We start from the raw sequence: 143,272 nt of genomic DNA, 5'->3' as shown, positions 1-143,272 counted from the left end.
ATGTGAGGTCAGAGAATATGGTGGACAATTATTGAGCATTGCTTGGGTTCTTAGCTGTCATTTAATCAAGGGGGGCAGAGAACAGAGCTGCAATTCCCAGAGACTGGGGGTAGAAGTGCACTCACTGAGAGTCTGCTGCTGTCCCACAGAAGGCAGTGGGCTGCTGCCATCAGTCTCTGGAAAGCTGCAGCTTTGCTTGTTGCTTCCCTGCAGGCTGCCAGGAAATACACTTGTTGCTCTTGGTCTCTGTGGAGCTACACTTTTATTTGCCACTTCCCATAAGCAGCACTAGGCTGTCAGTCAGCTAGCTACTTCCTTGTCCACCCCCTTGTTGCAGAGCATGCTGCTCTATGCCTCTGTGGCAATTTTATAATGCTCCTTCCAAGGGGGCTACAAATTTAATATTTGTCCAAAGTGAAATTATGTTGTGAGCTCAAATTGTTTTGCTAAAAAAGGTTAATGAACTGTGTGCCTTCAGCGTACACTTAGACTGTTAACCCCGGAAAAACAGAAGTCAAGGTTTGGAATAGACTGCTGCCGGAGGTGGTTCAAGCACCCACTTTGAACGCCTTCGAGACACATTTGGATGTTTATCTTGCTGGGGTCCTATGATCCCTGCTGACTTCCTGCCCCTGGGGCAGAGGGCTGGACTCGATGATCCTCCCGAGTCCCTTCCAGCCCAAATGTCTATGAAATCTATGAAAATTGTCGTACCTGTAATGGTTCGAACGGTATAACTTATTTTAAGATAGACACGCAGATCTTTGAAGCAAGCTTTTGTTTATTTAAGAGAAAAGGAATAAACAGACTATACTCACAAAATCCAATACAGCATGCTCAAGCCTTGTTACTTCTTATGTGCAATTTCTAAAGACACCCTTAAAGACGATGCCTGGAGCAGGTCACCTAAGTCGTTGGTCATACACTACCCGCAAAGCTTCTAAATTATCTGTTCCCCCAGCAGTACGCTTCTATGAGAACCCTAAGATCTGCAGACCTTGCTCAAATTTCGGCTCAAATTTATTCGCATCTAAGCGGAATTTAGGACCAAATTTGGATTAACCTTTACTGTGATTGGCTAAACGCTAGAACATTTTGTGGTTAGTGTGGTCTGCAACTAACTTTATTTTGTACTGCATTGTGGTGAGAGACCCTTTTCACCTCTGATCTTCTCAGGTTAGGCTCCTGGAAACAAGTTTGCAGATTACAGCTTACCTCCCAGAGGCTTTGGCATCACTGAGCTGCTCTTCATGGTTTGCCAGTACAGGTGTTTCATTGCTTTGACAATGTTGTGAAAGGACATGTTTCCCTGTTTCGGCGGCTCAGTAGCAACCGTGCAGTCAGAACACTTGGGTTTCTCTTTTGTCAACTTTGTACTTTGTTTCTGTACTGTCAGCAAAACCATAGATATGGGTATCACAAAGATAATGCATTGAACATTTAAAAGAGTGTATTGGAGTGTTTACCAGTTGCTTCAGTACCTACAAAATGTCCACATATGAGATGCTCAAATTGATAACTATATTTGATTGGAGGTCTTCATAGAGAGTTCATTTTACCGTAAAAGCAACTTCTATCTCTGCTATCTTACAAGTGAATTCTTCCCCTTAAATGTCCTGTGCTTTCAAGGTGAGCAGTGGACACTTTTAAAAATCACTTTGGTCTGTTTTTTCAATGTGGCACACTCAAGTTCATGATGCCTTTCAGTTGTGTAAATCTGTGTGGATGCTACTACTACATGACAGTTTAAATCTTGCAAAAGCATCTAATTGTCCTTACTACTCATCCAGTTTCAATGTGGCTGACTGTGTAAGTCATCACAGGATCAGTCCCTATGTTGTTGTTGTTTTTTTGTCTTAATACACATGAGGTTGCCTGCTGACTGGAGTATTGTGGACTTGTTATAATTATTCCTGCTCCTTATTTTTCAGGGATTGTTTTCTGAAGGGGAGACCATTTCATCTCTTTAGGCTGCTTCTCCAGTACCATGAACCAGAACTCTGCTCTTTTCTTGACACTAAGAAGATGACACCAGACTCATATGCACTCAACTGGGTAATAAAGTGAAAGTAGGGAAACATAATGAGAAATAAATTTCTGTAGAAACTTTAAGTGAAAACTGCCAAGTTACAGAATGCTAATATAAGGGAACTTTAGGTTGGTTTTTTTTTTTAAATAACTTTAAAGTGTATTGGAATATGTGAAGATCATAGAGATGTATTTGTTGTGCATGTGTTATCTTTTTATAATCAATTCTAATAGGAGGCAAGGTGCTGTGAACACCAGATCTTCATTCATAATATATAGCTTTTAATACAACATATGCATACAGAGGCCTTGATATTAGGAGTTGGAAATAATTGGCATTACATTTGGGTGGCAGTATATACATCAGTGATTTGTCATATTCCAGGAAATTAATTTACAATACTCTAGAGCAGCAGTTGACAACCAGTAAAGGCTGTGGGCCAAATTGACCCAGTTTAGGCCAGACACAAGTGGTCGCTAGGATCTAACCAGTCCTGCCACTTTTCCTCACCATTGCCATGGGGAAAGTAAACAGTGCGCTACTTTTCCCTGCTCCTGCCAGGGAAAAACAGAGGTGGCAGACACTTTCCTTGTGTCCATCACCCCTATTTTTTTTCCTTCTCTGCTGGCACAGGAAGAACACCTGCTGCCACTTTTCCCCATGCTGACACTGCTGCTGAAGTCCCATGTCCATGTCTGTAGGTTGCCAGTCCCTGCTCCAGAATACTTATCCACCTGTGCATTTGTTCCACATGTGGTCATCTGGTCATGGATTGTCAATAATAGCTAGAGTAACTTGGTATAAACTCAAATCCCTCTCTGCTAAATACGTGAAATGAAAGCCACATGCAGAACTGATATTCAAACCTGTCATTGTTTATAGAATTGTGGAATGATATTTATTTAAAGAACTAGGTTTCTTCCTACTTCAGTTTTTTAATTAACTTGATTGAGAAGTAAGGCAAGTATGTGTCCTATTGATTTCAATGTTAGTCTTGTGTATCAGGACCACAAGATTGTACTGAAAGTTTGATAGCTTTATTGATGACTTAGCATATAAAATTAAATGCTATAATACAATTCCTTCTGTTTTAAGAAGTCTGTAGTGTGTGTGTGTGTGTGTGTGTGTGTGTGTGTGTATACACACACATGCGCACAACTTCGGTAGTGACCCATAATGTTTCTGGGCTGCTAAAATTATAAGTATGCACGTACAAATCTAGGTTTAGCCAGCCATCATCCAAAGCAGCTTCCTGTCCCAAATGGGCAGGGAGGACAAGGGATGGAGGTCTAGCCTCTTGCCTCCCACCTCTTCTTTACTCACCACTCTTGGGGGAGAATGAATTTAAGATGACCTTTCAATAATAATTTTCTACACATAGAACACTTGCTATGTAAGAGACTATAAGATGATGGTAAATTTCACTTAGTATTAGGAAGCTAAATTGGGGTGACTCCTTTTTCTGATTTTTTTCAAGGGCTGGGATGAAATTTATAAGTACAGAACTACGTAAGAAGAGGCTCTTACATTATGGTTGCATCATTGTCCTTCAAAGAGAGGCTGCTTTCAGCAGTTCTTCATTTTATACTTGTGCTAAGCCTCTGACTCTTATTACAGCTGTAGATCAGGAGGTGTTAAAATCTCACAAAGTCACTCTTAAAAGCAGGTGACGTGCTACTGAAAGTTTATGACAATGGTGGTAATACAACAGAAGATTAAATAAGATTCTAAACTGATAAAGTAGTTTACATTTCAGTTGAGCATTGTTACAAATTTTGCCCAAGATATCTGGAAGGAAATGAATAAATTGTTTTCTTTCATGTGCTATGAATTTTTTTCATAGCAGCAAAGGATGCTTTCTTTAGGATTGTGTATACCCAAATATTAGTTTTTGGGTTTTTGGTTTTGTTTGTTTTACAGTGATTAAAAATGCTACCATTGCTGGCAGATGTTTAGTAACTCATCTCTCAGTTGTATGAAGGTGCCACACATGTGTCTATGATAATGAATGACCCTGTGAAAAGTAGCTGTATAAAAAATGGCACCATCTTAAAAAGAACTCACTGCTTCTCTTGATGTATTCAGTCATGTCTGCTGACATTAATGGCTAATTTTCTTAGATTTCCTAGACATTAGGGCTGGAAGGGACCTTGTAAGATCAGGTCCAGCCCCCTGCCCAAGGGGCAGGAAGTCAGCTGGGGTCAAAGGATCCCAGCAAGATAAGTGTCCAAATGTTTCTTGAAAGTGTCCAGAGTAGGTGCTTGCACCAGAGTCTGTTCTGGGCCTTGGGGGCTCAGACAGTAAAGAAGTTTTTCCTTATGTCCAGCCTAAAACGATCTTGCAGGAGCTTGTGGTCATTGGGCCTTGTCATCCCCTGGGGTGCTCTGGTGAACAGGCATTCCCCAAGATCATGATGCACACTGCTTATAGGCTGCCACCAAGTCACCCCTGAGGTTGCGCTTCTCCAGGCTGAAGAGTCCTATACATCGCAGCCTTTCTTCATAAGGTCTGTTTTCTTGTCCTCTGATCATGCGCGTGGCATTCCTCTGAACTCTTTCAAGCTTCACCACGTCCTTCCTAAATTGTGGAGCCCAGAATTGGATGCAGTACTCCAGTTGGGGCCTCACCAAGGTCGAGTACAGCAGGAGGATGACATCCTGGGTCTTGCTTGAGATGCATCGGTAGATGCAAGCCAGAGTTTTTTTTGCTTTGCCAGCTGCGATATCGCATTGGTGGCTCATATACATCTTGTGGTCAGTTGTGACCCCCCAAGTCTTTTTCAGTCATGGTGCTAGCAAGCATAGCATTGCTGAGCCTGTAAGTGTGACACAGGTTCTTATTCCCAAGGTGGAGCACCTTGCATTTCTTCGTATTAAATGCCATCAGGTTTTCATCTGCCCACCTTGCAAGCCTGTCAAGGTCGGCCTGGATCACAAGCCTATCCTCAAGTGTGGACACTCTTCCCTAAAGTTTGGTGTTGTCAGCAAACTTAGCCAGTCCACTTTTGACATCAGTGTCCAGATAGTTTTTGAAGACATTAAAGAGTACAGGTCTGAGAACTGAGCTTTGGGGGACGCCACTAGTCACCGAGTGCCTTGTTGATTCAGTTCCATCAACTGCCACTCTCTGGATGTAACCTCAGAGCCAGTTCTCCAGCCATCGGACTGGAGTACTCGAGGCTGCAGTTGCCCAATTTTTCCATGAGGACATCATAGAACACCAGATCAAAGACTTTTTTAAAGTCCAAATATATGACATCAACCTTTTCCCTTTTGTCCAGGTGATATATCACCTGGTCATAGAAGGAAATGAGACTTGTTGCGTGTAGGTGTTGCTTGATCAACCTGTGCTGGCTGTCCTTCAGAATGTTGCCTTCTGTTATCCTGTCAAGAATGATTTTCTTTGATAATTTTTTCCAAAATCTTCCCAGGGATTGAGGTCAAACTGACCGGCCAGGTCTTCTTTCCTCCCTTTCTTGAAGATGGACATCACGCTGCCTCTCTTCCAATCTTCAGGTACTTCACCTGAGCGCCACAAGTTCTTGAGTATCCTCACCAGCGGCTGCACTATGATGTCTGTCAGTTCCTTTAGCATTCTTGGGTGCAACCTATCTGGACCAGCTGATTTATGGGGGCCCAGCCTCTCAAGATGCGCCCTCACAAGATCCACACCAATGGTGGACATATATTCATCCTCACCCTGGTCATCCTGCATCATGTTAGGCAGGGTGGTCCCTTTGGGCTGGTGAAAAACAGACGCAAAGTAATCATTAAGCAGATTGGCTTTTTCCTGGGTGTCAGTAGTCAGGTGCCTCAGCTGGTTTAGCAGGGGTCCAATGTTGCCCTTGTTTTTCTTTCAACTCCCCACATATGTGAAGAAGGACTTTTTATTGTCCTTGATTTGTGTAGCCAGTTGGAGTTGAGTTGCAGCCTTGGCTTTTCTAGTTCACTCCTTACAGGTACGGACCAGTGCAGTATACTTCTCCTTAGTAGTGTTTCCTTTATACGCCTCTTTCTAGATGTAGGAGGTCCATGAGTTCCCTGTTGAGCCAAGGGTGTTGTTGAGCCCTTTTACCACCTTTTCTGTGGGTTGGGATGGACTCCCTTTGTGCTTCTAGGATCACTTCCTTAAAGAGCAACCACTCATCATGAACTCCCTTCCCTGTGAAATCATGGTCTCTCAGGGCCTCAAGAAGAAGCCTCCTGAGCTTATGAAAGTCAGCTTCCCTGAAGTCAAGGACTGCTGCATTGGTGGCTGACTTGCCAGCTTTGCGATGAATAGTGAAAGTGATTAACTCATAGTCACTGTCACCCAGCTTCCCTTCAATTCTTAGGTCGCTGATTAGATCATCCCCTTTGAGCAATACCAGGTCCAGCATTGCCTTGCCTCTTGTCGGCCAATAAACTTCTTGAGATGGGTAGAGCTCATCCACGCGTGTAAGGAAGCTTTGTGACCGATCAGATTTGGCCAAATGTTCATCCCATGAGATGTCCAGGTAGTTGAAGTCTCCCAGGATGACCGTGCACCGAGAGCATGCAGCCTCAGCCAGTTTCCTGGTGAATTCCCGGTATAGAATATGATGGTATATAATTCTTGGAATAGAATACGAGGGGAACTTGTTCCTGGTTTGGAGGTCTGTAGTAGACTACTACCATTGTATCCCCTTCGCTATGTTCCCCTTATATTCTAACCGAAAGGGTCTCCAGTTGTCCTCCTTGGGTACCAATCGCAGCTTGTAGGGATGTGTAGATCTACTTCACATAGAGAGCTACACCCGTGCCCCTTTTATCAGCACGATCTCTCCTTTACAGGGTATAGCCATTTATACCAGTAGTCCAGTCATAGGAGGAGTCCCACCAGATCTCTGTTATCCCTATGAAACCATAGTCATCTTTGTTTAGCAGAAGGACCAGTTCCTCCTGTTTATTACCCAAACTCCTAGCATTAACGTACAGGCAATAAATGTGCCATTGGAGGCCTTAGGCTTCCTCGTACGCATGGAGAAGCTCTGTTCTTGGCCTGGGGTAAGAGTGGGTTCCCTTGAGCATCCTAACCTGCTGATTTTGCAGTTGATGCTTGGTGAGCTTGCTCTGGTGGTTGTCCACCCATCCCCCTGTGAGCTTAGTTTAAAGCCTGGTCGAGCAGGTCGGCCATTCTGGCTGAGAAGAGCTTCTTCCCCAGTGGAGTGAGGTGCAGGCCATCTCTTTCCAACAGACCACTGCTTCTCTCTCCAAAGAGCAGGGTGTGGTCATAGAAGCCAAAGCCTTTGCGGTGGCACCAGTGCCACAGTCTTCTGTTTACTGCCTTGATTCATCTCCCTCCTCTGCCTGTGACCCGTAACTGGAAGGATCAAAGAAAAAAACACCTGTGCCCCCACCCCCCTGAACCCTGCTCCCAGAGCCCTGTAGCCACTTGCGACCCAGCTGGGATTGCTCTGAGCTGTGTCATTTGTGCCCACATGGATAAGAAACATAGGGTAGTGGTTGGAGGGCCAGATAAGTTTTGGGATTCTCTCAGCCACATCCCGGATACAGGCTCCTGGGAGGCAGCAAACCTCCCAGGCTAAGGGGTTGGGTTGACAGATTGCTCCCTCTGTCCCCCTCAAGAGGGAGTTGCCCACAATGACCACTCTGCATTTTGTCTTAGGGATGATAGCTGGTTGTGTTTCTTCCTTACTTGCAGTGGCTGACATATTTGCAAACTCTACTGGTACTGCAAGAGGTTCATACCTGTTGCAGAGATCCAGGGGGGTGGTGCCCCTGGTACAGTGAGCCTTGGGGCCGGAGGCAACCTTTGTCCAGCCCCTTGGCTGGACAGTATGGGAGTGCCTTTTGGCCTCCCTAGTCCTGGCAGGTGACCTAGGTCTTCCCTCTTCTTTCCTGGGGCAAAGGGCTTGGCAGTAGGAGTCAGTCTCCTGTTTGCCATCCCTGATGGCACACAGCCTCTGCACTGCAGTCTGGAGCAGCACTGTCTGGCATTCCAGAGACTCCAATATGGAGCAAACCTCACAAGGGGAGGTTGCAATGCTCCTGATCCCATGTGCCTGGAGTCATGCCAGGCAGCCCCTACAGCTGAGAGCCAGGGGCTCTGTCTGAATGGAGGCTGGAACCATGGGTTCTGTCTGGGTGGAGGCCTCAGAAGTATCAGAGGGGAGGGATCCAGCTGCAGGGGTAAACCTTGGGGTGCGATGTGTCTCACCCATCATTGCACCAGTAGTAATTTGGCTACTACTATGCCAACTGCTCCCTTGAGGCTTGCTGCCTAGGGCCTCGTGCCCCTCCTGCCCGCCCTCCTGCATGAACTCCTGCGCTAACTTGCACACCAGGCCTAGAAGCACACCTGTTTGCACCTTCTGTTCGCAAGGCTCCAGTAGCGTGGCTCCCTGGGGGGCTGGGCCAAGTAGGAGAAGGGGGAGGAGGGCGGGGAGCGGTGACCCTCCTCAGCTCCTCTCAGCTGCCTCCATGAAGGTGGGCTAGGTCCCTCTCACCATGGGCCCTGCTTGCCTCCAGCTAGGCTGGGGGTCGTCAGGGGTCCCGGGGCTCATGGGGGCGCAGTGGGCTTCCGCCTGTGCGTCTTGCTCTGGAGCTGGGGCCAAAGTGCAGCTTTTTAAATAAATAAACAAGCTTTTGCTAGTTTTGACTGGTATTATGTGCAAATGCAGAACAAGGAAAATGAACTGTATTCATATATGCCTTGAATATCAAAACTATAAGCCAAGTACAACTTTTCAAAATCTGTTTTGCTGAAGGCATATGAGCCAGAAAAAAATTCCAGTCTAATCCCAGATCTCAGAATGAGTTTGTGGGGTAGGCAGTTTAGTGTTTGAAAGTGGTTTTCTTCAAATTAAGACCTATTTAATCATTGAGCCTCACTAGTGTACTTTTTGTAAAACTAGCCTTTAATCCATGATGCAGATATGAAATATTATATGCCTCTCATGCTTGTCTTTTAGCTAGCTTGTCTCTTTTTGTTACAGTATTGTTGTTGTACTAAAATCATTTCTAGCTCTCTTTTCAATTGCATTTTTTAACTTTTCAGCTTGGAAGCCTCTTTTCTTATTACTGCTCAGCTGAAGTCACTCAGGCAATATGGGATGGATACCTACAACAAGCAGATCCATTCTTTATGTATTTTCTAATGTTAATCATGCTTGTCAATGCAAAGTGAGTACGTAGTCAATGTAAGCATTTGTTTTCTCCATGCATTTGTTTGGGTTTTTTTACTTAATCTACTGTTGTGGTTCTGTTGTTTTCAGAGACACCATCTTGGCACAAGAATTGGACAGAGAAGAAATGATAAGTAAGTATGGTTCTTGCAAAACTGCTAGAAAAATCTTCCCCACCTGCCAGTCTGCTTTCATGAAGTCCTCATTCATCTGCTTGCTATCTACTTCTCTTCATGATGTTCTTGACTGTCCCCTTCAAAAATCTGTGCTGAAAACTTGTTTCTGCCCATATTTTGTTTTCATATCTTTCTTTTTGTTTTTCCCCCTACATTTGCTTCTGGCCTTTTATCCATTCTTTTCTTGTACCTCCCTTTCTTCAACAATTGGTATCCTTTATTTGTGCTATGTACTTGAAATTATCCATGCTTCAAGCAGTCTCTTTCTTTAAACTTATTTCATTTGCTGTGCTTTCCAGTTTTTATTTTTATCTTGCACTCTATATGCAATTACTGTTTAGTTGATCTTTTCCCTGGGCGTTCTGTTGATATAAATAAGCCTCTAAGCTTTTCAGGCAGGGATGTTCTCTATTAGAGGCATATTGCTTTGTTAATGTCAGTGAACCTTAAACTTAATATATTTACTTTTATAAATCTCTTAATACAAAATAAGGTTTTGGGGGGGACAGCTGTATCTCTGACATACTCTGGTGAGTTGGTTCCCTTTCGCTGTGATGCACAGATAAACATCTGGTACCTGCACTCAGTTTTTGCTGCATTTCCCTACTCCGTCCTCCTCGTTCTTTCTTTTTCTTCCCCCCCACAAAGTTCATGAGAATTGTGAGTGAGAATTAAACTGTAAGGCTAGGGACAGACATTAAAAAAGCCTGAGCCTGAATTGATTCATTTTTTTTCAGGTTAGTCTAACCTGGCTAGGTTAAACCAATCTGTAATCGTTCAGACATCCCCTCTGTACTGAAAAAATGCAGGCACACGCCGGCAGTGGCTCAGGCTAGAAGTCAGGGGCCACTAGAGCAGCCCTCCCTTCCCTTCTACGGTGCTGAGATGAGGGAGGCATGGCCAGGTCCTGGCAGGGCGATCTGATTAGGGAGGGATCCCCCCGCTTCTGACCAGCCCAGCAGGAAATTGATAACACAGTGTTTATCACCCCTAACTCAGTGTTTATTAGCCCATTAAGACAACAACAGAGGGACATTACCAGCTACCTGTTGATTCTGCCTTTGTCCTGTGTGCCACAGCACAGACCGTAGCCAGCATGTGGTCTAATAGCTAATGCTATGTGTCTGTGTAAGGCAGACGGGGTGGCGGAATCCCTGCTTAGAGGGGAGTGGGAGGAGCAGAAGCCAGGCAGGTGCCTGCAGTCTCTGCCAGAGCTGCAGCCAGGGAGCAGAGAGCCCTGCCTAGCCCAGGGAACATGCCGGGATGCTGGGGGAGTCTGGTTTAACTTTAAACCAGTAAGGGGTCTGGGACAGACATTGCATAAACCAGTTTGATCCAAATCAGTTAAGTCTGATACTACATTCAACCAGGTTTATCTTAAACTGCTTTCAGCCATTTTCAAACTGGTTTATGCACACTGAACATCTGTTGTGTTACAGGTTTAAACCAGTTTCTGATCACTTAAACCAGTTTGTGTAATATCTGTCCCTAGACTAAATATATAGAGAAATGCACTAAATGTGCACAAACTTGAGTAGAAACTCCAGCCAGTGGCATACCAACTGGGGAGGATGGGGAAGGGCCATGCCCCCAGGTGCTGGACTGGGGGGAGGGGCAGGGGAGGGAGGAAGGTGCCGGCTGGGCCCTCCACAGTCTCCGCTGGCACTTCTGGGCTCAGTTAGCTTCCGGGGGACACAGCCCCCCCCCCCCCCCCCCCCCCCGGCTTAGTGATTGTCTGTGGATTGGGGGGGGGCACAAATGCAAACATTGACCCCCGAGTGCCAGAGACCCATGGTATGCCACTGACTCCAGCTTCTAGTAAATAGTTTGCTTGCACTTCTGATGTTCAGAAATGTGCGCACACATCTCCTGCATTGTCTGGCTCCACCATTCTGTAACTAATCGGCACCTATACATGAGCGCAGAGGGTGCTTTGATGCTCTGGAACACCATCACACCAGAGCAGGCTCGACTAATCAAGTCTGCAGGAGTGTGCCAGTTACTGTGCACCAGCAGCCTCCTGCACCTCATGTATTAGTGTTCCCGCGCTTAAAATTGCGGTGGGGGCGCTTGAACTAAAGCTTGTTCAACAAGCTTTCAAGCACCCCGCCATCATTTTTAATTGTGGGGACACTGATACAGGAGACACGGCAGCACTTTTAATTAGAGCAGTTCTCAGAGCTGTGAGACTTGGTTAACTGTTACATCCTGTCGAATTCAGTAAAGGCTGTTTTAAGAAGCTACTTCTATAACTCCAGTTATCCTGTATAGACCACACATATATTAAATATGTAGCTTCCATGATGACTGTGTTCCTGAATGAGAGGGCAGGTTATCTTGTGTGTTAGTTGATGAGCTTAACTGTGTTGTGCTCTATTAAAGTATGTATTTTGCTGCATGAAAAAGCCATGTGTAATACTTTGTTTAAATAGAATAATATCCATATGTTGCATGTTTCAGAATTCCTAGAGACTTCCCCAACAAATCTGGACATAGAAGATATAGAAGATCTTTTCTCTCTGGCACAATATTATTGTAGCAAAACTCCAGCTTCTTTCCGAAAGGTAACAACAAAGCAGTTATGAGGTCACCTTATAATTTGGTGATTATTTGAGCACTTTGTCAGGAACTTCACTGGACATTCTTTAGCCTAATACACAGTTCTTGGATGCTGTTTCCCACTTCTCTTGGAAGTTTTAATATCCTTGAAAGTTAATCTAACAGTGTTTTATATAGAGCCAAAGAGGTTGCGTTCTCTTCTGATGGAAGCAGTGCTGTTGAGTTCAAGTATGGTATAAATTCTTTGTGGTAGATTAATAATAGGGTTTATCCGAGGGTCAGGATTTCCTTAACAACCTTCTTTTGGCTGAGATGAGCTTGTCTGTAAACTAATATTTTTGCCAAACATGATAATGAAATCCAGTCATTGTAATGTTTTTGGGGGGGGGTTTCTTTGAAATTCTTATGAAGAAACTCCACTCACCAAAAAAGCAAGTAACTTTTTATTTTAAACTTGCCTATAAAGAACAGTGTATACATATGTTATTGCAGAAGTAATTTTAGGTTGGAGTCTGTTATGCATGTAACTTCAGTTAATGTTACAAGTATTTTGTCTCTTGCCACAATAGGACAACCACAGTCTTTTTGGCAGCAGCTTGCTGGGACTCAAGGATGATGACACAGACTTGAGCCAAGCTCTCTGTCTAGCAATTTCAGTATCTGAGATTCTTCAAGCAAATCAGCAACAAGGGGTTAGTAGCAAGAAATAAAACATTTTTACTGTTTTCCATATGGGGGGGAGTGAGGAGAAAAGGAAAGGAAATGAATCCTTGATATTTTAGTATTTCCCATGATCTCAAAATGCAACAGAGTATTTGCTGTTTTATGAGAAAGTTTCATGCCTGTCTCCTTTGTTGGCCACAATGCAGGCCTGCTATAGTGACTGGGGCAGGTTTTTGTTGTTTGGTTTTTTTTTGTTCCTGCCCCCCCCAACAAACAAACACATGAACAAAAACATCTATTTTGGAAGGTCTAGAGATCTGGGGGAGATGGGGAGCCTCAAGTGACATTTTCCTGACTTGAACTTCCAGAAACAAGGGGTCAGCAGGAAAAAGGGACATAAAAATCCACAATTATTTAACTCATCAACTCTGCTCACAACCAAATCACTGGCACAAGAGACCTCTGACTATTGACAATGAAATGTTACAAATTATTTGTCTAATAGTTTATATTACAAATATAACAGAGATTATAGTTGCATGCAGAGATTTTTACTCTTAGTACAGTATGTGCATAATGCTGTAGTTTTATATAAGTTTATTTTAAGATCTCCTTGCATTTAATATCAGTTTATGGCCCATGTTCAGCAAACTCTTAAGCATGTGTATACATCTTCCCCAGTCAGTTAAACTCTTTAGTGCGCTTGCTTAGATTCTGTTGAAGTCAAGAGGGCTTAAACACACACTTATTTGCTGTGCTGAATAGAAATGGACTGTTAAACTGGAATCTCAAAGGTATGTCTAGTACAACTTTGGTATAATGAACCCTGCTTGTAAAAACAATCAAATAAAAAAGCCCACAGCAGGAATCCTTTTTTTTTTTTTTCTGTATTATTGTAGCGGACTAACCAACCCTAACATAACAAACACATTTTAATGAATTTTACTTCTGGTCCCATGGGACCATAGGTATTCATTATAATGATGTGTTGCTGTGTTGGGTTATGTTGGTGTATGCTATTAGTTCTGACTAGTAGGTAAATTAATTTCAGTTTACAGATAGATAGGAATAGATTACTATTAGTACATTTTGGTGATGTTGATATCTTGCTAGCTGCAGCTTTCCTCATAGTTGGTAGGCCACATCACAAAACTCCTTACTTACAACACTGACATTCCTGCTGAAATGTGGATGTAACTTTCATAGTAATTATTTGAAACCTTAAATTTTGTAAACCTATAACGCACAATTCTTTTCTTTCAGGAAGGAGTAAGGTTCTTTGTAGTGGATTGTCGTCCTGCAGAGCAGTATAATGCTGGGCATTTATCAACAGCCTTTCACTTAGACTCAGACTTGGTTTGTATACTTTTTGCTTTGGACAGGCTTTGCCCCTGAACTTTTAAAACTAAAACTGAGAAGCAAGGAAAAATGTCTATTCCTGCAAATTAATCTCAAATTAATTTGCATCAACTCAAATGCTTCTGTCCCCACCCACTCAAAACATTGTATTTGGTACAGGAGTATAAAATGTTAAATAAGCATCTTCTTTCTTTAAACAACTATTGTTTGTTTGGATATTTAATTCAGTTTTAAGTCGGTACTCATTCTCTACTTCACAGGGCCTGAGGGGGGGTAGTCTTTAGTTGGTATTACCACGTTTCACAACTCTTTCTAGAAGTCCTGTTGCTAAGTAAATTCTTAAGGCTTTAAAAATTCTCAACTCATTTGTCTGATATTTTCCTAAAAAATTAAATATGGCAGTGTTGAACCTACCACTGATGGTAGCTTTCCTGCTAAGAAATGTTGAATTCTCTGTAACATCACAATGTGAAGTTCTGAATAAGAATAAAGACGACCCCAAAGCATATCTAGGGTGCTGGAGTGGTGTCACTGACTAAGCCAGATGGCACTCCTCTTTCAGTCGGAACAAAAGCAACACCACGGCACTGTTTTAGGGGCATGGCACCATGCTGTTAATGAGGCCCATGAGTTTGTGCTGTAGTATGTTAAGCTATATGCTGTGAGAGAGCAGGTACTTTAGCCTTGGGATTGGCAAGCTAAACTTACACCATCCTCACTTGATTAAAGATCTAATGTTAATGTCTATGCAGGTAGGGGCGATGCATTCTGTTTTGAAATAATCTGTGCTATTTTATTTGGTTGCCATAATATTCTTCAGTTCCCATCTTAAACTATTAATACTGATTTTTAATTTTTTTTTGTCGTCTTAAGAGTAACTTTTTGATACTGAGTAGAATGATTATTTTATACATAGCTGACATGGGGCTTTTTGATCTTTTTGAGTAATGAGTCTTTCCCTTCATTTATATCACAGTTTTTGTATTTCAGTAATATTATTTAATCAGCAGAGAGTTAATATTGACTATTTAAATCCAAGTATTCTCTGCACAGTTAGCTTCTTCTGAAACCAAACATATATATTCTCACTTTCATACATGTGCATAACTCCCATAAGCTATAATTGAACTGTTATGTTTCTGGAGGCAAAATTGACACTGCAAGCTCTTTTTAATGTTATCGAATAATATGTCGTCTTAGTTACAATTATGCCTTTCAAACTGTGATTCTGTCTCTGCAATAAACTACATATACTCAATTAGCAGGTATTTAGATAAGACATAAATAGGAATTGTTGTAATTTGACAGTTGGCCTGACCCAGAGAAGTAGGACTTGAATAAATAAAACAAGCTCTCACTCGTATGGCTGAAAAAAAAAAGACTAAATTTATAAAAATGAAGGTAACATGGCTACTGTTCTATCTGTTTGGACTAGGTATGTTGCAGCAGATTTAATACAGGAATTAAATACCCAAATAATAGTTTAAAGAAAGAAGCTGCTTATTTAATATTTTATACTCCTGTACCAAATACAGTGTTATGAAGGGGTGGGGAGGGAAGCATCTGAATCGATGAAAATTTATATATAACCTTAATAAGGGGAGGTAGTTGGGCTTAACCTGTAATTAAAAGGACACCAGCCATTCTCTAAGAGGTTCCTGGATCTAACTTCAGCTAAAATAATTATTCTTGTTACCTTGCCAGATTACTAGATTTTGTATCTCATTATTCAGTCCAGCTGGAAAACTAGTTAAAGGAATTTTTTTCCCCTTAAATTCTGTTTGAACCCCAACTAGCTTAATTCAGCTCCTGACCTTTCAAGGGAGGAAAAATACCACAATTTTCACTAATTCAGAAAGTCAGTTTATATTGTTCTAGTTGTAGTGAGGTCTACAGTATACAGTGAGAGTCTCAACCAGGGTGATATGACACCCTGGGGTGCATTAAGATCCTTTCAAGGGCACCATGCAATGTTAGTACTGCTAGGTGTACAAACATAATTTATAAGATAAATCCAGAGGCTGGATCCTGATGTGCAGGAACATGTGGTTTGTGGGGCAAACTGCATGAGTTGCAAATTAATCTGTTTGTGGCACTGCTGATTTGCAGCGCCAGGGCAAAATTTGCTACTTAGATTTCCTGATGGCAAACCCCCCCTCCCAGACCCCCTGCCCCTCAAAAACCTTGCAGAGCAGCTGGCTGAGGCACAGCATACCTCGAGACAGGGGAATGGCCATCTCAGGGCTGCCTGCTTCTCCATCTTGAAGCACATTGCACCTCAGCCAGCTAGGGAGTGAAATGAGTGAAAAATTAGTGAAAACCTAAGAGCTATAATTTTCTGAGGGGTTCCTTGAGTCTAACAAGGGAAGATCCAAGCCTGTTTGGGGGGGGGGTGCCTTGAGTCCTCAAAATGTGGAGAACCACTAGTGTAGAGGCTACCATAGTTCTGCTTTTAAGTGAACTTGGGTCCTTTGAGTGTCCTCTTAGATATCCCAGACCTGCCAGTTTGTTTCAAGAGCTCAGGTATTTGAGACATTATACAGCTAGCCCATACATATGTATCTAATCTCCTTAACCCCCCAACACTTTTTTGGTTCCTCTCAGTAGCATTCAAATATTAATGGGAAAGCTACTTAGAAATGTGAGGATGGAAGCTAGCCTCATTGGCTCATTGTCTTTTTTTCAGTGCCTCTTTGCTTCACAAACATAGAAAGCCCTCCCTTTGCCCAAGTTGCTCTGTTGCACTGTCCATAAAAATTGGATTAATAAAATATTCCCTTCATGGTGATTTTTTTTTCTTTGAGGGGGGAAAAAAGCAACCCCAAAACCAAAAAAACCCCCTTAGTGTTCCTTAGTGGTATGATCTCTGCGGCAGACTGATTTTTTTTTTTTTTTTTTTTTTTGCCTTGAAAAGCTCTGAACACATTGCTAGTGTTTTAACAAATAAAAACGAAGACTTTTTTTTTTTACTCTGATAGTTTATATCTCTGATAAATTGTATACAAACATAAATAAATAAATAAATAAATAAATATATGTATTCTTTTGTAGATGCTCCAAAACCCTTCAGAATTTGCACAATCTGTAAAATCTTTGTTAGAAGCACAGAAGCAGTCCATTGAATCTGGCTCCATAGCTGGTGGAGAACACCTCTGTTTCATGGGAAGTGGCAGGGAAGAAGAGGACATGTATATGAACATGGTGCTGGCACACTTTTTACAGGTACAGCTAAGATACTGGAATTTGTTTTAACAACTAATATAATATATCGTTTCTTCATCCAGTCTGTATAATGTAATAGATTCCCAGTAAAGGGTAGCTTTTACTGTTTTTAGAACTAGTCATGGTTTGAGTATTTGTTGAAAGACAAAAAAAAGTGGCTGTTCACTTCAAGTTGGATCTTACTGTCCCTCAAATTGACAGAAGGGCAGGACCCTGGTGTGTAAAAAATGAACAAATTCAAGCTAACAGACTCAATGGGGAGGTAACCTGAAATGTAAGCAACAAAAAAATACATACGATTTTTATGTGCTTCATGCTTACCTGCAGGTTAGGAGAAGCATGTTCCAAATAACAAACATTTCTCTGCAATTAGCATTTTTCCTCATGAATAGTCCCACTGGTTTACAGTGGGATTATTCATGTGATGAAAGATAAGAACAGGTATTTTTTTACAGGATTCAAGTTGTAGACCTATGGTCTAAACTAGTCATTTTTTAAACATTAAGTTTACCTGTTTGGAAGCAGCACCGAATCTAACACCTGTTTGGAAGCAGTACCAATCTAGGGGGAGTAGTAGATATGCTGGAGGGTAGGGCAAGGATTCAGAGTGACCTAGACATATTTGAAGGATTGAGCCGAAAGGAATCTCATGAGGTTCAACAAGGACAAGTGCAAAGTCCTGCACTTAGGAGGGAATAATCCCATGCACCTGTACAGGCTGGGGGCTGACTAACTGGGCAGCAGCTCTGCAGAAAAGGACCTGAGGCTTACAGTGGACAATAAGCTGAATAGGAAGCCAGCCTTATGCCCTTGTTGCTAAGAAAGCTAACAGCTTGCTGGGCTGCATTGGTAGGTGTGTTGCCAGCAGGTCAAGGGAAGTGATTATTCCCCTCTAGTCAGCACTGGTGAGTTTTGTTCAGTTTTGGGCCCCCCACTACAGAAAGGATGTGGACAAATTGGAGAGAGTCCACCAGAGGGTGACAAAAATGGTGAGGTGGCTGGGGACATGACTTATGAGGAAAGACTGAGGGAACTGGGCATATTTGGTCTAGAGAAGAGGAGACTGAGAGAAGACTTAATAGCAGCCTTCAGCTACCTGAAGTGGGGTTACAAGGTTCCTTGGGTGAATTTGATATCTTTTATTAGACCAACCCAAATGGTTGGAGAATATTTATTAAGCAAGCTTTCGGGTTCAAAAACCCTTCGTCAGGCTAAGGAAGTTTCAGCAGTTGGTGTGTGCTCTTCCTGGATGGAATGAAAAGTAAAGAAGCCAGGGGCTGGGCTGGGCTGGGGAATCAGTTGCCAGGCAGATTATAATGTGTCAAAAGTCCAGTGTCTGTTTAGTCCATGATCTCTCGTATCCAGCAGGTTGATAAAATGGAGCTCGTAGGATCATCTCTGGGAAGTGTTGTGTAAGTTTCCCTTGAGGATCAGGACTGAGAGATTGGAGAGAGAGTGGCCCTCCTGTGAGAAATGTGCCCCCACCGGTAATTGGGTATTTCTGTCTTCGATAGATTTCCGGTGTGCGTTCATTCTGGTGCGCAGTTGTTGTCTGGTCTCTCCTACATATCTTCCATCAGGGCATTTGGTGCATAGGATGAGGTATATTACATTTCTGGAGGTGCAGCTGTAAGATCCTGGGATGCTGATGGCTCTGTTGTGGGGTGTAGTAATAGTGGGGGTGGTGGAGATGTGTTGGCAGGTTTTGCATTTCTTGTCCTGGCACGGTCTGGATCCTTTCGGTGTGTTCTGGGCTTGAGGAAGTTTGCTTCTGGTGATTAGGTTGGCGAGGTTCGGTGCTTGTTTGAAGGCTAGGATGGGTGGCTCTGGGAAGATCTTTTTAAGAATAGGGTCTCTGCCTAGTATGGGTTGCAATTTTTTGAGGATTTTCCATACAGGTTCAAGGGAGGGGTGACAGGTCATAACCAGCGGTGTGAGATTTGTGGGTGTTTTTCTTCTGTATGAGCAGGCCGGGAGCGGTCCGAGGCTTTCGGCGGTGCACAGCGGGCTGTGGCCGGGAGCCCGCACAACGGTAGGGTGGGTACTTTTGCATGACAGACTAGAATTAGGCATGGACTCGTAGCGGTTGATTAAAGATTGTTTTACTTACACCGTAGGTGGTCACGGTGCAGGCAGGAAAAACTTTCTTGAGTTGCAGTTACAGACAAACACAAGTGGAGTTTGCTAGGCTCCACCGAAGACACACGAGCGGAGTTTGCTAGGCTCTGCAAAACAAACACGACAGAGCTCTGGATACCCTTGACGAGCGCACAAAAACTGTAGTTACGTCTTAAGAAGAATTTAATGAACAAGACAGGAAGAGGTTGGTGGTTGATCAGGCCGCCGAACTCCTCTGAGAGACGCACAAAGTTTCTATTACTCTGCCGCGTGCTCAGAGTCCCCACGAGATGGTTGTGGAGTCCTCTACAACTTGGGCGGAAACTGCTCAAACCTTTTATATGGCTAGCGAGCCAATCACTAGCTGCCACGTGGGAATAATTTAGAAACAGCCAATAGTGGGAAACAAATTTACATACGGGTGGCAGGAACTCCTTTGCACCGGGGTTTTTTCTCTGCAGTTGAGAATTGCACCGTGCAAAGAAAGCTCCGTGTGGCGGGAAATAATTCTTCAGTGCCGAAGCGCGCACACAGTCATTGGGTCATGACACTGTACTGCAGCAGTTCTTCACGTGGTATCCAGGTGGCTCTTTCAAACATGCGATCTACCTCTCTGGAGGAGTGTCCTTGCTGGGTGAAAGCCTTTTTAAGATTGGTGAGGTGGTGATCCCGGGTGTTCTCTTCAGTACAGATGCGGTGGTATTTGAGGGCTTGGCTGTATATCACAGCTTTTTTGGTGTGTTTCGGGTGATTGCTGGTTCTGTGCAGATATGTATGTGGGTCTGTGGGTTTCTTGTATACTGTGGTCTGTATTTTACCCTTCTGGATACTGATCGTTGTGTTTAAAAAGGGGATGTTGGTGCTGGAGTATTCTAAAGAAAGTCGGATGGAGGGATGGTCATTGTTGAATTTCTGATGGAACTCAATCAGAGATTGCAGGTTCTCACTCCAGGTGAAGATGTCATCGATATATCTTAGGTATAGTAAGGGTTTGATGGTGCAGTTCTTGAGGAAGTCTTCTTCCAGGTGGCTCATAAAAAGGTTGGCATACTGTGGGGCCATTTTAGTGCCCATAGCTGTTCCCATCATCTGGAGGAAGTGTTGATTATTAAAAGTGAAATTGTTGTGTGTGAGGATGAAGTGTATAAGCTCAACAATATCTTTGGGTCTGTATTCTGGGTTGTAATCTTGTTCCTGTAGATATGTAAGGCAGACTTGGATGCCATCCTGGTGTGGGATGTTGGTATATAGGCTGGTAACGTCCATGGTGGCTAGGAGTGTGTTGCTGGGAAGGTGGTCTATGTTTTTAAGTTTCCGTAGCAAGTCTGTAGTATCTTGGACAAAACTTACTCTGTGGGTGACAAGCGGTTTTAGGATGGATTCAACGAAACCTGATATATGAAACTGGCCAATTGTCACCTTGGGTCCTCCACGATCCACTGGCTGGAAAATTGGCTCCGGGGTCGGACCCAGAGGGTAGTAATTGATGGAAGTCACTTATCGTGGTGTCCTGTGACCAGTGGGGTGCCCCAAGGCTCTGTCCTTGGACTCATACTGTTCAACATCTTCATTAATGATGTGGACACTGGAGTCAGAAGCGGACTGGCCAAGTTCACCGATGACACCAAACTTTGGGGAAAAGCATCCACACCAGAAGACAGGCAGGTGATCCAGGCTGACCTGGACAGGCTCAGCAAGTGGGTGGACGAGAATCTGATGGTGTTCAACGCCGATAAATGCAAGGTTCTCCACCTTGGGAAGAAAAACCCGCAGCATCCTTATAGGCTCGGCAGTGCCATGTTGGCTAGCACTATGCAAGAAAGAGACTTGGGGGTCGTCATTGACCACAAGATGAACATGAGCCTGCAGTGCGATGCTGCGGCTAGTAAAGCGACCAAAACGCTGGCTTGCATCCATAGATGCTTCTCAAGCAAATCCCGGGACGTCCTTCTCCCCTTGTACTCGGCCTTAGTGAGGCCGCAGCTGGAGTACTGCGTCCAGTTTTGGGCTCCACAATTCAAAAAGGATGTGGAGAAGCTTGAGAGAGTCCAGAGAAGAGCCACGCGCATGATCAGGGGTCAGGGAAGCAGACCCTATGATGACAGGCTGAGAGCCCTGGGGCTCTTTAGCCTAGAAAAGCGCAGGCTCAGGGGTGATCTGATGGCCACCTATAAGTTTATCGGGGTGACCACCAGTATCTGGGGGAACGTTTGTTCACCAGAGCGCCCCAAGGGATGACGACTAGGTCGAATGGTCATAAACTACTACAAGACCGTTTCGGGCTGGACATAAGGAAGAATTTCTTTACTGTCCGAGCCCCCAAGGTCTGGAACAGCCTGCCACCAGAGGTGGTTCAAGCGCCTACATTGAACACCTTCAAGAGCAAACTGGATGCTCATCTTGCTGGGATCCTATGAACCCAGCTGACTTCCTGCCCTTTGGGCAGGGGGCTGGACTCGATGATCTTCCGAGGTCCCTTCCAACCCTAATGTCTATGAAATCTATGAAATTTCCTCAGTTAGGGTCCCATGGTTGGATATGATAGGTCTGCCACGCTTCCCTTGTTTGTGGATTTTAGGGAGCATGTAAAAAGTCCCCAGGTTAGTTAGTGGGGGGATCAAGGTCTGTTGTTTTTCTTGTGATCTTGATGGAAATGATTTGATGGTATTGTTGAGTTTTTGGTGAAAAGGGGAGTAGGATCTTCTTGTAGTTCTTTGTAGTATGTGGTGTCAGAGAGCTGTCTCTTGGCTTCCTTTATGTAATCCTCACGGTTTAGGATGACTATGGCTCCTCCTTTATCTGCTGGTTTTATTACTATTTGGTGGTTAGATCTTAGAGATTTTATGGCCTTTTTCTCTGGTAGAGAGAGGTTGTTGTGGTGGCGTGTGCTGCTGATTATTTCGTTGTTCATTCTTTCCCTGAAGCAGTCAATGTAGCGGTCAAGGTTAGGGTTTCGTCCACTGCGAGGTGTCCAATCTGATGTTCTTTTGGGCTTTTTGGCCTTGAAGTGGGGTTAGAAAGAGGATGGAGTTAGACGGTTCTCAGTGGTAGCAGATGACAGAACAAGGAGCAATGGTCTCAAGTTGCAGCAAGTTGAGTTTAGGTTAGATATTAGGAAGAACTTTCTCACTAGGAGGGTAGTAAACCTCTGGAATAGGTTACCCAGAGAGGTGGTGGAAGCTCCATCCTTGGTGGGTTTCAAAACCCAGCCAGACAGGTTTGGCTGGACTGATCTAGTTGGGGATGGTCCTGCTTTGAGCAGGGGGTTGGACTAGATGACCTCCTGAGGACCCTTCCAACCTTCCTTTTCTATGATTCTAATAAAGGAACTGTTCTTCTGCTAAGTGTGCTACAGCCTGAAGCTTGAGCACCAGTTCCTATCATTCATTTGACAAATCCATGAGCTTCATAAGTGCAATGAACTATTTTTTTTTCTTATTGCAGAAAAACAAAGAATATGTAAGCATTGCCAAAGGAGGATTTATGGGTAAGATTTTCATTTACTAATGTCTTTTATATTTACTTTTTACCTAACAAAGCTGGACATTTGTCAAACTGAATTATCAAAACTACTCTGGGATTTTTGGTGATCATGGCTTATTGCCATTTTCACCAAAGAATGAAGCAAAGTTTTTTTGTGTTATTGAACACACACATATTTCCATATTTATTTATCAGCTTTACCATTTTCATTGCTTATCTTGATTTCTGAATAGGGAAAATTAACAATGCATAGCTGATATCTCATTCTTCCTCCTCTGTAGTGTTGATTCTATATATGCTAAAGCAGTTGCACTGATTCCTAATAATTGTCATGTAATTCATCACTAATGGGTTGCTTTAAAAGTTAAGTTCCTAATTCTGTACTTTACAAAGTGTTGTTAGACCAGAGTGGAAATCAGTAAGGCTCTGCATGAGTTTGGGAATCTACTCCTGTAAGTTTTAAGATAGGGATCTCAGATTATTAAATTAGGGATTGTTTTGCTGTGTCCATAGGGTCAAAGATGGAGCAATTGCTTATTTCCTGTTGCTGCTATTTTCTCTGAAATTAAATGTTGTCTCTCTCAACATCCTTACAATAAGTTTGTATTAGTGCTCTGTAATATTGAAAGGAAAAAAGCAAAAACCATTGCAATGTCATTTAAACATATTTTTTTTTCTTTTTCTAAACCTTCTGGAGCAAAAATTGACATTTGTCTTTGAAGTATGACATGATCACCCCATTCATTTAGCTGTGGCTTTCATCTTTCTTAAATGTCCTTTTCAATAGCACTCCAGCAGCATTTAGCAGATATTAATGTAGAAGGACCAGAAAATGGATATGGCCACTGGATTGCTAGTACCTCGGGCTCAAGAAGTAGCATAAACTCCTCTGTTGACGTAAGTGTAAGTTGCACATTGAGGCAGTATTTTTGTGTATTCTTTATAGAGACCTTTTCTAAGTTGATGTATGCAATGTGGATGCTATTATTAGGCCCCAGCCCTGTAGTTGGATCTGCTCCAAAATTCATATACTAGCATGTACCTGTGCACACCTGATAGTCATTGTGAAGCAGTTTTTGCTATTGAATAGATGGTAGATATGAAGGGTCTCAAATGGACTAAATCTAGCTGCCTTCTATCTTGAATAATGTAGTGCTTTGCATCATAATCATCTGTATCAGAAGACAGCCTGAAGTCTGTTTTTGTCTTGAGAAAAAAAATTATTAGAAAGCTTTTCCCACTGGTATCTGTTCAGTAAATTATCTGGAATAAACTGTTCTATTCTATGTTTTCACTTTGGGGTGTAAAATATTTAAGGTTATCACCTTAGTTAATAGGAAGCCCTGACTGCTCCTGTCAAAATGTCACTAAATTTCCCCAAAAGGTTCAGTAAAACATGACTGGCTGCGTAGCAAGTCAGTCATTGGTCAAAATTGTCATAATCTTGAATTAGGTCTGTTTAATATTGAAGGACATAGGCAGACAAGGTTCTTTGGGTGAATCTGATATCTTTTATTCAAAAACCCAAAAGCTTGCTTAAAAATTGTTTTCCATTTAAGTTGGTCTAATAAAAGATATGGGATTCACCCAAAGAACCTTGTCTGCCTATGTCCTTAAATCAACACGACTACAACCTACACCCCTATATCTAAAACCATTTACTTCAGAGAGGTGAGGCTGTGCAGGTTTTAAGGGGGCCAAGAAAGCCAATAGCAACATGGCTTGAATATGAGGATCATCAGCCCTCTTTCTACATGCATGTGAAGATCCACGCGGGGTTCTGAACTAGCTGTTATGATTCAGGGAAGAGATTTTGGAGTCATTGTAAGTAGCTCTTAAAAAACATCAGCTCAGTGTTCAGTGGCAACCAAGAAAACCAATAAAATATTGGGCATAATTTAAGAAGAGAATTGAAAACAAAATGGAGAACTATAATCATGCCATTATACAAATCAGTGGTGCACGCACATCATGAATATTGTGTGCAGTTCTGGTTCCCACATCTCCAGAAGGGTGTATAAGTTTCCTTCGCTTTATGCAGGTTCTGTTGTGTGAATTTGGTATAAAAAGGGTCATTGCATAAGACCAAAAATTTGTTATATGCAAGGTCAATTGACTCATGTGATCAGTGTGGTGGAAACTCCAAGTCAGCTGCTTTGTGCGGTGCATTGCACGAGTGATGCTCGCCAAAATATAGTCTCCTGTGTGGATCTGTGCCAAAATGCACACCAAAATATAGTCTCCTGTGTGGATCTGTGCTCCTCGCTCATTGTTTGCGACGTGTTTCTGTAGTTGCCATCCTCATTAACTGACGCCCAGGAAAAAGCCAACCTATTAAATAGGTACTTTGCGTCAGTCTTTCATCAGCCCCATGGGACGCCCATGCCCGCTACAGGGCAGGGAAGTCCGGGTGAGGGTGATCCCCTGCCCTCCATTAATGCTGACTTTCTGAAGGAACATCTTGAGAAGCTGGATACCTTCAAGTCAGTTGGCCCTGACAATCTTCACCCCAGGGTACTCAAGGAGCTGGTGAGCATCATAGCCCAGCTTCTAGCACAGATCTTTGAAAACTCTTGGCGCTCTGGTGTAGTGCCCGAAGACTGGAAGAAGGCCAACGTGGTGCCTATCTTCAAGAAAGGGAGGAAAGTGGATCCGGCTAACTATATGCCCATCAGCCTGACTTCTGTCCCGGGGAAGATCTTAGAAAAGTTTATTAAAGAGGCCATCCTTAATGGACTGGCCGACGTCAACATCTTAAGGGATAGCCAGCATGGGTTTGTTGCGGGTAGGTCTTGCTTGACCAATCTCATTTCCTTCTACGACCAGGTGACCTATCACCTGGACAAGGGAGAAGAGATTGATGTCATTTATCTTGACTTCAAAAAAGCCTTCGATCTGGTGTTCCATGATCGCCTCTTGGAGAAACTGGCCAATTGTCGCCTTGGGTCCTCCACAATCCACTGGCTAGAAAATTGGCTCCGGGGTCGGACCCAGAGGGTAGTAATTGATGGAAGTCACTCATCGTGGTGTCCTGTGACCAGTGGGGTCCCCCAAGATTCTGTCCTTGGACCCATACTGTTCAACATCTTCATTAACGATGTGGACACTGGAGTCAGAAGTGGACTGGCCAAGTTCGCCAATGACACCAAACTTTGGGGCAAAGCATCCACACCAGAAGACAGGCGGGTGATCCAGGCTGACCTGGACAGGCTCAGCAAGTGGGCGGACGAGAATCTGATGGTGTTCAACGCCAATAAATGCAAGGTTCTCCACCTTGGGGAAAAAAAACCCGCAGCATCCTTATAGGCTCGGCAGTGCTACGTTGGCTAGCAATATGGAAGAAAGAGACTTGGGGGTCATCATTGACCACAAGATGAACATGAGCCTGCAATGCGATGCGGCGGCTAGTAAAGCGACCAAAACGCTGGCTTGCATCCATAGATGCTTCTCAAGCAAATCCCAGGACGTCATTCTCCCCCTGTACTCGGCCTTAGTGAGGCTGCAGCTGGAGTACTGCGTCCAGTTTTGGGCTCCACAATTCAAAAAGGATGTGGAGAAGCTTGAGAGAGTCCAGAGAAGAGCCACGCGCATGATCAGAGGTCAGGGAAGCAGACCCTACGATGACAGGCTGAGAGCCCTGGGGCTCTTTAGCCTGGAAAAGCACAGGCTCAGGGGTGATCTGATGGCCACCTATAAGTTTATCAGGGGTGACCACCAGTATCTGGGGGAACGTTTGTTCACCAGAGCGCCCCAAGGGATGACGACTAGGTCAAATGGTCATAAACTACTACAAGACCGTTTCGGGCTGGACATAAGGAAGAATTTCTTTACTGTCCAAGCCCGCAAGGTCTGGAACAGCCTGCCACCGGAGGTGGTTCAAGCACCTTCATTGAACACCTTCAATGAAGGATCCTATGACCCCAGCTGAGTTCCTGCCCTTTGGGCAAGGGGCTGAACTCTATGATTTTCCGAGGTCCCTTCCAACCCTAATGTCTATGAAAACTATGAAATTATGGCTTCTAAGCGTCCCACTAGCTTATCTCCATCTGTCTGCTTTTGCTGAGTTCCAAAATTACCTTGTAAAAGTGGTAGAAATGGGTCTGGGGGTCAGTACAGTCGAGGTCTTGGAATGTTTCCCTATTTGTTTCTTTGTAAAGTGGGTTCCCTTTATGCAAATTTCAGTTATGTGCCATTTTCCAGGAATGCATGTACTACATAAAGTGAGGGAAACCTGTAGTAGAATTAGAAAAGGTACAGAGAGAGTCAACCAAAATGATCAGGGGCCTGAAACAGTTACCATACCAGGAGAGACTATAAAGGCTAGGACTCTTCAGTTTGGAAAGGAGAAGGCTGAGGTAGGATATCAAGGTCTGTAAAACCATGAAGGGTGTGGACCAAGTGAACAGGGAACTATTGTTTGCCGAGTCCCAGAATACTAGAACTAGCGGTATCCACTGAAATTAGTAGGTGATAGGTTTTAAACTAACAAAATAAAGTACTTTTTTATGCAGTGTGAACGTAACTTGGGAAATTCATAGCCACAGGAGGTAGAAGAAGCAGATAGCACAGCCAAGTTCAGAAAGGGACTAGATAAATTCATGGATGATGGATTTATTAATGGCCATGTTGGAGATGTTTCCTTTTGGCATCTCTAAACCAATAATGGTGGATGCCAGGGAGGGTGTTGCCTATGGGCTAAATCACTCTAGAGGTATCCCGTTCAGTGTTCTCCCTCTATAGCAAACGCTTCTGCCACTGTCAGAGATAGGATACTGGGCTAAGTGAAATATTGATCTGACTCACTATGGGCATTTTTACACATGAAAGCACCCAGTGCTGCGTCGCTTGCAGTTGCATATTCGGCGAAATGCATATCAGTGTGCAGAAAATGGTGGCAGTCCTCTTTTGAACTAAAATGCATAGAAGGTGTGTTATTTCAAAAGTGCACCAGTGCTGTTTTCTCTGCACTGACGTGGTTTTCGCCATTTATACAAGTGCAAGAAACGCAGTGCCATGTACAGCAGCTTGCAAGCGAAGCAGACTCGATTAATTGAGCTTGCTCCAGTGTGTTGGATCTCCAGCACATCCAGGAATGAAAGTGTTTGTGTATAAATGTCCTAGGGTACTATTTATGGTCCTGTGGAGGATGTGTTTGTGACATCTTTGAATTCTTTCTTTACTTGTAATATTCTAAAAATATGGAATTTTGACATGTATTTAAGATGGAACGGTTGGGACTTTTTCTTGTCTTTCTGTATTTTTAGATAAATGTTTCACTTATACGTTATGCTTAATTTTTATAACTAAATACTAATAAGCACTTATCTGTAAGTCCTGGCAATTAATGAGACTCATTTTCTTGTAGCTTGTTTTCATTCCTAAGAAATTACTGGTAAACAGTTCAAATGTTGTTTTATAATTAATTCTCAGGGCAGTTACTTTTACAGGGTGATTCTCCTAATGGCTTAAGTGATGGGAAAGGCGTGAAGTCCTTGGTAAATAAAATGACTGTTGCTTTGAAGACTAAATCTGTGAATGTGAAAGAGAAAGTTATTAGTTTTATTGAAAATACATCAACTCCTGTGGATAGGTGAGTTGTTCATATGCGATTTGTGATTTATCAATGATGAATGACTTTTCATTTCAGGTAGATGTATGTTCTTTAAACACAAAGACTAGACTAAATAACTGGATACAGGAGGGGAAGCTACCTTAAAACTTATCAGCTTCAGGGTTTTTTCCATCCCTCTTGGAATTTCCTTCCCAAGTACTTTTGATAGATCATCAACTTTAGAATGTACCTATTATGCTGGCTCAGCGTTCCAAAGCCTATGTGTCTAGTCTGTTCTTCTGGATGATAATATAGCAGTTTTAAACTGCATCTTATAAATTTTATTAGTGGCATTTAGGATTGGGTTTTACTAACTCATAAATTTTGAAGACCCTGATGTCCATATGACAAGAATTAGGCCAGTGCTGGTAGCTCTTGACAATTCCAACCCCAGTTTACATTTCATCCAGTTTGTATGTTTTATATGCATTTGGATGGATGGGAGTAATTGAAATAAAGAAAAATTGGAAAGCGATTATCTTGAATTTGTGGACTTGGATAGATAACTGAGAGCCCTGAACTCTTCAATTCTAAGGGTAGTCCTAAAACACCTCGTTAGAGATAGGTTAAACTCTATCCTAGTTCATTTTTTTTGTTAAATAAGGTATCTTCACAACAGGAGTTTTGCATCAATTCCTGTATTTTAAAGCACTTCTAAAGTTGCTCAACTGAATTCTAAATATTTATTTTCGATAAACAAATTAAGTTACTGTCATACTTTAGCTACATAAGTGGCCTATTTTGTAATTCTTCTTAAGATTGAAACTCTAATCGTTGAAAGATTATGAAAAAATACACTTGAGTATGTCAGAAAACACTTGTTAGTAAAATTCAGGGTAGCTGCCATTGCTGAGCAATGATTCTCAGATTCTTGGCAGCTTAATTTTAATTCAGTTAAAACTACTGTTTACAGGGTAGTGTTGCTTAGTGTGTCTATTGGAATAACAGAGTCAACACTTAGGGGGAAAGTGTCTTGTAATTAAAATGTTCTTTAGTTTTGGTTGCATCAGGAGTTCAAATAAGGCTTCTGTGCAAACCATACATATAGTGAACTTCTCTTAAAAGATTCTGTAAGCTTTCCAGTGCTTCCTGGCTGCCTCTTGTGAAATGTTGTTGGATTTTATTTATAAAGCCTCTTCCCTCGATAAAGATAGCAAGAAGAAAACTGCTGATATGGGGTACTTGCATGTTTTACCTAAGGGTTTTTTGGGGGGTTTATTTTGTAATTATTTTGTTTTTGTCCTCTACCCCAATTTGCTATAGAATATCTTTCAATCTTCCCTGGCCAGACAGAGCAAGCCTGGAGCGGTAAGCCATTGAGTAAAGGAATCTGACTAAAACCACCTTTTGTCCTTTTTAGCATGACTTCACAATGTATGTAAGCATTGGTTACACTGGCAAAATTGCTGAAATTCCATATATTGATTCTTATAAAGCTGTGTTGCTTTGTGTCAAGTTGTTAACCCTTTCAAGTGCTATTCTGGAGGTTAAGGGAAGAAAAGGGCTATATTTGCAGAGCTTTCTAATTCTCTTGGTTTCTGTATGGTAGTTTTCCTCTGTCTTCCTCTGTTGCTTTTTATGGGATCTATTTTATTTCTTTTTTTAACCTGTCAGTGTTATTCTGCATTTTATTAGTCATTTGTAGAGAGAGAATATACTAGAAGCTCTTCTCTAACAGACTCAAGTTTTGCGTATTGGCAGAAGAAACTTCAGCTTCAAAGGAACCCTGTTACAAGCTGTCCAAAAAGCAGCTTCAGAACTTCTGGTGATCTTAGACTATTGAAGGTCATTGACATTTTTGTCAGTAAATCTAAAATCTGCTATAGTCTTAACCCATTAAGAGTGAAATATACATTTTGAAGGAATGTGCTGGTCAAAAAGAGAGGTGATTGCAGTGAAAACAGCCAAGGAAGTAGGCATACTTTTTGGGTGCTCCTCCTTTCATTCCTGGAATTAACTGTATTGCTCATAAATCTGTTGTCCCCTTATTTTTTTTAGATGAGAAATAAAGAACTGGAAGCTATAGAAAGTGTATTGCATTAAAGGAAGGACTCCCACAGTATTTCATAGAATCATAAAAAAAATCATTTTTTTCAGTCATGAATAATATCTTGGTGGTCTGTATTTTGAGGTTGTTGTCTTACACATGGGTCTGGGTTGCTTGAAAAGTATGGATGGAGATGATAGAAAAAATCATGATTAAAAGTGGAAGGAAAAATCTGTTAAGGATTTTGATCTCCTTCTCCCTCTAGTAGCTATTCTTCCACTCTAATAGGGTATTCATATCTAGCTGACACTTGTGGGCCTACTCATCATCAGTATTATAGAAGGGAGTTGATGTTGGTCATCAAAAGCATTGCTAAATGTAAAGGTCACCTTGTTTCTCTGACACACAATCAAAAAATCTGAAAAGTAAGGCTGGAAAGGATCTCGTCTAGCTCAACCTCTGTTCCAGGCAGGATCATGCCTGTATAAACCACTTAATTCAAACTTTTGTCTAACCTGCTATTAAGTTTCCAGGGATAGAGACTTCACAGCAGGGGTAGGCAACCCCTGGCACAGGTGCCGGTGTGGCATGCGAAGGCATTTTGCTTGGCATGAGCACCTCAAGGCAGATGTTGGGGAAGGGCCTGGGGCTTTGCTGCCACAACAAGGATTGGGCCCCTCATAGTCCCAGCCCTGGCACACCAGCATCTTACAAGTTGAGGTTGTGGGTGTTTTTGGCACTCTGCCCCAAAACATTGCTGACCCCTGCTTCACAGCCTCTCCAAGTGAAGTTTCTAATGAAACTGACACTTGGTTATTTCTGGATTCATAAAGCTGTTTTTCATCACTTCTTAGGAAGCAGTAACAATCCAAGTAGAATTTCTGTTTGACGGCTTTTTTGTATTTAGTTTTCTGTGATGTAAAGTCCATCCTACCTCAATTTCTAACCAAGAAATGTTGCTTCATGAAGCTTACACTTACCCTTTATTGCAACTTTTCTCCCCCTCCTCCTCCACCCCAATTCAAATGATCTGTTTTCTCACATTGGAAAGTTGTACTAAAATACTAACTGCATATACGCAGACAAGGTTCCTTGGGTGAATTTGATATCTTTTATTAGACCAACCCAAATGGTTGGAGAATAGTTATTAAGCAAGCTTTCGGGTTCAAAAACCCTTCGTCAGGCTGCATTTGTCCTGGATTCTCAGACTAGGTTTTTCTAAAAATTCCTCATTTTAAAAAGCGATAAGAGAACTTGTTCCATCAGTTGTGCCCACAGTATTCCTACCAACAAAAAGCCTGATAATTTTTTTGCTGATTAGCATTTGAAAGGAATTGGATTAAAACAGCTTCACTTAGCTCTAACCAAAATTCCCATTTTTAGTTTACTACATTGCAAATTTTTTTACAGTAGTCCTTTTTGCCTTGCCTAACCTTGCTCTTTAAATGCAAATATGACCCATTTTAATCCCTGTCTATGAATTTCAAGTAACACAGTAAATATATGCTCTTACTGAACATCTCTTCTAACCAAAGCTGTTATTTATAGTGGGTTTTTTCTTGTTTACTAAAAGCAAAAATTAACCCTGTTCATATTCATCAAAGTGTAAATAAATAATAACACAGAAATGCTTGGATTGTCAGTGTCATTGATGCTTATTTTGTATTGGTTTTTTGTTAAACGTATATCTGGGGCGGGGGGTGTTTCTGAATTAACAATTAATTCTTCTATGTTGTCGTCTTTAGTATTCTGTTAACTAGCCTTAGATGATATAGTAACTCTACTCTTAAATGTATGTTCCAGGATAGATAAATATCAGTCATGCCAGTGTACATCAATATATTGGCTCAAAACAGGAACAGAATATTAAAAATATTTAACAGATTATTTTTGTTTGTAAGGACAAAATGTATCGAATTCCAAATGTTCAAAAGTCATGTAGGATTTGTGGTCCTTAATTATCTTCCTTTTTTGAGTGTTCACAATTGTACTGTCATGTCTTCAAGTTGCACTCTGCAGCCAGGAAGGCTAGAAGCATTTTTCATTCAAAAGCAGAGATTTTAATCTAGTTGCAGGATTTTATGAGCTAGAGTTCTAAGGAATAAAATATCCCAGTATTCAAAATTGGCAAGAATTAACAATACCAAATACTTCAGTTCTCATGTTGGGAGACTTTTAACATATATTTGGATGTGTTTGTTAGCATGATCTATCAGAGCAGATTAAGTAATTTTGCAGTTGGTACTTGGGCAAAAGTCTGCAGACTAAAGTGTACAAGATCAGGCTCGTACTGAGAAATTAACATACAGGAAGTAAAACTGCATGTATTAAGTTATTGATTCTTAGTATCAGTTTAAGAGGCATGAGATGATTTTCAGTGCATTTTTTGGAGAGAAAAAAAAATTCTGAGTGGTCCTTTGGTCATTAGAGTGAGCTATCGCATGTACTTACTGGTATTCTTCCACCTCAATTTGACATCCTTCCCAAGATGTGCAGGACAATCTAGCATAATTCAGCAGAGAACTAAGGCTATTCTGAAGGGTATTTTTCAAACTGCCTCTTTAGTGTTCCAGGTTGTTAGCATATTTTTATAAATTGAAAAAGTGGTTAGGAGTTGTATTTAAGATGCAGGAATAACTGCTTTTCAATACATTCCTTAAGCATTCAGCCTGGCAAATAACCGCATCACTGGCTTTATTAACTTTGATGGCTTGCTGAGCCAGTCTTAGCTTTCTTGCACTAGACTTTATGAAGCTTTGGATTCCTTTCTGGTTGCACATACGTGTTTGCATTTTGCTGTTTCACACTGCTATAGGAAATGGGCCAGCAATCTTAAGGTTACTTTTCTCTTTTTTCTATTTTCCCTGTCCCCTATGCCCCTGCACTTTTCCCCATACCAACAGACATGTCAGCAGCAGTGACCGACTGGGGAAACCCTACCGTGGTGTAAAACCAGTATTCAGCATTGGAGATGAAGAAGAATATGATACTGGTATGGTATGAAATTCTCTTCTTACCTGGCATTACATTGTCCTCCTTTTCTGTTTTGTGGGATATTGTCTCTTTATGTTCCAAAATGCTGCTGTGACTTACTAATTATAGTATAGGCAAGGAACTGAGAATAGCCCTCCATTTTGCTGAAAACTATACATATGTTAAATAGCAGACAGTCCCTTCCTCAAAGAGGTTTTTTTTTTCCTAGCTGCTGGCATTATAAATTAACTTTGGGATATGATAGTCAACCTAAATTCTATTTTTACTTGTTGTCATGAGTGAGAAACGTCTTGCAAGCCTTATGCGTGTGTAATCCTGTTTATCTTTTACCTTGGTTACACACTTTATCTGCTGTACCTTTGTTACTGGTGATGGTAAGCAAAAAAGAAAATTCAGCGCAATTATCAAATCCTAAATTGAGTTTTTAGGACTGCCAATTAATAAACCACCTGAATTCCCAAATGGATTTTTGGGTCTGGACTTACTGAGATGACAACCACGTGACCACAATGGATATATTTTCCTGGATAAAAATGGCACTACAGTGGATACTTAGTTATATGCTTTTTTTCCTTAAGTAAAAATTAAATGAAATGGGGAAAATGATTTATGGGATATGTGTACTTTTCTCCAAGTTCTACTATAGTGTTGCTGATGGTATGGACTGCCTGCTGTTTTAAGCTTTTGCCTTGTATGTGTTAACTTTCTAGAATTTACTTGGTCACTTTATATAAAGTGAGTATAAAATATATGGTCCTTAGCTACTAACACTAACAGTTTATTTTCTAAAATTTAACTTAGGGAGGAGTGCATTCCAGAAACTGCTGAATAAAATAATATGATGCTGTCCCTTGGCATGAGGGCTACAACAGTATTGTTGAATCTACACATCCAGTTTGTTTATACTTTATAATACCAGACAGATATTGTTATGGGAGAATATACCAAGAGCACATACTGGCAATGAAAGTGAACTAAGAAAGTGCTATAGTACTTCACATGTCACTAGCAACAGAGCTGTGGGGGGTTTTGGGGGTTTGTTTTTTTTTGTGGATATTTACAGATGCTGTAGCAATAATTTGCACACTTGAGTGCTGTAGTCCTATAAATCTCTTGATGGACACGAGCTGTCCCACTCTCCATTAGTGCTGAGATGACCCAAACTAGCTTTGAATGACAGTAGAACCGGGATCATTCACATCTGAGTGGTTTAAGGGCAAGCTATTCAGCTGTTTGCTTTGGCTCTTTATCTCAAAAGAAGCCACTTCTTCACTCAGTTGGAGCATGACAGCAGTACTGTTCAGCTGATCAGAGAAGTGATACTTTTTGAAATAAAAGCCATTGTAATCAGCTGAATTACTTCAGTGGTCCTGTGCAGCTGTGGCTACATGTACCCAAAACTAGTTTGAAAACTCTCATCTTTGTATGGGATCAGGGCCTCTGGCAGATGTTATTACACTTAAGTCGTGATCAGATTAAGTGCGTCTTATATAGTAACCTATTTAAGGCCATGTCTTCAGGCAGTTAGTGCCATGACAAAATGGGAAACCAGCCATAAAAATGTTTCACAAAGTATGTATATCATTTTTGTGGCTGGCTTTGATTCCCCATGATGCAGACTGTATGGTAAGGCTTAATTGACGGCTCCTGTGTCAGCAGGCTGATAGCTGTGTAGTAGAGCCCTGCATGGGGCTGCCCCTTGCTGTTTTCAGGGTGCTGAGTTGAGGGGAACTCGTTAGCTGGGATGGGCTGCCAAGTCAGAGGGCTCCACACAACCTGGCAGGTTGTCTGCTTTGCCCCATAGCTCCTAGGGAACTGTGGAACAAGTCTTTTGAGACATTCCCAGCCATGAAAACACCTGGATTGAGGAATCTCTCTTGGATCCCCACTGCACTGGGACCTTAACCATGTATGCAGCTGGGTTGCACATGAGATTTCTCTGACATCCTGGTGCATGGACTATGAGATTGGTCCTGGTGGGGTGCCAGGGCTTAGGTCTGGAACTGGTGATCCAGCTCATTGTGCCTTGAGATGGCATCCTGGGGCTGAGAACATCAGCTGATTGTCAGTCCCAGCCCTGGGACTGTATCCGTTCACAGCAGGCTGTTGGCACCTGGCTTACAACTTACCAGTGCAGGGGGAGCCTGGGATCATGAACCCAGGCTTCCTGTGCACTGATAAATAGTAATAGTGCAACTGGGATCTGATCCCTCATCCCAAAATCATGTGTCCTGCTACATGTGGCACATTGTCTTGCCCCTCCTCCTGCTTTTGTTTCCCCACCACCAGTTAGTCTTTTGTCACAGCTCTGGCTCTGGCCCAGGGCACAGAGCACATGTTGACTCCAGTCCCTGCCCAGTCATGCTGCAGTAGTTACAATGGTGGCAGGGAAATACCATGACTACCAAGCTGGTTTTCCTAGTGACTGGGGAAAACGTGTGTGGCAGGGGGTAGTACCTTGACCAACGTAATGCATAGTTAGCCTCTCACTTTTGCTTCCAGTGGGAAGATCTCAACAATATGCCAACTTTATGGAAATGGGAGACTCCTCCCTAGCTTGCTTCTGCAGCCATCTGGCTGAGGGCAAACAAAATTAGGGGGCATCCAAACCCTAAACCTCTAGGCTTGGGCCTGCACATAGGATGCCCACCAAAGGATTTGGAAGCATCTGAAGCCCCAAGCAGGGTGGAGGATGTTTGCCAGTAGCAGGGCCACATACGGTTTTTTAATGACTTGTGGATTTGGAATCATTTTGGCTGATTTGACTTGGGGCGTGAAAAATTTTCCTTTAAGGGGGGGAAAAAAAAAATTGCGATGGCAGCAGTGCCAGCCCCAGCCTTGGGTTAGGAAAGTGAATGACAGTGGGAGGGGAGAGGCAGAAGTGGGGGTGGTAGTGTGGAGTAGAGGTGGTGGGGAGTAGGGGAGGCAGTGTCTGCCGCTCAGATTCCAACCCCAAGCCCAGAGTCAGAGCTGCAGCTGCTGTCCTGCTCCCCTTGTACTTGAATCCAAGATGAGGAGCTCTTCCCCCATGGTGAATGGGAGGAACCTCTTCTTGGATTCAAGTAAATATGGCAGTTACCTGTCTAAGAGATGGATGTGCAACTTGATCTTGCTTTGCAGTAAACATTTTAAGTAGAACATCTAAAAATACCTTTGAGAGAGAGCAGTTGAAAGAATGGAGGTGAGAACTGAAGTACTGGATGCCAGACATGTCTCTAGGATTTACTGCTTTTAGATAACTGGGTTCCTTAAACTTCTGATTTGTTTAGATGTCCTCCATGTTCCGTACAGATATATAAAGCTTTTTTTTTTTTTAACCAACAATAGTATTGTAAAATTTAAAGAGTTGATGGATGTTCTGAATAAAAGTGATTTTTTTTTTTCTGTTTCAAATAGATGAAATTGATAGCTCCTCAATGTCAGATGATGATCGAAAAGAGGTGGTTAACATCCAGACATGGATAAACAAGCCAGATGTAAAATATAATTTCCCATGTAATGAGGTGAAAGAAAATGGACACATGTTTCCCAGGTATCAAAGTACTGTTGTTAGGGCCTGAAAAGGTGGGTGGTACTATTTAAATTACTCCCTCATGTTTAGTGAACTGTAGGGGTTTGAGCCAGTAAATAACTTTTCTCCCAGAAAATTCTAATAACTGTATTACTTGTTCTCTCACATTTTTCTTTTACGCTACGCAAAAGTGTAGTACACAGAATGACATTAGCTGTTTTTTGCAAAGATGTTCAGATAAATACTGTCACTAAGGCTAGGCTTATATTCAGTACCAGGGGTCTCCAGGTAGTCGCATGATTCTGCTCTTTCCTTTTTGAATTCCCCACAAGGGTATGTTGATGTATTGCTATTCTGAAATGAGGCACAATTCAATTGACCCTCATTAACTGGTTATGAGGAGGAACTGGAGCATGATTTGTATTGCATCTTCCCTTCCCTGGCCAAAGAATGACTGTAGATCTATTATATTGATATTTGAAAGCTGTGCGTGTTGGCTAGCACATAGTGTGGATTATCTTTACTATTATACTTCCTACAGGCTTGACCACATACAAGTTCAGTTCGTTTGATAAGCTTTTTCTCTTCCTTAAGTCATCTCTTAGTTACTGCAACACACATGTATTGTTTGCGGGAGATTCCATCGCGAAAAGGATTGGCTTATATACAGTCTCGTCAGGCACTAAATTCTGTAGTTAAAATCACATCCAAGAAGAAACACCCCGAACTAATCACCTTTAAATATGGAAACAGCAGTACTTCGGGCATAGAAATTTTGGCAGTTGAAAGGTAAGAACGTTTCACATACGTACTGCTCACAGAACAAATGCCCTCTCCTGTGATATGTACAGTGTCATTAACTTCGTTTTAATATTCAGGGAAATCAGTCTTCAGTACACTTTGTTGGAAACACTTAGCATTTTTATAGAAAAGTGCACTTATTGTATAGTGCTTAGTACATCAGTCTGAAAGATCACGTAGAAAAAAACATATTTCTTCTCTACCCCTGTGCTCCTATAAACATATCTGAAAATGTTTAACCAAGAGTTTTTTATCTCTTCAATCATCAGTTGTCAGCTTTTTAAGACTGCAAGAATAGCCCAATTCAGGTCAGAGTTTGGTAGGTGCAAGGGCCCATCTGCTGCCATTGCTTCTCCCTGCTGTGGCATAAAGACCCTAATGTTGAATGTCACTGAAGCCCCACATCTGCAGGCTGGATCCAGTGGTTTGCAGCTCATAGGTTGCTAACCTCTTGTCTTAGGTGATTCTTGCAACCATTTTAGTGTAAAGAGTGGATTTGATAAGCCCAGTATAAGAGGCTTGAAATCAGCTTTATTATGCTACAAAACCCTCAGTTTGATATCTGGAACATCCAGATGCATGAAATCTTAGGGCAGGAAGGGACCTCATATGATCATCTAGTCCAAACTAGATGCTATTTAAAGTTGGATCCATACAGAGAGCGAGAATAGAAGGGTGGGAATGGAAACTTCTTCAGATTAGGGATTGCATATATTGGTGAAGTAAGTTCTAGAGAAAACTTGGAACTCCAGTGACTAGGGGGTCTAATTAATTTGCATTTTTGCAGAAACTGTGAAAAACTGTTGTCCGCAATCTCCAGGAAATATTGCGTTGGCCTCAATTTCCCATGAAATCAGCCTTAAAAAAACCCGAAAGTATATTATTAATATAATACGCTGTTTTAGAATGTCCCAGTGCTTACTGCAATATAAAAACATGACCATCACTAGCCATAGATCACATGATTAAGAATTACTCTCTGCCAGTGAGGTAGACTAAGTGAAAGTGCCAGTCAGTGAAGTGAAAATGTTTCTATTAAGATTAGCATTAATTAGTATTCCTAAACCTTCACCTTTTGTAAATGCTACATATAATTATGATGATATAAGTTACAATTCATATTGAATATAAATTTTATGTTTAAATTTAGATTTAAATGTAATATTCAGGTGTATAATAATATGATAAAGTGTATATATAATTTACTTCCTGTGGAATTTACAATTAAAGTATATGGTATATGCCTCTCTGTCAGTGGCAAGGGATGAGACTGCCGAGAAATACCCATGAAATTGGTTCTTTGTGCCATGACCAAGCTGTGAAAATTGCTTTGTCTTGCTGTGAGTTAAATAGACCTCCTACCAATGACTATACCTTCTTTTCTGTCAGTAAATGGGTTGACTGATCTCCAGGGGCACTTAACCCAATAATTTTCATCAACAATAGATTAACATGAAGAAAACTTTCTCGCTAATGCAGTGGTTCTTGATCTTGCTAGATCGCACCCCTTAGCAAATGCCAACTTAGTTTTTTGGGGGGTTTGTTGACTACCTACCAAAAAGAGAGCAGTTTTTTGTTGTGATCTTTTTGAGTTCTTTGAAACAAAAAGACAAAATGTTTTAAATATTTTACGTTTTTCATTTGAAATCTCTGAGATCTGAAGTTTTACTGAGATTATGAATGAAATTTACTGTTTCCACAATGGGTTTATATTTAACAAGAGGTTTTTTTTGTTTGTTTTCCCCAAATCTAACCATGATTTAAGTTGGAGAAAAATATAGACATGATTTTTTTTGACTGGCATAGGAATCTTTATAGATGTATTAACGATGGCTCTCTCTCCTCCTTCCCTCATCCTCCAACTTTTTTTGTTTAGATATTTAATTCCAAATGCAGGTGATGCTACCAAAGCCATTAAACAACAGATCATGAAAGTTCTGGATGCTTTGGAGAGCTAATGAAATAAAAGACTTAGAAGATAATGGTTTAGAAAGAAGAAGCAACCATCTGGACACAAAATGACTGCTTCCTACCTGAATACTAACTGAAGAGAATGGTTCTGTTTGCTGCCAGGAGTGTTTGAGTAGCAGGCTTAAGATAGGGTAAATTATTATCAATTTCTGAGCAGGTTTTTTAATTCTTTATTTTTGTTTAACATTTTCAGGGGGTTTTGCAGAAGTTGTTTATTATAAAGGTCATTTTGTTTGGGTTTTTTTAAGCCACTTTAATGTAGCTGACTTGTACGTTCCAGGACGCAGAATGCAGCTCAGTTTTGTAGAACCGCTATCAAGAAAATGTAGCTCTTTTAGGTACAAAAATAGTAGAAAATGGAAATATTTTAAGTGACCTTGAAAATTAGAAGTCAGAAATGACTTATGACTTAACATCTGTAAATTTGGGTTTTCCTGCTGGGTAGTATCAAGGACTCATAACAATACTCAGGTTTTTAAATGGAAGAAAGAAAAGCTCAGTAACTCTACTTCCTCCTCTTAAAATGACTGGAACCCAATTAAAAGAATCTTGGACTCCCAACTGACTGCAAAATGAAAACCATTCTGTGAAACTTTTTAAATATCCTCTGAACTATCAGGTAAAATAATTTGAATGGGTAAATGATGAGATGCAAAATACTAACCTGAAGTGTGGACAATATTAATCTTATGACAGGGTTATGGCTTTGAAGTTATGCAAACTAACAGTTTCCAGGAGAAAAGCACTATTCCTGTTTGTAGTAAAAGTAGGTGGGCACCTTGCTATTGGAATTCATGTGTTATGTGATAGCATAAGAGTTGAAAATAAGCTGTCTGTCTCCCAGAAGAGTAAGATATCTGTTCTCTGGGTTTTTTTAAGAACCTTCAGTTCAGCATAGATGGATTTTGCACTAACTTGTAGGTGTGCTTGAAGCAAGACTAATGCACACAAATAAAGAGATCCAAGCAATGTATATATCTGATAATTGTATTAATTGAATGTTGTCTTCATTCAGTGTTTTCAAGTCATTTGTTCTGTTTTTTCCTTTCAACCACATCCAAATACTTTAATGTCTGAGAAACCAACAATTATTCTACACGAAATCTTCAGCTTTCATACTTAAAATAACTTTGGTTCTGGAATGATCCCGTTATGGCCATAGTATAACTGGTCATGGGAAAACTACCAAAATCTGTAGAATAATTATTAAGGGGATTAGCTGTGCTGTGTGGAATCTGCTGAGTATTTGCTGGTCATAAAATGTAAAAACTCATGTATCGTAAAAGAGATCAAGTAAAACTGACCTTTATAATAAATAGCTATTCTACGTTATTTTTAGTAGGAATCGAGCTAAGGCACCTTAATTCTGGAACTAACTCCTTTTTAATATCTGAATAAACACCAATAGAACTTGAACTACTGAACATATTTGCATGAAACTGCACTTGGGCCCATGATCCTGTATTTATAGTTCTGCCCTGCAGCTGTTGTCTTACATTTTCCTCCTCCTATCCCCTTCCAAAAATCTCCTGAAGAGCCTCCTGACTCTGTGCCTACTTCAGCAATGAGATTTTTCATAATGTTAATGTAAAGATGTTTGTGTTACTGTTTATAAACCACAGTTGTAAATAAAGCAGTACAATTTGAACATAAATTGTTCTGACCAGAGATACTTAATTTTATGCTGTGTGATTTCTGTGGGCCTAATTTCACTTTTTTAAATGTAATTTTTATTAGGGGTGAACTTGATGCATAAAGTGAGAGACTTAAGCCAAACTTCATGGGGAACTGCTGTCAGTATTTTAAAATGTTCTTATGTTCACTTCACTTTGAAATAACATTTTATATTTCAGTCAAAATATAAGAATATAATGTGTTCCATTATATCAGCAATGTACTCATAAACATACAGTTCACTCACCAGTAAAGGTAGGAGACAAACATATTTTGGGACCTGCTGCTCCAGAGTGTACAGTAGCTATTCTACTCTTTCCTGTAACCATACAAGTTAGCCAAATTGATGTTCCTTTTTTTTGTCCTGAATGAATTAGGGTTAAAGTTGAAGCCATTTGACAGGCAACCCCCGCTTAACACTCTTTATTGGTTTTGGAAAAAACGAGCGTTAAGCCAGAATCATACTAAGTGAAACCCATTTTCCCATAGGAATGAGCGTAAATGGAGATAACTGGTTACCGCTGCTTCTTGCTGCAGCTTCTCACCATCGCTGCTGCTGCCCCCCGCCTGCCTGTCAGCCACTCTGGCCCCATGTGCCAGCCCACACCCCATGCTCCTGCTGCCCCACCCTGGGCCCCCGCTGGCCCTGAGCACTGGCGGGGGCCTCACACTTGCACCTGCCTGCCCACTCACTGCTTCTTGCTGCCTCCGCTTCTCCCCACCTCCCTGCCTGCCAGTCGCTCTGGCACCGTGTGCCAGCCCAGGCCCCCCACTCCTGCTGCCTCGCCCTGGGCCCCTGCTGGTTCTGGCCCCATGGCACTGGTGCAGGCCCCGCACTTATGCCCACTCACTGCCACTCACCGCTTCTTGCCGCCACTGCTGCTTTGCTGAGCGCTATAACGAAACAGGGTCAATGCTAAGTGAAATCAGGTATGAATTTTAAATACGCGCTATAGTAAAATAGCGCCAAGTGAAACAGCGGTAAGTGGGGGTTGCCTGTGCTTGGATATCTACAGTATCATGCAGATGTAACTGTTGCATGGTAACAGGTAGTATTTTCTAGTATTGATACAATTGTTACATGTCTAATCGCAAGTGTTCCTGGAGATAAATTGAAACTTCTTTCATTTTCTGTTTTATTTCATTCTCTTTTGGTAATCATGCTGAAGTCATTGCAAAAAATCTCAGAACTTTACTCCTTTAATAATTTTTTCTTGTTTGGAGGATCTCCATTTTTATTTCTATTTTATTTTTTTTATAAATTCTGGATCAACAACTGGTTTTTATGCTTTCTTAATTATTTCTTTCACACATTTGATTATCCTTGCAGGGATATTTTTCTTTAAGCCAGCCTCCAAGACAAAAATTAACACTCAAGACCTTCTATTCCCATGGAAGCACCAAGAACACTAATAATTGTATGTTGTCTTCAATCCCACAGATTTTTATGCATGTGTTTTAAGTCTTCATGACTAACCCAATGGGCCTAACATCCATAAAATTAAATTATATGCACAAATTATTCCTAATACTGCATTATCTCCACACATAAGCAAAGTAGAAACAGACTCTTATTTTGTAGTCTTTAGATTTAATAAGAGATTCATTACTGGTCTTTCAGTTAGGCTTCTATTGTGGGTACAAGTCAGGAAGGCCAAAGCGCAATTCGAGTTGCAGCTAGCAAGGGATGTGAAGGATAACAAGAAAGGTTTCTACAAGTATGGTGGTAGCAAATGCAGGATCAGCGAAAGTGTGGATCCTTTACTGAATGGGAGAGGCAACCTTGTGACAGAGGGTGCAGAAAAGGCTGAAGTGCTCATTGCCTTTTTTGCCTCGGTCTTCACAGGCAAGGTCAGCTCCCAGACTACTGTACTGGGCAGCAGAGTTTAGGGAGGAGGTGATCAGCCCTCAGTGGTGAAAGAACAGGTTAGGGGCTGCTTAGAAAAGCTGGAAATATACAAATCCCTGGGGTCAGATGCGATCCACCTGAGGGTGCTGAGGGAGTTAGTTGGCTGATGGAATTGTGGAGCTATTGGCTATCATCTTTGAAAACTCATGGCAATCAGGAGAGGTCCCAGATGATAGGAAAAGGGCAAGCATAGTGCCCATATTGAAGAAAGGGGAAAAAGGAGCATCCAGGAAACTACAGATCAGTCAGCCTCACCTCAGTCCCTGGAAAAATCATGGAGCAGATCCTCAAGGAATCCATTTCTAAGCACTTGGAGGAGGAGAAGAAGGTGATTAGGAACAGTCAGTATGGATTCACCAAGGGCAAGTCAGGCCAACCTGATTGCCTTCTATGATGAGGTGACTGGCTCTGTGGATGCAGGGAGACTAGTGGATGTGATGAACCTTGATTTTAGTAAGGCTTTTGATATAGTCTCTCACAATATTCTCACAGGCAAGCTAGGAAGTATGAGCTGGATGAATGGACTGTAAGCTGGATAGAAAACTTGATGGAGCATTGGGCTCAGAGAGTAGTAATCGATGGCTAAATGACTAGTTGGCAGCTGGTACCAAGTGAAGTGCCCCAGGGGTCAATCCTGGGGCCAGTTCAATGTCTCCATCAATGACCTGAAAGATGGCATGGAGTGCACCCTTAGCAAGTTTGCAGATGACACCAAGCTGGGTAGAGTAGTACATACGCTGGAGAGTAGGGCTAGGATTCAAAGGAACCTAGACAAATTGGAGGATTGGGCCAAAAGGAATCTCATGAGGTTCAACAAGGACAAGTGCAAAGTCCTGCACTTAGGAGGGAACAATCCCATGCACCGGTACAGGCTGGGGGCTGCCTGGCTGGGCAGCAGCTCTGCAGAAAAGGACCTGGGGGTTACAGTGAACAATAAGCTGAATATGAGTCAGCGGTGTGCCCTTGTTGCCAAGAAAGCTAACAGCATACTGGGCTGCATTGATAGGTGTGTTGCCTGCAGGCCAAGGGAAGTGATTATTCCTCTCTATTCAACACTGGTGAAGCCACATCTGGAGTACTGTGTTCAGGTTTGACATCTCCATCCCACCCAACCCCGAAAGGATGTGGACAAATTGGGAGAGAGTCCAGTGGAGGGTGACAAAAATGGTTTGGGCGCTGGGGCACATGACTTACGAGGAGAGTTTGAGGGAATTGGGCTTGTTTAGTCTAGAGAAGAGAAGACTGAGAGGGGATTTAACAGCCTTCAACTACCTGAAGTGAGGTTCCAAAGAGGATGGAACTAGACTGTTCTCAGTGGTGGCAGATGACAGAGCAAGGAGCATCTATCTGAAGTTGCAGCAAGGGAAGTTTAAGTTGGATATTAGGAAGAATGGTCTCACTAGGAGAGTAGTAAAACACTGGAACAGGTTACCCAGAGAGGTGGTGGAAGATCCATCCCTGGAGACTTTCAAGACCTGGCTAAACAGATCTTTGCCTAGGATGATCTAGTTGGGGACAGTCCTGTTTGAACAGGGGGTTGGACTAGATGACCTCCTGAGGTCCCTTCCAACCCTAATTTTTTATAATTTTATACATCTTTCCAACTCTGCTCAACAGTATTACATTTTATATGAATAATAGTTTCAAATGTTTCTTCAAAAGTATTGAAATACTTGTATCTTTCCTATTTTAATATAGAAGTATTCTTTTAAAATCTGTAACTTTTGACACCTACTCTGTATTGACTTGTGTTGTTGAGGGGAAGAATAATGTTTGAAGTCCAGGCTTTCATTCCTTGTGTGTTCAAGTTCTGTTTTCAAGCCCTTTTTTTCCCCTTCAGGCATTATTATCTTATAAGTGGACCTGTGCACTATTATATAAGTGGACCTTGCACTTCCGGGTTTCTTACAGCAGTCCTCCTAAGTAGGTGTCTGTACCATGCTATGTATTCCTACCCATGCTGTCTGAACTGCAACATCTTTTCAGACCAAATTGACAAATATGCTGAATGATGGAATGGTTCTGTCAGCTAGATGTATATTGCTACATAAAGAATTGAACACCTTTCTCCATTGATATGACCTAAGCAAGATTTTTTTGTACTTCTGGCTATGTGGGTTAAAGCATGTTGTACTTTTTTTTTTATCATACAAGTGATGAACAGCAGAGTTAAGTAAAAAAAATCGCCTTAAATGATCTAGAAACCTAGAAGACAAAATAAATTTTTGAAGTAACCTAAAATGAAAAATAAAAAAGTATGCGTCGTCTGTGTGTGTGTAGGTCAGGAGTTCCTGGATAGTGGGGGATGCAGTTTTGGCCTCAGGCAAAGACCACATCTTTGTAGTGTTTGTTTTTTATTTTATTTTAACATCTAACAGTGTTTTCTATAGAGAAAAATGGATGACAAACATCTGTTTTCCCTTGGCAATTTATTTTTTTAGCCTAAAAGATTATTCTTCCTATGAAAGACATGCTTTAAAAGCTGAGAACGATGCAGGAACAGGAGGGACCTGGCTAAAAGCATAGCACTTGGCTTTAGGGTTGATCAAACTCATCTGTGTGGGAACCTGTGGAGCATGGGATCCTTTGAAAACAGGAGTCTGAAGTTGAAAGTGCCCTGTTAAAAGATGCTGGGTTTTTGGTTGTAGCCATGTTGATCTAAGGACATAGGCAGGGAAGGTTATCTGAGTAGATGTGACGTATTTTATTAGACAAACTGAGTAGTTGGAAAAAAGTTCTTAGCAAGCTTTTGGGTGCAGTCACCCTTCTTCATGCGTGGGGAGTCTCTGCTGTTCTAAGACCCCAAGGAAAGAGAGAAGCTAAAAGTGTGGCAGGTTTTGTCTTTCTTGTCCTGGCATGATCTGGATCCATTTGTCAATGCCAGGACAAGAAATGTAAAACCTGCAAACATCTCCACCACCCCCACTATAACTATACCCCACAACAGAATCGTCATTATTTCTGGATCCTATACCTGCACCTCCAGAAATGTTATATAGCTCATCCAGTGCACCAAATGCCCTGAGGGAAAATGTTGGTGAAACCAAACAACAACTGCGCACCAAAATGAATGCACACTGAAAATCTATCAAAGACCAGAATACCCAACTACCTGTGGGGCCATATTTCTCACAGCACAATCACTCCCTCTCTGATATCTCTCAATCCTCAAAAGGAACTTACAAAACACCTGCCATAGAGCAGACTATGACCTGCACTTCATACATTTACTGGATATAAAAACTCATGGAATCAATATAGACAGTGGATTTATGGCATCCTGACATCGGATTCACCAGGTACCTGCCTGACAGCCTCGTTTCTACCTTGTACTCTATCACTCTGCTACCTCCCTGCTCTCTTCCCTCTCCCTCTCCCCCTTCTGCCTCACCTTTTGTCTTTCTGATTCTTCCTATTTGCACGTTCACTGACATCCTGCCACACTAGCATCTCTTTCCGTGGGGTCTCCGACCAGCAGAGACCTCTCCATGCCTGAAGGAGGGTGATTGTGCCTGAAAGCTTGCTAAGAACTTTTTTCCAACTACTCAGTTGGTTTAGTAAAAGATATCACATCTACTCAGAGAACCTTGCCTGCCTATTAAAAGTTGGGTTGTGGTGATGTTTATGAATAACGTCCCTGGGAAGCCACGCCTGCCCCCTGTCGCTTAGATCTGCTTTGACTCAACGTATCCCTGTATTGCTTTGCCGAATGTTAGTGACACCTCATTGTGTAAATTAATTTCACTCATTCTTAATGGAATAACAGTAGGGTCCTTGTGCCGCTGCTCCTGCTGCTGCATGCGGCTGAGGCCACAGCCCGTCCCAGTGCCTCGGGCTTCCTACGTGAAATCCCCTGTTCAGCTTGTCCGGGGAGACTCAGGGGCTTGGCCGGGGGGCGAGGGTTGCGGCTGCCCTGCAGGCTGCGACTGCGTGCGCAGCCTGGCTGCGTCCAGGCCTGGCCGCGAGCCCTGCACAGTGCACGGGCGAGGGGCGCTGCCACCGCCTCAGGCTCAAAGTGCAGGCCACCATGCGTGCCTGGCACCTCCCCGCCCGGCCCCAGCACGTGTCTCCCGCCCTGCCCCGCCCTCCAGCGGACTACAGCTCCCAGCAGCCCCGGGGCGCATTGTGCATGCGCCGCCCCGTCCCACCCCCTGTCCCGCCAGGATGCTGTCGGCGCGCGGAGCTATGGCCAGTGAGTGACCTCAGGCGGGTGCGGGGTGCGTTCTGGGGTTGCCGGGCTGTTCCCGCTTCAACACCCCCGGGCTCCTTCTCCCCTGCCCCTGGAGTGTGCCTGGCTTCTTTTACACATGCACTGTATACATATGCGCGCGCGCGCGCACACACATACACACACTCTCTCTCTCTTTTTCTCTCTCTCTCTCTCCATGCATACAGATACTATATAAACGCACAGGTACGCAGCCACACACACAAGACTTCCCTCCCCTCTGCCCTGCCAAGGCCACAATTCCCCGAAGGGAGAAGGAAGCGAGGCCAGGGCTGACTGGAAAGGGTGGGGCCTGCTCTCTTCCCCCAGCCCCAGGGCTTCCTCTTTGCTTGTCTGTGTGGGGAAGGGGAAGTGGGGGTGCCAGGGTAACAACTGGCTGCTGCCAAAGACAGGGTGCGGAGCTAGCTGCCCTGCTGATCTGATCCAAGTGCCTCACCACCCCAACACTTGTCACTGCCTTCAAAGCCTTCGGCAGACACTCCTGTTCAATTATTTGCATGCTTGTATGTGCCTGCAACATTTAGGGTCCAAAAACAAACCCTGGTTTGCTGAGTTCCTGCAGGTGGGTAAGAGGGGACCTTATTTCTGCTGGCATTTTTCTTTTAGTTGTCCACGTGACATGTTTCCAAAAGCCCGATCTCAGTAGCATTCTGCTTTTGTAAAGTACAGGGGTGCTTTGGAGCATGCGCAACATGGGCAAAGCAGTGGAGCGCTCCAAGGTTACTTGCACTTGCCTCTGAAAGCTGCTGGCAGGCCTGGAGGCTGGGGTCTTCTAATAAGCCTCTAAAGGTGTCTTCTGAAGAAGCTCAAAATGCACCAAATGCAAAGACATGTTGCAAGAAAGTTGCTGTAAGCCCCCACCTCTCTACTCGTACTGTACCATCTAAAGAGAGCAATGCATTTAAATATCTCTTATTTATGAAGCCGCCTAAATCTCCACAAAGTGGCTAAGGGCTCTTAACAAGTTAAGAATCTGAAGCATAGAAAAAAAGAGAGAGGTAGTCAGCTGTGGCAGTCTAAAGTCAGGTAGGAGGCAGGGCAAGTTGGCAAAGTAGGCTGTCACCTAGGAAGCCGTTGCCTCTCTGAACCAGTCAGTCACTAAGTTGCCCTGCTGCCTTGCTTTCTGTGGCACAGAAAACTTAAGTTACTTATGGTTTGGTTTTTAAACCCCGTGTCAATGTATTTATGTTCAATATTGTATGTGCACGGTATGTGTATCCAAAGGTTTAAAGTCTGGCTTTCTTTCAGTCGCTAATTTCTCCAATGTAGTATTTTTCTCTGAATTTCCAGAGGAAAAAAGGGAGTTCTGGAAAACCACAGACTCTCGCCATTGCTAAATGAGTTCCCTGACTTCATGCCTGTTTACAATAGCAGTGAAATGTTGTTTACTCGGTTGCCCCTTTAAACAGCAACATAGTCAGGATTTGCCCCTTAGCCCTTATTCGCTTGGCTGCTGAAATGCTCACAAAAGGTGGAAGATGGTCTTTCCCTGTCTGGTCATGATCATGTCCTCTTCTCTGGGACTAGTTTTTGGCTCCCTCTCTGGCCAGGGCACCCAATCCATTTAGTATAACTGGGACATGTTTTACTAGGGTTGCTTTGGCTCATTCCATCTTCTCTGTCATTAGACTTCCGTCTGGCACTAATTCAGCTGAATGTACTCTCCGTCAAATCGGAAAACCTGCAACGTGCCTGTGGACTGGTAAGAGAAGCAACAGCCAAAGGTGCAAAAGTCGTGGTTCTGCCTGTGAGTATTGATCTGATCTCCTCAAACTACTATTCCCCTCTTCCCTATGTCATCATGTACTATGCATTTCTGTACTGTGTGTTTCTGTCTCCTGCCTGGTACATTAAGGTGCCCTCAACAGGCTCTGAAAGAAACTAAGTCATAGTGTCCCGTAACAGATCTTAACAATGCATGGAAGAATCTGTCATGCAGCTAGAATTGGTTGGAGCTAGCAAATTGTTTTTATGTGATGTTAGTTTCCAAGCTAAGTTGTGTTCATCTGTACTCAAGGTAACCCCATTAACTTGAATAGCCGGTGGCAGTAGGCAGGGAGCTCCTGCAGATGCTGCTGGCACTGTGGGTGGTGGCAGGGATGAGGAGGGTGGGAAGTGCTGACCAGGGGTCGGTGACCACCTGCAGATGCTGCCGAGAGCAGCGGCCAGTGGGGATCGCTGATTGCCCACAGATGCCGCAGGTGGTGTCAGCACCAAGGGGTGGGGGGTGGCAAGTGGCAACCACCCACAGGCACCACTGACAGTGTGGGTAGCACCTTTTTGTAGGGCACGCACCACCACACTCAGGGGGTGCACATGCACCCACGTGCACCCCCTACGCATCGCCCCTGTACTGGATGCCTGGGACTTTCCTTACCAGCATGGAAACCTTATGTGACAGAAAAAGAGATGATTTTCCAATCAGCAGAATGTTTATATGCCCCTCGGAGAACACAGATGTCTTTGCTACTTTTCTTTTGGCCTTCTCATCAAATATGTATGCAGAGTGAAGAAGTGAGACAGAAAGGATCCAGATCTTTCAAGTGACTTGTTTGTCTCTGAGTTTTCTGGCCCTCATATTCATGTTAAACTGTGTCTTTAAAACCCTGAGATCTGGGTTTAAGAGAGAAAATATCCACCTAAAAAGAAGTGGTAACACTAGCACCCAACTATTAAAATGTGTTTTGATTCAAAAACTCCCCTTCCTGTGACTGAACACTTCTCTTTCCTGCTTACTTTGTTAGAGATATGGGGCACCTATATGGGCCTGTATGTCTGCTCTTTTGTGTGCTAATTAGCATGTGTCAGAGCAGACTCAATCAAGTCTGCTAGACAGTGTGAATTAGCATGCTCCAGCACCCCCTGCATTATGTATATTCAGCATCCCTGTGCTTCAAAATGGCGGCAGGGGTGCTTTAACTAAAGCTTGAATGAGCTTTATTAAACCACCCCCACCGCCATTTTGAAGCACAGGATGCTGAATACATGTGATGCTGCAGGAGCTTTAGAGTGGCTCTTAGAGCCACTCTAATTAAAGCACCCTCCCCTCCTCCATCCCAGAGCACGTGTAAAGACACCCATGATTTTCATTAAAACTTCAAATGGCTTCTGATTTGCATTCTGTTGTTATTTACATAGATGCATGCACTAACAAAGGTGACTTTCAGTGATTCAATAAGCTCTATGTGTTTCCAGGGCTAGTCATTAATCCTCTGCTGTGCAATCCTTGACCCATGAAGGCAAAGTTCTTGTCAGAGCGGACTCTAGATCTGAATTTTTACGAGGCGAAAATTTTTCCCTTCTCCTGTTGGTTGACCAAGTATTAGGTAAACTTTCCTGCTCAGTTGTACCAATGTACCTCTGGCATAAGAAATCTGACCTTTGATTACCCTGCCCTGGGCCACCTACTTTGCCATTACCAGTTGTTTGCAAGTTATACATACAAAGGCTAAAACCACCAGACTTTGTTCATCACAATGCAGGGGTTAGCAAGCATGGACTCTACATGTTTCATCCTCTCTCAAGTTATTTTGTGCTTATATATAATATTTTGCCAGACAATCTTAAAGCACAAAACAAACATCCCTAATGTAAACTTGTAGCACCACTTGGAAGTACGCAGAAATTAACATCATCTTCTCAAGTCTTTTCTTTAAAAAAAAAAAAAATTAGATGGGGCGCCTACTACACAGGGAGCTGAAGAGACTTGCTCAAGATTACCTTAAGCCTGTGGCAGAACTCGGGAAGGAAACACAGTCTGACTCTCAGTCCTGAGCTTATGCTACAAGCCCATCTTTCATCACTCCAGCTCCCTCTAATACCTGATAGTGCTGCACTGGGCTGTACACCACCTGGCATAAATGCTGAGCTGTGGTGGGCAGAGGGGAAGAATTTTTCCTGTTACATATTCACTACTGGATTTGTCAGTTTTTCCTTCAGTCCTGCACACAGAAACAGCACGGACAAAACCAATATTTAAAAATTGACATTAAGAAATTTAAATCCAATTTTTATAATTAAATCCCTGTCCCCCAGCCTAAAAATGTATGAAATTTAACTGCCTTTTAAAAAATAGTTTTGACCTTAGAGAACAGTTCCAAGGTCTGTCTTTTCTGCTTCAGGAAATGCTGGCCTTGATGGTCACAGTAATTCTGATGCAGCTTGCAGGCCATTGTATTTGGTCACAGCAGTAACAAATCACACAAGCATATGTGCCTATGATGTCATGCTTTACAGTCTCTTGGGCACATTAGTTCTGAGGTATTTGGCTCATTGCTCTGGTGCTGAAGGTTGATGGTGCCACATTCTGTTGTCTTAGCTGCACTAGTTGTGTTGATGATATTTCAGGATTGAACATCTGATACATTCTGAACGTCATGCTCTGAACATCAGCACAGAGGCAGAAAGGGATCTTGGAGTCATTGTTGACTCCAGGTTGAACATGAGCTGCCAATGCGAGGAAGCTGTCAGTAAGTCCAACCACACCTTGTCATGCATCCACGGATGCATCTCAAGCAGGTCCAGGGAGGTGATCCTTCCCCTCTATGTAACACTGGTCAGGCTGCAGTTGGAGTACTGCGTCCAGTTTTGGGTGCTGCACTTCAAGAGAGATGTGGCTAGCATTGAGAGGGTCCAGACGAGGGCCACTCGCATGATCAGGGGGCAGCAGAGCAGGCCATATGAGGAGCGACTAGAGGGCCTGAACCTATTCAGCCTCTGCCCAGCTCTGCACCACTGCTGCTCCACCCCACTCTGTGGGACCCCCCCAAAGTGTGGGACCCAAGGCAGTCACCCTTATTTTCCCCTCCTGCTGGGATGGCCCTGGTAAATAGTTTCAGTGGCCCCCATCTAGGCATTTAGTGGGCCTTTCAAATTCTAATTTTGTTTCTTTGTTTCCCAATCCTAGGAATGCTTTAATTCTCCGTATGGAGCTAAATTTTTTCGTGAATATGCGGAGGAAATTCCTGGGGAATCCACACAGAAGCTTTCAGAAGTTGCAAAGGAGTGTGGCATCTTTCTCATTGGAGGTAGCTTGTTCTTAATGTCTGTCTTGCCTGTGCCATTCCCAGAGGGTTGCATTTGAGCAAGAGTGGCTCTCTTCCTTTGTGCAGCTGGATTAGCACTTCATATGTTAGAGCTGGAAATCTGTGTTCTGTTCTTATTCAAGGATCCATTCCAGAGCAGGCCGGTGGGAAGATTTATAACACATGCACTGTGTTTGGACCTGATGGTGCAATGGTGGCAAAGCACAGAAAGGTGAGAAAAAAGCAGTTTGTCAGCAGGTTTCTTGGGTTGATGTGGCTGATATTTAGCTGTGTTCTGCAAAAGCGATTATGTGCTTTCTTTAATAAGAAGCAAATAAATTAGGTCATGTCCAAAAAGAACAGTAGTAATGAGAAATATCATGTAACTGGTGGAGTATTTTTCCACTGAAAACCTCAGCATACTTTACAAAGATGAGTAAATATACTTATTTTCTACATGAGGAAAGGAAGGTTCAGGGAGGTGAGTTGATTTTTGCCAATGGGTTATTGCAGAAAGTTGCAGAACACTTAAAATCACCAAGATGAAGCATTGGCTCCACCACAGTCAGTGGGACTCTGTAGTTGACCCTGAAGTTCCATGTGAGTTCACTGGGACCAGGATTTTCATCCCAAGTCCTTTGTTCCAGCCACTAAACAATGCTGTTGCACTTTGCAAATCCATTTGGGGGTTAATTTCACCTTTCTAGCTTTCACAGATGCTTGATAGCGATGGGCTTATTCAGTGCTGAGCAACCAGTTGCACAGAATTTGTGGACAAATGCCATCTGTCAGGATTTCACAAGCTCTGCTGGAGCTGTCTGCAGTGGGTGATTGGCCGCCACCTCATACTTGGCTATTGTTTCTACTCCCTGGTTGGATGGCAGAAACTTTCTATCTGGGACAGTGGCGAGTAATAATACTGTTCATTGCACATGAACACCTTTGCTCATGTGAGAGTAGAGGGATTTGTTGTAGGAACAGCATGCACTAACCAAATTCCTCTGAACAAAATCACTGAGAAAACAGAAAAAAACAGGATGCACAATCACTGCCAAACTGAACAGAGCAGGAATGAACTGGGTAGTAGTCACCCAGGTCTAGTGTTCAGCCAGTCACCTTTCCTCATCCTAACCCTATGCCATTGCTGTGCTTGTTATATTGATGACATCCCTTTAAAGTGATTTGGACTTCCGCATCTTCTTGGCATCTGAGATTTGAGATTGTTGAAACTGTGTGATGTTGGGAATTTACTCATCTGGGGAAGTTTTGCAGGCTTATAGCTCAGGTGATGCAGTACCCAAAAGACAGTTATTTTCTAAACTAGGACTCAAAGTTTATTTATATCAAAGTTTTATGTTAATATAAGTGTTTTTAATATATACCTACTCCTTTAAAAGGCTGCTCTCCTATTTAGTCCAGTGAATGGATTAAATAATATCGTCTTGCTATTTCTGAATACATATTATTGAGGAAAGCAGAGGCCACGTACAAGTATTTATTAATAATTATTTTCATCTTTAGATTTTTTTTACATTGTTTCTATTATTATATTAAGTAATATCAATCTTGATATATGGATAACTAGGTGTCCGTTGATTAAATTCTGGGTGTTTACCAATGCACAAACATTTACTCAAATACCTGGGAAGGCATATATTCATCTAAGACAGGATCTTATTTTTGAAAAATGTCACCATAGTCCCAAAGCGCTAATTAAATCTTAGATATTGTAGACTAGGAATTCTGACAAAGCTTTGATAATCAAGTTGGCTATAGGGTTCATATGTTTAACACAGGATCACATCTATAAATATACTTTTGGGCTGTAGGGAGACATCATTAATAGTGCTATTCTGAATAATTTAGAAGGCGTGCCCTGGGTTTGTTTTCTTTTAAACAGATTCATTTATTTGACATTAATATACCTGGGAAAATCCGATTCCAGGAGTCTGAAATTCTGAGCCCTGGGGACAGTTTCTCTGTTTTTGATACTCGTAAGTATGAGAGAATTAATGCTCTTTCTAATCAGCACTAATAAAATGGCAGCAACTACACACTATTGAAATTGGGTTTTTGGTTCACTTCAGACCATTTTTAGCTTATGCCATGCTGGTGTTTGGAGGCAGCTGACCAACAAAGAAGCAGGGCAAAAGGATTCAAACACATCTGAATTCCAGACTACAGTGGGAAGAGTGATGAAGAGTTAGCTAACTTTCCTCCTTATCTGATGCAGAGAATTGCAAAAGGCTGAGTGTTCTCTGAGCATTGTGAAGGAATTAATAAGTTTGGTTACATAACCTTAGGGGTGTACTTGGTAGCCGTGTTGGTCTGAGACAAAAAGACATACAAAAAACTAGAACTGTTGGTTCCAAAATACCTTTTATTTAATGATACCTTGCAGAAAAGGACAATTTTCTTGCCATTTTCCAGTTGGTCTAATAAAAGGTATCATTTTGAAACCAAGAGTTCTAGTTTTTTGTATGTTACATGACCTTGACACACACATTGGCTTGGAATACAATAAACTGAGTGGTCAGCTGGACCTGCCAAACTGTTCCTTATGAGGATGACATAGAAGTGGAGACAAAGTTTTAAGCATAGCTCCACGTGTCCTCTCCCAATGCATCTTATGTTAAAATGGGCAACTTACTATAGAGTGGAGCAAAATTACTTGACCTCATGGACTGAGCTTTCCTTAGATTCTCAAGTACTGGACTGTGGCCCTCTGTTTTGAATTGTTCTAAGTGTTACTACAGCACAGTAGAGTGTAGAAAGTTTTATTTCCCCTCTGTTTTCACTGATAAACTGATCAGCCAGATTCCTGGTTTTCTCTGGTAAAAAAAAAACAACAAAAAAACCCCCTCAAAATCTTTTATAAAAATTGCAAAGTCTCTAATTAAAACCCCCAAATCTGCAATTAAAATGAAACACCACTATATATATATGGAGAGAGAGAGAGAAGAGGGATTTGAGATATATATGTATCAACTAAACACTATGTTTTATTGATATATAACATGAGAGCTCCCCCTGCCCCATTAGCTCACAGAATGCAGGTCCAGGCTCCTCACTCGCAAGCCACAGCCCTGCCAGTGCTGCCACCCCCCCCCCCCCACCCCCCCCCGTGCAAATGACCTGCCTACAGCCCCGTCGTGCTCCTCACCGGATGTGGCCCATGGGCTGGATGTAACCAGCTAGGCCATTCTATCTGGCCCATGGGGCCCCTAAAAAAATTAGAAAATTAATATTTATCTGCCCGGCTGCCTGTCATGTGGCCTGTGATGGCTTGCCAAAACTCGGTAAGCAGCCCTCCACCCAAAATAATTGCCTGTCCCTGTTGTATATGTACATGGTGCCCCTTGCCTGACTGCTTTTCTCACACTCCCCCAGCCCCTTGCAGGCTGGAACTAAGCCAGTCTGCAGAGAGCTCTTTGCAAAAGTGCAGAAATCTTTGTGTTTCTCTGTTAAAAGGAAAATTGTGTGTTTTTTTTCCTTTTTGTCCATGGGAAACGGAAAACCCAGATTTTCTTGCTGATTAATAATTATTGAGGAGATTTGTATTAAACCAAACAAGTACATAACATGACAAATTTTTGCAGATATAGCTGTTTGATAAGGCAGAACTGACAAGGGCTTCCTTCTTTCCCCTAACACTCTGGCAACATTTGGATCTTAAAAAAAGAAAAATCTCAGATTGGTATTCTTTCTTGGGCAGTGCTTCTGAAATGTACTGCAGTTACAGGGATTACAAGTAAGAAAATATAGAATCATGGAAATGTATGTTTAAAGTCAATTCTTGTTTCTTCTGGTGCAAGGCATTGTAGCAGAGCTTCCGGGATTGCTAAAGAAGCCTTCCTATGTTCTGCATGACAGGGGCCACTGACTGGTGTCTTTTGTTTTGAGTACAGCATACTGCAAAGTGGGACTGGGAATCTGCTATGACATCCGGTTTGCTGAGCTTGCTCAGATCTACTCTCAGAGAGGTGAGGATGTATTGCTATATCTAGACTATGTACAACTGGGACTTGCCTGTACTTGAAGTATCAACCATTCAGAAAAGGCTGCTTCAGAAGAGGTGCTGCCTACTGATCAGTCTGCAGTTGCATAGATGTGGGCATCAGGAGCAGAGTGCATGAGCTTCTGGTCCAAAACGTTGCGTCAGCCTGGGTGGTTAAAGGAGTAGTTCCTCCTCTTGAGACAATAATGTGTGCTGGTCCTACATACATGTCCCCCATGTTAGAAACTGATGCATGTACCTGTACAGGTAAGCTAAAGCATGAACATCGATCCTGAACTTCTCTTCCTATAGATGGTTATTTATCAGTCAGATCAAAGTTCTGTATATTTTAACCAGTTATGGATCCTGAAGTCCTGACATAAATTCATTAAAAGGCAGAGAACTGTCTTAACTCTCTTCTACAAATTTTGTTAAGCACAGGCCAGTCCTTGCTTTCCACCAATGAACCTAGCATGGAATATCATTGATTGAGTGTCCCAGCCCACAATTATTGCATGACTGCCTGGGGTCTAACATCTAAGCCCATGCACCAGTTTTGTGTCAGTCCCCATGTTCAAGTGGTTTTTGCTGGCTGACTCTTGAAGCCATGCAAGTCAAGAAGAGGTACAATCACCCTGAATAACCACACATTTCAAGTGCCCTGGCACTCTTGGTTAAGGTATCCCTGCTTCCACATGAAAGCAATGGGGTCATCTTATAAAACATGCATTTTTCCTTAAAGGTTGCCAGCTGTTAGTGTATCCTGGAGCTTTTAACCTGACAACGGGACCAGCTCACTGGGAGCTACTGCAAAGAGGAAGGTAAGAACTAAATAAGCAAACCTCTCTATAGGTGATTTTTTTTTTTAACTTGAACTGATTCACTTCTGTTTAACTGTTGTTTAATAACTTATTGGATTCTGAGGCCATATGAATTAATTGTGTCCTAGCTGCTCCCACCAGAGGTTACTTATCAATCTCGAAGCCTTCCACAGAGCACCAAAAACAGAGCTCCATTCACTAACGGGGGGAAAAAAAACCAGATGCTTCAACTGTGCTGTGAGGGATTTTTAGAAAGCACTTTTCATATTTAGCTCTCCCTGCACTGTACTTGCAGGCATGGCATGTATGGAGAGTGAGACTTGGTTTGGTTTTAAAAGCTGTTTGGACCATAAGCAGCTATTTCCACAGTTAGACTGTGAGGCAGCATTGGATAGGACTAGAGCCCTAGAGGCTCCTGATACGGTTTGCTTGCTTTGAGATCCTTGAAGTGTTTGGGACTTCAGTGGGCCCTCACTTAAAGCCCATGCTTAAGTTAATTTTAATGAACACCTAAATACTTTGGGCCATTTCTGTGCCACTTGGCATAGAGATTGATGGTTTTGACTGTTTAGTGTCCCTTACAATACTGAGCAGTGAAATGGAATATACAGATTACCTCTCTGGAATAGCTTTTTCTGCTTCATATTTTGCTTTAATGCAGTTCATTTCTGGTGTAGGAAATTGCAGGCAGTAACTTGTCCTTGTCATTCTTTGAATGCAGAGCTGTCGATAACCAAGTCTATGTGGTAACTGCATCTCCTGCTAGGGATGAAAAAGCATCTTACGTTGCCTGGGGACACAGCACTGTTGTAAATCCATGGTGAGTGCATGGTGGTAACAAGACTTTACAGAACTCAGGCAGGTTCTGTCTAAAAATGTTAATTTGAGGATGAAATATAATCACCTAAGATTCCTTTAGCTAATAGTAAAGATATGTCTACAGGAGACCCTTGCCATTCACAGGAGATAAGTTCCAGAGATCCCCGCAAATAGTGAAATCTACGAATACTGATGGAGCTCCCCGTAAGACCCCACAGCCACCTCCTGCTCCCCCCCCATTGTTTGGGGGCTCCCCCGTGGCGCCTAGGGACCGACCCCTTCCCCCCGCTGTGCCGCGCACACTCTGAGCGCTGCCATGGCTGCCTCCAGGACAGAAGATGCCACTGTCACCTCTGTCCCCGGCACTCACTCTCTGCCCGCCTCCTGGCTCTGCCCTCCCCTGCCCCACGCAGCGCCAGAGCCAGGAGTTCAGTGCGCTGCCTCGACCCACCCTGAGTGCAGCTGTGCCGTTGGTGCGGCGCACTGCAAATATTTGAATCCACGAATCCTGAGTTCACAAATAGTGAGGGTTTCCTGTATTTTCCCCTAATCTGTTTTTCCATTCAGTGACTATTGGGAAGCTCTATCAGTTTTTCTGGTTTCCCTTGTGGGTTGTGTGGTTTTTCAACCAAAAGGAAGGAATAGAGGAACTGAAAACCTTGTGTGAGAAATGAGAAAAAAAAATGGCTGAGATTCAGGAGTAGATGTAGCACCTGGAATGATTAACCCTTCAGGCAAAAAGCTGAACATCAATTGACAGTACCTATTCAGGGAAACATCCAATTACAAGTTCCTTAATCTAGTGTCTTGCAGAATGATCATGACATTCGAGCGGGGATAGGAAATGGGCTTTACTACTTTGGAGCCTATGGTCATCCCCCCTCCCCGTCTTGACAAAGGAAATGTGTAATTCAGCTGACAGTAAACATGAAGCAAAGGAAAAAAAAAAAGACTCCTCTGTAGAAAAAATTGACGGAGGGAAGCAAACCTGTCCGTAATATTGCTGCAGACCCTGGGACCAAAGAAAGCTGATTTGGGCCCATAGTCAATACCTGGATCAGATACTTTTAGGCTAGAGGGAGAGAAATTACATGTAAAAAGGTATCAGTGATCAGAAAGTGATTCAAATCTGTAACACAACAGAAGTTCATTGCACATAAACTGCTTTCAAAATGGCCAAAACTTTAAGATAAACCTGGATGGATGTAGTGTCAGACTTAACTGACTTAGGTTAAATTGGTTTATTGAACTTCTGTCCCAGATCCCCTCCAAATTCAAGGAACTCAGTCCCCCCAGCACCCCAGGATGCTTTGCATATCCGCCAGAAAGCTCTCCCCTGCCTCCCCTTACAGGGTGGGCAGTCTAGCCTTGACCCAAGCTTTCTGCTCCAGCCAAGTAGGGAGGCATGCTCTAGTGCCCCCCTGGCTTCTGGTCTAGGCCACTGATTCTGGAAATACAGCCACATGCCTACAAAAGAATGCCTGTTCACTTGCTTATCAGTTCAATCTATGCAGTTTAGATTAACCTGACAAAACTGAGTCTCAGGCTTTTTGACTGTCTGTACTTAGCTGTAGAGTTCTCCTCTGAATATCACTGGAACTCAAGGTGGCACTTAGATAAAAATCTTAAAAGTTCATTGGATAAAACTTGACATCTGCTTTTTAAGGAACTCCACTTAAATTTTATTTAATCCAGTCAACAGCGAAGGCAAAGGCCCAGTAAAACATTACGGAATGGTTATGCTGCATACTTTTAACACACAAAGACAACTTTGTAAGGATAAAACAATATATTCAAGTTGCTTAGCTTATTAAATCCCACAAAAGGAAGCTATTTACATGACACTCACTTGTTGTATCATTTCTGTCTCACAGTTGTACATCGAAAGTCAAACTAGGTGCTGGGTACAGGGTTCATCCCAAAACAGAGACATCTTTGGGATTCTCCAGTAGAACCTCCTGAGAAATCAACAATACTTTGACCTTGTCATAATCAAAGAGTAAGAATGACAGAGCAAGAATTTGTAGGATATAAGACAGATATGAAAGATATTCTGACCTAAATAGAAGTAATATTCTCCTATAAGCCTAAGTAGCTTCAAATAAATGAGGAAAAATATGCAACCAACAGACTTTCTAGGTAATAATTACTTTTTGTCTTCCAATAATTAACTCAATTCATGTTACTTGTCAACTAGACAACTTTTAGTTCTCATGTCAAATTGAAACCTGTTTTTAATCTATCTGCTGGTGACTCCACCTTTTTTACATTAGAAGGTGGCAAAAATTAATGCCTGTGGCTAGAGGCAGAAGATAGTGAAAAACAGTCTAGGATCAAGACTATTTAATAAATCATCCTGACTAAAATATGCCACTGTGAGTACAGCTGCTATTTGCAATAAACAAATCAGTAGAATCCAAGATGGGGGTAAAGACTTGGAAAATGGACAGGCCTTGGCACATGCAGTTTATTGTTACTGCTAGACTAGGGGATAAGTCAGGCACTAAACGGATCTATGGAAGGAACAGGTCAATCTACACCTGTTCATTAGGTATTTTTTTCTGTACAAAGTAAGGATGGTTACAAAGAGGCCAGTGCTTGGGCATTCTCGATGTCCACAGGAGACAGGATAAGGAGTAAGTCTTAAGTTGCAACAAGGGAAATTTTAGGTTAGCAAGTACCATGGAAACACTTGTCAACCCTGAGGGTGGTTAAGCCTGGCACAACGGAGTTCTTTCTGGGCATTGTCTTTCCATAAGTCATAACATATGCTTCTTTTTGCAGGGGGGAAGTTATAGCCAAAGCTGGCACTGAGGAAACAGTTATATACACAGATATAGGTAAGGCTGTAGCATTTCTTCCCCCTTTACCACCAAAAAAAGAGAAAGCAGTCAGAGGTTAGAAAGGCCAGCACCCTTTGTAACCTTCGCACTTACACTCAACTCTCTACAGGCACTTGGGGGAGTATGGTCTTTTCTAGAGTGTGAGGTGACAGCCTGGTGACTGAAAGTTTCTGGATATTTATGCAAGGAGCCATGCAAGGCCCTTGCTGACCAGGCAGGGTTAAGGGGAAGCTCAGGCTTGGTTCAGCCCTTTGCTTCTCTGTCTAGACTCCCAGCAAAGTGTCACTTGTGAGGGCAGTGTTGGTGAGCTGCAGAAATGAACAAGCCCAGATTTTTCTGTTCTTCTCCTGCATAAACTTTGTTCGCACAATGCAAGTATACAAAGGTGTAGTCAAGTTTGACAGATCAGAACCATTGTTCCTCCCCTACTGTAAAATGGCCTTCCCCAGACTTTAGGTTTCCCAAGTACCATGGGTTCTGTATGTCTAACACCTGCTTAATCTTTCACAGACTTGAAGAAGCTTGCAGAAATCCGCCAGCAAATCCCCATTCTTGCCCAAAAACGCTCAGACCTCTACTATGTTGAGGCAAAGAAATAGTGAGACTTTTAGCCTGTGGATCTATTTACCCAGCTTCTTTTGCAATGAACTCTTGTCCTTTGCTTTAATCTTCATAAACAAGCCAGAAAATCAGTAATTTTCACACACAGCTATGAGGAACTCATACTCAAATGTTATAATTACACAAAGTGAGCTTGAATGCTGATGGCTTGTGCGCTGGTTCTTCTATCTCCTTCCCTACTTCAGCTATTTTGCAGCACCTTGCCAAGCAGCAAGTTAATTTACGCTGACATCAGCAATAAGTTTTGCCTGCTGCTTGTGAACATTCAATTAACTGAGGGTAGGAATGTTACCATGACCTTTGCCTGTCAGTCTGGAAGTGCCCTGAGGGTTTCAGCTTATTGAAGATCAAGGGTGTGAGCCATAAAAAGGTGTAGGCCAGGGCTAGATCAGGCCTGTGGCAGACTCCATTTCCTAGCAGCCCCTGCCTGTGTTTCTGTGGCCAATTTCCCTGGAGACACCAGGAGGAGTGGCGCGGTGACAGCACAGGACCAGGGTTTCCACAGATAGCAGGGTGTGGAGCTGCTCCAGGGCTTGGATCTTACAGCAGTGACAGCATGGTCCAGAGCTGGGGCAGAGCTGCGATCTGGTGCCCGCATGCCCTGGGCAGGGGCCTGCAGGCAGTGGATCACAGCTCTGCCCTGGTTCCGCTGCATCAGGAGCACATGTAAAAATGCCCTAGGATTCCCCGTTCACAGGTGCTATGCTGGCTTAGGGAACCAACAGCCCCAAATTGGGCACTGAAGCTCACCATAGAGATAATGCCTTGAATTGACAATATATGAGGGCTGACCCAAAATGCTGAGGAAAGGTGGCTTAAGCTGGCCCTTTCAGAGACCAGCATGCCCCCCTGCTGTTCACAGTAATGTTCCTCAGAATCTGCAAACCTGAATTGTTGGGTGGTCCTGCCATGCATGGGAAGGCCATTTGCATTTGCTTCAGCTTTTTCCCTGCAAAGCTAACACAGTACCCACACCAAGCTGTCTGGTCCAAAGGTGGTAAGGGTGGCTTTGTGCTGTAACTTGGTGGTCACCAGTCACTTTGGTGGTAGAGGACCATAGGGAGAGGCAGCAATTGAATTCTGATGTCTTAAGGGGAAGGTGCTCTGAGCCCGTATTTTTTGCCACCTTTTTATCCACTGAAGCACTTTTGGAATGGAAAACCCACACCAAGAGTTACTGGACCCTGCAAGCAAGGAGTTCCACTTGTCACCTCTCCCTATACAGAGCTCCTTTAGTCTCATGGGGAGGGTGTTACACATTTGCTGAGGACAAGAATTAGCAGCACTAAAAAAAAAATCCATGTGAGATTAAATGGAATACCTGCAACAGCATTCTTCAGAACAGGGAATAACTTGGTATAACAACATAAGCAGATGTTGCTTTGGTGAGTGAGTTCTCTGGAAAATGTAGGCCATTGCCTCCAGGGAATTTTTAAAATTCTAACAGCAACTTTAAGTACCCACACCTTGTGTGTTAAAAACTGCACATCAGTTTGTCACTTATTTCCTGGAATGAAATTACTTCTTTTCACTTACTGTAAACTTCTCGCTTGCTCACCTCCTGGCATACAGGCAGATCTGTGTAATTTCTAATTATGATGCTGGTGTTCTCCTTGAAACACTTGAATTGCAGACATAGAAGTGTGAAAGTATGAAACACCAAAGATCAAATTCTGCTGCATGCTACTAAAGCATGTGGGCATAATTCTGTTGTCATCCTCACAGGGTAGGGGCAGGTGTTGGCTCATTGTGTCAGAAAAACAGCACAAGTTTTTTGTGAACAAGTTGTGAAACTGAATGTTTCCTTTGGGTGCAGTTCTGGGTTTTAGCAGCAGATGGTGCAAGTGAAGTGGTGGAAGACTTCTTTTCTCTCACAAGGCCTAGTAGGCCTGACCTGGCATATAGACTTCCATTGATTTCTACCTTCAAGCCAATACCTTCATCAATTTTTTGTGTAAAAAAATCATTTAATCCTGCCTCCTGCTGGCTTGAAGTGAAGAGGGGGAAAGAAGGAGGATTGCAAAAGTATTTTCTGCTGAGAAACCTCAGGAAAATGCCAGCCTTTGGGCAAAGTCTGCTTTCCAAAAGGAAAAAACAGTGCTGCTTAGCAGTTGGAACACACTGAGCAGGTAGTCCTTAATGGAGACAAGAGAAACATCCCTGGCAGAGGAGGCCCCATCAACTGCATCAAGAATCCCAAATTCATACCATGGCCAAGATATTAAATAAATAAACAAAAATTAAGTTTGGCTTTTCTGCTCTGGAGCGGCACATACTTTTTTCAGGGTTGAAAGGGTTAAGGCAGAAAGCAAGGTCCCAGCCCCTTTAGAGAAGCCTCATACTAAGACATACACAGTACCAAGCCCTCTGTCACTTAGCAGTTACCTAGAAAGGTTTCAATAACCTGAGTCACCAAAGGGAGCAGAGGAAAGAAGCCACAATCATTATTATCTGCAGTTGAAGTCCCATCTTTGGCTTCTATTTCCATAGTCACCTACTTCTCCAGCTACTCCAAAGTCTCCTAGGGAGACCCTTTTCCTCAGATGTTGGTCTGCTGCCACCCCATCAGCCTTCTTGGGTCTGGGTTGTCCATGTCAGCCTCCCCCTGCTGCTGGGAAGATTAACTTCAAATTAAAGCCAACTGTTTACAGTTCCCTGACCTCTTCCCAGGTAATGGTTCCCCTCATCACACCTTTCAAAAGAGGTCAAGTTTGGCGTCTTGTGCTCTCCTTAAAGATGCATAAAAGATGTAAGAAACAAAACGCAGACTGAGAGATGAAATGAAAATTTATTAGTTGAAAAAAAACAACAATCGACTGTTTATGTCTTTAATAAATTTCCAAGAAGGCTCACGGCCAGCCACAGTAGCTTCAGTAGATTGGCGCCTATTGCAGCCAACAGTTAGCATTAAGTCAACCCTAGCTAGGCCCAATTATAAAATACAGTAGTTTTATATTAGATTCAGTTTTCCAAAAAACATGTCTAACTAATATTTTTCCCCAGAATAGTTTTATATGCAACTAAGTTTTAACCAGAATGTACTTGCCTTTGGAGGATTAAAAAAAAAAAAAAAAATGTGGGATGCTGATGAACGGTCCAAATGTTGGTTTTTAAAATAATAAAACAGCATTTACAATGAGGGATAAGCTGAGAAGAAAGTTTGCTTTGAGTAAGAGGCTGTTTAGTCCTGAAGCATCAAACGGAGAGATGTGATTCCACCTTGGCATAAGTCCCAAATGGGCAAAGTTGATTAAATGACTCAAATCCACCCCCAAATACCTCATTACATCAGGTCTTGCTATAGCTTGAACTCACCTCCAAGGGAGGCCAAGAGGGTTTTGTGTTTGTCAAATTAGACATCATCCCTAGGCTCCTTAGTAGTTAAAGCAGTCACTACTGTGTTGACAGAAGGCAGGCACTTTAAGTAATTGCTCTTTCCATATGCACCAGCATTCTATAAATATAGAAAATCTATCAACAACAGAACATAAATATTTCCCAAAGCACAACCCATATGAATACATTCTCTAGGAACAGCAAAGCGAGATGGCAGGTACTGCAGTTGGACAGGGGGCAGGAACATTGGTATCAGCACTGCTGGGAGGCCTAGTCTGAGCTGTTTACTAGTTCAGCTGTTCCCAGCACTCCCCAGTGTAGAATCCAGACCAACTGCTGACTGGTTACACCATACAGTTTTGAAGGCTAGTACCTGCTGCACTCGTTCACCTTTGGAAGTCTGGGTTCAGATCCTGCTGACTGAAGTCATAACTTCAAATTACCATTTGTGCACCTTGCAAACTGTTGGCACGCTGTAAGCATCTGATTGGGAACACAAGCTGCAGGGTTTTCTTCATAGGATGAAGGTATATGGTTGGTTATTGAGGGATCTGCTTCTCACAGCATCAGGCCTAAGGCTAGTCTGTTGTACTAGCTCTACATTCTTTCACTAGGGTTTTTTTGTTTTGTTGTTTTTTTAAATAGCAGCAATAATGTTAACTCCTTGCGTTTCTCTCACACTCATTATTGAACAGGGGTGTTTGTGAGTTCTTATGCAGTACTCCTGGCATGAAGACAATTCTTAGGAGCCAGGCTTTTTCCTACAGCAAACTAACATCTACTCTGCCAGGGAGTGATGGCCAGCTGCTCCAATTCCTCTTCTACACGCTGCTCTACTGCTTTCTCACACCACCTCACTCAGTGTTGGGCTGTTCACTCTAAGCTTGCACCTTGTCAGCATTTGGAAGATTAAGCAGGAGAAGGTAGAAAAGGAGCAGTGGCTACTCAAGCATTCATAATCAACTTCTAGATTCACAGTGGCCTCTAATGTCCACACACAACTGGAGGTCTATGCCACTTCCACTGATGCCATTTGCAATCTTCTGCCAACACTTCATCTTACATATGTTGAGATAGAGACACTTGAATGTAATATTTATTTGTTGACTTTACAGGTGATGTCATTTACAAAAAAATTACAGACAAATGCATCTTTCAGTGCAGTTTCAAACTATTTCAAGAACAGGCAATAGTCCGTGATGATTTGGAATGCTAGGATTAGACAGCACATGCTTGTTTTGTTTCCTTAATCTTTGAGGGAAAGAAGAGGAGAAACAACAATGGCATCAATAAGGCCATGCGAATAAAAACCCTTTTGGGGAACAGGACATATTACAGTCAAAGTTTTGAGTAATTTCTGTGAATTTGACATACGGTCGTTCTCAAGTAAGAGAGTCAGCAATTGCAAGTTCCACGGCAGGCCCAGCACTCAATAACTGCAGCGTCCTCTGAGAGAGACTGTGTCTTAAACATCTTCCACTCCACACAACATTGCTGCTTCAGGAGCTTAGGACTTCCTGAGCTGGGCATAAAATGGAAAGTTTAAGCCACTGTCTGTCCCTGCATCCCTGGCCAATGAGGCCAAGTTAAAAATACAGCTTGCCACTGTTAGGCATTAGAACTCGTGTGCCAAAGTCTCACACTTACCGAGTTCACTTCTGTAAGGGATGTAATAGATTAGCAAATCAACACATAATTTCCAAAATTTGGAGTGGAGAGAAGGCCCAGAATACAAGCAGGAAATCTAAATGGACACAAATTAAGCCTTTGCAGGACGTCAGGAGCTCCTCACAATCCCACAAAGCCAGGGGAAGGCAGTCACAGAATGATTCTAGAAGCAAAGAGTAACAGGTTACCCCAAAATAGCAGAAAAAGCTCTCTGTAAAATTCCATCACAGAAAGGCTTAGTGTTGAGCAAGTCACCGATAAGGAACATGCTGGTAGTTGAACATCACATTAGACAGTATCTGTAGTTTTAGCAAAGACAGTTCTGCAAATCAAGAACATCAGTTAAGATCCCATATCCATTACTGGGCTTTGCTCCTTATCTCAGCTCACCTGCAAAGGACAATTTGGAGGAAGCAGAACAAGAACACACTGGCTGGAGTTAGAAAAACCCTAGTTTAAAGTTTTTTCCATACCTGCTACAGCAATTAAATGCAACAAATCTCAACAGTAGAGGTCAAACACACACAACCCCAACCTTGGCAGTTTAAAGCCTCAGGGAGACTTCAGTCTCCTGAAAGTTTCTTTGAACCACTCAGACTTTTAACAGTTCCCAATGGTTTTAAAGACATAAGAACAACAGAGAGCAATGGCCTTGCCTTTCAGTAATACCTATGGTGAAGTAGTGTTGACTTGGAAAGCTTTTTTTTTTTTTTTTTTAAAGAGCTCTCACAAACAGTATGATAGCACTTTTGGGGAGAGGGTACAGGTGATCAAAGTCTGTTAATAGCTGCCACAGGACTATTTCTAAACAGTATGCAGAGGGCAGTAAGGGTTTCAAGGAAAGACTGCATGCTTGGATATATTTACAGGGTTTCTCTTCACATCTATTGACTTTTTTAGAAAAACCCTACTAGTAAACAGATTTGTAAATTAAGGTTTTTTTCTTTTGCAAAACTAAAATCAACCCTTAGGGATTGTGTATAAAAAGAAACCTATTTTACAGCACTAGCTAGTATTAAGTTTAAAATCAACAGAAAAACATGCTGTAAAATTGTATCTCGATAAAGCAAAAATCGCCAACAATATCACCACCCAGAAGGAACCAACATAATGTTTTTATTTGCATGGCCAAAATAACTTTTTGTTTGTTCCCCTGCAGCTTGATTTCCCTTGAGAGGCTTTATTGTTTCGGCTGCAGAGGGAACAAGCGGCAATATGGCATTCTTCCTGGGACAGCCACTCCCACAACACCTAAACATTGAACAGAGGTAACAAATGACAACATCACGAAAAGGAAAAATCTAAGTTCCACCATTCATCATGGTTTGCAACAGTGTCTTTGGGGCTAGGTTGAACTGGGCAACTTTACTTAAAAAGGTTATTTCCTCCTCTTGTTTCTTTATAACGTAGGCGGTTTCAATCCGTATTTCTTTGCGACTTCTGTCTGGGCATAGGCAGCATCACAGAGCGAGTAGAGGTGGGCCATTTCCATTTCAGATTTGGCCAGGTTGATAGCTTTGTTGAACATTTCAATGGCTTTATCTAGATTGCCTCTGAAATGAAGCCAAGTACAATCAAATTAAGACACTAGGGCTGCATCTTGTATTCCCACAGCACTTACAAATATGAGACCAACCCCCACTGCTGGAGTGCAGCAACAACTGGGAGAACTAAAGACAACACAGTTTAACATGCGCAGGGAACCACCTGTCTCACATGTCTGCGAACTTCTAAACATGAGCTGAGCTCTCCAGGATTGATGTGAGGCAGCAGGGATTTAACTAGCCTCATCATTACTCAGCTATGACAGCTGGAGGACAGCTTCCCCCTGAATGCAAATGGCCGGCAATATAGATATAACGTCCTCTATGAAATGCCACAAAAAATTACAGATCTTGCAGGAGTGTCTGAAGAAGTTTCCAACCTCTCCTCTTGATGAAACATACTCTTGCCCCATAAAAGCCAACAGGCTGATCTTGCAGTCAAATAGGCTCCGAGGCAAGAGGACAGCTCAGTTATACTTATTGTTTTGAACTAAACTGTAAGTTATCCTCTACAGAGATTCAATTGTCTGCTCTGCTGGTGCCCAGGTATGGAAAGAGGATGTGGTCATAATCAGAACACTGCAAAATATTTACACTAGCAGGCTGTTCTTTCATCTTTGCCATTTAAGTTTGCAAACTACAGTATTGCCCAGGGAAACAAACCTCAGCAGTTAGAGCAGAATATCTGGAGTCTGGGCCTGGTAAAGCACTCTTCCTCTTACAGAGTGTTACTTACTGGACTGTGTTTAATGGATACACAGGGAGTGTCTAACAATGGATGAGCAATTAGTTTTAGGTGTAGAGGTCGGTCTCTTACAAACACACAGTTCACTGAGTACAACAGTTTGCTTTTAAGAGGTTTAAGTGTGAGTATTTTTAAGATCACACAGTGGCATGAAAAAGTTCTCTTTTAAAACCTGCGATCTTTGTCACCACTATCCCACTATCCCTCCAACTGGTAAAAGCCTCTTCTCAGCAGATCTAGCTGCACACCAGCTGTATAAATTAGTATGTAACTCACTCATCCCAGACATGCACTCAAGGGGCTTAGATCAAAACCTTAATAAACATTGTACCATGCTGACTGGAAAGCAATTCCCCGAATGCAAGGCATGAAATTTGAATGGCATCCATTACAAAAGTGTTTGGTGAACAAGAACACTGTCGCAGTTAACTTGCTTTCTCATTTGTGTACACCCTGGGAACAAGGGGAGTTTGTGGAATTCTGAGGTGAGGAAGTGCCAGGCAAAAAGGAAGGTTTTCTCCAAACTCTGCACAGACCAAGGGAGAAGGCAGCCCTGCCCTGGCTTCCCACAGGTGAGCTCTCCTTTCCAGTGCAGACAAGTTTCCAAGCTGTAGAACTGCTATAGTTCCAAGAGTAATTCCAATTCTTTAGACCCCATAATCACCAGTGCACTAGTGATTAAAATGTTACCTTTGCACTTCAATCGTTCCCATTGTTTCATATGCAAAGTCACATTTGTTATCGATTTCAATGGCCTTGCTTATGAGCTCCAAGCCCTTGTCTAGATCCTGCTTCCACTGAAGTTGAAGTAAACTGAAAAAAGAAAAACTGATCAAAACCCAGACTATGCTGCTATACTTCCCAAAGATCGCTTGACCTGGATAAGTGAAGTAAGATGCCACAGACAACTTAGGTTAAGTTCTAAATATGAAGTAGGCTGTAATTTCCGCTGCCGACGTGAAATGAAATCACTCCCAAAAGCCTTTGAAAGAGGCTGTATCAGCAGTAATGACCACAGAGAAGTGAGTTCCTTTTCACATGTATAACTTCTTCCATTAGGAGCATCAACTACAGATTGTTTTTATAATTGTGAAAACTTAAGATCAAAAAGCTCCAATAGGGAGCAGTTTATACATCATATTTATTTTTTTCAAAAGCACTTGACACACACACACACACACACACACACACACACACACACACACTGAGCAGATTAGCACTTTGGAACACATTCCAATCAAATCTGACTGAAAAAATAAGATTTACATTTTATTTGACCAAGTAAATTACAATTTTAATTTTTAACTTTAAAATTACTTATTTACTTTCACAGGAAAGACTATTGCTTTGCAACTCAATTATTTAAAGATAAATATATGGAAGCAAGCAGTAAAGTCTAAAACATCTTAAAAAATCCTGGCCGTCCTGTAACTATACTAGAGACAATGACTCCACACATACCCTTTATGAACATATGTAGTAGCATTGTCTGGCTCAAGGTCAATGCATTTATCATACATTTCATCAGCCTTCCCAAACTGCTGTTGGTCTGTTAGTGCCTGTAAAAGAAGAAACACTTTTTCTAGTCAACAAACAATGTATGCATCCCGTGTGAAACCAAAACTACTGGAAACTGTACTGGTGTACTGGCACCGACTTAGCACTCTCACCACAGGCCTGGGTACATACATGCAGTAGTTATCGTGACTTGTTTTCGTTTCATCAGGACACTTGGACAAATGGTGCTGATGGTTTAACTGCACAGATTGGCAACCACGTATGTAACAAGAGGCACACCTGAGAGATTTTAATTTTACTTGATACAAGGGACAATATAAAACTCATGTGCACAATTCTGAAGTTTCTAGTTCTATTCCTTTCCTTCAGATGGCATACCCTCAGTAATTTTTCTGATGTAAATACACAAACCCCACAAGAGCTCTCTAACCTTATTTGTTCCATATTTGCAAGGCCCATTTAAAATCAGTAAAGCAGCAGGAGGTATTATTTGCAGAACTGATACAATACAAGACTACTATCAAATGTTCTTAGAATGGAGACCATATACACAAATGTACCCATGTAGATGGGCCAAATTCTAGCTGCTTGATATTTTTAGCTGAGAAGCTAGCTCTGTTTTATACTTATAGGGATGAGATAAAAAAAAACAAAACAAAAAAAAAAACACACCTGAGCATAGAGTGCATAACCTTCAGCACACCTGGGAAATGTTTTGATGACATCTTCAAAACCTTTCATGGCTGCTTGCACTTGCAAAGGATTATTTCCTGTATAGGCTTGGCGATACTATTAAACACAAAATATGAACTTATGAAGAAAGACCAAATAAGCAGCTAGAACAGAAAAATCAGATCCCTGAGACAGGGAAAGATCTAAAAGAAACAAAAACACCATAAACAAGTTAACAGAAAGTGGCACATGTGTCATTTTAGCCAGGCAGTTCCTTCTGGAGTGATGCATGTTCCCAGCCCTCTGGTAACATGGACCATGAGGAGACAGGGAGTCAGGGTAGTCACTGGCAACATCTCCCTTCCATGAGCTTTTGATTCTGCTCTCTTCTCCTCAGCAGAGGCTCCCTGTTCTATGGAAGGAGAACCTGCTTGGAAGAGTTATTCTTCCCTCCTAGAAGATGGCCTTTTTTTTCCTTCTGGTTCTTATAATAGAAAAACTGACATTTAGCACAATTACCAAGATGATTTTTTTTCTGTTGTGGAACATTAACAAACAACTTCTTTATAAAGAAGTCCTTGCAATTGTAAGTCCAGTTGTGTGCAGTTAGTTGCACTCCCTTTCAATTCCTTCACTCCAACTGTCCACAGGACCTGAGGGCTCAATCCTGCTGGAGCTGGGCTGCCCCACCTCTCTTCCTGAACCAGGCATATAGGAAATGGCACCTGTGTATCCTGTCAGCCCAGAGACCAACGGTCTGACCCTAACTTGCGCCCCCTTTTCAAAATCCTAGATCCTCTCTTCAGTTCCGATATGATAAAATAAGTGGCACATGCCCAAATTGAGCAAAATTTGCACAAATTAGACACCCAAACTGAAGGAAGTTTCCTGTGTGAACTTTAGTACCAGCACATAACAAGATGTTCTGATGCATGACACTGCAATTCTCTTTAGCTAAAACATCAACAAATCTGGAAGTGTTCAGTAAACTTTAAAAATCCTGCAGTCGCATAGCACCACCTACCAACGCAAAACATTTTTGTGCTTGTGCCAAGGCAGAATCAGGTCGCAATCGAATGCATTCATCAAAATCTTCCACAGCCTCTTCAACTTGGTCTAGTAGGATTTTCAGCTAAGGAGAATAAGAATATAACTCCCATTTAGACATTCAGCCTGTTTTTACACACTTCACCTGTACATACATGTTGAACTAGCTCCACCTGATTCATGTCCTATTTTAAGAGCTGCATGTTCAATGCTGAATATGGAAGTCCCTGATATATGCTACGTTCACTGCCAAACAGAGGAATTTGATTTTGATTTCATTTGCTCCAGCTGCTGGAGCTTGCTACCACAGAAATCCTCTTGGCTTATTTCCAACACAGGTCATTGAAGTTCCTTACATAGGCCAACTTACTTCCATTAATTATTTAGCTAAGATTTTCTATGCAAACAAGTTGCACATGTTCTGTGCTTTCCTTTCCAAAGCCTGTTACCTTCATTGTATTAGCTATCAATAAATTGTCTGAGGGCCATAATTCAGTTATAATTATACAAATTATAATTTGTATAATTCAGTTGTGCTGAACCTCTTGGCTCCTGATGACTGGCTGGAGCTGAATGGAGCCCCACACATCAGGATCATGTCCTGAGGCCCAGCTCCCCCCACCCCCATGCACAGGGATTGGATTCCGGTGCTGCCCCCTCCTACCCCATGCATTGGGACTGGGCTAGAGCACCAGTCCCTTCCACCAGGATACCTGGTGGCACTGCTTCCTCCCAGTGCTTGCCCCCCCCCGTGACTGGGCCTTGGGGCTTAATGCCACCCTGCCTAGCCCTGTGCCCTGGGATCTAACAACCAATCCAGTGTGCAGGGCACAGGGCTCCCCACTGTTTCCCTGCTGCCAAATTTCCAGACACATGGGAAGCCCAGCAGGCCAGATGACATAGTGCTGAGGGTCAGATCTGGCCTGCGGACTGGGCACCACTGGTGTAATAAGTCCACATTTTATTTTTATCTTAATGAACAGCAAAGGATATTTTAAATCACCACACATCTATATAAGTGCAGAGGTAACAATCTCGCCCTTCAAATGTGATTGGTTTATTTTACATTATCCTACTCAAGTCAGCTGGGATGGGAGTTTCATCCTCCTACATGGAACTTGGTTGTTCCCTTGACACAAGCTGAATAAGCAACACTGAATTCTTTCAACAGCTCATATTCACATCCAGTTCCAGAAGTTCTGAATTTCTTGCAGAATTTAATAAATGTGAATTTAATGTATTTTGCCATGTACATATCCACTATTTCCTTCTGTTTTTAAGAGTATTTGTGTTAGGGTTCATGATTTTGCCCACGCGATGCATCAGATGTGCCTAACGATCTGTTCGTTTATTAGTGCAAACTTATTAAATATGTAAAGAAAGCATTTGAAGTATTTGCCCCCTGCGTAATATGGTCCTCACCTGTCCTCTGTGATGGTAAACATCAGCATTCTGAGGATCAATGTCAGCAGCCATGTTGAAGTCTTGGGTGGACAGCATAGGTTGTTGCTGCTGCATGTACATACTGCCACGTTTGATCAAGGCATTAGCACGGAGCTACAAGAGAATTCAAATATTTTAACGTCAGATGTTCCTGAAACTTTTGGGTCTTGATATTTTGGTTATAATAACATTAAATGTTTCATCTGAGTCACTTCAGATGAAACACAGAAATTTGTTTCTAAGTACATTTATATATCTTGCACGGAGTTTTAATGCATCATCAGAAAAGAGCTCCAAGTCATTTCATACCAAGTCAATCTGTTGCTCCTGAACATAAATTTGCTTCATTTGGAATAAAGGACATGTCTTCCAAACACACCTGCCCTTTTTATAATGGCAGTCATTTTTATATGGGGTCATCTGACCCCAGGCACTCTTTTCTCCCCAGGGCAGGGGGTTGGACTTGATGATCTAGTAGGTCCCTTCTGACCCTAACAGCTATGAAACTATAACAGTTCTGTGTACAACGACTGTTTACAACTTCCCTCATGTGATGATTAGGTTATTCAGAACTGACAGATCCAATGACAATTCCACATCCTATCATTTTAATTTTAATTGCTGAATTAATCAGTTAAGTCCTCCCTGACTCCAATTTTGCAAAAGATAATTTTCTTTTAAAATGCGGCGGAAATGACATAAGGGATTTGCCAGTCTCTAATTTCTATTTCTAAGGACGCTTTCTCATTCTCCTCCTCAGACCATTTGCTCTTGATTTCACAAGTACATCAGTTACTTTTCTGTATTTTAATGTTTTCTATAGTCTACAAAATAAATTAAAAGGTAGCATTAAATGCCAAGAAGTTGTGGCACTGAAACATTCAGACCTGTATTAGGGAACTGAAATATACTGGTATTAAGAGGCAACGTAACAGGCTCATTTCACAGCTTCCACTCCCTGGGTACTTACTACAAAGGTAATAATTACTTAGCTTTCTAAAATACATCAGAAAAATAAATATAACCCAGAAATAATGAAGTAATGACAACACCTAAAAGTCTTCCATAAAATTGCCAAGGAACTTGGTGGGGAAGTGAGTCTCACTGCAAGAGGATTTTACCTTTACATTAGCATCTTCCATACTGATAACCTGATCCAGATCAGGTTTGGCAGCATTTGCATTGCCAATAAGCAGGTAGAAAGTAGCTCGCAGCAGCAAAGCTTCTGCCATATATTTGCCTTTTGCTTCAATTTCTTTCGTGCTCTCGCTGATTATTTTATCATAGTTTTCTTCTTCCATGTATTGCTTTGCCTTTAAATATCCAGAGCTGCAAATGAAGCATAAAACAGTAAATACATACAGAAGAAAAAGAAAGCAAAAGTGAAGGAAATCCAAACTCCTGTTGAAACATTCTGAAAATAATACCATGTTTACTCAAATAAAACCTCACCATTAATTAGATTCTATATATGGAAAATGTATACATTTATTGTAATTTTCCAGGTATAGAATCAAATTATTGGAAATATGCTTTGAATCTCCTCCTCCCACTGCTACAGCAAGGAAAAAAGATTGTGCTAATTAGCCCCCCCACCCCACTCATGACTGGAACTGGATGTTCTTGTCACAAGTCCTGGGATCCTCCAAAAATGTATATGCTGATGAGGCGCAGGGCGACCTGGTCTGGCTCCACCTCATGGAGGGCAAGGCCACACTAATCATATGCAACAGGCTAAGAGAGGGGACAACCAAGGGATTCTGGGTGAACTGTTTGGGGCCCAATTTGGTCATATATGCCAAACATTTAAGGCTGGTGAAGAAACAGGAATTATTGGAAAGAGGAAAGAAAGGCACAGCTCAACTATAGGAATAAAGAGGAAGTTGAAATGTATGCAATCTAGTGGCTCACCATGACTTGGAAAAAGAGGTGGCACTGAGGAGGACTGAGCACAACAGTCACTACCATATGTCTTATTAAGATGGGCTGCGTTAACTTATCATTGTGGCAGGTTTCAATCAGTACGTTTGCCCAATATGGGCCAGGTGTTTTATAGTCATGCTCGGTGCTGGCTGCGTTTAGTCAGCTTCATAGTTGGTGTCCATTACTGAGTACATGCTGCTTCTGGCAGCAGTGTAATGATAGACAATATACTTAATGAGGTTTCCTGTATGTGAATGTAAGCCAAGGAGCTTCCTCCCCTCCCCCATGCTGATTGGAGGAATTCCAAGTAAATACGGTAGTAACTTTCACTTTGCTATCACTTATTCCAGGTTATAGACATACATAAAGTTTCTGGATCAGGGCCACTGTAAGCTGAGAAGAATTTAGATGCAAGATGCCCAAGCTTTGTTGGGGACGGCAGGGGGTGGGGAGAATCTCCCTCCAGCCCCCAGGATACATTCCTTAGAAATGACTGAGCTAGCAGCAGGGCAACTTTTTGCCAGCAATGTGCATGATTCTTCAGAACAGCAGTGGGGCTAGAGTTCCAGCTGAAGACTTCTGCTATCAGGGCAGAAATCATCAGGGTAACTTCTACCCTGCAACTCCAGGTTTCAGCAGAGAAAATGAGAAAGTTCTAATGAAATATTAGAAGACAGAGGTTATTAGACATTGCGCATTGCAATATTCCAACTCTTACTAAAACTCTTGGCTAAACTCAACCCAATATTTATACTGTAAGGAAAGGATTTGGTGGAAAAGAATTCCACTCTGAACATCGGAGGATGCTCCATTGCCTATCCAAGAAGTGAACAATTTTCAGAGTGATATAAAAAGTCCTTTAACTAACTTGCTCTCTTGTTTGAGAAGGTTTTTGCAACAGTTTTCAGAAAGAGGATGAAGCCTTGATCCAGCTACATTCTGTATCACAGACAAATCAGCATTATCAAAATATGTTGCTTTGATTTGGGAAGAGTAACCTTTCCTTTTAGATTGCAGCATTCCAATAGTCAGATCTGGGTTAATCTTTTCTTTAAAAAAACCAAACAACTATACATTTTTTCAGCCTCTGCTGCTGCAACGCAAAGCTAGCACCAGAATTTGTACAGCACGTTCCTTCCATCCCCTGCACCAGTGGTATTTTAAATTGTTCCCTGCCTCAAAATCCACCTTCTAAACCAGTGTTCCACTGTTCATGAAAGCACTAGGCCAGCGATGCCCTCCACCAACCCATCCTGAAGTGCTATGGATATTCAGTGTCCCTTCCCACTAAGCCCTGGACTTCACCATCACTGATACTTCCTTAATGCAGTAACATTCTCAGACCTGCCACTTCATCTGGAGTCAGAAAGTTACTCAGGGTTTGAAGCTAGTATCAGATCCCATTTCATTTGCCTTTTTAATATTGATACTATTTTGTAAATGCATTTACTATTGCAGAGTTTTGTGCTCCATGACAGAATAATATAATACTAAGATATATTACACACACCTACATTAAGACAGGGGGGAGTAACAGAGGCTTCAGCAGCAATTACTAACAATTCCCGAGTGCACTGCATACTTACTTTTCTTTGACATCCGAGGCCTCCCCCTCTTTGTCCTTATCTTCATCAGATTTCTCACCCTTATGCAGAGACTGGGAAATTATATCATCTGTGAAGGAGCTGAAGTAAGATTTGATGAACTGGGGTGAGGGCATTAGAGGCTCCCGGTTCTGCAACAGGGAGAAATGGAACATTTATAAATGAGAAAGCGGATGGAAACAATACAGCTAACAAACAAGATGCATTCTCAGCTATTTTCAGTCCTTTCAGATGGCAGTGATTGTGTTTTCACATAAAGCCTGAAATCAAGGCCAACGTAGACTATGTGGACTTTCCTTTCACGTTTGATCTTGCACACATTTGAGCGACGTACTGAAGCAGTATTTTCATCTAAGAGGAAGGTACAGCTCAGTCGTGATAGTTCTATACACACAGCTGATGACAATGCTTGGGACCATCAAGCAGCTCTTGCCTCTTGTGTGTCCACACACACTACCAAAGAGCTGTGGCTCACACGCAAGCAGTGTCTACATCAGGGGAGGACAATTATTTTGGGCGGAGGGCCGCTTACCAAGTTTTGGCAAGCCATTGAGGGTCGCATGACAGGCAGCCAGGGGCAGATAAATATTAATTTTCTAAACTTTTTAGGGGCCCTGCGGGCCGGACAGAACGGCCTGGCAGGCCAGGCTGCATTTTGCCCACCCCTGGTCTACTTTCATACCTTCAACCAGTAAATAAGTCATCACTTGTGACTTCAAGGAAAATTAAATCTAAGGAACATTCTCTTGCAAGACAGCTTCCTCACTCTATCCTCAGCTCTTGCATAGCTCACCTCACCTTGATCTGAAGGGAGACCATTACAGGAGTCAAAGTAGTTTATGGCATCTTGTTCATAGCTGGGTAACACCTAAGACATAATAATGTGAATGCCCTCTTCTTCATTTCCCAAGTCCTACTTAGTTTCTAAATTAATTCTGTCAAATTCAATCAGGTCTGAGCCAAGACTACTAATGCTAACCAGGGTTATTCATCTATGCACTATCCTGCCTTCCCATAGTTATGGAAATTCTTACACAATCCAAACCTGTATGCAAAATAGTCTTTTTGCACAAGAGTCATGCCTTATTCACAATTGACAGAAATAAGGAAACATGAGGGTTGCCTCAAAAGCATGTTCACTCCTGTGTGAACTGTGTCTCTACCTAGGACCACTACACGTCTCTCACACTCCCTTGCCTCTTCTCCCTGCCTCCCATTCCAATAGTTGCAATAACTAGTATATCGGAAGAATAATGCTTTTATACTCACACCTCCTTCAACTGCTGTTACTATCACTCCTAGCTTACAGATGGGTACAGGACAAAGAGAAAAATCACTAATCCAAAATCATGCTGGTATTCTGTAGCAGACTGAAAAGCATAACTTGGACCTTCCCAGGTAGTGTTCAGTGTACTAATAAAGCCAGACTTCCCACCACACCCCTTTTCCTCCAGCAGTTCACACATTTGTCTTCCCCATTCTTTAAAACAAAAATTATTCTCTGATCCTTCACTCCTCCTCCTTTCTGTCTGTTGTAAGGATCAATTTGAGTTTTTAACTTCTCACTGTTCATTTAAAAAAAAATAAAATCAATTAATCAAGAACAAAACTTGTAAGTACCTCAGTGTTCTTCCATATTTTAAAGACTCTAATCACACAGAACAGAACAGAACAGAACAGAACCGAACCACTCTTCTCTCCACTGAAAGCCCTCCCTATCCTGGAAGGCACCATACTCAGAGCTCACTATCTAACAGCACGACAGAACAGAAACTGAGATGAAGTGACTGCTGGTAACATTGCATGAAAAGCCCTAAAATAGTTCCCATCATGTCTTAATTCCATTAAAGCCCTGATTATGACTCCACATCAGAAGCAGGGCATCTCCTGTGCAGACAAACTAGGCTGAATTGTATAAGTCAATGTGTTAAAGTCTAAGATGAAACAGCCAAACCATACCGCTCAAATCAGTAAGGTGTAAAAAGCACCTTAAGACCACTGTTGTATCTGACCTTTCTTTTAAAAAAAGCTTCTTACAGATCTCAGCAGAGCATAGCATCAGTAAAACAGCAGCATAATCTAATAACGATCATCTCAACTGTTATTATAAACTACTCACTGTGTTAAGCAGCCAAATTAAAAAATACCACAGAACACCAACTATCAGTGCTTTTGGGGTACAAAATGGGTTTAGGTGGAAAGAGAACCATCACTCATCTTCCAAGTCCTACCTTATATTTCTCTTTAGCCTTTTCTTTTCCAAGGAGTTTTAGAACTTTATCAGCTAATAACATGCTTTGCTGGTTTTGGAAACCTTCTAAAATACAGACTGCAGTGACATCTATGGAAACACAGAAAAGATGGTTAATAAGGATTAAAATAGCCTTTTAAGCAAAAACAACTGCTGTGACAAGTCACACTGAGGACTCCCAACCACCTGCTTCATAGAGTGAAAGTCTTCACTTGACATGCTTAATTTTTCAGTTCACTTCTAAACAGGCATGTGTGCAAGGCCTCCTTCTCTCCCAAAACATTGTGATAAAGTAGGTAGAAATCATTTGGTCTTATCTACAGGCAAAAAACCTGCATCTAAAGGACCTCTTCAACTGCTGATCCAAAGAAGGCACTCACTTAGAAGCTAATCTGGAACAGTGACTAGAATCAGGAAAACAAATGCTAAAAGGGAATTTCAATTTTGGGACTGGGCCCAAATTGTTGCTCTTTTTTTTTTTTTTAACCTTTCTAAATTCCTACCCAGTCTAGCCATCCCATTTTTCAGTGTTCTCCACCTGCTCCAAACTCAAGCTGCACTGCCCCCTCTGTGCCTGTGAAAGACACCAAGTTTAAAGAAACCTTGCCATCCTGCTTCTGTCTCACTAGTATTAGTTCATGTGGTATCAATTCCACCTAAGCTCGGTGCTTCCTCAACACCAGGAGTTGTTTTTGACATTAGAATCACTGGCTTGCTGCTAAATGGGATTAACACCTGAAGGGCACCCAAACAGTTACACCACCTCATTCTGCAGCATCTTTTCCCCACGTCCTCCCATTCGAAGGGTGATTTTTTTTGTTTACTATTCAATATCTGTATGCAAGGTTTAAAGAGGTTTCCCTATGCACTGTTTAATCTCTCACCCTCTGCCCTGCCTCAAGACTCTGTCCCATTCACAATATATTTAAAACCACCCAATAGAACATTCAAAAAGACCCTCCACTAGCCTGAAATGTCATTTCCATTAAGTGTGGAAGTTAAATTCTGTTCTTTTGAAACTGAATAATCTCTGAAAGTGTGTTAGTCTGATTACTGCAATAAGCCCCTCGTATTATAGTTGCTGTAATCCTATAGGATTTCAAAGAAGACTTCCACCACAAAGTTCTTCTCCTCACTGGTAAATGAGTATAATTGAGAATGTCATTTTTCTTATAATTATACAACAGCAGGATTACAGTGCAGAAATGATTTAGGGACAACTTGAAATACACCAATTAATTAAATAATCAAACCCTGGAATCTCCCTCTGCAATCCCATTTTCTTGATTGAATCAATGTTTCCCTCATTGATGTTGGGTATGACAAATCAAGTCCTGTCAAATGCCCAAAGCTGACATCACGTATCATGCCCCACCACAGCCAATTTATCCAGTCTAGTCATTTTAGCTGCTATAAGCAATAACCAAACAAAAAAATTCAGACAAATGTGAAGTTGGTATCTACTTAAAACACAGGACCAGAGGTTTAAATTACCTTAATCAAACCGTTCTTTTCATTTCCCACAGCATCCCAGTTTTAAGACCATTTGGCTCCCCCAGAACGGGCACAGAAGCAAAAAATTGTTACTGCATGACGCTAGAATGACTTACAGCTAAATAATGGGCTAAACGGATAACTAAAATATATCTTGCGCTGACATGCAAACGGTTTACTGAAGCCTGAACGTAATAGATGGTTGCAGTAAGAGCCAATTTCTGAGCAGTGCTACTGCTTCACACCTGAACCAATTGTTCACTGACAGAGATGCACTTGGGTTTAGACTAACTTGACCGAAGAAAGAAATTTACCCATGGTAGCTTTTAATGAAGTAGCTCTGCCCCACTATATTTAAAAATAAGACCAAACCCAGGAGTTTTATCATCCCCAAAGCTTCATACTCTTGTTACTCCCATACACAGAAGCACTCACCTTCTAAACATTCCTTCTTGTTGTCTAGTTTCTCATGTGCCTTTGCACGTCTGAAGAGTGCTTTCACGTATTTAGGATTAAGTTCAACAGCCTTTGTGCAGTCTTGTGCCACCTCTTTCCATTTTTGCTGCAGGTGCAAGAACAACCAGATTTAAGGTATATTATTCACTCTAAAAACACTAATAACTATTTTTTGTCCATTCAGAACCCCATCGAGCCACTTTTAGCCGCAGTTCTCCCAATGCTAGTTCCTCCTCCTAGCTTCCAACTACCTGCACCCATTTTTCATTAGCGACAAAGTTGCTGGCCATCAGTGAGAGCCAGTAGTAAAAAAAGCAAAGAAATGGGAAAGGAGTTTCCTGGAAAGAATGAACGGTTGGAAATTGTACACAGGAGAATGGGGGACTGGAAGACACGAATAGATGAAAAAAAGAGAAAGCCAAAATAAAAAATAGCTAGATTATTTTTTTTAAAGCATTTAGAACTACATATCCAATTACTTCACAAGGATGCAACAATATAGAATAGTGATGGGCTATGCTATTAAACATGGGGATTTCAATTTCTGCCTAGAAAAATCAAAATTAAAAGAGAACTTTAAAATAACCAGAAAGGAGGAACCTCATCTCAAGCAGTCATTTATGCCTATAAAGTGTTTATCTATTGTCATTCCTTTATTAATATTTGTTAAAGAAAGAGCTGAATTTGTTTCTCCCTTGCAACTGTCCCACCAAATTTACTCAGCTTTCAATTCAAGATGTTTCTAACCATTCAGTCCCAATTTCAGAATGCAAAGTTAAGTCTCTCAGATGTATACAGCTGAGAGTTCTGGAATCTGACCTTCAATTGCAATTCTGAAGAATATAACCAGGCAAAATAATTAGCTCACTTCTAAAAAGACTGTATGAGCTGAGCTGACAGGGAGAAGCCCATCAGTAACTTACGTGTAAAGTTCACTTAAACATTTACCTGCATCCTAGGTCCCCACTACATGTGCAGGTAAAGGCACGATGGAAGCTAACGTGTAGGAACCTACCTAAATCACGGCAAGGCAAAGGGATTTTTGCAGGCCACTCACAGAGTGTGGACCTGATTTTGTGGTCTTTTTGCAGTGAGCCCCCTTGCCATTCACTGGCTATGGGGCTCTGGCTAGGTCCTGCCCCTTGCTGCTGATTGGCCAAGAGGCAAAAACCACAGCATAATTAAAGAGCAAAGTCCACGGAACTATCTAATTACCACTATCTAATTATTTAAGCATTAAATTTAAATCTAAATACAGTAAAAGTTCTGTTAACTGGCATCTTACAAGCTGGCATGCTCAACTAACCAGCATGCCGGCTTGTAAGATATAGTGAAACCAGAAGTGGAAGTGCCCACTGTGGCATAATAGGCTGTGCAGGACCGACCTCCCTGTCCCGTGAGGCCCATGGAAGGGGCGGCAATGCAGCAGGAGGGGCGGCGGGATGCCCCAGATGCAGCAGGAGAAGCCATGGCTTGGGCCCCTCAATTAACCGGCACATTTTGTTATCCAGCACCCCCCATTTCCGGGAGATGCCGGATAACAGAGCTTTTACTGTATATTATGAGCATCTAGCTTCTTAAAAGATAGTGCCAAAACCCTTTAACTTTCCTAACTAGTACCTTCACTGTATCTACATCACTAGCTCTGCTTCTCAGAAGCTCCATCTCAAACCACATGCTCTATGGCTGCAGGGATTGCCACACTTCCTTTGTATTCTGGTAAACTTTTCTTTTTTTTTGGGGGGGGGGGGGGGAGGGGCGGGCAATTCCACTCAAAATCATGGGAAACATCATTTTTTGCAGTGAGTGTTACTGCTGTTATTCCTCTTATATCAGCAATAAGCAGCCTCCCAGCTGCAAGGGCCATGCACAACCAGGACATAGCCCTATCAGGTGCAAAGACTCTTGGCCCCAACTGTGCATGTGAGCCTGGAGGTTTTCATGCACTCTGAGCCTTGGGGATCATGACCATTGTGACCCCCTGGCCTGAAGGTTTCATGCTGGGTATGGTGCACCCCAGAGGCTGGAAGCCCTGTCATCTAACGAGGCTATCAGCTGCAGGGTACACCCTGTTACATGTGCAAAGACAAGCTTGATAGAAAACATCTATAAAGCTGGCACACATTTTCAAGGTCTAACTTTCATAGAAAATAGAATCATAGAAAACTAGGGACCTAAAGAGGTCATCTCTTCCAACCTCCTGCTCAAGGCAGGACCATCCCTAACTAGATCATCCCAGCCAAAGCTCTGTCTAGCTGGGTTTTAAAAACCTCCAAGGATGAAGATTCCACTACCTCTCTGGGTGACCCGTTCCAGTGTTTTACTACCCTCCTAGTGAGAAAGTTTTAATATCTAACCTAAACTTCCCTTGCTGCAATTTGAAACTGTTGCTCCTTGTTCTGTCATCTGCCACCACTGAGAACAGTCCAGTTCCATCCTCTTTGAAACCTCCCTTCAGGCAGTTGAAGGCTGCTATTAAGTCCCCTCAGTCTCTTCTTCTCTACTAGACTAAATAAGCCCAGTTCCCTCAATCTTTCCTCATAACTTTTCATGTGCCTCAGCCCTGTCACAATTTTTGTCATGCTCCACTGGACTCTCCAATTTGTCCACATCCTTTCTGTAAGGGGGGGAGGGACAAAACTGAACACAGTACTCCAGATGTGGCTTCACCAGTGCTGAACAGAGGGGAATAATCTTGACTTGCTGGCAACACTCCTACTTATGCAGCCCAGTATGCCATTAGCCTTATTCGCAACAAGGGCACACTGCCAGCTCATATTCAGCTTATTGTCCACTGTAACCCTACCCCCAGGTCCTTTTCTGCAGAGCTGCTGCCCAGCCAGGCAGCCCCCAGCCTGTACCGGTGCATGGGACTGTTCTGTCCCAAGTGCAGGACTCGACACTTGTCCTTGTTGAACTTGAGATTCCTTTTGGCCCAATCCTCCCATTTGTCTAGGTCCCTCTGAATCCTAGCCCTACCCGCCAGCATATGTACTACTCCCCACCAGCTTGGTGTCATTTGCAAACTTGCTTAGGGTGCACTCTATGACCTCTTCCAGGTCGCCGATGAAGACACTGAACAAAACAGGCCCCAGGACCGACCCCTGGGGCACTCCACTTGATACCAGCTGCCAACTAGACATTGAGCCATTGATTACTACCCTCTGAGCCTGATGCTCCAGCCAGTTTTCTAGCCACCTTACAGTCTATTCATCCAGCCTGTACTTCCTTAGGTTGCCTGCAAGAATGCTGTGGGAGACCGTATCAAAAGCCTTGCTAAAATCAAGGTACCCCATATCCACTGGTCTCCCTGCATCCACAGAGCCAGTCACCTCATCATAGAAGGCAATCAGGTTGGTCAGGCATGACCTGCCCTTGGTGAATCCATGTTGACTGTTCCTAATCACCTTCTTCTCCTCCAGGTTTAAAAATGGATTCTTTGAGGACCTGCTTCATAATTTCTCCAGGGACTGAGGTAAGACTGACTGATCTGTAGTTCCCTGGATGCTCCTTTTCCCTTTCTTATATATGGGCACTATATTTGCTCTTTTCCAATCATCCAGGACTTCTCCTGATCGCCATGAGTTTTCAAAGATGATAGCCATCTGCAGTCACATCAGCCAACACCTTCAGCACCCTCGGGTGCATCCCATTCAGCCCCATGAACCTGTACACATCCAGCCTCTCTCAGTAGTCCCTAACCTGTTCTTTCACCATCGAGGGCTGATCACCTACTCCCTAAACTGTGCTGCCCAGTACAGTAGTCTGGGAGCTGATCTTGCCTGTGAAAACAGAGGCGAAGGAGGCACTGAGCACTTCAGTCTTTTCTGCACTCTGTCACAAGGTTGCCTCCCCCATTCAGTAAAGGAGCCATACTTTACCTGATCTTCCTTTTGCTACTAACTTACTTGTAGAAACCTTTCTTGTTACCCTTCATATCCCTTACTAGCTACAACTCCAAATGTGCTTTGGCCTTTCTGACTTCATGCCTGCATGCCCGAACAATGCTCTTATACGCCACTCTAGTTTTTTGCCCAATTTTTCACTACTTATAAGTTTCCTTTTTGTGACTTAATTTACTGCTAAGTTCCCTGCTAAGCCAAGCTGGTCTGTCATACTTGCTAGTCTTCCTGTGCATTGGGATGGTTTGTTTCTGCACTCTCAGTAAGGCTGCTTGAAAGTACAGCCAGCTCTACTGGATTCTTCTCTCCCTCAGACTGGCTTCCCAGGGGATCCTTCCCATGAGTTCCCTGAGCAAGTCAATATTTGCTTTTCTCAAGTCCATGTTCCTTACTCTGCTGCTCTCCATCCTTCCTTTCCTCAGGATCCTGAACTCAATCATATCTTGTGGCCATCCACTACTACATTCCTACTGAATTACCCACCAATTCTTCTCTGTTTGTGAGCAGCAGGTCAAGATGAGCACAGCCCCTAGTTGGCTGCTTCAGCACTTGCACCAGAAAGTTGTCCCCTACACTCCAAAATCTTCCTGGATTTCCTGTGCACTGCTGTACTGCCCACCCAGCAGATGTCAGGGTGATTGTAGTCCCCCATAAGAACCAGGGCCTGTGATTGGGAAACTTCCACTAGCCATTTGATGAAGCTTCAGCCACCATTTCCTCCTGGTATGGTGGAAATTTATAGCTGGCTGGAGCCATCTATGGCCCAATAGGTACTTTGCACATATAGATGGTCTCAAGGTAATTGCACAAGTCCTGCAACATGTAGATGGGGCCCTAGAAGGCTTCAATGTTAGCCAATCATTACAAAGACAATTCTAACAGAGAGAGCAAGAATTTAAGAGGCAGAGGTATATGAGGAGACCATTTGGGATGAAAACTGCAGAGGACAAGAAACTGGATGCTAGTACTAAAAGAGCAGGACTAGGAAGAGAAAGACACAGGACAGACCAAAGCAGGCCAATCAAAAATAATTTTTAAAGGGATCTTGAGATGAATGGGAGCTAGTGAAGGCTGAGGATGTGCACAGATGAGGGAGGGGGCTTTGCTCCATCAGAAGGCAGATGTTACCATTCTGACATAAGCTTAAAACCCAAGGAGGACAATAGAAGAAATCCACCGTCTTCACAGCGACTTTTCCAAGCATAAACACACTTTAAAGCTTCATACCAGTTGTTCATATGCAGCAGCTCTGTTCTGGTAGAAAGTGGAGAGATCAAGGTTTTTCTCAGGGGGACATAAACTGATAGCCTCTGTGTAGCACTGAATGGCTTGCTCATATTTTCCTGCTTTAAAATACTTGTTGCCTTTGTTCTTTGCTGCTTGGGCTCTATCGAGAGGGCTCTGAAAAAGAAAAGAAGAAAACAAAATAACTAGTCAGCCATACTTACACTAGAGATTATATACAGGAAAAGATTTATAAGTAATACATATATGGAAGGGTTGATTTTCAAAGGCACAAAATGAAAGTAGCTACTTTAAGTCCTATTTGTATGTCTGAAAATCTCCTTGTGGATTCTGAAAGGACAGAACAGAGCCATTTTGTATACAGTCAGGATGGCCAGCCAACTTCTGAATACATTCACTGTAATATTAGCAAACAGCAAAGTGTCTGCACTTGATAACGCTACATGATCTTTGAAGATACATGACTTTTTTCTTCAGATACGAGACTAACTTAATTCCTACAGTTTAAATGATACAACCAATAGAAAAACAAAACAAAACCTGCAACTTCAGATCAGCCTGAGCAGGAAGTTTGAGCCTTACTAATGCATATATATTTCATTAAATGGAGCTGAATCAGCACTGTGGGAAATATTCAAATAGAATGGCTATACTATGAAAAGATCTAATGATCAAGAGAAGTAAAACCTCCCCTTTGCTCTATCTTTCACTGGGCCAATTGTATAGTTGGGACAGATGGTCTATGTATTGTACGAGGGCCAAGATCATGGTTACAACAACACTCCAACTAAACTGCAGAGGAAAGTCAGGTTTAACTGTTTTGCAACCACTGGCCAAATTGTTAACTACTTTGAAGAAAGTCACATGACTACTTATCTCTCAGGTACAGAACAGGTTGTAAACCCATTCCTTGTTCATAAAGAATCTGAAGTATTCCCAGGACTCCTTGCAGTTGGAGGCAGCATGCATAACCCCTGTTTCTGACCTCCTCCTCCCTGCACCACTACAGTTACAAGCAACTTCTTATTACAGACCAAAGCACAAACACTTTTCAGTGTTTCTGCATGTATTCAGGTTGTATGCCAGAGTCATATACACCTCCATGAAAACATATTTAAGGACAAGGAAATATTTCTAAGACTGTACAACCTGATGGGGAGGCTCCCAAAGCAACTGCAGAATCTGAAACTACCCTAGACTTTTTTTCTTCTTCAAATGCTTCTCTCACATGGATAGAAAGCAATGATTAGCAGGGATCCTGGTTTTCAAAAATCTCAAATTCTCCAATTAAAAACCCCTAAATCTGCATTTTTCCACAATTAAAATGAAACGCTGCTATATATATAGGTATCAGTTAAACACGATGTTTTATTGATATATTTACAATTTCAAAGCAATTTAGAAACCTACCAGTGCCTCAATCAAACCCAAAATCAAATGCCAAAATTTATCACAGAAAAAAAATCAAAGCTTCCCATCCCATTCGCTCACCAACATGTGGGTTCAGCTGTGGCTGTCCCTCCATCCCACTGCTTTATGGTGCTGAGCAGTTCTGATATGCCAGTGCCCTGCCCAGGCCTTTGTCCTTCACTTCCTACCCCCAGCCCTGCCAGTGCTCCTCCCTCCTCATCCACAGCCTCCTGGCCCTGCTGGTGCTCCTGAAGTCACAGAACCACAGCTACCACCAGTGCTCCTCACTCCCCAACCCACAGCTCCCTGCCCACCCCCCCCAGCCTGCTGGAGGGGGCCCCCAGCTGCCAGGGTGACAGCACCAGGGACCCAGGTCTGCAGCCCCCCACTTCTCTCATCAGTACCCAATCCCCAGCTGCCACCCATGGGAGATGGTGGTTGTTGCAGCAGAGCCTCCCTGCCCCACCCCGCTCTGCCCTCCCCTGCCAGGTCCCATGCGGAAGCTCATAGGGAGATGGAAGCAGGGCAGAGAACCCTGAGCCCACATTGGCCAGCCCACACCCTCTCCTCATGCACAGATCTGGGGGACACAGGCCCCCACCCCTGGGGGTGCATGCAGTGGTGGGGAGCCAGCCCCCCTACCACTCCAGATGAGCCACCCACACTGTTCCATCCCTACCCTCAGCCAGCTCCTGTGGCTATATATTCCCACCCCAGCCCTAGATCCCAAGCCCCACCCCAGCTGGGCAGTGCCTGCCTCCCTCCCTCCCTCCCTTTCTATAGGGGCCTCAATCCCCCCATTCCCCTAAGACTTACCTGTGGGAGCTGCTCTCATGTTGCTTGGCTGCCATGTGAATGTGTGCATGAGTATATGCACATGGTGCCCCCTGCCTGATCACCCTCCTTCCACTCCCCTCAACCCCTTGCAGGCTGAAACTCTGCCAGCCTGCAAGGGAGAAGCCATTGTTTCCCACGTTTTTTTTCCTTTAAAGAGAATATCTGCATTTTACTCCATAAAAGAGAAAAATCTTCATTTTCCTCTGTAAAACGAGAAAATCCTAATTTTTCTGTGGCAAATGGAAAACCTGGCTCCCTGATGATTAGTAACTGAACCTCAAAACACACATGATATAGCACAATGTTGCTGTAGTAAGCATGTGATTCCTTTCAGATGCCACTCTCACTGTAAATGTTTTCACATTTACCTGCTGTTCAGAGACAGGCCTGACTGAAAGAAATTCAAGCACACAAAGAACAGTTTAGGTAAATAACAAAACAAATGTCAAGGACTTGCTCCATTTGTTTTGCATTAAACCCATTACCAGGTTGTAGGACGTTTCCACAATTATTTCAGATTGATCCTCTCAAATTGCCTTTATACTTAAAGAGTTTATAACAACAATGAAAAAGCAACCCAACATTCCATTAATCTATCTTGTCTATCTTATAAGATTTTTCTCAGTGAGTCTATAACACATTGTATGCTTGGTGACATATTTGATGAAAAAATGCAACAGGATAATGCCCACTTATTTCTTCTCTAGCAAACAGAACAGAAAGACTGTTCTTCCTGAACCAAAAATAAAAATATCAACCTGGCACTTGTACCCAAAACATAACACACATTTACCCCATTATAAACACAAGGAACATATGTCATGTGTCTGCACTTACACCTGTGTAACTTACTAGTTTGGCACGTTACCTATGGAAAGAAGTGCAGTAAACCCTGGCTGATCTAATTTACACTGATGTAGGCAGATGTCCTGTGCCTGCTCTCATCTCTGGAGAGCCATTTTTTCAGTGCAAACAAGCTATTAGATTCCTCTATCACCTAGTGTATTAGTGCCTACTGTGATAGCTAACCCAGAAGGCCTGGTCCTCTGTCCACTCCACACAGTGGTGTAAGTTGCATCACTGTACAAACACAGTGTAAGGCAAGTTCATATGCAGAGTGCCCTCCCCCCACCTACACTATTGTCATAACAAAGATACCATTATTGAAAGGTTCTATGGCCCAGGGGGCCACATGCACAGGACTATAGAGATTTATTCAAGAAAAACATGTACATAACAGAACTACTGTTAAAGCCAAAGCAACAATTTTAAGAACATCTTTATATCAGCCTGTTACTTAAGACTAGAGCCAGAACATTAGCTCAAGTCTCCTAAGTCCCAAATCAGAACTCTATTTTTGCCTTGTGGACTGAAATTGTATATAGCAGATTTTTATTTCAGAGTGAATTTCAGAGTAAATTCCAGCAAAAAAAAAATTCCCCATATTTTTGCAAATGAGACTAGGAAAGGCTACAATCAGTCTGCTCTCACTGAAAAATTGTGGTGAACTCTGCCTTCAAAATGTCTGCCCATCCCTCCCTACCTTCTGGTTTGAAGCAGATTAACCTGGCAGAGAGCTTCCACCACTTCCATGAAAATCTGCTTTCCAGATCACGTTGCAACTTCTGCTCATGAGCACAAGCTGAACAAACTAGCCCTTCAAAGCTTCTACCCATGACATGACAGCACGTATGCCATAGTCAGAGCAACCAAGCATGCTTTTTAACCAGACTAAAAGGTAAACTCTGACTGTAAGGTCTACTTGTGGCTGGGAGGTGGGATGAGCACTAGAACTGCAAACAAGGCACCTGTTACTCACGTGCTTTCAAAGATGTCCCAGCTGGAGTTAGACAGCAAGAGGAAACCATATGAACCAGATGCCAGTGATGAGCAGTACACAGAGTACATGAGGAAAGTGGTAACTATGTTCAGAGCAAGGCACAAATAACTTTGCAGTAAAGCCTGGGGCCACACATTGAACCATGTGGAGAAAAAATATTGAACAGCTGCTCAGCAAGCACTGTCTATGGATGAAGCGGGAGACAAGTAGAAAAAACAACCCTTTATGATCATATAATTAAAGACCATACCACAACGTACAAGTACAGGGGACCCAAAATAAGGCTGTACAGACCACGTGAATTTTGGCACTTCCTAACATTTGAGTGCTTGTCTTTACAACCTTGCTTATCTTATTTAATGTAACTTGAGTGTGTAATGTCACGCACACACCCTTCTCTTGGGAAATGCAACCACTTCACAAGTGAAATGGCTGCTAGAAGCTGTACAAAAATCACAAAGGAAAATATACTGACACAAATATACAAATAGTGCTAGGGCCCTTCAAATCCATGAAAAAAAGGACAGGAGCGCTGGTTATGACCACACATGAAAACTGCATGGAATTTAGGACCAAAGCTGAATTCTTGCCTTCAGGAAATCTAAGCATTAAAAAACAAAACAAAACACAGATTTAAACCCTGTTCTCTACATAAGAATCTAACATTTATTGGAACGAGAAAGAAACAAATAGGCCCATCTACTTCCTTTTATTTCTATCAGGATCACTGATCAGGTCACAGCAGAATAAACTTTGGATAACCCTGACCCCTGTAAAAAGGAAGTAATAAAATAGAGCCTGCCATACATAAAATAAAAAATGCAGTTGCTTGGATGTTTGGAGAACATTTAGGATTAAGGAAAATTATTTCCCAAAGCATGACAAATCTTATTAGAAGTATGCTGTACCTGTTTCTGTCCCTAGCCCAAATGATATATTATCTTCTTAGAAACCTTTTTCCTCTCCCCTCCTGTCCTGTTAAAGATTTCAGAAAATGAGAAAAATCAGTCTAAACAGAGAACCGTAATACTGAACATGCACAAAGTACCACGCATACAAATAGGTAAACTGAAAACCACTGTTCTTTTATTGGCAGTTCAAGGTGTTATTTGTAAAAGAACATTATTTTATTTAGATAACATTAAATTTTAAGATAAGAGGGTCCCACCATCTTTCAACTTTGTTGAATCAATAATTTTTATCCTAACTGCAAACAAATGCTTCCATTCTCTGGAACAAGAGCTTCTGGGATAAAAGCATCTCTCACCTAATTCCATCAAGCAGTGATTACAGAATCAGACTTGTGCCAGAAAAGAATTTAGGTCTGAGCTGTGTGAATTGAACCACATAACAAATGTGATTACTTAACCTTAACTCCCCCCACCAAATAATTACTGAAATATGTGAAGCTGACATTTAAGTATGTCCAATAAATGCACAACACATAAGGTTAGGCTAATACTTGCACTTATAATTGGGATCAATTCTTCCTGGTCATCCATTCATCAGTGAAAACCAGCAACAGGTATCAACAGATTCAGACAAGCAGCATACAAATATTAATACATTTCACAATTAATTTTAGCAATTGAATCTCTGAAGTCTACTTGCAAATCTCCTAAGTCAAGAATGCAAATCTAAATCTAAAGAAGGATCTAAAATAGTCTTCTTTGGTTGATTCCAAACAAACAGAGGTTAGAGTCAACAGAAATACTGCCAAGAGTACCAATTTAAAAATATGTTACAATTCAAACTACATAGCTGGCTTACTTGAAAATTAATTCTGTACTCAAACACTAAGTATGACCAGCTCTGGGGATGAAGGAATTGCCAGGTTTCCTTCATAGTAAAATTAAAAAGTAAAAAATTTGTACTGCAAAATTCTCGCATACAAACTAGTTCTCTTAAACTCTTTGACTGCATCCAGATGAGCATGGCCATGTTGTATGTGGCATCACAGACCCATTTGTGGCACCACAGACTGCACATTCAGGCATTCCCTCCATTGCTATCTTGCAAGGTGGGGGGTTTTTGGCCCTGAGGTAAAAAAAAACTGACATAAAAAAAAACAGGGCAGTGCACATGGCAGCAGCGCACACCACCCAAAACTGTGGTGCACATGGCAGAAGCGCCATGGCTGCAGGTTCCCCAGCCACCAGGTAAGGCTGCATGCCCTACCCCACCTGGGGTAACCTGCTGCATGCCAGAGCATGCATGACACAGGCATTCCCCAGGGGAAAAAGTAGCAGCAGCACAAGGTGTGCCGCCGCTACCTGTCCCCGGGGAACCAAATGTCCACATTCCTTTGGATGCGACCTTTGAAGCTATTGTGTTGTGAATCCTGGAATTAAAATCTTAAAACGGTAGTCATAGCTCATTCTTTATACTTGAAAGGTTTTTAGAGAAGCTATTTCAAAGACTCAGGATTCTTATTTTTGCAGGCTGTATTTTATTTCATTTTTAAGAGAAAAAAAATCTTCTCTGCCCTCCGCACTTTTGTTTCAGTTACTTGTCTTCCGGTAGGTTTAGAAGAGCACATATTAACTGCCAAAGGCCTGACATTCATTTGAATAACTGCACTCCCACTGATAATAACTTTATGGAACCACTAATTTACTTTCCCAGATTTAAATGCAAGCCAATTGGCTGCTATCCCATCAGGATGATTAGCTTTATGGTAGCCTTTCACTACTGAGCTTCCCTTGCTCAAATCCAACAACCACAACAATCATCTTCATTAGAAGTCTGACTACAAGCCTGAAGCAAAAGTTACTTTGCTTAAATATGCAGAGGAACAGATTGGTAAAATACCCTCTGGCTACTAATATTATATTAATACAAATACAAAGCTTTGAGTCAAGAACTGGCACTACAGCCACATACCTCTAACAGAAACACGTAAGAGGAAAGGGCAGGGATTTTTCCCCCACACCAGAGAGTACACGATGTGCCCTGCAACCTGCAAGTGAGCTTTTCATTGGAGTTTCTGCTGTTCACATTCACACAAGTGCAAAGGGTGGAAAGCGGCTGCCAGATCAATCAAAGCTTACGTGTTTACATGTTGAGGAAAATGTTCTGTGCCCTCCTGTTTATGTTAGGGAAATTTTCTGTTTCTACCCAGGGGAAAGTACACAGGGTTGGCAACTTTGAAAGCCCAACTGTAAACTGCTGCTACTGAACAAGGTAAAGAACAAGTCCAAACAGCATAATTAAAAAATGCCTCCAATTGTGCAAGCTTTGTGCTCTAGGGCTGTCACAGATGCCAACACTGCATGATGCATCAAGAAAGACTTGTCCCATTGGAACCATGACAGCTGACTGCCAATTTACACACCTAAGAACATTTGACATAAACACACCAAAACAAAACACTGTTCAGGCTCCTGCTATAGTAAAATAAGCAGGCAGGACATTTGTGTTAAGCCTGGAAAGTTCCTACCCACTCAGTATATGTGTGGGGCACTTAACATTCCCATGACAGCTTCATCTAAAGATTCAATGTGCCTCCTGGGGTAAGAGCTCCTGTACTTTCAACCACTATGTATTTTTCTGAATCCTTAAAAGGATGTATTGTACTATTCTTTGACATACTATTTGATTTTTAAAGATTATTTTTATCTTTGTAGCTGACTTGAAATGATGTGTTAAGCCAATTAATCCTTATTAATATTTGTTAACAAATACTGTTTAAAACTCCCTTCAATCCAAAACTTTAAGTCCAAGGATGATGAATCTCATTAGAGGGAGACTTTAAACAGCACTTCATCTGACACACTAAGTATTATACACTCCAACTGCCTAAACAATACCCAACTTGGGTAACATTTGTTAACTGTTAAACACACTCATGGTGAATCTGCTTTTTGAAGATGATTCAAAAGTTGCAAATAAAACATAATTTCTAAATGATGACATGAGATACCCTGCTGCAAAAACAAAGCCAAAAGGTCTCTAACGCTTATCAGTGTCAACATAGTTAAACTGACAGTTTAAAATGCCATTGTATTTTAGGGACAGTGTTTTTTCAAGCAGAATGAGGAATCTGCTGTAGATCAACAGATATCCTGTCAGCCAAGGATGACAGCGACTCATGACAAACATGGGCAGGAAGTTTTAGCATTTTCTTTGGAATATTAAACCCTTACAAGCAGCTGAATTTATGAGCCCTCTTTCTGACAGGCAATATACAGATAGGCTGTTGTTCAGTGTATGAGAGATACCTGGTCTTCAGACCTCTCTCCCCACTCCAAACCTCAGGAACGGAGACATGTGCTCCAGAACCTGCACAACCATCAAACAGTGTTGCTTTTACCATCCCAAAAACAACGTATTTTAATTTTTTTGTAACAACACCTCTGACTGCCAGGTTCTGAAACAGTGATCCTTATATGTGCTTTCCATACATGGGAACATTTTGTGTATCTGCATTCTTAAGATTCTACTCTGACACAGAAATGAAACCCATCCGGACTAATGTAAACTCCATTTGGGGGTCACAAACAAGGCAGTGCAGCAGTTAAAAAGGAAGGAAACCTAAAGGCAATAAACATGTAGTGCAATTTGTTAGTGTTCCATCAGTCATCTTCTCTCTATGCACATTAGATTGTGCAAGCCTTTTAGGAACTATGTGGGCTGTACAAATAAACTATGCATTTACAAGGTATTTAGCAATTATTTTATGGGTTCTTCCTTTTTTTAAGCTGTTTTTTTAAGTTGGTGCTCAGTTGTACATATATTGTAGAGTATGTGACAGGAAGACAGAAGATTTACTAGCTGACAAGTGCTCCAACAGTATACCAATAGTACCAGTGTTGGTAAATTTCTGTACCTGCTATTTTTTGTGGGTCACAGGAGACGTGCTTTCAGAGAATGGAACAGTTCTCATATAGCTCAAAATAATAGCTAATGATTATTTGCAAGTGCAGTCCAAATATGCACCAGATGCAAGAAGGAAGTAAACAGTGAAGCAACTGCTATTACCAATTAGATAATGGATTCACCTGCATCTCTTCCTACTAGACTGAAAGAGAAACAATGCGAAGTGCTGGCATTAACAGAATTCTTATTAAATCGCTACTTTGTACCCTAAACTAGCTTGACCTTTTGCACACTGGAGATTATGTCTCCTTCTAGCACACGTCTGTGGTATAGGCACAGCAGTATGCTGGACTGCAAATTCCTTGTTGGATTTCCCAGCAATATGAGGAAAGCTGCACTTTTTACCAGTATAGTGGTTATAACATTATTTCAGTATAGCAACACACACAAAAGCAGGCCAAGTTCTACTGGTAAAAGTGCAGCTTTGCCAATATCATGGCACCTACACTAAGAGCTTCCTATAGTGTCAGTCAGCAATCACTCCCCTTTACCATCATGGCTATGCCAACAGAATGCTGTATGGCAAGTAGAGCCCAAGAAAAGGCAGCTTCCAAACAGATGAGATTAGAAAGGCATCAAAACATCTTGTCAAAGTAGGCAAACTATAGGCCCTGAAAGAGGTCTGTAAAAATATGATGGCACCTTCAGAAAGTGTGAACTAGACAGGGTGGATAAAAATTAATTACAAAAATTGAATTCATAAAAATCAGATTTTTTAAAATTTAAATCAGATTTGTTTATTTATTTTTTTTTTTTATTTTTTTAAGATGCTTTTTCCCGTTTTAAACAAAAACCTATATATAGTTTTAATTTAAAGTATGTTAAAGCTCAAAGATAACATCATGGAATAAGGAGAAGAGGAAGAGCACACACCAACTGCTGAAGCTTCCTTAGCCTGACGAAGGGTTTTTGAACCCAAAAGCTCGCTTAATAACTATTCTCCAACCATTTGGGTTGGTCTAATAAAATATATCAAATTCACCCAAGGAACCATGTCTGGAATAAGGAGTATAACTTCTAACTGTATACTATTTGAGACAATATATTCTTGTAACTTTTTAGAAAAGACCACGGACTATATTAGGGGCCCAATCTTATGGGGTTCCCAGAGGCTCCTCTATAGATTAGTAAAATTAAAGAAAACCGCTCTACCCAATGGGACTCAGGGCTCAGTCCAGAAGATCCCATTAAGCATCTCTGTGATGCTTAGTTTCAGTTCTCAAACTGTGGATTTGTGTCTCCAGAGATGACATCCTTATTAACACCAGTATATGGAGATTCTCACAGATTCACAGAAGTTTAGGGCTGGAAGGGACCTCATGAGATCATTGGGTCCAGCCCCCCTGCTCTGGGCAGGAAAGACTGCCGGGGTCAAATAACCAGTGTCCTTTTGAAGATCTTGAGAAATAACCCGATTACCTATCCATCAGCCCTTGTCTCTCTACAAGTTTGTGCACAGAGTCAAGCCTTCTCTAAAAAAGTTTCAAGAAATTAAATGAATAAAGGCTACCAAACAACAAGAATGCACTTGTTGTAGAAAACAATGATTAAATCAAGGCTCCCTGACCAGTGATTTAAATCTATTTGTTTTAAATCAAATCAACCCTGGAACTAGAATATAAAAATCATATCTACCCCACTGTTAAACCCTGCATGCCTAGTGTTTCACAAGCATGCAGAGCCAACTAGCCAATCCAACCCCAATCATATTCTAACAATTTATTTGTGTATTTGGGATTAAACCTGGTCTGACTTCAGACAAATCCATACTAGAAGAGAATGTCAAAGAACAGCACAACACAAGCTTTTAAAACAAAATGCCCTTTCAGATACTTGTGGCTAACCTGAAGTACACTGGAGGCTTCCAGGTAGAAGACTGTGGTGGCCATACTTTAAAGCAACACATTTTTTGCCATAACAAGAAACATTTACCATATTGCATGCTGCTAATCTCATCACATGCCTCTGTACTAGCAGAACAGAAGAAACCCTCCCCCTAAAGCCTACAGCACCCCAGAGAAAGAGCAGTCAGCCAGTCTGTGACTAGCATGATCCTAACTTGATGGACTGCAGTCCTAGGTAGCAAAGCTTATCCTACTGGTGTTGTCTTAACAAAAGATTGCAGTTTCAAAAAGTGTTCCCCTTATTAGGGAATGAGGCAGCAGCCCAGAAGGGCACCTCCAGCAAGTGAGAGCAGTAGACACAGCTCTGCAGACATGGTGCAGACGTGGAGTGCCGCTGCCAGGGGCCTCACCCTGGCGCTGCCACCTGCCATGGGCTCTTCTGAGGCTTCCACCCAGACGGAGCTCTTGGCGGGGTCCGCAGCCCCTTGCCCCCTGTCTGGGGGAGGGGGGGGGCTTGGTGGGGTCCGGGGGGGGGGGGAGTGGGGGGTCTGGTGGTCCCCTGGCCTGTCCCCTCCTGTGCCTGGCTTAGGGCCCTGGAGGAGCAGGTGAGGGAGCTCCAGGCTGAGGTGAGCAGGCTGACGGGGATCCAGGATGCAGAGGATGAAATTGATGCCTATTTCTGTTCTCTGCAGGCCCGGTCGCCCACTGTACAGCCCCCACAGGAGACGTGTCCAACGCAGGAGTGGCAGAAGGTGTCCAGATCCAGAGCTGCTCGGCCTAGAGTGGTGGAAGCTCCCCAGGTACACCTGGGGAACAGGTTTGAGGCCCTGGCAGCTGTGACAGAGGAAGACAGTGCAAAGGCCTCCTCCCCACACAACAAGGAATGGGCGGAGATCAAACACCAGCAGGAAGAAACGCTGGGTCCTCGTCATCGGAGACTCCGTCCTACGAGGGCTGGAAGGTCCCATCTGCCGGCCTGACCCCATGACGCGGGAGGTCTGCTTCATGCCTGGGGCTCGGGTTTGGGACATCACGGAGAGGATCCCGGCCTACATCCAACCTGCAGACCAGTACCCCATGGTTGTCATCCACATGGGAACAAATGACGCGGCCAGGGGAAACCCTAGCTGCATTATGAAGGACTTCGAGGCTCTGGGGGCCAAGCTTAAGGAGATGGGGGCGCAGGTGGTATTCTCCTCTCTCCTTCCGGTGAGTAGGCGGGGACAGTGACATGAGGCCTGCATTGGCGAGGTCAACAGGCACCTATGGAGTTGGTGCCGCCAGGCGGGCCTTGGGTTCCTAGATAACAACCCATGCTTTCAGGCGGGGGACTTGCTGGGGCGGGATGGGCTTCACCTGTCTCCTACAAGCAAGCGTGTCTTCTCTTTCAGGTTGGCTGATCTCGTACGGCGAGCTTTAAACTAGCCTCGCTAGGGGAGGGGGCTGCAGGAAGATGAGGAGACACCACCCAAACAAGACAGGTGACACATGCAAGGAGTGCCCAGGTAAGAAGCAGGGGTCCGGACAGTCTTCCTAATCGGGGGGTGGCAAGCACAGCTTTCCAAGGCCTTAAATGCCTGTATACCAATGCTCGGAGTATGGGGAACAAACAAGAGGAACTCACCCTCAGAATAGCCAGTTCAAACCCAGACATAGTGGGGCTTACAGAAACGTGGTGGGATTCATCCCATGACTGGGCAGTTAGCATTAGGGGCTATGGGCTCTACAGGCGGGATAGAGAAGGAAGGAAGGGAGGGGGTGTGGCGCTCCATGTCAAAGAGCAATACACATCTTCTGCCAGCAAAATGGGGTCAGAGGAGGAGCAAGCTGAAGTCCTCTGGGTCAAGATACAAGGGGGTCGTGGGGAGAGGGATTTAACAGTGGGGGTCTACTACAGACCCCCCAACCAAGGGGAGGAGCTGGACTGGAAATTTTCAGGCCAGCTTGCAGAGGCACTTAAGGCAAGGGATGTAGTTGTCATGGGTGATCTAAATTACCTGGACATCTGCTGGGAGAAGCAGTCAGCCAGGTCGGACCATTCCAGGAGGTTCCTGGCCAAGATACAGGACCTCTACTTAACCCAGGAGGTGCACAGTCCCACCAGAGGAAATGCCCTGTTGGACCTGGTCTTGGCCACAAGCGATGATCTGGTAAAGGGGCTCCAGGTCCTTGACCACCTGGGTGATAGCGATCATCGCTTGCTGGAATTCATCATTCAGTGCAGGGTGTCAAGGGCCTGCAGCAAGGCAGCAGCCCTAGACTTCAAGAGGGCCAACTTCAATGAGTTGAGTAGATTGGTGGGAGAGACGCTGGGGTTCTCAAGGGCAGGGGAACTCAGTGCCCAAGATGAGTGGTCGTTCCTTAAGGAGACAATACTTAGGGCCCAAGGGGTGACAATCCCAACAAGAAGTAAGGGGGGCAAGAGTGCCCAAAAGCCTCCCTGGCTCACCAATGAAGTCGGGGAATGCCTGGTTGCCAAAAAGGCGGCGTACACCAGGGGGGCGGCTATCTCCAAAGAAGAGTATACCTCCACTGCTCGGGCCTGTAGGGGGCTGTTAGGAAAGCTAAGATGGACATAGAGCTAAGACTAGCATCCAAGATCTAAGATAATAAAACGTCCTTTTTCAAATATATAGGGAGGATGAAGAAGGCGCCGGGGAATATGGGGCCCCTGCAAGATACGCTGGGCAATCTGGTGGTTGTGCCAGAGGAGAAGGCAGACATCTTTAACAAATTCTTCACCTCCGTTTTCTTGTGCAGGGACCGGGACTCCCCCACCGTGTTTCAAGACGGACTCGAGGGGAATGCCTCAAGACCTAAGGTTGAGGAGGACCGGGTTAGAGTGCTTCTGGAGGGGCTGGACGTGTTCAAGTCAGCAGGTCCAGATGCTCTCCACCCCAGGGTGTTGAGGGAGCTAGCAGGGGTTATTGCTGGGCCCCTGGCTCAGCTTTACGAGCGCTCATGGTGCTCGGGCCAGGTGCCAGATGATTAGAAGATAGCCAATGTGGTCCCCATCTTTAAGAAAGGGAGGAGGGAGGACCCGGGCAACTATAGGCCCATCAGTCTTACCTCAATCCTGGGGAAACTCTTTGAGAAGATCATCAAGGAGCACATCTGTGATGGGCCGGCATCGGGGATGATGCTCAGGGGCAACCAGCACGGTTTCATAAGGGGCAGGTCATGTCAGACCAACCTGATTGCCTTTTACGATCAGGTCACAAAAGCATTGGATGCAGGTGTCACAGTGGATGTAGTCTTTCTGGACTTCAGCAAGGCCTTTGACACTGTCTCCCACCCCATCCTCATTAAAAAACTAAGAGACTGTGGCATCGATGCCTACACGGTCAGGTGGATTGCTAATTGGCTGAAGGGTCGTACTTAGAGGGTGGTGGTGGACCTGGGGGGAAGTGGGCAGCGGAGTCCACCAGGGCTCAGTCCTTGGGCCCCGCACTGTTCAATTTCTTTATCAGCGATTTGGACAACGGGGTGAAAAGCAACCTGTTCAAATTTGCTGATGATACCAAAATTTGGGGTGAGGTGGGCACGCTAGCAGCGAGGGAAAGTCTGCAGAAAGACCTGGATAGGTTGCAAGGGTGGGCTAACAAAAACAGAATGCATTTCAGTACGGACAAGTGCAGTGTGCTGCACTTGGGCAGTAGTAACCGGCAACACACTTATAAGATGGGAAACTCCCTTCTTGAGAGCACAGAGGCAGAAAGGGATCTTGGAGTCATCATTGACTCCAAGATGAACATGGGCCGACAATGTGAGGTCATGGTCCGCAGGGCTAACCAGACCCTATAGTGCATCCACAGGTGCATCTCAAGTAGGGCCAAGGAGGTGATCCTCCCCCTCGACGCGACACTGGTCAGGCCACAGCTGGAGTACTGTGTCCAGTTCTGGGCACCCCACTTCAAGAGGGACGTGGACAACATTGAGAGGGTCCAGAGGAGGGCCACCCGCATAATCTGGGGACAGCAGGGCAGACCCTATAATGAGAGGCTACGGGACCTGAACCTGTTCAGCCTTCACAAGAGAAGGCTGAGGGGGGACCTGGTGACCATCTATAAACTCACTAGGGGGGACCAGAAGGGTTTGGGGGAGACTTTGTTTCACCTAGCGCCCCCCCGGGATAACAAGGAATAACGGGCACAAGTTGTTGGAGAGTAGGTTTAGATTAGACATCCGTAGGAACTACTTCACAGTTAGGGCGGCTAGGATGTGGAACCAACTTCCAAGGGAAGTGGTGCTGGCTCCTACCCTGGGGGTCTTTAAGAAGCGGCTCGATGCCTACCTGGCTGGGGTCACTTGAGCCCAGTTTCCCTCCTGCCCAGGCAGGGGGTCAGACTTGACAATCTACAAGGTCCCTTCTGACCCTACTTCTATGATTCTATGATTTCAGTTTGTCAGGGCACCTTTTGAAGAACTCTGGAGTGTGGAGTTTAAACTACGGAGCTTGAGGATTTCTTTTGAGAAAAGAACCTATAAAAGCTGGTTACCCTAACAACTAAGGCTTTAAACCAGGGGTGCCAAACTTAGCTGGCCCCATAAGTCAGATGAGCAGTGTGGGACCAGTCCATGGGCTGGACTGGACTGGACCCACAGACTGACCTTACTCCAACCACTGTACGCAACCACTCTGGCACTGTGATGCACGTGGTGGCCACTCCATGGACATTGCATGGGGCCATCTAGTGCACCTTTCATGCTGCCTTTGGGTCACTTGGAGACCCACAAGCAACACTGGGGGCTGGATGACACAGCTCTGTAGGTTAGATCAGGCCCGTGGGCTATATCTTTGACATCCCTACTTTAAACAGAGCTCCAAGTCCCACTTCAAGAGTGCATGTCAACACAACCATAACTGTGATGTGCTCATTGGCAATGGGGCTTTTCTAGCCCCCATTCCTTAGCAGTTAGTACGTATACACCTGTGTGCACATCTGACTGCATGGCCCAGTGTACATAAACCCATATGCACAGTGCACATACATGCATATGCAGGATCATGGAACCACAGAGAAATCAGGCTGGAAGGAACCTCCAGAAGTCATTTAGTTCAACCCCCCTGCCTGAGGGCAGAATCATTCCTATCCAAACCACCCTGTACAAATCCACTGTCTAACCTCTTAGCAAGGCTGCTGTCAACCCTGACACAAACCAGACATAACACCTTAACCTGTCACAGGTAAAGTACTGGGACCTCAGCAGGCAACATCCTCTATCAAATACACATTCAAGAGATCCAAGGGAAGAGGACCACAACCCGCCATCCTGCTGCCCCACGCGGACCCCTCCCTCCCTGCCGGGCGGCACCAGGGACCTCGACACCCGCCCGACCCCGGCCGGAGCTCACCATCTCGTCGTGACCGGGCCCGTCGGGCTGGAGGCCGCCGGGCCCCGGGCTGGCCCTGCCCTCCGGCGTCTTTCTCTCGCTGGGGCCCTTCCCGCCGCCGCCGCGGGCTGCCCGCCGCCGCCGCCCCCACAGGTAGAGCGCGCCCGCGCCCAGCACCAGCGGCGCCCCCAGCGCCAGGGCCAGCTGCCAGCGCGGCAGCCCCGCTGGGCCCGGGCCCGGCCCCGCGCCCGTCCCAGGCCCGCCTCCCCCGGCCGCCACCGCCGCGGCCTCCACGGGCTTCGAGGCGGCCATGACCCGCGCTGCGCTCACACCGCCCGCCGGCAGACAGAGAGAGGGGTCAGCGGAAACGCAGGGCATGCCGGGAGCGGGGTCACAGGGAGCACTTCCGGACGGCACGGGGGGGGTCTCGCCCCGCCCCCCCGTGCATCGAGGCTTGGCGGGCGCTGCCACCTGCTGGTGGAGGGGTGCGGCGGCACGAAATTCTCCCCCGACAGGAGATGGTACCGCCCCCTTAGTGGGCTGAGTGGGTTCCACCAAGGCAGACAAAGGTCCTGGGGTAGATGGCGTCTTGTGGTAGACCCGCGGGTCCCAAACTCTGGCGGATTGCGCACCACCGATTTAAAATTATACTACCTTAAGTACCACCCGCAAATTTTTGTCATATTAAGTAATTATAATAAATCTGTTAACGCATACCACTGACAGGTTGTCTGCGTCCCACTGGTGGTACCCCTACCACAGGTTGGGAACCGCTGCCTTCCACCAACAGGGCTACAACCCTTCCACCCAGGGAGGCGGCCAGGAGGGGGCTCCCCGGCCTGGGGGTGCGCAGCAGGAGGGTGCTCCCTTGCCAGTGGTGGGCACAGAGCAGCAGTGCTCCCAGGCCAAACGTGTCCAGAGCCCTGCAGAGGGCCCCTGGCACTTAGAGACCGATTCTGAAATTTGTTGTCATGCCTGGGTTGGACTAGGTGATTTCCTGCGGTCCCTTCCAGCCTTCCTTCTGTACGATTCTGTGAGAGGCCAGTATTTCTTAGTGGGGTAATAGCTTTTATTGCACCCACCTTATAGCTGGGCCTGTATGCTCGTGCCATGGGATAGAGGTAGACATGCTATGCTGTACAAGCCGTTCTCCTTCAGGTTTCGTGAGGGATTTTTTTTTTTAAGGAATACTTGGGGCTTATTTTTTGCCTTTGGGCTTGTGAAAATTCATGGCAGCCATTCCCAAGCCCTCCTCTTGCAAGCCCCCACAACATGAAGAGTGGCCCATCAATCAGGGATGAAATCTTTATAGGAACTAATCCTTATTTTAAATTGGGTCACCTAGTGCTATTTTATCTCTTCCTTAGGAGGAGCTTAAGCCATTAGTAGGTAATTCATGGGCATCTGCTTTTTACCGCTGCAGGAGAATGATTGTTTCTAGAAATGAAGGCTTCTTTTTCTGCTCCTTTATGGCCAGTTTTAGGTCTTTTTTAAACAAGACAATATTTTTGTTATTACCAAGAGTGTGAATTTAAAATAATGTAGTATAATACTCTAATTCTGGTCTAAGTATATCCACAGGGTAGATTATGCCTTTACTGCTGTAGTGGCAAATGTACAACTTTTATGAGTACTAAGTAAATGCTTAGATTGTCTTTAAGGACATTTCTTTCTTTCTTTATTAGGCTGGAAAATCCAGCCCCTAGCTGTGATCAGGGAAATCACTTTGAAATTAAAAAAAAAGGTCCTAACAGCTAATTAGTTTCAGCCAATTCCTATTTCCAGGCACCTGGAAAGTTCAACACTAGTTATATTTTGGCATGGCCCACTCCCCTGAGAAAGATGACTGCCGTTGGCTTTTCAGAAGCACTCACCTGAAATTACAAGTTTGTTGCTGAAGCTCTCAATTCCCCTTGTTTGACTGAACTACTCAATAGCAGAAGAAATGGGGTTTGGTTGTGAAAGTCATTTTTTTTTCTGGAAACCTCAGTGGAGGGAAAGAAGCTTTTTTTTGTTGAGGGGAAGAAAGAGGAGGAAGAGATGTAGGAAACTGGTTTGCCTTCAGTCTTTACTGGAGGGAAGGGAGAAGTTGCCAGTGATGATGAAGCTGCTGTGATAGATGCATTTGACAGTGCTGCCATCAATGTTCCCTGCTGCTATATAGTTTCCCACTCATTGCACAGAAAATGGTTTTTTAACCAAATTGTAATTACTTTCTGAAGTAGCTTCATATATAGCCATGGAAAACAGCTGTGTAGGACAGCTGTGATGCTCCAGCTGAGTGAAGAAGTAGTACCCTTTGAAGTAAAAGCTTCAGCAATCAGCTGAGTGGCCTGTCCTTCATTCAGCACCTTGCTGTAAATTATATGGGTTGTGGACCATCCTGAATGAATGATGAATAATGGATGATCTGGGTTCAACTGTATTGTATCATTCGATCTACAATTTCTTGTATGATTCTTGTATTGTTATTTCCAAGAAACATAATGCCAAAGAAACCAAAGATATCAAAACATTAAGGTTGCAGAGGGAATCCCTCGAAAGTCAAGTAATGCCAGAATAAGAGTTGTCTGAACAACCTTAACTCTGACCCGCATTCCTATCTGTTAGGACTCTCATGGATGTCTTTTCCCCTGATTTCACTACAGCAACCACTGTTTCTTTTCACCTATAGTTTCATAGTTGGTAGGGTCGGAAGGGACCTGAGCAGATCATCAAGTCTGGCCCCCTGCCACGGGCAGGAAAGAATGCTGGGGTCAAATGACCCCAGCAAGGTGTTCATCTAGCCTCCTTTTGAAGACGCCCAGGGTAGGAGCGAGTACTACTTCTCTTGGAAGTTGGTTTCAGATCCTAGCCGCCCTGACAGTGAAGTAGCACCTCCTGATATCTAGCCTGAATCTACTCTGTCAACTTATGGCCATTATTCCTTGTTACTCCCAGTAATGCTCGGGGGAACAGGGACTCTCCCATTGCCTGCTGGTCTCCCTTGGCCAGTTTATAGATGGCCACCAGATCCCCTCTCAGCCTCCCTTTTTCTTCTTGCCTATGAAACTGTTGGTCAGCCTAGGGGATGGGAAGAATGACCCTAAAGGTACAGTGCCTTTAGGGTGAACTCAAACCTCCATTTCATGCGATCTTACAGTTTTATTTTTTAACGGCTGCCAAGTCCCATTATTTGTGGGTAATTATGGCATGGCAGCATGTGCAATGACTCTGGGATGCTTCGTACCCATGGCCATGACCACTGTGTGTTAGAGACCCCCAGTATTCTGTACACCCCAGGGGTCAATATTCCCCTAATGGTTACTTTTTGAACTTTCCTGGTCCTCTGTTGCCCTGTTCCTTTTCTAGACATTAACACCAGCACAAGGAAAATGTAAAATACCACCAAAACAGAATGGCAGCTGTATTTGAATCTCACTTTGCCCTCAGTTTGTGCTGAGGTAAAGAGCTATGCAAGGTGACAGAGCTTCAGGATCCTAGTATCCCGAAGTTATCTTATGTCATCTGGGGAGGCAGAATCTGCCCTCAAACCCTCCCATTACTAGCCCATGTACACCTTTGCAGGACTTTTTCCTATACACCCCTTTATTTATCCTGTTGTACGTTTGACCAAAACAAATATGTATGCCAATGAATGGTAGTCAATATTTAGAGGCAGCTTTCTCTGTTCCCAAGTAGACTTGCATTGGGGTGTTAGACTGACCCTCCCAAAGAGGACAAAACTCACTGCAGAGCAGAGGCGCCAAACATAGCCCTTGTTCTGAGTCCATGCCATTCAGAATGGAGAATGCCTGACCACAATTTGTACTACATAGGCATGGGCCTCATTTATCCAGAGCAGAACAGATGAAATCGGGGCTCTCATTGGCCTGGGGCCTTTAACCCATTGCACATATAAGCAGGGGCAGGCCTTTTCTGTCCCTGCTTGTGGGAGATTAAATGGCATTGGTGAAAGACAACTTAATGGGGGTGCATGTTGCCTGACTCAGCTTATCTTAATGGAGGATAAGAAGGGTTCTCAGGAAGGTCTTGTTCCTTCTCAGGCACAGCATATTTTTAATAGCAGAAGGAAAACCAGATCCAATAGGTTTTTGTCTTTTTCCTCTCATAGAGTCAGTTAAGCCTCAATGGACAGCTGTGCCAATTTCTGACCATTATCAATATGCCCATTTTGCTTGTCTAAATTACAAGTCTACTACAAATCAGAATGTGCACCTTCCAGGCATGTTACAGTGGGCAACTCTCCATTGTTATTGACAGTTGGTGCACTCAGTGGCAATGAATATAAATTAGGCAACACATTTCCTTTGCCATCCCCTAGGCTGTGTCACACTGGGCATCTCTGTAATGGAAAGATTAAAAGGAACCTTGTTTAAAATAGATTACAAAGGATTGGCTTGTATATATAGACAGTGCCTAGGGCTGTGAGGGGTGGGGGGTGGTTTCTGGGTGGCGTGTGAAATGACAGCACCTTTCCCTCTTCTTGACAGAACAGACTGTCTCTAGGCTCACTAGCGCTCTCTGAGTGGGAGAGCCCCCAAGTCCGGAGTACCTGTACATGGAAGATGAAGAGGATGATGATGTTTCCTTTGCAAAATGGATGAGCAGTTACTGGGGCCACAGCTTAATTGATGAGCATGAGAAAGAGGGCAGAGGCTTTCGGCAACGCCAGTCCCGAGTGTTTAGTGAGAGGAGAGCTTCCCTTCCGGTAAGAGCTTAATTACAGAAAGGCAGGGAAGGCTGGAGGAAGGTAAGTGCTTCATCAAGGGATACTGTGGTGATAATGACTATGGTACATGCTGCTGAGTACTTCCCATCTGCGGTGCTGAAAGTGAAAAGTGCTTGGCCACTCTCAGGAGCAAGCCTTTCCTATGTATTTAAGAAAAGAAAACCAGGAAATGCTGAGGTGGGAAACCACAGAACTGCAAACGTAATGGTGCTGCCAGTGTAATTACATGGCGCACACACCTATTATATTATCACAATGTAAACATGTTATCAGTGGAAAGCCCTGATCCTGCAAAGACTTGAACATCTATGGTAACTTTACACATGTGAGCTGCCCCATTGTCTTCAAAGATGCTGCTGACATGGGTAACAGTTACATGGGTGTAAACATGTGGGCTTCATTTTGCTGCTCTTCTGAATCAGTCAAAGCAGACAAAGCCTGTTCTGCTTGGCACCAGGATTGCAAAGGTCTCTTCTGGCCTCTGTAGATCTTTGAAACAGAAGATATTAGCTATAACAACTCTGATTACCACATTGCAAGGGGAATCTAGCTACTTTTGCTGTCAGTTTTCTGCATCTGTCTCTACCTGCTTTTTTCCCCTATCTGAGCTAAACTCCTGGAACTTTTTCCCTGGCACATGTTGCACTCTGAGGTTACTTGCTGTTGGATCGCATCTGATTTAACTAAACATTCCACTTGGTGGTGTTCAGGTGACAGGTTGAAACTGCTGTCCCATTACACCAGTTTAGAACAGTCAGCCAGGTTCATTTATTTTCAGTTACTTTTACACATGGTGGGGTAGACCCTAGGCTGATGATTCAGTTCTCAGGGATGTTGGGAACAGAGTGTTTCCATGCAATCCTTGGTTTAGCATGAGATATTTTAGTACAACAGGAAGCCGGTTGGGTTTGTTGCCTCTGAGTTTTGTCTATCTCAGAATTATATATATGCTATATATGTATATGTGTGCATACACATACGCACACAAATCCTATAACAGGAATGCAGAAAAATTAAGGGTGCACTTGGGCTTACATTTACTTCTGCTCAGGAAAGTGCTTAAGCCTTGGTTTGATGATAAGAATGTGCTGAAATCCCTTATTTCACTGAATAGGGATGCTTTCCTGAATCAGGTGTCCTATGGCTGCTACCTGGCCTATCTTAGATTCTAGAGAGGAAGGAGTGGGATTTACTTTCTAGGGACCCTCATTCTGGTCAATGAGAGTTTTGCTATTAAATTCAATGGAACTAGGACCTGGTTTTTATATTGGTGATCTTGAACAAATATAATGTATTTACTCAAATCCAAGATGAGATATTTTTACCATGCAACATGGGGAGAAAAGTCCCCATCTTGGAACTGAATACAAAACAAGTGGGGGGGGGGGAGCAGGCAGCTGCTGCAACTCTAACTCTAGCCCTGACTGGGGTTGGAGTTGGAGCCCCAGCTACTGCCCCCTCCACCTACCTCATGCCACCCCTGCCCTCCCACCTCCCTGCCCCCCGCTGCCTCTGCCCTGTGTCACCTCTGTTCCCCTGCCTACCTGCTGCCACTTCTGCCTCCCACCTGCTCCCTCTGCCCTCTCCCCACCATTCCCCCTCCGTCAAGGCTCTGGCCCCAATATAGCCTGAGGCACAGAGCACATGCTAGTTTTGCCTCCCCCAGCCAAGTGGGAGGTGGCAAGTAGTGGGGCAGTAGGCACTAAGTGACAGGGAGGAGATGGCAGGAAGGAGCAGGTAGCATGGGAAGCAGGCACTGCAGGGTGGCAGGCACGAGAGGGTATAGGCAAGGGGGCAGACAGTGGGGAAGGCCAGGGCCAGGGGATGCAGGTGCCAGGGGGGCATGCACTGCAGGGGGGCAGGCATTGTGGCAGGGGAGCAGGTGGCAGGGAGGGTGTTATGCTCCCAGGGCATACAATGTGAATTAAAAACAAGACGGAATCTTATCAGGGGATAAGGCACAACTCTGCATTTATTGGAACATAAAACATGCAACATGAAAAGAATAAAGAACAATAAGGTTATATGCTTCACTCGTTCTCATGCATACTCATTCATTCATACAAAGAAACAAACACACACACAGAAGTTAGACAGTCCTGCAAAGGTTAAGGTGTTACCAAGTTTCAAAGTTGCTCAAGGTCAGTCTGGTGGCCAGCCAAGCTGACAAGAGAGTTGGAGTCAGGTCTTGTTGGACGTGCCCAAAACTCCTTCTTGAAGGTGGAAGAGACCCAAAGCCTTGTCTTTGTGTTCATTCTTTATAGTAATAGCTGTTCATAGAGCCTATGGATTCCACTGAGGCAGATGCGAAGGCCGTCCTTCTTGTCCTGTTGGCAAGCTGGGATTGGTAGGTCATGATCTTCTGGCTTTGTGGTCTGCAATCTTCAGGGGCCATTGCTTGCAGTCTTCAGCCATCAGGATGGAGCATGATTTAGTGTTTGGTAATCCTTTACTGCTGACTCTAGTTCACTGCAGCTCTTAACCATCAAACCACAGAGACTATTTTCACCTGCTGCAAGAGGCCTGTCTTTTTGTGTCACTGGCACACATGTCCATCATTTTGTCTTTTGTTACCTCTTTCCACATAAACCAGACATATTCACATACACCAGACATACCACTACAAGGGCAAGTGGTTTATTTCTCCTAGACTGTTTCCATTATCCAGGCTAGCTCATTTATAGCTAGTTCAACTAGCTCTACGCTGCACCACAGTCTGCAGCGTAGACAGTACCAGTGTCTCAGAAGGGAGAGATTTGTTTGTTGCCACTATAAAAAATTGCTAGTAGAATTTTCTGACTGAGAAACCTCTCAGCAATTAACAGGGTTGAAAACTGTAGCCTCTGACTTGCCTCTAAAACTTGCTACAAGTACCAACACTAATAATGTCTTATCTAAGAATCTTGTCCTTCAATGAATTCTTGAGCCCAAATCCCAGAGCTGAACATAAGGATTTGGAGTTCGGAATCCGGGTCCCTCAGCTCTAAAACGGGGAACCAGAATCTTGAAGCTAACAGCTACAAATTGGTGGGGGCTTGAAAATCAAGACTTAGATACAAGTTTTGGTGGTTCTGGTCCTACTCTGGCCTTGATGGCAAATTATGTTTGCTTCAAAATGTGCCCAAATTGTGTCCTTATAAAGACTGAGGCCAGGTCTTTTGCTGTCATCACTATGTCAGTGAAACAAGTATCATTCCTGACTGATACAGCTAGGCTACCAGAAGTGTAGGTGCAATTTTATAGGAAAAACCTTGCTCCCCATATGAATTATTTTGCTTGGCAGGGCTGGAGTAAGTTCTACCAGCAACCATACAGTTTTGCTGGGCTGTGCTACATGTGCTGTAACATTGTGTGGCCATTGCAAGTACCAGCATATCAGTGTCACCATATTGGCAAAGTACTCCTAGGGTGGACTGGTTCACGTTTCGAGTCTGATAAGCGATCCAGATAAGTTTATAAAGACTTGAGTTGTGCAAGGCATGTTTTTGCATAGCTCTGCAACAGGTCTCAGCTCAAACTTTCAGAGGCATGAGGCATCTGTGCTTAGGCAATTTTATAATATGACTTCCTCTGCTAGTTGCTATAAGGTTAATACTAATTGCCATTTGTCACTTTACAATTTTAAAATACTTTACAAGTATTAAACCTGTGGATCCAGCCTGGGAGGACCCCTGCAGTCCAGATCTGGCCCTGTGCCCAGGGTGAGTTTGACACCCCTGACTTAGTGGGTCACTTTGCAAAGCTGGGAACAGAACCCAGGAACTCTGGTTCTCAGTACATACTTAAAGTGCTGAACCGTGTTCCCAGAGTAAAATTTGTAGCTATACCCTTTTCCAAAAAGTCAAAGTTATATATGTTGGCACCTGTGTCAGAGATTTGCCTATCCTTGTGAGCCAACGGGATATGTAACAACTGCCATTGGAAGTCTAAGACACCTGTTTTCAAAGTCTCCCTGCCCCCCAGTGAATTTTGATATCCTTTTAAGGTTTCTGAGGTTGGGAACTGTGACTTTTCTTTACAAGTTGTCTATTCCATGGCCCTCTGTTATAAAATATCACCCGGTTCAGGACAATTTCTTTCTGCCCAAACATTCGGTACTTGCGCCCGATATGCACAGAGATAATCAGCCCCTTCCTTCAGTGCCAAACATAAATGTGTTCTGTTGCAGGCATATGCAAATTGTAAAATTTCAACTCTTCAGGTTTTCTGAGTGTAAAACTGGAGTCTCATGGAAAGCAAGGAAAGTATCCACTTTCAAGAAGACACTAATATTAAGATACTAAAACAGAGGTGAGCATTTGCTTATGAAAGCTTATGCATCTTTGAATTAGTTAGTCTGCAAGGTGTAACTCTTCTCTGGCTTCTGCCTAACTTGCTGTGGTGGGTTTGAAAATAAAACAACATAGGTGCTGGAGTAACAGTGAGCAGTGTCTGTTGAAGTTACTGGTACTTTAAGAAGCAAAACCAATTACCTCAGACTGAATGCTTGCCTCTCACACCAGAAGGACTCTAGGCTCAAAAAACTTCCTTCAGGCAGAGAATGGCTGGTTCTTAGATACTTAAAAGGAAAGAAAGGAATAGAGATATATTATTTGAATTCTGAATGTCTAAAGCTCTGTGGTTTAAGTGCTCCAAATGTATCCTGTTTATATAGGCTTAACAAACAATGAACAATAATGCTGGTACACTGAAGAGCAGTTCTGTCAGTGGGAGCTAAGGGAGCTCAGTGTCTCAGAGCCCCAGGTCTAAAGGTAAAAACAGCAATCATTTTATACAGCAAAGATTAGTAACATATAAGAAAATACTGTTTTATATTCTGGGATATGCTGTCAGCACAAAGTCTGCTGCAACAGAGTAGAAATGGAAATGGTTAGCCTGATTCTCAGTTACACAAAGATCCCTCACACTGCTCTGACGCAGAAGAGACCTAAAGTGGGCAGAAACAAATAGTTTCCCTAACTACTGCAGAGGTGGCTGAAAGCCCTGTTTCCAGACCTGTTCCCTGCTGTGGCATAAAGCTCTGTTGTGGACATGTCAGGGCAGAGGTCAGAGTGCACTGCAGTAAGGCTGTCCTAAGCTTCCTGCAGAGCGCAGCATAAATTACAGTGACCCTGAATCTATAATGCTGGGACCAAGCAGCCCCTTTGGCACCAGAATTATAGATTACCACAACTAAGAAACAGGCAAAAAGCCGTTTGGACTATCTCCAAGAACAATGCTTCTCATCTGTCCTGGATCTGCTTCATTGTTGGGACTACATTTTATGACTCTCAGTTCTCTGAAGAGTCAGTTTTAATTAAAGGAATAATAACACATTGTGCTGGTAACAAGCCATAAAACATTCATGCATGGGCAACTGTGTTAAGACTTATGTCCTATACAGATTACAGTCACAGGGGATGGGGTGCATAATGATTATGCTGGTGAGCAGAGCTGATGTTCTATCTTAGAACGATCTTAGTGTGCACACACATTGTAGGAGGACGCCCAACCACAATAAGAGATTGGATGGCTCTAAGAGTATAACCTGTCCTACATTCCACTGAACCACAGAATCACAGAAAAGTAGGGCTAGAAGGAATGTCTGGAGGTTATCTAGTCCAACCCCCTGTTTGAGACAGGGTCATCCCTAGTCAAACCATTTCATACACATTCTTGTCTAAGCTTTTACTAAAACTACATCCTAAAACATTCAACCCTCTCACATAACCACCCTAACAGGTGAAGCAGGGGACAGCAGCAGCCAGAGTCCTGCTGCTGCAAGCATTGTTAAAATATGCTCAAGAGAACAAAGAAAGAGGATGCTGAGGTAGAGACATGTTTAGGATGGAGACCTGTTAGCTAACTAGACCAGGGGTCAGCAGCCTGCAGCCCGCAGGCCAGATCCAGCCTGTGGAACTATGGGATCTAGCCTGTGGGTGTGGGGCTTCAGCAGCAGTCAGCAGCAAGGAGCTTTGGCCATGGGTGCTCTACCCATACTGCCATGAGGATGCGTGCCGGTTGTGGGTGTTCTCCTCCTGCCACTGCAAAGATGAGTGGCAGCTGCTGGGTCCTAACACCCACTGATCCACCTAACTCTGACCCAGGGTGGGTCATTTCAGCCCACAACCAGAAAAGGTTGCCTACCCATAAACTAGACTATTATTACCAGGCCTAGTGTGTGCATTTCAGTCTGTCTCTTTCTTTAGAGTTTTTTTAATAATTGCATATTGTGAATGTAAATTAAAAAAAAATAAATGTAGAATATTTGCATATATTACAAAGGAAAAAAGGCAAACTATAATCTCAGATTTTGCCTGTCCTCCTGTTGTTGCTTAAATCTCCCAAGAACAGATTCCAGATTTTTTTTGCAATAATTGTTACATACACCCTTTTCTGTAAAGACAGGAAGCTTGGATTTTCAGGAAATAATATATGTTAACACTATTAAATCTACATGAAAGCTGAATTTTTGTTTAGCTTTCCATGGCATATGTACTTTCCCCCAAGCATAGTCTGATTACTTTGATGCTTTTTTAAACCATAATACAATATGACCTCACAGTAAATACAGCCATATTGATCTGTATGAAACTCCATTTCTAAGTAAAAATAGTTTGAAAAAAATCATTACCGCTTCTCTCAGAGGGAGTTATAATGTACTTACTGAAGTAAGATGAATTTGGAAATGAGGGCTGAGACTGACCAAAACCAAATACCCTCAGATCCATAAGAAACATTTGCAAAAAGGACAAAGATTTGGAGAATTTTACTGCAAAAAATGGATTTGAAGACATTTGCAAGTAACAGAATGCTATATGCAGAAAGTCTTGAATACACCAATCAAAAACACTGTTGTAAGAAGTCAAATAATAGAAGAAGATTCCATTATGGCTCCAAGAGCTAGAGTGTTGCAAGAGCTGGAAGCAGCAGCAGATCACGTGAGCGACATTAGCTAGGCCTTTTAGCGCAATGGGCCACCTAGATTCATGTGACCCTTTGACATTATTTTGTCAGGCTTCTGATGGGAAACAACGGATGCAGGCTATAATTCTCAGAGATACAAATCACCCAAAATATCAAAAGCAGTTCCTGGAAGCTGCAGATTCTGAGCACGTATGAAAATTAAGTTCCTAATCTCTCTGTGGACTATGGGGTTTGGGAAATCTGAGCTCTCCAGGTGTTCACTAGAGCATAGCTAGGGACCTACTCAAATTGCAAAATTTGGGGAGGGAACTTACTAAAAATAAAATGTTGGCTCCTCAGCAGGAACCAGCAGTCCTCATGACCGCTGCAGCCTGGCAGCGCAGCCCCCTGGGGGAGAAGTGTGTGTGTAGAGGGGGGATGCCAACAGAAGGGGAGCCAGCAAGGTTCCTGCTGCCCCTGCCCCTGGCTGCTGATTGACTAAGAGGGCTACCTGTTTTGTGGCCCTGTCCCTCTCTTGGACTAAGAGATAAATTCTGCTTTTGTTTCCTGGAAGGTCCTGTTGACAACATGATTCCTGGGCAGCTAGGTTAGGTCCTTTCTTCTGCACCAGTGTTTAAGGTAGAGAATGGTGCATATGTTCTGCTTACATGTAACACTGAAGCATGACATATTCAATTGTAGGCCAAGCTTTCATCTATCCACATGACAAGACTTCGTGAGTCAACAAAGGCCCCGTCCTCAAGTCACCTGAGAGGCTGCAAGGAAGTACGAGAAGACCAAGATATGAAATGCCATTGTCATGTGAAGGAATGCAGAATGCCTTCCATGGAGGGCCCCTGCCCTGAGACAAGAGAACCACACAGTAGAACAAATTCCATCCAGGAACTTTCAGAATCCTTTAAGAAACAACTGCATTTCAAAAGCAAACGCTCAATTTCTTTGGTAGGTAGCAATCATGAATAGATGCTTAGACCATTAGCTCTCTGCAATAATCCTACTGACCTTTGTGGGAATGCATGGAATGAATGGTAGTCTTGTAAACTATGTTATCTTTCCCATTGCTACTGACCTGTTTAATGGTCAGAAGTATTGCTAATAAGGTGGCCCCCACAGCATAACCATTTTCTATAACTTTTTGCCTTTCTTACATGGATGAAGTATCTAGTATCAGTAGTTTCTTACTTTCCTCTATATTCTAGTTCTGATTACCCGGATTTTGACACTTATTCTCCTAATACACAGGCTACATTTATAAAATGAAGGAGGATTAATACTTAGAACTTGTTTGTATTTTCAATGTCCTTTACACATAATAGAGGCATACTATCACCTTAAGTCATACGGAGAAGGTTTTATTTATTGCTGTTGCAAGTGACACTGAAGCTTACTAGAACTGAATACAAAGAGGGGGAAATATTTTTATTTTTCCACTTTGTTTACTTTGCATTAGAAAGTAGCAAATTTCAGCTGTGTGTATGGGTCTTTCACAAAGACACTGGGGAAAGAAAAACTTCTTTACTGAAGGAAATGATTGTGAAACCACAACAGCTGTACAGAGACTGAGAATCTGACATGCCTTTAACTCGTTTTTTTGTCCTTTTGATTTGAAGTTGCTGACATCCTTTTATCAATTTATTCTCACAAAATCCCTGTAAGTAAAAGGTAAATATTATTGTCCTGATTTTACTGATATAGGCAACTGAGACGCAGAGTTTAGATAATTTTGCCATAATCAATGAAGAGTTTTGTATCTGAGATGGGGTTAGAGTTCAGATATTCTGGTAGCCAGTCCTGCATGCCAAGAAAAGCCAGAAAAATGGATGGTTATCATACCTTTTCCAAGATACCTGATTCAACAAAGTTCAGTGGGACCACTTGTATACTTTTACTTAGGCACCTGCCTAGCTACCTTGCTGAATCCAACCCCAAGAGGGGAGAGCCTGGCTACCCTATCTCTTTCAAAGATGCAAGTTGTTTTAATAGTACTGATTACATTTTCAAGCTGCCATCTCCGAGGCTAAGGTCCTCATCTGGCACAAAATGGCATTACTCCACTGAAGTCAGTTTGGTCATGCCAATTTTTACCAGTTGAGGAGATAATCCCTACTTCATTAAATGCTTGAAAATATCCTTTGATTTGGTGACTTAATAAAAAATGGGCAATGACATATAGAGGAGAAGGGGCGGGCAGTGGGGACAGTAAGAGCTAGATCATGTCAGGCCTCACCAGGGTAGTTCAGAAAAGAAAGCAGACATGTCCTTCCTTTGGTATGTGCACCTGGTCAGGAATCAGGCACACAATCACACCCCTTTCACTCCCTGATCACAAGGGCTACACAGAGTCACAGTGTGATGACAGTGCAGCATGTACATCTTGGTAATCTTTTTTTTCCCCTCATGAACTGTGAAACTCAAATTTTCTGTCCCTGAGGACCCCATTTCCTCTTCCTCATGTAGCCATTTTTGTTTGTTTATTACTTAGCAGGTGTGTCTATAGCTAGGTAGTCTGTCAGTATAAGCTATAGTTTGGGTAAATATCCCACATGATTCCGCTTTCCTTCTTTATATCTCTGTGGGACATACCCAAAGTATATGTTAGGTCACTTCTTAGGCAGCAGTCGTGCCAAATGCTCTCAATTCCCATCCAAGTCAGTGGGAGCTGAAGGCATTCAGAACTTTGCCAGGTCAGACATTAAGCTTCACAATGCTGAGAGAGAGAATTTCAAACTTGGAGCTTCAAATATAGGCAGGAGAATTTCCATATCTTTGACTATTGTAAACACCCTGGAAGTGGAATTCAACAGAGAGAAGAAGGGCCCCCTTTTTATCTTATTTTCTGTGTACCTCTTCCTTCTTAAAAGTTGCAGAGATGACATCTGGTAAACTTCAATCTCTGAGTTCAGTGAGGTTTTCAGAAGCAACAGAAAACATCATCAAGACACATGATGAATGGTCACATGAGAAAATAGCAAGACTGGCGCTAGACTGAAATAGCAGAACTCTTCCTTCAGGGCCTTCAGATAGATGTTTTCATAGATTTCATAGACATTAGGGTTGGAAGGGACCTTGGAAGATCATCGAATCCAGCCCCCTGCCCAAGGGGCAGGAAGTCAGCTGGGGTCATAGGATCCCAGCAAGATAAGCATCCAAATTTCTCTTGAAAGCGTTCAGTGTAGGTGCTTGAACCACCTCCGGTGGCAGGCTATCCCAGACTTTGGGGGCTCGGACAGTGAAGAAATTCTTCTTTATGTCCAGCCTAAAATGGTCTTGCAGGAGTTTATAACCGTTTGACCTTGTCATCCCTTGGGGCGCTCTGGTGAACAAACGTTCCCCCAGATACTGATGGTCACCCCTGATAAACTTATAGGTGGCCATCAGATCACCCCTGAGCCTGTGCTTTCCCAGGCTAAAGAGTCCCATAGCTCTCAGCCTGTTGTTGTAAGGTCTGTTTTCCTGACCTCTCATCATGCGCGTGGCTCTTCTCTGGACTCTCTCAAGCTTCTCCACATCCTTTTTGAATTGTGGAGCCCAAAACTGGACACAGTACCCCAGCTGTGGCCTCACCAAGGCCAAGTACAATGGGAGAATGTAGTCCCGGGATTTGCTTGAGAAGCACCTGTGGATGCAAGCCAGCATTTTGCTCGCTTTATTGCTGCAGCACCACATTGAAGGCTTATATTCATCTTGCGGTCAATCATGACCCCCAAGTCCCTTTCATTCATAGTGCTAACCATTGTAGCACTGCCGAGCCTATAAGGATGCTGCAGGTTTTTCCTCCCAAGGTGGAGAACCTTGCATTTTTCAGTGTTAAACACCATCAGGTTCTTGTCTGCCCATTTCCTGAGCCTGTCAAGGCCAGCCTGGATCATCCTCCTGTCCTCAGGTGCGGATGCTTTACCCCAGAGTTTGGCATCATCGCCAAACTTGGCTAGTCCGCTTCTGACTCCAAAGTCCACATCATTAATGAGGATGTTGAACAATATAGGTCCAAGGACAGAGCTTTGGGGAACCCCACTGGTCACAGGGCACCATGACGATTGACTTCCGTCAACCACCACCCTCTGGGTCTGACCATGGAGCCAATTCCCCAGCCAGCAGATCGTGGTGGACCCGAGGTTGCAGTTGGCCAGTTTTGCCAAAAGGTGATCATGGGATACCAGATCGAAGGCTTTTTTGAAGTCAAAATATAGGACATCAATCTCTTCCCCCTTGTCCAAGTGATAGATCACCTGGTCATAAAAGGAAATAAGATTGGTCAAGCAAGACCTACCCGCAACAAACCCATGCTGGCTATCCCTCAGAATGCTGCTGTCAGCCAGTCTGTTAAGAATGGCCTCTTTAATAATCTTTTCTAAGACCTTTCCTGGGATAGAGGTCAGGCTGATGGACCTGTAGTTAGCCAGGTCTACTTTCCTCCCTTTCTTGAAGATAGTCACCACATTGACCTTCTTCCAATCTTCAGGCATTTCACCAGAGCACCAGGAGTTCTCGAAGATCCATGCCAGGGGCTGGGCTATGATGCTAGCCAGCTCCTTGAGTACCCTGGGGTGTAGATTGTGAGGGCCGGCTGACTTGAAGGTGTCTAGCCTCTCAAGGTGTTCCTTCACTAGATCAACATTGATGGAGGGCAGGGAATCCCCCTCATCCCCTGTGCCATGATCCCATCCAATAGGTACAGAACACACCAAGAATATAGGGGAATGTATTTTACAACCTCCTGAGATCTAGGGTAGCTTTTCTAAGGCTCTGAGTTTGAACCAATCATGTTAAAGCTGATTTGGCAGATGTAGGTGACCAGTAGGGCTGTGTGAAGCTTCAGTCCTTGATTCGATTCGGCGGAGATTCGGCCCAATTCAGTGGCCGAATCTCTGAATCCAAATCAAATCAGAGGACCCTTTATTCTCTTAGAATTGAATTGGAACCCTCCAAATTGATTCGGAGAGATTTGGAAAGATTTGGAGATTTGAACATAGACACAGCTTTAAATGTTTTTTCTACATACCTCTAGGTAGCAGGGGCTTGTGAATGGTGTGATGCTGGGGCGCATGGAATGTCCCACAGAAGCATGGGGGGCTCCTCAGCATGCTCCCCAGCAGACCCAAAAGTGGACTGGAAGTACTTTTGGTCCCCTTCTGGGTTCACTGCTGAGCACATGGAGGGCCTCCCCGCACTCCTGTGAGACGCTCCATCCACCCCAGCATCGCAGCATTCACAAGCTGTGCTTGCTACCTCAAGGTACGTAGAAAAAACTTTTAAAGCTGTGTCTATGTCTGACTCAGTGATTCTCCCAATCAGCATTGAATCTTCAGGTTTAGATTTGGCCAAATCAAATCAGGGACAGTGATCTGAATCAACAAATCGAATCACTGTCCCTGATTTGGGTCGAATCTGAATTGAATAGGGCCAGCTTTGCACACCCCTAGTGAACAACGTTTTTCCATATCTTTTTGCTGATTATGAGTTTTCTTGTTATTTGAGGAGCAATTTCTAACTTTTCTGTATGTTTCTGTTTCAGCCACCTGAGGGCATGATGGAGAGAACAGAAAGAGAAAGACTAGGCATACCCAAGAGCAGGTCTCGCAAGAAAATGGGAGAAAGAATGGAGCCAAAGAGAGGGAAGGAAGAAGAAAGCCCACAGGCCTCTGGTGGAAAACACAATTAATGGTCCCCATCACATGCAAGCATTCAGAAGGGCTGTTTCTGCCTAAACGGTTACAGTGCATTGGAGTTACTACCTTTTTCATTCTAACTGAAAAGCTTTTGTCATTTTTTTTGTACTAGAAAGAAGCTAGTTAGTTAAAGCAGACCCTAAGTTTTAAAATAAAATTAATGTGATGGGACCACTGACGTTCTGTTTCTACTGTCCTGCCTTTACATTCACCATTAGAAGTGTGACGCATGTTTCAGAGAGAGATTGTGAATATATGGATCAAGATCTAAGTGAGCACTGTATGATTTCAGTAAGTTTCAGCATGGCAGCAGGATGGCAGTGCACAAGCTCATTTGGGAGAAGAATACACTCAGGTTGTGGGCTGTGCTACACCCCATATCTTTTCACTGTTATTAAGTGGATATTTTCTTTCTTTAAGAATTCTTTCTCCACAATTTATTGAAGAAACAAAATCAAAGGAATTTTGAGTTTTAACTGAGTACACCAATTGTTTTCTCTAAATCCAGGCATCATTGATCCACCATACTACCCCACCTTTTAGTCTCCCTCAGCATTACCCTCTACCTCCCCTCTTCTCTGTCATCTCACATCTCACCCATAGCCCCACTGTCAATTCCTCAACCCTTTCTGTTCTGACATTCCTTTGACTGCTACCCTCACTGATCACCTCAGTTGTTCCCTCACTGGTTCTCTTGCCAGGTCCCTTTTACTGCCTCACATTGCCAATCCACAGTTTGTCTCTTTCTCCTATTTTAATCCTCATTGCCTCACCTTTGCTGTTGCCTTTCTTATGCCCTTTCTTATTCCCTATTCTTATGCCTTTCTTATGCCCAAAACTTAGTTAATGGGGCCCTACAGTCTTTCTGGGTGCACTACCCAGGGGGTGATCAAAAGAAGGCACTCCTCCTACTGCCCAACAAAGAAGGAACATTAAGGCAAAAGGTAGTAGACATTTACCAGTCACCCTACTTTCATGGCTGGAGCTTCTAACTAAGAACTTGACAATGGCTGGTCCCAGGGAGCCTAAGTCTGTGCCCATCCTGCCCATATACTGGCCACCCAAGTCTGATGATGTACTTCAAGATCAGAAGTTTGCTAGTAAAGCTGTTTCAGACTTGTCCCCAGAAACTAGGGGCTTGAGAGCAGACTTACTGGTGTATTTCCTGGTCTGAGGAATGACAGCTGACTCAAGTGGGTGGAGGATGCCTAGTTCTGTCCTCTCTGGGACACAACGCTGCTGCAGTATGCATAAACCCTAGGGGTGCTGGGTCCTAGCTCTGCCTTCTGCAAGCAGGTCCTAGAGAAGCCACCTGTGCTCAGGTGGAAATCCCATCATGTTTGAATTAAGAGTTCCTTCTGGACACAAGAAAGCTAGAGTGACGGTGGACCTTCCCTCAGCAGAGGAGCCTATGTCATTTATGGGAAGGCCTAGCTTTCCACTTTGTTAGGTCAGATGAAAGACTAAGGCCATTACAGTCAAAAGTCAAAGTTGTTGGGGTGCTCTAACTGTGACTTTTCATAAATACCCCAAATCTTGTTCCTCTGCTTTAAAACAAAAACTTAACTCTGAGTTTCCAAACTTAAAGTTTAAGGTATCTTTAAAGCTTTTCCAATTCCTAGTTCTATCTTAACATTTTAGTTGCTTGGGAATATAAGAAAGGTGACTGAACCCTAGCTAATTCCTGCAACATATACTTTTCCTTTGTACTATATACAATAAATAAATATGACTGAAATTTTTCATTTACAGATGTCATTAATGGGATCTTTTCAGGGTCAGATTGGATCTTCATTAAATCCTTCTATCAAGCAAAACTTCCATGAAGATGCAATTTCTTCTAACTAAAATTTTAACATGACATTACACAACAGTTTAGGGCAGTGGTTCTCAACCTTTTTTGTATCGGGACCCATTTGTAAACATTGATGGCCAGTCCCCACCCAGTGCCCCTCACTCCTGACCCACTGCAGCCCACAAGGGAAAAGCAATGGTTTCCCACATTGTTCTCCTTCCAAGGAGAATCCATTTTTAAAGTTTGTTGATCCATTTTTAAAGTTTGTTTGAAACCTTGTCATATATTCTTGTGCCCCACTTTTGTATCACGACTCATGGGTTGAGAACCGCTGGTTTTTGGGCACAAGTTGTTATGGCTGTTGTCAACAGTCAGCACACTCCTGAGATGAAGGGTTTCATTCCCTTTGCCTCTCATAAGGTTGGTACTACATGGTTTGACCACTCTTTGATTGTGTCTCCAGGTAGCAGCCCTCCTGTTTTCCAACCAGATTAACTGAACAAGTCTAATCATATTTGGTCCATCTAAGAAACCTCTATCAAGGGACCCATCACAAGAGGCTAATTTAAGAGACTCAAAAAAACTTCTTCAAATCAAGCATACAGTTTATACAACAAGATGTACAAAGAAGTCAGCTGGAAGTGTTAAAATGATAAGAAGTATTCTACAGACCTGTCTTCCTTTATCGTGAAGCTTACCTTGATGCTTCCAATGTATTGTTTAATCAGCATTATTAGGAAGATAGATCACATTGGAGTTACATATTCATATATAACTGATAAAGGCAGCATGAAGAATTCTATATCTAATCAAACTGTAGGGACAATCCAGGGATATAATTATCCAATATAATTATCCAACTGTGAATATGGTCAGGGTGAACATTAACATAGAAAGTGTCAGGTGACCTACAATAATCACAAATAAGGTATTGGAGGACTTCCAGCACCTTTTATTATGTTGGTTCAATATTGATTTAGAGGGAAGAATGCCACTTCTTGAAGCACTTGGGGTTTCCTTGGAAGCCTCACATATCTCAGTAATTTCCTTGCCCAAAACGACTTAGTCTTTGTAATCTGAGAATGCACAATGGTATGGCTGCTGGCCATAAATTCAGACTTGAATTAGACATACAGTGGAAGAATTAATGGACTGCAAATTGCGGGAGCTTAGGAAAACAATCTTCTGGAAAAACTAAAGTATACATTGCCTCAAAATGTTCATCAAAACTAATTTCAAAGGACTGAGCTCGTTTCAGAACAAAAGCTTCTACCATAAGAGATAAAAAAGACCTAGCTAGCTGCAGTAGTAGGTTCTTTATTTTCTTTATGGGTCAGCTACTAAAGGGTGACATCACTCACCAGAACAGTCCAGCTTCCCAGCATACTAGGGATAGGTTATGTAATGTTCTATTAAAATAATTTCCTTTACTGTACTGATGCCATATAGGACTAATTTACGGGAAGAGATACAAGATAGCAAGATATCAAGAGATACATATAAAGTTCTGGCATTGTCATCCTGAAAGCAGAAGCCATTTGAAACAAGGTGATTTCTAAGAGGGATCTCATTTAAAATGATATCTAATGTTGCCAGCTACACTTTTTGGTTTGTGCCTGTTCTGGATCAGAGCAGAGAAAATACACCCTGAACCTTCTGATGTATTGTTTAATTGTAGCATTGCTAAGAGGATAGATCGCAGTTGGACTTCCTATTCATACATAAGAGGCAATTGGCAAGGGCAGCAGGAAACAATCTATACATGTACAGGTTTCCCTCACTTTATGCTGTACATGCGTTCCTGGAAAACAGTGCATAACTCAAATTTGTATAAAGGAGACTATATTTTGGTGCACGTCACTCCCACAATGCACTGTACAAAGCAGCAGATTGTGGACTTCCACCATACTGATTGCATAAGAGTGAATTTACCTTGCATATAACAAATTTTTGGTATAAAAAGGGTCATTGCATAAGAGCCTGCATAAAGCGAGGGAATCCTGTATTTATACTCTAGCATCAGCAAATTGAGGGAAAATACATTAACCCCCCCAACTACTCAGAATCACTAAATACACAAATCCAGCAGAATATGAAATAAACACACCCACCCCACAAAACCAAAACAACAACCACCCCTTCTATCAAATATGCAAAACACACCTCTCCTTCTTGCATTTGTTTTTTATATATAAAAGAATACTGGTGGACACCCAGTCAGGATGCACTATTATACATAATTTTCCTTTGAGTCGCTCACTACATACAAACAGACTGCCTAGTATTACCACCCCCTGAACACTAATTGCAATCAAGAGACCTACAAATTATCCCATTTTCTACTAAAGCCCAGAAAAGCAGATGGGCCAATCAGCATATCTAAAAGGATAAGACATCCAGAACCTAGTGGACTAAGAAGGGAAGTAAACTCCCAAATCAAGTAAGGTTCACAGAAGAAACCCTGCCTACTTCTCTCTTCCTTTAATCTGGATGGAACTCCACCTAACTCTCTATTTCAACAGATGAAGAAATTAAGTTGTTTTCTAAAGTGTTTTTAAACCCACTGATACAACACTAAGGGGCTAGTTTTCATTTACACAAGAGTTGCTTTACACTGTTTTAACTTGTGCCCGTGATAAGGTCTTTTGACATTGCCAGACAGATATCAAATGATGTTAGGGTCAACAACTGGAAGTGGGACTGTAGCAGGGCACTGGGTTGCACCTGCTCATTTAGGAAGGGAAACAAACTGAGAGGGAGCTTGCAGGTAGGGGTTGTGTTGTACGCACAGGGCGTACAGTATGAATTAAAAACAAGCGGGAATCTTATCAGGGGATAAGGCACAACACCACATTTATTGGAACATAAAACATAAAAGGAATAAAGAACAGTAAGGTTATCTGCCTCACTCAGTCCCATACATATTCATTCATACAAAAGAAACAAGCACACACACAGATAGTCAGACAGTCTTGCAAAAGTTAAGGTGCTACCAAGTTCTAAAGATGCTTGGGTCAGTCTGGTGGCCAGCCAGATTGATCCCGAGAAATGGAGTTAGGTCTCATTGGACACTCCCAAAACTCCTTCTTGCAGGTGAACAGACCCAAAGCCTTTTCTTTGTGTCCATTCCTTATAGTGATAGCTGTCCATACACGTATGGAGTCCACTGAGTCAGACACAAAGGTCATCCTCCTTGTCCTGTTGGCCTTGTCATCTGCAATCTTCGGGGGGGTCATTGCTTGTAGTCTTCAGCCGTCAGGGTGAAGGCAAGATTTAATATTTGATAATCCTTAACTGATGACTAGTTGCTGAAATGTTTAACTGTTAAACCACAGAAGGCTATTTTCACCTGCTGCGAGAGGACTCTCTTCCTTCACATTGTCACATACATACATCATTCATTCTTTCATTACTTCTTTTCAAACATGCCAGACATACCACAGACCTTACATAAGCATTTTTCGTATACGAAATTTAAGTTTTAAAATCATGAGACCAATAGGTCAAATATAGTTATGCTAAGCAATAGGAAATTTAAAATAGATGGTTGATTCCAGAACAATCATGACTGATTAAAATATTATGAAAAATAAATCATAACAAGATTAATGATAAAAAAGCAATATAAAGCAATTACAGCTATTATAGCTACTGCAATACAACAGAGCCAGGGGCCCTGGAGGTCTCTACTGGCCCAGGAATGGAGCCAGAGCCCAGGAGGGGCTACTGCCAGAGACTGATAGGCTTGGGAGCCCACAGTTAGGGAGGTGGGAGCCTGGAAGCCATGTCTGATATTGTGGGCCTGGGCCCTGTGAAAGCATAAGGGGAGGAAGGTGGTAAGGCCAAGACCCCTATAAGGTGAATGACTATAAAATAACATCTGTGAGACATAGGGTGTGGTATAGGGAAGGACAGAGCCATGCAATGATCCCTTAGGGCTACAGGTACCTTGCAGGGGTATGGACAGACTGAGAGGGTCCATTGAGCTTAAGGGCTGCAGTGAGACTGGTGGAGTCCAAGAGACTTGATTGGACTAAGGCTCACTCTAAAGCCTGTGAGTAACCTGCTTTATTTAACCTTCATTTAAGAACAAAGGTGTGATAGGTAAGCAAACAAGGGAGGGCTGCGTTAGAGACAGAGCTGAGCAAGAGGGGGCACCACGGCCACCCTTAGGGTCTGCTTCTGCCACAGTGACATAAAATAACACAGTCCATTGAACTGTTTCCCTTCCTTTGATGGTTTGTAGGAGAAGCCACCCTCTATTTGTCTCCTTTGGGACTGATGGATGCCATTTTTCCTATTAGGAAGACCCCTCTGAGTTCAGATCCCTATGCACAATCCTAACATGATTCCTCTTGAGCTACAGGGAAATGCCACTTTCCTCAGCTATGTTTTGTTTCCAAAGCCAGGCAGAGAGAGAGGCAAGGAAGAGGAGCAATAGGGTTAACCTCAGCAAGCCAATGGCTTCAACAAAGCTGTCCTTGTTCAGACTAACCGCAAAATGGTGTTTGTCACTATAGGTTAGCTAACTAGTTTTCCTAACAGTATATGTTTTCCCAATGTAGAAAGACGAGACCTTAGAGATGAGACATAAGTGTGGATGAGGGGACTGTAGGGTTTCTGAATTTAGGCTATCCATTTGACCCCTCCTTTAGGTCAAAAGAGTGATCAAAGAAGAGTTGTGCTCCTGTACTGCAGCCAGGGTGCAAGGATTCTTGTATGCAGAGGTGACTTGAGCAGGATGCAGGGCCTGGGGCAAATCAGCCTGTGCAGGGCCCTGCCCCTGGACACGAGGAAGCTGGCGGTGGATTCGGCGGCTGGGGGAGGGGCGGGGGAGTGGGCTGGCGGTGCTGGATTCAGTCGGGGGGACAGGTGCCAAGTGGCTGGATGTGAAGCTGGCGGCAGCATGGCCCAGCTCCGCAGGGCACCCTACAGCACAGGACCCAGGGCAGTTGCCCCAATTCACCCCCTCTAAGGATGGACCTGCTTGTTTGTCCTTCCCAAATCACTTCACCGGTGCCCTAGAAAATGACTTGGGCTGTACACTGAGCACAGGATTTAGTCATAAGGCCCCTAATCTGTCACTTACACTTGGCCCAGAATTGGAATCTGACCTTCTCCAGCAGTGGGAGGCCAATCTTTTTGATAGTCATGCCACAAATTAGCCCTCCACTGTCCCTGAGTGCCACTCCAGGCCCCTTCTTCTGCCTTATCTCCTGCTCTGATTTCTGCTTCCTGCCCTATCTGATACTGTGCTGCCTGCCCCCTTCCTGATCTGCCACATGCCACACACAGGCTTCCTGTGCCTCTTGTGGCACTTGTACCACATGTTGGCCACTCCTGTTCTACAGCCTCTACCAGACATTGACTATGCCCTTGTGCGTGTAGAGAAGCAATACACTACCCAGTATTCACTTAAGCTGCTTTCAGGGAATCTTTGCACTGAGGGAGTGACATTGCATTTTCCTGATGCTGGACAGAAGCAGTCTTTGTAGCCAGCTTGTATTTAAAAAATAACTGTCCTAAATGAAAACTGGATGGTTAAGAATTTAGTACTGGGATAAACTACAGAGCTCTAGTTCAAATGTGGCTCAGAACAGAAGTGACCAAGAGTGGTTTTAACTATTGGCTGATCAGTGTGAAAGAGCTTGATAGGTTTTGTCCAGTCCTCAGCAGGCAGCTGGCAGAAACATATAGCAATAAATTACATCTTTTTGGCCTCAGCATAGTGACCAGGATGAAGTGGAAACTATAGAAACTGGATTATTGCCCTCTATCATCTTTGTACATGGCTTCTTCCTAGGTGATGTCTGAGATGTTGTTGGAATAATCTGAGAGAAGCTTGCATTATGGTTGTTTATACTGTACTTCTACAGATAAACACAGGGACTTGGTCTCAAGGGAAATAAAAGCTAGCACTGAAGTATTTAAAACAGAGATTAAAAAAAAAAAAAAAAAAAGAACCTTTGCAATTGTATCCTTCTGAAGAAAAATAGCATTGGCCTGACCCTGATCCTATTAAAGATATTTCAGTGACAGCAGGATTGAGTCCCATAACAGTATTTGTATGTTTATATTGTATTTTTAATAAATGCTTTTAGGAGGTTTAGATCAAAGCTTTTAATTTGTATGGAAATATACTAGCTGTGCCTTAACTTCTGATACGTGACATGCTAAAAAGTTTTTGGTTTCCATTTTTTTTTCTCCAACAGTGTGTTGAAATGTGGCTGGTTAAGGTATCCATCTTGTCTTCATGTCAAAGTTGTCATCCAAGATCAAAATTTTGTGAAAAGACACCTCCTATAGACTACAAAGGGGACTCATTCAAAGCTTTTATTTTACTAACAAAAGAAGAGTTGCATTGTGTGAAACCATTGGGTAGTTGTAACAACTGTAGCCTTTTAATGTTAGAAATAATTTTTAAAGATGGGGGGTAGGAGTGGGGAAATGGCTCCAGACTCTTAATTCATTCTACCTATGCATGCTATGGCAATATGCCAGCATTTGGGGAAGAGTGGTGAAAAAAATACTTACACTTGTATAGACAATTGCAAACAAAATCATGTTTGCTACAAAAAAAATCTTGATTTTCACTTTGACTTTCAATTGGGTAGGTGATATAGTTATTGTATACTAGAGGGGGGCACATTAGTTCAACTGACAATATATACAATGCATCTTTAGTGACAAACCAGTATGAAGTTAAAATTAATCCTAGTATTGGTGAAAGTCTGAATCTGAATGTTGCAAAGATAGGAGGCACGTGAATGCTGTCAGCCCTCCTTTTTCTTTAAGCCCAGTATTTCACTAGTCTCTTCTAATCTCATTTGTGTTTACTCTGCAACCTCCTAAAATGTAGTATCTGCTGACCAGTTGGAAAACAAAATCATAATCTTTGGGCAGTTTGAAGAACTGATTTGAAAAAAGCAATTTGCTTTTTTTTTCCTGTGAGTTCAAAAAATACCATATCAATACATTTGATCCTCTGCCCTTGTGCTTCAATTATGGTGAAGGCAGTGATACAGAGGAAAAAGGAAGTTTTTATCTATAAATGTCTCCTAAGCTAGCTGAATCTAAGGAGAATTTTCCATTAATCTTTATAGGGTTAAATTATGTCTCTGGATATCCATGTGGGATTTTGGCTGGTGTGAATAAGAACAGCACAAATGTGACACAGCACAGCATTTGGCATGTTGATCAAGGATTGCAGCATACATCCATTGTTCTGTTATGCCTAGAACAGGCTTCCCAATGTCTCCTGGGTAGTGAATGAATAGGGGAAGAATTTTCTAAGCAAAAATGCCAAATTCTATATGACAAATTCTTCTATGTCATCAGTGAGAGATTTTATATATGGGCATTCTGCAAGGATCAATCTTATTTTCTCATATTGTCCAATATATGAGACCTTTTAGGAAGATTGTTCTTGCACACAAGGTAGATCATTAGAAGAATGGCAGTGCACATCTTGCACCAGGGCACTGCTGAGTTTGGTCTCTGTTTGGAAAAAATCTTTCCCTGGATGCAGATGTGGCACCAAATCCAAAAAGTTTCTAATTGAGAAAAAGGAAAAAGTTGTACTTAGCACATCTATCCATGATTTTTGAGTTTGCCACAGCATCTCTTGCCTTATCAGTCAACTAGATGGACATTTCGAGCTTAAGTTTTACTCTATCATCATCCACAGACAGTCATTATTGCTCATGTTCTCTGGTCACCATATCCTCTCCCTTAACCTAAACAAAGGTTTATCTCAGTAGTTTAAATTAAAAAAAAAAAAAAACAACAACAACAAAAAAAAAACAAACCATATTTCAGAACATTCCCATTGATGAAAATATGGAAGTGCACCACCAATCTATCTTTTGGTCTTCCATTCTTATGTATTTCAGAGAAAATCTGAAGATATACTATACATAAGGATCCACATTTTGCAGATGCTTAACTTTACTGCTATGAGTAATTCTAAGGATTTCAATGGGCTTACTCATCCTAGTAAAGCAAAACATACATAAATGTTTATATACCATAATATTTCTTTCTGTTGCATGAACCTACATTTCTTAAGTAACTTTCAAGAACTTTCAAAAGAAAGTAAGCATGTGGAAGTCAAACTATTTTTTTCAGACAATCTCTAGTGTTATCTGGGGACCCTAAGCAGAGGAAGTAGTAGTTGTTATTGTTATTGTTCTGCCTGCCATCCCTGAGTAGAGACAGGTAGTTAGCCATGTTAGTTTGGAAGTAGGCAGAAGGCAGGGCTGGGTGGCACTTTAAGCTAACTAAGGAGTCATCCTGCCTGCCTTGCCTTTTAACAGCTGAATGACCTGACCATTTGACTGATGTGTGTCTGTTTACCAATTTATAAAATGAATAATAGTAATTACCCGTTTTTATAGGACAAGTAGGGGTGCACCAATAGAGATTTTTGGGGCAATACCAATGGCCGATTTTTGATGAGCCATATTGGAATGGGATACCGATCTCTTTCTGATATGCAGCCCTGCAGTATGGAAAGTAGCATCCAGCTGGTAAGTCTGTTGTGGGGGAAGGGGTGGGGGGAGAGAAGGGGCATAGGTGGGGGCAGATTGAGGCCCCCATGGTGAGGGAGGGAGTAGGGACAGGGGCAGGGTACCACAGCTCATCCGGGGGGGGCATGAGGAGGGTGGGAGGTGGCTCCCGACACTGCATACACCCTGGGAGGGCATGGGGTGCATGTGCCCCCCCATCTGTATGCAGGGCAAGGAAAAAGTTGCAGCTGCAGCTGGGGCCAGTGCTGTGCTGGGCTCTTCCTGGCAGGATGCGGGGCTGGGCTCTGGTTGGGGCATGTGGCAGCAGTGCTGGGAGAGGGGACCACAGCAAATTTTGGGGTGGTTGCAGCCCCCGCCAACCCCACCCTCCCAGTGCCACTGCCTGCCTTGAGCACAGCCCAACCCAGTCCCCACTGGGTAGATCCCAGTGCAGCCCCAGCTCCAGCCTGCAGGGGCAGCCCACCCCACCCCACGCACAGATCTGGGAGCACATGCCCGCCATGCCTTCCTGGGGTGTACACAGCAGTGAGAGGCCGCACCAGTGTCTCCTGGATGAGCCTTGACTCTGTCTCATGCCCTGCCCCACCCTAGCTGGGCAGCACCTGCCCCTGCCCCAGCCCCACTTCCTCCCTCACTGTGGGGGCCTCAATCTGCCCACCCCATACCCTTTCCCCCACAACAGACTTACCAGCTGGACCTAGCTGTTCTCCACACTGCGGGGCTGTGCTCCTGGTCACATGCATGTTGTGGCTGTGCGCATGGACATGGCATTTATCGGCCACATTATCGGCCACATCAGACAAAAATAGTTGATTGGCAATACTCTCAGTTTTCCTCATATCGGTGCCAATCCAATATGGGATTGATGTATTGGTGCACCTCTAATTTCATAACAAAACTTCATAGTTAGCAAGAAGACATACTGAAATACCTAGGGTGTTACAGTAATGGGTCACATAATCCTCCTGATGCAGTAACCTATGATTGGTAGTGATGTTATCAAACTATGAAATACAAACTCTCATAATATAAAATGGTCAGTGCTAAACTTGAACCATGGATTTATTTTTATTATTAAATACTTTGTTTTTAAATAAAAAATGTCAACCATTATTTCACTCAGTGGCCACATACAATTTTTTTTCCCCTCTGAGTCAGGAAAAATGTTTCTTATTGTTATATGTAGAAGGAACCCATTGTACAAAAATGCAAACTTTGGAGGCAGTTGTTCCTCAGTTCCAATGTACTTCCCAAGCTCTCTTCCCTTTCCTTCGCCTCGCTTGCCCCAGATTTAGCTCCAAGTTTTCATACTATCTCATTTTCCCTTTCCCTCTTATTTCATCACTTTGAAATGTGCTTCCCCCACTTATCCTCACTGTCCCTCTTATTATTCTTGCTATTTCCTTATAACATACTGCTGTTGAACTGCTTCTTAAGCAGCTGTAATTTGTCATCTGCTTTAAATTCATCTTAGTGATAGTATGTCACTGCTGATGTCTATACATCAGGAAATGCTGATGCCACACTGTAGTGCCTCCACTTCCCTGGCTTCTGGCCTGTATCACTGCAGGCATGTGGCTGCATTTCCTGAATCAAAGGTAAATGTTTGTTCACTTCTGTTTCAATTTAATCTATGTATCTTAGACAAACTTGCAAAGACTGAATTGATTCAGCCTTGGGATTTTTGACTGTCTGTACTTGGCCCAAGTTCTCAAAAGACTGCAGTGCAGTTATTGGGATAGATGTCAATGTCTTTACTTCTCCTGAAGCTACATCCAATATATTAATTTGTTCTTTACAACAGTAGTTTGAACCAGTAAACCTTTGAAAGACCAGAACTAGTCACATTTACATAGAGGGTATGTTTTCTTAAAAATGATTCTTTTACCACTTTCAGTTATGTACAAACATTTAGATTCCTTGGCTGTAAACTAGATGTGACACTATATAGACATATAGTGTCTATACCATTGTTATATGAAACAATGATATTGATTATATTGTTTCATGTGACAAATTAAACCTTGGAGTTAAGGCAGATAGGGTAGTCGGTATCTACTTTCATGTGGACACTGTTGCACTTGACAGATGAAGTCTGGTGGGCTGAAATTGTTTCTGTAGACAACTCTATTCTCTGTCCTGTGAGTGGTTAAGGCCATGACCCTTCAGTGATTTAGCACGTGTCTATGCTGCAGGCGGAGAAGGGATTGCAGCAAGGGAAAGCATACCACACTTTAAACTTGCTAGCAACCTAACTGGTGTATAAAGCAACTCACAAGTGTAAGCATTTGGAGTGAGGCTTAGTTGAGTGACTTGACTTACATGGGAAGTGGAGCTAGCAGCATTTGCTGGCTATAATCCAGTATCTAAGATAGCAATGGATAACAATAGTGATATAAGTGCACAGTATTTATGATTACACTATTGAAATGAAGAATTGCTCTCAATAGTAAACGTAACCTTATAGTCTAGCGTGGTAGAAGGCCACAGATATTTGGCGTGATAGTGTTCCGTACAAGTCAGTGGGATTTATTCCCTTTACTAGTGAGAGCAGATTCAAGCACTATTTACAAATTCATCACAAAGCTTCTAGATTATACCACAAGTGATTCTTGTCAGAAATAAAGATTCTTCTAGCCTAATAAAGAAGGAGCAACCACAGTAGCTTGTGCAATGCCTAACAGAGAAAACCCTGACAGACACCAGAATGAAGTAGGATCTTGGGATCTGTATAACTTGTATCCAATTTGTTTATGATTATTGCTATTTAGCAGGTATTTGTTTTCTGACTTGTGGCAAGAAGTCATGGATTCCCATCTCAAGAAAAGTATACCTTCATACAGGAGGATACAGAGGAATACAGAAACAAGAGGTTTGATTGACACTGGTAGAAGATAACCGGGATAGTGATAGACTGGGAAGTGAAACTTCAGCTGGCTAAGCTTTGTCAGCACAGACAAAGGTGAAGTTCATTCAGTACATTCCTAGATAGAAACAAGCTCTTCGTTTCTATGGATTTAATGCTTGCCAGTCTCCTAGCATATATTTATATCTATAAACTTGCGCTTCAGATAGATAGCTTATTTAGTTATTCTATAAAGGTGCATATCAACCCTGTCATCTTAGGTAGAAAATTTCTACTTGGTTTTAATAATTTGTCCTAATTTGGGGTTTTTGCTTTTTTACACTGTGATAGAAATAATTTAACCTTAGGCAGGAGCATGGAATCTACAGCTAAAGAAGTATTTTCCAACTGTATGATTTATGTCAGGGGTGTCAAACTCACCCTTCCTGATGGGCCAGATTTGGCCTGGTGGGTTTCTCGCAGGCTGGATCCAAATTCAGTGGCTGTGTGAGTAGTGGTGGCAGTAGTGAGGATTAAATCAGCCATTGCTCACCACTGACATGCATCTCCAATGGTGCTCTATGCTCTAGATTCTGGTGGTAGGACCCCACTCCTATTCAGCCTGCCCCTGAATTCCTAGCCTCCCTGGGAGCCCCCCGGGCCAGATGACACTGCTCCATGGTCCAGCTGTAGCCTGCAGGCTGTTTGACAACCTTAATTTAAGTTTGACATACTTAAACTTTCTCTAAAGGATTTGCCCTTCTTTATAATTATGTCAGACATATATTGCCTGAGAGCCACTTTTGAACAAGAAAAGTGTTTTGTTACTTATCAGCTCCATATTTAGTTAAATTATGCAACACATGCAGGGGATGGCAGAAATAAGCTTAGAGTTCTTTTACAGCAGGGGTTGGCCAAATCTGGCCTGCAAAGCCAATGGATTCAGGCTGTAGAACTGGGGCTTCAGCAGTGTTTGGCAATAGGTGCTTCCTGCATAGAGGAGAAAAGTGGCAGCAGTCACTGTGTGTTAGTGCCACCCTACCTCTGAGCAAAGGTGGGTCATTCTAGCCTGCAGCCAGGAAAGGTTGCCAAGCACTGTCTTACAGATATTTTTTTAGCCAAGGAAAGTTTGTTGCTTTCTCCAAGTGTTGGTACCTGTGGGGGTTGTGCACTTTGCCATCATGTTTTGATAAAAGACACTCCAAGGAGTTGTGGATTATAGGTTTGGTAAGCTAGAGACTAGATACAGCTGTAACTAAGAGGAGAGCTAGGAAGGGTCTGGCTTCATGAACTTCACTAGAATTAGCTGTATTTTTAGTTGGGCATAGCTAAAAAAAAAAAACAAAAAAAAAAACGAACAACACTGTAAGGGATTTCAAAAAGTCAAATCCACTGTTCCAGACAAGAATATTTCTATTTAAACCATCCCACCCATACTTAATTAACCTGAACTTAAAAACTTCTAAAGGTGGAGATTCCACAGTCTGTGCTGGTGCTTTGTTTTAATGTTTAACCACCATCATAGAACATTCTTTCCAATATCTAACTAACAGGCATCGCTTCCGAGCCAAGTTGTGGCCTGCTCATCTGTTCCTGCGGCAACCGCCCGCCTTCTCGCCTGCCACATCTTGATGTTAATTAATTAATTAGCGGGAGGCTGCCCATTATAATGACCCGATGCCGGGGGGGGGGGGGGGGGGGGCGCGCGCTCTGCGGCTCCAACCTCCCCTAATACCGCAGCCCAAGCCTCGCAGATGTAAGTGCCGTCATCTCTCCTCTGCCCCCTTTCGGAGACTCACTATGCTGCCCCCTTTTTGGGGCCCCCTATGCCCACACTTGGGCCCAATCGCCCCTCTCTGGGGCTGGGGTCTGTGCCCCTATGAACTGCGCCCTCACTGGCGTCTGGCTGTGCCCCGCTTGGGCTCACAAAATGGCCCCCGTCCTGGGAGCTCGCCCTGCCCACGCTAGGGCTTCAGAAGTGTCCCTCCCTAGGGCTGGGTCTATACACCCCCTATGCTGCGCCCTCCTGGGCGCCAGGGTCCCCGTACACTGCTGCAGGTCCCTATAAGTCCTATGCCCCCACTTGGGCTCAATCGCCCCTCTCTGGGGCTGGGGTCTATGTACCCTGCACGCAATCTGGGGTCTCAGTCCCCCCCGTCTGCAACCCACTGGTTGTGCCCGCAACCCGCTGGCCACGCTCCTTGCCACCAGTCGCTCACGCACTGGAGTGCGAGCTGCGCCTTCCCTGGCACTATTCAAATAATGCGCCCTCTTGGCGCTAGGGCACCCCACACTCTCTGGGGTCCCTGTGATTGAGGCCTCCTCCAACCCCTACAGCCTCACCCAAGCCTCCGAGTGTAATAACAGAGCCAAACAAACACAAGCCTCCCGGCTGTAACACAAACATAAAGCCCCCTGGCTAAACCTTTAGTGCCCAATCCTTTCAGGGCTATCATGAGCTGTACTTACCCCTCAGACTTCTCCCCATAGCTTGGCTGAGTAAGCTCCTGCCTCTCCAGCTGCTGGCAGGGAACTGCCAGCCTGGCCTCAGCCCTGGGCTTTTATAAGGGCCAGGCCCTGCCCCCTTCTGGCCAGCTGACTCCCATTAGTTGCCCCAGCAACCTGCAGCTGTCCCCCTTATGTTCGGCCAGGGCTCTCTCCCTGGCAGTTTTCACTCCTTAGGAGCCAGGCACTGACGTGCCCTGCGACACTAACCTAAATCCCCATTGCTACCTGTACTCTGCAGATGGAGAGAACAACTGATCACCAGGCTCTTTATAACAACTCGTTTTGTACTTGGAAACTGTTATAAAATTCCCACTCTTCTCTAGACTAAACTGTCTCAATTCTTCCAACTTTTCCTCACGTTATGTTTTCCAGACCTCCTATTCTCTTGCCGTCTTCTGAACTCCTTCCAATTTGTGCACAACTTTCTTGAAGTGCAGTGATCAGAATTGGATACAGTTCTCCAGTGGAGGCCTTACCAGCACTGAGCAGAGTGGACAAATTATAATAGAAGCTCTGTTGTCTGTTTAGCCCATGCAGGTACTATGTGATATTGTATACATTTACTTTTCTGTTGTTCCTGTAATATACACTACAAAGGTGTTTTTTATCAAAGGTGTCCAAAACCCTTTGTTTTTCAGAAATGCTGATGGGAATATTTTTACATGGGAAAATACTTTTTGTAAAGCAATGTTTGTGAAAATGGAAGCACTGGAGTCCTGGGAAAAGGAAAAATTGCTGCCACCTAGGTAAATATATCAAGCAACTGGTAAACAGATGAGGTAAGTGCATTTGTCAAATGCACTGACATTGAATAAGCTTAGTCCATCTGAAAATTGTTCTGCAGCAGAAGTATATCCATTAGGTAGTCCCATTATGTAAGATGCACTCTGCTGTCAGTTCTAAAATAAATTGCAAATGAAGTCCCTTCAGACCAGTAAATAGGAATGGATGTTTTACGGGATGGATCCTATTGCAATGCACTTTTAACAGCCTTGCCAACTGATATTGCAGTTTGGTTAAATGACAGAGGAGAGTACAATTAATGTGGTACTCTCATTCAAGGGAGGATACCTTTTGTTAAGCTGCAACTGCACATGGCAAACTCACTCCCATCTAAAACTGAGGACAACCTGAAACTGTATTGAGTGAGGTGGGAGCTCTGGAAAATGTTCATTAGTATTTCATCTTTAGTCTACATAACACCACCCAACCTGAAAAGACAAAATGATTGCCAATGAAATTTTTGTAAATGGCATTTGCTCTGACTAGTTTTACAATGCTGTATACAACTATGCATATATGCATAAGCATATTGATAGAAGGTTGCCAAAGGAGTGAGTATTGATGTGTCTGATAAACAGGGGTACAAAATTAAATAGCGAATGCCCAAACGGGTGACTCTGTATAAAGAATTATCTCCATTCTCATATATCCTTGGAAAGAAGATTTGGGGCTACAGATAGGGTTTTCAAACACAAACCTTTAAAGAGTGGTAATTGTAGAGGTCTAGGGATCCCATGCAGCCTTAGAATCATAGAATCACAGCAAGTTAGGGTTGGAAAGGACCTCAGGAGGTCATCTAGTCCAACCCCCTGCTCAAAGCAGGACCATCCTCAACTAGATCATCCCAGACAAAGCTTTGTCTGGCCAGGTTTTGAAAACCCCCAAAGATGGAGTTCCCACCACCTCTCTGGGTAACCTGTTCTAGTGTTTTACTACTCTCTGAGTGAGATAATTTTTCCTGATACCTTACCTAAACTTCCCTTGCTGAAACTTGAGACTGTTGCTCCTGGTTCTCTGCCACCACTAAGAATAGCTTAGGTTCATCCTCTTTTGAACCCTGCTTCAGGTAGTTGAAGACTGCTATTAAGTCTCCTCTCAGTCTCCTCTTCTCTAGACTAAATAAGCCCAGTTCCCTCAGTCTTTCCTCATCAGTCATGTGCCCCACTCCCCTCACCATTTTTGTCGCCCTCCACTGGACTCTCTCCAATTGGTCCATATCCTTTCTGTAGTGGGGGGCCCAAAACTGAACACAGTACTCCAGAAGTGGCTCTCACAAGTGCTGAATAGAGGGGAATAATCACTTCCCTTGACCTGCTGGCAACACACTTACCAATGCAGCCCAGTATGCCATTAGCCTTCTTGGCAACAAGGGCACACTGTTGGCTCATATTCAGCTTATTGTCCACTGTAACCCCCAGGTCCTTTTCTGCAGAGCTGCTGCCCAGCCAGTCAGCCCCCAGCCTGTACTGGTGCATGGGATTTTTCCGTCCTAAATTCAGGACTTTTTACTTGCCCTGTTAAAACTCCTGAGATTCCTCTTGGCCCAGGCTTCCATTTGTCTAGGTCACATTGAATCCTAGCCCTGCACTCCAGTGTATCTACTACTCCCTCCAGCTTGGTGTCATCTGCAAACTTGCTGAAGATGTACTTTAAGCCATCTTGTAGGTCATTGATGAAGACATTGAACAAAACTGGCCCCAGGACCGACCCCTGGGGCACTCCACTTGATACCAGCTGCCAACTAGACATTGAGCCATTGATTACTACTCTCTGAAGCCGATGCTCCAGCCAGTTTTCTATCCTTATAAAGCTGGGTAGGCAAAAGGGGTAAGATTAACACCCCAGGTTATTTTAAGAGACTTGGAGAGGACAGACTACCATACCAGCTGATGTGCATCAGGCTTTTGTGGTCACTCGAACCAGAACTTTGATTATTACAACTGTTTGGTATCTGATATGGTTCAAGTTGTATAAGGTTTCCTTTATTACAGTGTAATTTATCCCCTACTTTTCTCATAGCCTTTACAGTGCATAGTAGGGCTGGAGATCCGGGGTGCTATGTAATGATAATGAGATTTATTAATGAAAGCTGTCCTCTTCCTCCTGGTGTTATATTTGCAGATATTCTTTTAGGATCCAAGGAATCTGTTCCTGACTCTACTCTAGACTTCCTGTGTAACTATGGGTATACCTGTGATTAAGGATAAGTGACTTGCTGTGCCTTTGCATCTTCCTCTGCAACACAAACCCAGTGACCTTTGTAAAGATTTGGGGTGATCTAGAAGGAAATTGCCTCTTTTATGCTTAGGTTTATGTTTAAGCAGTCTAATTACAGATGATGTAGAGAAGACTGAAGTATTTAATGCCTTTTTTACTTTGGTCTTCATGAATAAAGTCAGATGAGAACAGCTGGCAGCAAAGATAGGGAAGGAGACAAACCGCCTAGAGCAGTGGTGTACAACCTTTTCCCCCAACAAGCTGGGTGGGCAGTGCCTGGTTTGACTGCAGGCTGGATTGTGGTTCCAATCCAGTGCCTGGGATCTTCCTGCCATGTCGGGGGCGGGGTGGGGCAGGAGAAACCTCGCCTGAGCCTGGCTCTGCAGGGGGAGATGGAGAGGGCTTCACCTGGCCCTGTGGGGGGAGGGGCCTTGACCTGGCCCTGTGAGGGGAAAAGGGGGCATGGCCTGAACCCAACCTGGTCCCACAGGGGAAAAGATCCAGCCTCATGGTGGGCAGGCATGACCCAGCCCCAAGCTAGACCCACAGGGGGAAGTGGACCCACAGAAGCAGGTCTTCAAGGAATCTATTGTGAAGGACCAATGGGAGAACGACGTGATCAAGAACAACTGGCATGGATTCACCAAAAGTCATACCTGACCAACCTGATTTCCTTGTATGACAAGGTGACAGTCTCTGTGGATAGAGGGAGAGCAGTGGATGTGATATACCTTGACTTCAGTGAGGCTTTTGACATTGTCCCCCATAGCATTCTCATTAACAAACTAAGAAAATACAGACTAGATGAAAGTACTGTAGGGTGGATACATAATTGGTTGGATCTTCATGCTTAATGGGTAGTTGTCAATGGGTCAATGTTTAGTTGGAAGAAGATATCAAGTGGGGTTTCTCAGGGGTCTGTCCTGGGTCTGGTATTGTTTAACATCTTCATTAATGATTTGGATGATGGGATTGTGTATATGCTTAGCAAATTTGTGGACAACACCAAATTGGGCAGAGCTGAAGATACTCCAGAGGATATGGCTAAGATCCAGAATGATCTGGACAGACTGGAAAAATGGTCCACAATGAATTGAATGAGATTCAACAAAGAGAAATGGAAAGTTCTGCACATGGGATAGAATAATTGAATGTCCAAATGCAGATAGGGGAATGACTGGTTAGGCTCTAGTACTACAGAGAAGGACCTGGGGGTTACAGTAGAACATAAGTTGAATCATTTGCTCTTTTTGCAAAAAAGCCCACAGCATACTGGGTTGTATTAACAGGAGTATCACTTGTAATCAAGGGAAGTGACTCTTCCACTCTGTTCAGCATGGGTGAGGCCTGACCTGGAGTACTGTGATCAGTTTTGAGGTCCACACTTCAAGAAGGATGTGGACAGTTTGGGAAGAGTCCGGTGCAGAGCATAAAAAAAATTTAAAACAATTTTTAGGGGCCTGGGACAAATACCTAAAGGGCGATTACAGAGGGGATGGAGATTGGTTTTTCTCTGTGGCTGTAGCAGGCAGGACTAGGAGAAGTGACTTCAAGCTGCAGCAGGGGAAGCTTAGGTTGGAAATTAGGAGGAATTTTCTGACTGACATGTTACAGTATCACACAATTAACTGGTTAATTGTGCAGTTACCTTAAGACCAACTACATAGAATCATAGAAAGTTAGGGTTGGAAGGGACCTCAGGAGGTCATATCTAGTCTAGCCCCATGCTGAAAGCAGGACCAGCCCCAACTAGATCATCCCAGTCAAAGCTTTGTCTAGCCAGGTCTTAAAAACCTCCAAGGATGGAGAGTCCACCACCTCTCTGGGTGACCCGTTCCAGTGTTTTTGTACCTTCCTAGTGAGAAAATTCTTCCTAATATCCAAAGTAAACTTCCCTTCCTGCAACTTGAAACCACTGCTCCTTGTTCTGTCATCTGCCACCACTGAGAACAGTCTAGCTCAGGGGCAGGCAATTATTTCAGGCAGAGGGCCTGATTACTGAGTTTTGGCAAGCCATTGAGGGCCGCATGGGTAGCCCTGTACCTTGACAGGTACCCCACCCCCTGGTTGCTATCTTGGGCCAGAAGTCCCACCCCCTAACCCCTGACCTTTGCCAACAGAAGTCCCTCCCCTTGTCCCCCAGAATTACTCCTTTCAGCAAGGGGTTTTGCCATCTCTGAACCAGAAAAATACCAAATTATATTCTAAAAATCAAACATGTACTACAACATTCATTAATTTAGTTGCAAAAAATATTTTTGTCTTGATTTACATGTGTTTGTATAGTGTACATAGAGATAATAGTATTATAGATTAAAGTGAAGTCTTATTCTTGTATATTGTGGGAGGGTGTCAGTGGGAATGGGGGTATAGATTTGTGGGTATGTAGGGTGTGGGGGGTGTCTGTGTGTTGGGGGGATTTCTGGGGGGACAGGTAGGTGTGGGTGGGTATGGGTTTTGTGGTGGGGCTGTGAGTGTGTGGGGGGAGGGTAGCTGGGGGGAGGGTAGTTGTGGCTTGCATGGAGGGGAAGGGTTTGCCCACAGCCTGCCACCCCTCCCCGTGCGGCAGGCAGAGCCCCCACATCACTCTGTAAGCCTGGGCTCTGTACTTCTGCCATTCCACTTCTGGGTCCACTGCAGAGTGCACAGGGAACCCCTGCCCCCCACCTCAGTGCCTTTTGGACCCTGGGGGGCACCCAGGGTCCCCCCCGCAGCCTATTGCTGAGCTGGGGGGGGACAGAGGGGATCCTCCGCATGCTTAGCAGTGGACTCAGAAGTGGACTGGAAGTGCTTCCAGTCCATTTCTGGGTCTGCCACCAAGTACGCAGGGAGCCCCCACACACTCCTGTGACACTCCATCCACCCCAGCATCACAGCAATCATGAGCCATGCCTGCTACCTTGAGGTATGTAGAAAAAACATTTAAAGCTGTGTTTATGGTTGAATCTCTGATTCTCCAAATCAACATTGAATCTTCAGATTCGGATTCAGCTGAAACAAATTGGGATAGCGATCCAAATCAACGAATTGAATCATTGTCCCCCAAATTGGGCTGAATCCGAATCTGAATCTGAATCAAATATGGCCCGCTTCGCACACCCCTAGTTCCCAGCTGCAGCGCCGGGATCACATGAGCTGGCTCAGCCAGCCTTGAGGACTGGGGCGATTGCCTGTGGTCCTCCCCTGCCTCCCTCCCTCCCTCCCTCCCTCCCTCCTTATCTGTATTTCCCTTGGCACAGGGAGGCAGGAGCAGTTCCAGGCTAGAAGCCCCTGCTAGGCAGAGGTAGTTGGCAGTAGGTAGTTGAAGGCTGCTATTAAATCCCCCCTCAGTCTCCTCCTCTCTAGTCTAAATAAGCCCAGTTCCCACAGTCTTTTCTCATAAGCCATGTGCCACAGTCCCCTCACCATTTTTGTCACCCTCTGGTGGACTCTCTCCAATTTGTCCACCTCCTTTCTGTAGTGGGGGGCCCAAAACTGAACACAGTACTCCAGATGTGGCCTCACCAGTGCTGAATAGAGGGGAATAATTACTTCCCTTGACCTACTGGCAACACACCTACCAATGCAGCCCAGTATGTTGTTAGCCTTCTTGGCAATAAGGGCACACTGTTGGCTTATTTTCAGTTTATTGTCCACTGTAACCCCCAAGTCTTTTCTGCAGAGCTGCTGCCCAGCCAGTCAGCCCCCAGCCTGTACCGGTGCATGGGATTATTCCCTCCTAAGTGCAGGACTTTGCACTTGTCCTTGTTGAACCTCTTGAGATTCCTTTTGGCCCAATCCTGCAATTTGTCTAGGCCTCTCTGAATCCTAGCCCGGAACTCCAGCTTATCTACTACTCTCGTAACTTGGTGTCATCTGCAAACCTGCTGAGGGTGCACTCTATGCCATCTTCCAGGTCGTTGATGAAGACATTGCACAAAACTGGCCCCAGGACCAACCCTGGGGCACTCGACTTGATGCCATCTGCCAATTAGACATCAAGCCATTGATTACTACTCTCTGAGCTGATGCTCCAGCCAGTTTGCTATCCACCTTACAGTCCACTCATCCAGCCCGTACTTCCTTAGCTTTTCTGCGAGAATGTTGTGTATCAAAAGCCTTTCTAAATCAAGGTACACCACATCCACTGGTCTCCCCGCATTCAGAGCCAGTCACCTTGTCATAGAAGGCAATCAGGGTGGTCATGCCTGACTTGCCCTTGGTGAATCCATACTGACTGTTCCTAATCACCTTTTTTCTCCTCCAAGTGCTTAGAAATGAATTTCTTGAGGATTTTCTCCATGATTTTTCTGGGGACTGAGGTGAGACTGACTGGTTTGTAGTTCCTTGGATCCTCCTTTTTCCCTTTCTTCAATATGTGCGCTATGTTGTGCACTAGCAATAAAGCACAATGGGATCTAATGGGCGGTCTCACACCTCCTGTCTTGTACACATAGCATGGCAGGAGGTATGATTGTGTGGAGCCTTCATTAGATCCCATGCCTTTACCTGCACTTGTAGAGGGGTCTGAGAGCAGTCAAAGGTTGGAAGCTGCTTAGAGAAACTGTGGGATCTCTATCCTTGGGAGTTTTCAAGAGCAGGTTGGCCAGACACCGGGCTGGGCTTAGTCAGGGAAGACCCTGCCTTGATCAGGGAGCTGGAGTGGATCCCTGCCAGCCCTTAATTCCATGTTATGTCACTTTTCTTTTGGGTAACTCCTCAGAACAGGGGAA

General features: G+C 43.4%; 4 protein-coding genes and 1 long non-coding RNA gene across 10 annotated transcripts in view; 3 read left to right on the top strand and 2 right to left on the bottom strand.

The window, feature by feature from the left end:
* Positions 1-41,317, top strand: part of TBC1D23 (TBC1 domain family member 23) — a 63,713-nt gene extending 22,396 nt beyond the window's left edge. Inside the window, exons 5-19 of one of the 2 annotated variants that reach the window (XM_006258336.4) lie at positions 1,932-2,055; positions 9,068-9,192; positions 9,285-9,328; positions 11,831-11,934; positions 12,499-12,621; positions 13,856-13,948; positions 17,003-17,173; positions 22,736-22,778; positions 23,562-23,671; positions 28,222-28,364; positions 29,649-29,693; positions 33,276-33,364; positions 36,763-36,898; positions 37,472-37,666; positions 39,555-41,317. In XM_006258336.4, the coding sequence (XP_006258398.3) occupies positions 1,932-2,055; positions 9,068-9,192; positions 9,285-9,328; positions 11,831-11,934; positions 12,499-12,621; positions 13,856-13,948; positions 17,003-17,173; positions 22,736-22,778; positions 23,562-23,671; positions 28,222-28,364; positions 29,649-29,693; positions 33,276-33,364; positions 36,763-36,898; positions 37,472-37,666; positions 39,555-39,636 (1,627 nt within the window). In that variant the 3' untranslated portion in view covers positions 39,637-41,317. The remainder of the gene's footprint in view (positions 1-1,931; positions 2,056-9,067; positions 9,193-9,284; positions 9,329-11,830; positions 11,935-12,498; positions 12,622-13,855; positions 13,949-17,002; positions 17,174-22,735; positions 22,779-23,561; positions 23,672-28,221; positions 28,365-29,648; positions 29,694-33,275; positions 33,365-36,762; positions 36,899-37,471; positions 37,667-39,554) is intronic. The other variant, XM_006258337.4, reaches the window with a different exon arrangement.
* Positions 41,318-47,322: 6,005 nt separating this feature from the next.
* Positions 47,323-63,834, top strand: NIT2 (nitrilase family member 2). Its single transcript, XM_006258338.4, has 10 exons — positions 47,323-47,424; positions 49,089-49,207; positions 52,367-52,487; positions 52,628-52,716; positions 54,385-54,478; positions 56,393-56,467; positions 57,224-57,302; positions 58,024-58,122; positions 60,906-60,961; positions 61,475-63,834. The coding sequence occupies exons 1-10, from the start codon at positions 47,397-47,399 to the stop codon at positions 61,561-61,563; spliced, it is 849 nt and encodes a 282-aa protein (XP_006258400.1). The 5' UTR covers positions 47,323-47,396; the 3' UTR covers positions 61,564-63,834.
* A 520-nt stretch (positions 63,835-64,354) lies between these two features.
* On the bottom strand, positions 64,355-102,914 carry TOMM70 (translocase of outer mitochondrial membrane 70). Its single transcript, XM_014603891.3, has 12 exons — positions 102,599-102,914; positions 86,416-86,589; positions 81,266-81,392; positions 79,317-79,426; positions 77,068-77,216; positions 74,680-74,887; positions 73,538-73,672; positions 72,093-72,200; positions 71,069-71,185; positions 70,340-70,437; positions 69,569-69,691; positions 64,355-68,142 (listed from the first exon to the last, which is right to left on the bottom strand). Exons 1-12 carry the CDS (start codon positions 102,887-102,889, stop codon positions 67,989-67,991), a joined length of 1,794 nt encoding a protein of 597 aa, XP_014459377.3. The 5' UTR covers positions 102,890-102,914; the 3' UTR covers positions 64,355-67,988.
* A 65-nt stretch (positions 102,915-102,979) lies between these two features.
* On the top strand, positions 102,980-120,062 carry LNP1 (leukemia NUP98 fusion partner 1). Of its 5 annotated transcripts, none has more exons than XM_019476083.2 (4): positions 102,980-103,146; positions 107,076-107,288; positions 114,897-115,157; positions 119,731-120,062. In XM_019476083.2, the coding sequence occupies exons 2-4, from the start codon at positions 107,139-107,141 to the stop codon at positions 119,875-119,877; spliced, it is 558 nt and encodes a 185-aa protein (XP_019331628.1). In that variant the 5' UTR covers positions 102,980-103,146; positions 107,076-107,138; the 3' UTR covers positions 119,878-120,062. The 5 variants fall into 5 exon arrangements, with proteins under 5 accessions (XP_019331628.1, XP_014459400.1, XP_019331626.1 ...); XM_014603914.3 differs by lacking the exon at positions 102,980-103,146 and adding an exon at positions 103,154-103,566 and having other exon boundaries at positions 107,071-107,288; XM_019476081.2 differs by lacking the exon at positions 102,980-103,146 and adding an exon at positions 103,154-103,600 and having other exon boundaries at positions 107,071-107,288.
* A 6,490-nt stretch (positions 120,063-126,552) lies between these two features.
* On the bottom strand, positions 126,553-135,576 carry LOC132250123 (uncharacterized). The gene is made up of 3 exons (XR_009461697.1): positions 135,522-135,576; positions 133,494-133,555; positions 126,553-129,232 (listed from the first exon to the last, which is right to left on the bottom strand). It is a non-coding gene; the product is annotated as an uncharacterized LOC132250123 (long non-coding RNA).
* Positions 135,577-143,272: the final 7,696 nt, after the last annotated feature.

This window comes from Alligator mississippiensis, chromosome 1 (assembly GCF_030867095.1).
Source record: "Alligator mississippiensis isolate rAllMis1 chromosome 1, rAllMis1, whole genome shotgun sequence".
NCBI lineage: Eukaryota > Metazoa > Chordata > Crocodylia > Alligatoridae > Alligator > Alligator mississippiensis.
The sequence above is the reverse complement of the archived record's forward strand: the minus strand, read 5'-3'. Positions and strand labels throughout refer to the sequence as shown.

Coding starts and splice junctions, on each gene's coding strand:
- NIT2 (XM_006258338.4), top strand. CDS start 47,397: ATGCTGTCGGCGCGCGGAGCTATGGCCA. Junction 57,303..58,023: donor GAGCTACTGCAAAGAGGAAG/GTAAGAACTAAA, acceptor CTTTGAATGCAG/AGCTGTCGATAACCAAGTCT. Junction 58,123..60,905: donor AGCACTGTTGTAAATCCATG/GTGAGTGCATGG, acceptor TTCTTTTTGCAG/GGGGGAAGTTATAGCCAAAG.
- TOMM70 (XM_014603891.3), bottom strand. CDS start 102,889: ATGGCCGCCTCGAAGCCCGTGGAGGCCGCGGCGGTGGCGGCCGGGGGA. Junction 73,673..74,679: donor TGGAAGATGCTAATGTAAAG/GTAAAATCCTCT, acceptor ATTCTCTTGTAG/CTCCGTGCTAATGCCTTGAT. Junction 69,692..70,339: donor ACTACATATGTTCATAAAGG/GTATGTGTGGAG, acceptor TTCTTTTTTCAG/TTTACTTCAACTTCAGTGGA.
- LNP1 (XM_019476083.2), top strand. CDS start 107,139: ATGGAAGATGAAGAGGATGATGATGTTTCCTTTGCAAAATGGATGAGC. Junction 107,289..114,896: donor AGAGGAGAGCTTCCCTTCCG/GTAAGAGCTTAA, acceptor ATTCAATTGTAG/GCCAAGCTTTCATCTATCCA. Junction 115,158..119,730: donor GCAAACGCTCAATTTCTTTG/GTAGGTAGCAAT, acceptor TTTCTGTTTCAG/CCACCTGAGGGCATGATGGA.